At 32.7% G+C, this 103,560-nt stretch overlaps 6 protein-coding genes and 1 pseudogene across 13 annotated transcripts; 3 read left to right on the top strand and 4 right to left on the bottom strand.

Annotated features, from left to right (window-relative positions):
- Positions 1-4,147: 4,147 nt before the first annotated feature.
- LOC148629861 (small ribosomal subunit protein eS7-like) lies at positions 4,148-13,264 on the bottom strand. The gene is made up of 7 exons (XM_088558685.1): positions 13,216-13,264; positions 11,564-11,638; positions 10,565-10,636; positions 7,652-7,792; positions 7,007-7,071; positions 5,132-5,282; positions 4,148-4,256 (listed from the first exon to the last, which is right to left on the bottom strand). The coding sequence occupies exons 2-7, from the start codon at positions 11,636-11,638 to the stop codon at positions 4,179-4,181; spliced, it is 582 nt and encodes a 193-aa protein (XP_088414811.1). The 5' UTR covers positions 13,216-13,264; the 3' UTR covers positions 4,148-4,178.
- LOC148629862 (ribonuclease H1-like) lies at positions 13,242-24,375 on the top strand. 2 transcript variants are annotated; one of them, XM_088558632.1, is made up of 8 exons: positions 13,248-13,401; positions 14,284-14,371; positions 16,344-16,786; positions 17,543-17,648; positions 18,221-18,275; positions 19,729-19,813; positions 23,249-23,373; positions 23,702-24,375. In XM_088558632.1, the coding sequence occupies exons 1-8, from the start codon at positions 13,395-13,397 to the stop codon at positions 23,789-23,791; spliced, it is 999 nt and encodes a 332-aa protein (XP_088414758.1). In that variant the 5' UTR covers positions 13,248-13,394; the 3' UTR covers positions 23,792-24,375. The 2 variants fall into 2 exon arrangements, with proteins under 2 accessions (XP_088414750.1, XP_088414758.1); XM_088558624.1 differs by lacking the exon at positions 14,284-14,371 and having other exon boundaries at positions 13,242-13,401.
- A 387-nt stretch (positions 24,376-24,762) lies between these two features.
- LOC148629863 (TBC1 domain family member 2B-like) lies at positions 24,763-60,362 on the bottom strand. Of its 4 annotated transcripts, none has more exons than XR_015917988.1 (20): positions 59,924-60,362; positions 55,460-55,592; positions 50,740-50,992; positions 48,153-48,385; positions 47,193-47,320; positions 40,055-40,186; positions 38,514-38,751; positions 37,467-37,573; positions 37,015-37,100; positions 36,632-36,728; positions 35,611-35,737; positions 34,357-34,502; positions 33,382-33,490; positions 32,108-32,239; positions 30,701-30,838; positions 30,116-30,292; positions 29,305-29,439; positions 28,175-28,252; positions 25,444-27,346; positions 24,763-25,365 (listed from the first exon to the last, which is right to left on the bottom strand). XR_015917988.1 is itself a non-coding variant. In XM_088558603.1 (19 exons), exons 1-19 carry the CDS (start codon positions 60,331-60,333, stop codon positions 27,251-27,253), a joined length of 2,853 nt encoding a protein of 950 aa, XP_088414729.1. In that variant the 5' UTR covers positions 60,334-60,362; the 3' UTR covers positions 24,763-27,250. The 4 variants fall into 4 exon arrangements, 2 of the variants coding, with proteins under 2 accessions (XP_088414729.1, XP_088414710.1); XR_015917987.1 differs by having other exon boundaries at positions 25,412-27,346; XM_088558603.1 differs by having other exon boundaries at positions 24,763-27,346; positions 50,842-50,992.
- LOC148629864 (alpha-L-iduronidase pseudogene) lies at positions 43,676-47,186 on the bottom strand (annotated as a pseudogene). Its single transcript, XR_015917993.1, has one exon. The product of XR_015917993.1 is annotated as an alpha-L-iduronidase pseudogene (transcript).
- Positions 60,363-64,396: 4,034 nt separating the features above from the next.
- LOC148629865 (uncharacterized) lies at positions 64,397-70,102 on the top strand. Of its 3 annotated transcripts, XM_088558697.1 has the most exons (3): positions 64,397-64,575; positions 65,628-65,739; positions 67,974-70,102. In XM_088558697.1, exon 3 carries the CDS (start codon positions 68,029-68,031, stop codon positions 69,793-69,795), a length of 1,767 nt encoding a protein of 588 aa, XP_088414823.1. In that variant the 5' UTR covers positions 64,397-64,575; positions 65,628-65,739; positions 67,974-68,028; the 3' UTR covers positions 69,796-70,102. The 3 variants fall into 3 exon arrangements, with proteins under 3 accessions (XP_088414823.1, XP_088414829.1, XP_088414836.1); XM_088558703.1 differs by lacking the exon at positions 65,628-65,739; XM_088558710.1 differs by lacking the exons at positions 64,397-64,575; positions 65,628-65,739 and adding an exon at positions 67,174-67,344.
- A 646-nt stretch (positions 70,103-70,748) lies between these two features.
- Positions 70,749-83,377, bottom strand: LOC148629866 (RAB7A-interacting MON1-CCZ1 complex subunit 1-like). Its single transcript, XM_088558720.1, has 7 exons — positions 83,271-83,377; positions 80,886-81,001; positions 80,086-80,179; positions 79,632-79,684; positions 78,664-78,795; positions 77,614-77,716; positions 70,749-72,384 (listed from the first exon to the last, which is right to left on the bottom strand). The coding sequence occupies exons 1-7, from the start codon at positions 83,338-83,340 to the stop codon at positions 72,170-72,172; spliced, it is 783 nt and encodes a 260-aa protein (XP_088414846.1). The 5' UTR covers positions 83,341-83,377; the 3' UTR covers positions 70,749-72,169.
- Positions 83,378-83,447: 70 nt separating this feature from the next.
- LOC148629867 (IQ motif and ankyrin repeat domain-containing protein 1-like) lies at positions 83,448-99,749 on the top strand. Its single transcript, XM_088558732.1, has 14 exons — positions 83,448-83,661; positions 85,940-86,142; positions 87,706-87,870; positions 90,151-90,280; positions 90,739-90,863; positions 91,485-91,547; positions 92,289-92,428; positions 92,992-93,046; positions 93,336-93,428; positions 94,134-94,248; positions 94,675-94,777; positions 95,717-95,851; positions 96,657-96,785; positions 97,323-99,749. The coding sequence occupies exons 1-14, from the start codon at positions 83,535-83,537 to the stop codon at positions 97,492-97,494; spliced, it is 1,755 nt and encodes a 584-aa protein (XP_088414858.1). The 5' UTR covers positions 83,448-83,534; the 3' UTR covers positions 97,495-99,749.
- Positions 99,750-103,560: the final 3,811 nt, after the last annotated feature.

Raw genomic sequence — 103,560 nt, forward strand, 5'->3', positions numbered from 1 at the left:
GAAGCATTTAACGAGGTTGAAACAGAAATGATAGATATGTGTAATAGATTTAACTGTTTACCTACAATTGTTGGTGATATGAATGCAAGAACGAAATTATTGGACGATGTTGTTATTCCTGATGACAGTCTTTTTGAAAATTTAGAAGATTTTGATGATGAAAACTTGATGTTGTATCTCTATGATTTTCATAAATTATTAGAAAACAGTGTACCTTTAAAGCGGTCTTCAAGGGATAACTCAGCGCCCAATAATTATGGGTATAAACTTATAGATTTTTGTAAACGCAACAATTTATATATAGGTAATAGTAGATTACCTGGAAATGATTATCTGAAAGGTTCAACTACATGTAATAATGTGTCCTTAGTTGATTGTTTACTTTTGTCGTCTAAAATATTCCCTTTGATAAAAGAATTCAATATACTTGATTTTAATCCCTTGTTTTCAGACGTTCATTGTGGTTTGTATTTTTGTGTTCATGCTTCGGCGAACATTTTTACTACGCATTCCAATGATAATTGTAGTAATCCACCCACGCATTGCAGTGGTGCCCAGACAGGGCAGACCAGTTTATCGAGTCAATATTCAGTGACGTCACACAATTAGATCAAATGTCGTCATTGCTGTTTGGGGAATTCAATCCAGGTCAAGGTGATGACGCAAAAATACGCATAAATAGTGCTGATGACAAAATTTGCGATCTTTTTAAAAGTACCGCTGAGAAAGTATTTACATTCCGTAGAAGTTCAGCTATAAAAAGAAAATCATCGGGTCAAGTTTGGTTCAATGCAGCATGTAAAGAAAAACGAAAATTATTTCACAGGGCAAAGAATAGGTATAGCTTTATAAAAAATAAAGAAAACCGGCATGATATGAAGATTTCAGGGAAGGCATATAAGGCTGAACTAAATAAAAGTTTCAGAGATTTTCAACATAAACTAGAATCTGATTTACGGGATTTGTCGAAAAAAGATTCTAAGAAATTTTGGAAAATTCAGAAACTATTAGATAAAGGGGGGTCTCAGAATGATGTAAATATCACAGTTGAACAGTTGTATGAATATTTTAAATCGCTAAATAAGAGCGATGACGCAGAGGAAGACAATATTGAAGATTTATTAGACAATATAGAGCTTAACGATATTATTGATATTTTAGATAGGGAAATCTCAGAAGACGAAATTTTGTCAGCAGTGAAAAATTTAGGCAATGGTAAAGTTCCCGGGGACGATGAAGTAGTTAATGAATATATAAAAAGCACGGTACCTCAATTCCTGCCTATTTATATGAAACTTTTCAATCTGGTGCTTAATGCGGGGATTATTCCAAACTCTTGGTTAACAGGGATAATTAAGCCATTATACAAAAACAAGGGAGACCCAAGCAATTTAGATAATTACCGTGCAATTTGTCTTACGTCAATTCTGGGAAAAGTGTTTACCTCTATTCTTAATTCGAGACTTAATAAATTGTCAGATGAGATTGGGATTATTATTGATGCCCAGGGTGGATTTCGAAAGGGTTATTCTGTTCAGGATAGTATGTTCGTCATGCATGCTTTAATTTCAGTATATTTGAATTCGGGTAAAAAATTATTTTGTGCCTTCGTAGAATTTAGAAAGGCATTTGACACTGTGTGGAGGGTAAGACTTTGGCGAAAACTTGTAAAAAATAATATTGGTGGGAAAATGTTTAATGTCATATTGAATATGTACAGTGATATTAAGTCTTCTGTTAAGAGTGGGGAATTAATAACTGAATTCTTTCGTTGTGAAATTGGTGTAAGGCAGAGGGAAAAGTTATCTCCCTTTCTCTTTGTCATATACCTTAATGACTTGGAAGAATATTTGTCTGAAAACTCAGTGGATGGTTTAAAAATGTTGAGTGAAAAGGTTATGGACAACCTTAATATGTATATAAAGTTGATTATTCTTTTATACGCCGACGATACTGTTATTTTTGCGGAGTCGGCACCAGAGTTACAAAAGGCACGTTCTATCTTCGAAAAATATTGACCTAACACCCAGTATACGTTTGCAGAACTGAAGATGTAATTTTTCAACATTAGCCTTATTTTCAAACCCCAAAATTTCCGAAGAGTATGTCAAAATAGGAACAACCAATACATCAAACAATTATAATTGCAGATCAATCGGGATGGAAATATTTTGAATCTTTTTATATAGTGCATAAAGAGCTTTCTGAGCTTGATCAACGAATTTTTTCCGTGCTTGGACGAAATTTCCATTGTAATTAAATAAAAGACCCAAGTAAACATAGGAGTCTTTTATTTCTATATTTTGATTAAACAATTTAAAAGAAACATGTTGTTGTGATTTCCTTTTAGAGAATATAACAACCATTGTTTTTGCTACATTTACACTCGATTTCCAATCAGTACATCTACACCAAACTTTATGGTTTATGGGGAACTTGGGAGATTTCCACTTGAACTGCAGATCAAACTGAAAATGGTTGGATTTTGGCAAAAATTAGCTTCTAGTGAAAATAAACTGTCTGGCAAATTATACAAATTATTATTCTACATGTGTGAACATGGTGAATATAATTTTAAGTGGATTAACTATTTAAAATCTATATTTGATAACTGTGGACTCAGTGAAATATGGAATATCCAAGAGAATGTTGATGGTAATCTCATGAAAATTAAAGTTAAGCAGTGTCTTCAAGACCAGTTTATTCAAAAATGGTTTACTGATATGAACAACTCGTCTAGAGGTGAATATTGTTCTAATTTTAAACATTAATTTCAGTTGGAGCCTTATCTTTTAAAATTAGAGTTGAGTTACTGGATAAATTTTTGTAATATAAAGTTTCCCATTGAAACGGGGAGGTGGAGGAATATCCCAAGGGAAGATAGAATATGTAGAATTTGTGGAACTGGTCTTGGGGACGAATATCATTATTTTTGTGAGTGTAATAATAATGTAGTTTTAGACTTAAGAAAGTTTATACCATCATATTATACGAGGTATCCAAGTAGAGAAAAAATGTATGGCATGATAAAATTTTGCAATATAAAGGTATTAATAAATGTGTCGATATTCATGCAAAATCTGCATAGGATGTTTAATTAGATATGCTATTTGTATGCAATAATATTGTGAAAATATTGTCTTGATAACTTTATGTGTGATATTTTGTGTTTATATGTATGTACTTTATATTTATATATACACTTATATACTCCTGTTACCCAGTACTCTGCGGCTTTTTTTCTAATAAACAGTATCAGGTTAATCAATACTTGCACTGCAAAACTCATTTAGGAAAAGGAAATAATGAATTTCAGATAAAAATGTCAGCTGAAGATTTATCTTAAAATGTTGTTACACTAATGTTGTTTATAAAATATGTTAAAAAACAACCTGTAAAAAGTTATTGCAATTAAGACAAATGACAGCCCCATACCAATATATGACAACAATTAAGGCAGATGACAGCACCATACCAATATATGACAACAATTAAGGCAGATGACAGCCCCATACCAATATATGACAACAATTAAGGCAGATGACAGCACCATACCAATATATGACAACAATTAAGGCAGATGACAGCCCCATACCAATATATGACAACAATTAAGGCAGATGACAGCACCATACCAATATATGACAATTTTTTTGTGGTTGTATATAAATCAGTAAATGGATGGAATGTTATAGTAAGAAGTAAGATACACAGAAAGATACATTATTACTCGAATGGAACTGAGATCACAACAGTCTATTCCCAGCATACAATTGGGTTCCTGAACTGATCTTAGTTGTGACTTACTGGTATATCTATTGTGTTTCATATTGAGGTATGATGTCGGTTTCCAGTCTGTTCAGCTCACTTAATAATGCATCAGTCATACTAATTTTTTTTACAGATTGTAGCATAGTTTAAGGGCTTTAATTAATGCATTATCAAACATTACAATAAGAAACGTCCTGGATTTTGACACAAGTGGAATCTTAATACCGGTGATTTTCCTATAGATTCTGTGGCCAAAATGAGGACCGAAAATAAGGAAAAATCACTGATAATTGAATTTCAAAACCTTAAATAGTACTGCTCAGGTTTCTTAATTCTTTGCACAGAATGGAGTTAAAAAAATGACACTAGACCCAAATTACATATTTTTCTTGTTTATTTAATGTCCTTTACAGAACATATTCTGGAAATTCAAAAGTAACGTCCTTTCCTGTTAACTTTTTGTACACAGCTCCAAATGTGTCAACCTGTAACAGATAAAAAAATTTGTTAAACATAATTACAACACTGCAATACAAACTACTAAATAAAGATGAATACTTTAAACAGTCTATGACTCAAAGTAGCTATTCTCTAACTGTCCTCAAGTTACTGAAGTAAAACCCAGTACTTAAATTTTGTTTACCCTTTTTCAAAGAGGTATACTATGAACTGAAATGACCTGCCTAGATTCTACCATTAAACAAGACCCAATGACCAGTAGTGATACTCATAACATTTGTATACAGTCCATATATAAGCAATCAATATATATATGCCAAAGCCTGAAATCAAATCCAATATTATGATACCCCTATATAAAGTTCATATTAAAATATCATGTGGCTGTGACATGAAGTTATAAAGATTAAATGCTTCCATAATGATTGAAATAACCCTTAGCAACTATGCAATACAAATTGGTCTTAAATTATCTCAAGTCAACCATTGGAAACCACTTACAGACATTATTTGCTTTTATATTGCAAAAAGCTGATGGTAATAAAATGAATTAACATTAATGCCTTTTTAACTAGTGGGTGTATATATCAAATCATTCAGTAAGGATTACAAAAAATAAAACTCTGTGCCCCATACATAGACAAGAGTACACTCATTTATACCATCAATTCTCCACTTAAAAATCAATGATACAGATAAAACAGTGGTATTGAATGATAAATCATATTTTTTTATAGCGTATGCTTATCAGCCTGCCCATGTTTGTTTCTAGTTTGTTTTTCTCTCATTTTATAGCATTTTAACTTTTTTTATGTCCATTTAATTAACAGTGCTAACTTGGCTACGGAAACACAATTATTCAACAAAATATTAGGTTCACATATTTATCAGAAAAACCTACTTTGTGTTCAATATTTGTCTGTTGGGTTTTGTCCAAATGTACTTTAATCAGTCTAGATCCATCCAATTTGATTCGGATTCTTTTACCAACGATTTCAGCTGGGAAAGTCAAGTCCTCAAGGATAGCATCATGGACTGCAGTCAATGTTCGTCTGAAAAGTTTCATTGAGACATAGTTATATACAATATTATATAACACTGACATTAAACCGAAGTGTTTGTGAATATCAAGATAACCAAGCTTAGACATTTAATACAGTGATAACAAAATTCCTTCCAACCGATGGACAAGTCCTATTAACTCACTGCAGGTCCGGTGATAAATGCTTGATTTCTGGACTGAATGTTAGGTGTTGCTCAATAAACCATTTGTTAAAGGTCACGACAACGAACAAAATAGGATCAATTATGGAGTATTATAAGTTTCACCTGCTACAAAATATTTTGAAAATATTTCCAGGTGAAAATAGGTTCGGTCACTTCTCTTGTCCATGGGACAAAAATCTCTGGTGAAACATCTTGAATTTCAAATTCAGTGTTAATATAACATCAATTGATATCCCTTTGGCTCAAAATAAAAAGTACAATAGAATAGGGGTTACGCAAATTTAGAGTCCATTTTTTTTCTACAGAATAATGAAAAGAAAAACCTCAAAAAATCAGATTTTCATAAGAATTTGAAAACTTTTTTTTGGCAACTAATTTCTAACATCATACACAGTTTGAAGTCTTTTTTTCTTTGGCAAAAATATAAAAGTTTCCCCATTACCCTACTGCATCATTAAGTAAAGGTGTGCTATGTACACCCCTTGAGACGTTTAGGTTTCCTGCATGCACAACGCTCCCAGTATGCATTTAAACGCACGATAAACAAATGCTCCTAGCGTGCGTTTAAACACGCGATAGATGAACAGGGAAAAAATTATAATATTAACAAATAATGAAGGAAAAAAATTTATCAAAATTATATGAATTATAATAGCAAAAAATATAAAAATAACAGTTCAATAATGGAAATAATCAACGTACAAAAATAAACGAATGCTTCTATCATGCGTATATACAAATGCAAAATGATATGTTAACGCATGATAAATGACGCACGTATGCTAAAATGGGAAACGTGAACATTTCAAGGAGTGTAGGTATACCCTGACTCACTCAGGCATTTTATATCAGAAAGCCCCAGAAATCACTTGCAAATGTATGTATCTTTATAAGTGCAAAGTTTTTCGAAAAATACAGTATGAAAAAAAAAAAAAAAAAAAAAAAAAAAAAAAAAGCACCAAAAAATTGCAGCCAGGAGATGGCTTCCAAACTCATGTGAAAATGTTTAAAACCATTTTCAGCCGGGGACTTTGCCCTTGACCCCATTAAGGATCACCTAGGCCCTAGAGCCTCGGCCTGATTTAAAGGACCCATTTTATTTATGAGATCCCAAGAAAACCCCTTATGCTATAAAAATTAAATGGTCATAAACAAAACAGCTCAACTGGAGAACTTAAAGTGGGATTGTACTGAAGATCAAACAAGATCTGTACAAAACAATTGTGAAACAAAAAATAGTCTTCAATCGTTACTAAAGATGTTATCTGGAAACCATTGGGGAACAGACAGACATATACCTGTCAATTAAAACAAGAGGTTCATAACTCTAATATCTGATTATGCTTAGTTGCAACTTTCTCTCCCTTTCTTCACTGATGCTTGAAGTGTAGAAGGACTTCAGAAATAAATGTCTCATGAAGGGTTGTTGGTATAAAAGACCAATTGATGAAGTTGATTGCCCTCCTTGAAAACAAGAAAAACTGTTTCATTCAGTAAGGAATAGACATAATATTATGTCACATCAGTTTCTGAAGGAAGTAGAACTTACGAGATTGGTCTCTTTTGCTTATTCTTCCTCCTTGTTTTTCTTGTTGGTTTGGGCAAAATTCTTCTCTACAAATAAAAACAAAGATCATGCACTACAATGAAAATTAAAAAGTAACAACTTATCTTCGATTACAAGTTTAAACATGGTACGTAAGTATGGACAATGTGAAATCTAATGAACATGGAACTAAAGCTTGAGCATCATGATTTAAAGACCAGATGTTGTAGATTGTGACAAACCCATCCATCCACCTTTTTAGTGTTTGAAGTCAAAAACTTTAATGACTAAAATTCTGAAAAAAATAATTAAATGAAGGGAGCTTCTTTTGTTCAGGGATGATTTTACGAGGTCTACAAACAAAGCGAAAAATTGGCAAAATGGGAAATATACAGTAAAAAATGAATCATAATGGTAAAATCTGGATTTGAAATAGCAGAATTCCACCAAAAAGCAGAAAAAATCATCACTGTTCATTGAAAATAAAACACCCAAAAGTATTAAATTCCCTTAAAGCTTATGGGAATTGTTGAATCCATGGGTGAAAGGACAGCAATATACAATATTATTATGTTCATCCAAAGACAGATATGTCAAATTCTCTTACTTGCTTCCATTTCGTTCCATTTTGGGTCATTCTTAAATTACCTGAGCAATGAAGACAACATGTTTGCCACTAAATTTCTTTTCCAATTCACGAACAAGTCTAGTTTGGATCTTCTGGTAACTTCTCAGTTGTGGAACTGGTACAAATACGATGATAGCTTTCTTACCTTGAACATCAATTTCCTGGAATAACAAATATCAATAGCATCATCTATATATGATATTATGTGTATCATAAGTTACTGTGCTGAGACAATCATTAAAATCATGTGTAATTAGTTTCTTTCAGTCTGACCTACACTACCAATCTTCTCTAAGAGTTGTTATTTCAGAACCATTCCCATACCCAAATTTTCTGCCAATCATAGCCTTTGGTCTAGAAAATTGTTTTAAAGTTAAAGTTTGTTTTTGTCTCCTCCATCCTGCAAACTGGATGCACTTGCAGTATCCATCATGTCCACAGAACAGCTCATTAAAATTCTGTTGAAAGGCTGGAGAGAAGCACTAAGCAGGTCAGTAGTTCTAGAGAATTTGAAATGACACAGTAATTATGAGGATTTTTGACTAATTTCTAAGTTTAAATGACACGCAAATTGAGTTCTCGGTATTACCTAATTCATAACAGAACTTAAGAATCAAACCAATCAAGTAATGATACATTATCATGTGTTTTGACTCGATCTCTGCAGGGAGCATAGTAAACCCTTGTGTGAGTCTAATCAAATCCCATCGGCTGATTTTTATTGAATCAACCAATAGCGATCATGCTTATAAAACAACTAGAGGCTAAGAGAGCCTGAATCGCTCACCTTGTTAACCATTTGCTTATTTGAAAAACTTAAGGAATGAGACAGGCTAAGTTAAAATTAACTAAATTGTCAAATGCAAGAAATGCTTTTCATAGCATTTTCATGACCTGAACCACAATTTTGCTTCAGGCAACATTTTTTGAATTTTTTTCAAAAACCTGTCTTATGATCCCTAAGTTCCATTTTTAGTATAGGCAGCCATATCTATTCACGGGTTAAAAACCACACCACAACAGTCATTTTGAGCACAATACACTAAAGAATTATTATGCTTTTCATTCAATGATCTTAAATGGTTTTAGAGAAGATTTTCAAAGTTGTACATGTGAAAAAAAAACACCAACTGTTTCAGTGGTCGTAACTCTTACATTAGTCAATAAAAGGTTTTGAAAATTTCGGCATAGGTCCTTCTCATGATGCTGAACAATTTTACCCCATGCCAGAATTTGCTAAAGGTAACGGTTTTTGAGTTATTTGCAAATAACTGCCATCTGACCCCTATGTTCTATTTTTAGTATCGGCGGCCATGTTTTTTCATGAATCAACAATCCCAACAGTCATTTTGTGTAGAATACCCTAAAGAACATAAATGCCAACTTTCATTGAATTCCGTGCAATGGATTTTGAGAAGAAGATTTTCGAAGTTGAACATGCGAAAAATACAAACAAAACTGTTTCAGGGGCAGCAACTCCTACATCAGTTGACCAATCGTTTTGAAAATTTTGGCGTAGGTCCATCTCATGATGCTGAACAATATTACCAGTGCCAGAAATCTGCTAAAGGCAACAGTTTTAGAGTTATTTGCAAAAGACTGCAATCTGACCCCCATGTTCTAGTTTAAGTAACAGCTGCCATGTTTTTTCATGGATCAAAAATCCCAATGGTCAGTTTGTGCACACCACCCTAAGGAACAACCATGCCAAGTTTAAAACCTGTCAGTCCTGTAGTTTCAGAGGAGAAGATTTTTTTAAATTTGTCCACAACGATGACGGACGCCAAGTGATGGCATAAGCTCACTTGGCCTTCGGTCAGGAGAGCTAAAAATATTTCCAGAATGGGGAAAAAATAAATTTGTTTTTGTTAAATTTGAAAAGTTGTGTCTTTAGGACAATATTTTCGACTTCCCTCCCCAAAAAAGCGACTTTGATTCCAAGGAAAAGAATAATTTATATGGTCAATCTAAGCCAAAACGATTAATTGTTCCAAGCTTTAAAACATTTTCAAATTATGGTTAATTTGTGATGACTCGCATGGATAGTTATATTGTCAACTATGCCATTCAGCTGTTTGGAGATGAGTCTGAAGATATTGACAGTGACTTGAGTTATTTAATTTGTTTAAAAGTAAAGTAACAATAAATGAAATCAAAATTTAAATTTTATTTCCTTAAAGCCTAACTTTTCAGATTGCATGCTGAATTAAATTGTAGGCCAAAAATCTACCTGCTAAAAACGAAATGCTCCTTAAAGTCACCAGTATGTGTCTCAATTAAATATGCACTTGTTGCATTGTGTTTTCATCAAGTGACAAATCATAAGTCATACAAATTACAGAATATTTCAGGTATTACCAAATTACACTTTTTTGTCACGCTAACATTTTAAACATCAAAATACATTAGAATCTGAAAGGGAAAATTGATTGGCATTTTATTGCATCAACTTTCAGGGCTGGTAAATTTTAATCAGGACGCGCAACGTTTTCATGTAGCTAGCCCTGTGGTCTGGTAGATATTTTCTGTGAGTTTCCTACCCTGGGGATAAAATGGTAATATGCACAACTACATATGATGTTCTTGCTACACACCAAGTTTCGTAAAATTCAGTTCAGTAGTTTCAGAGAAGCTGTGCTGACAAACTTTGTGACAGACAAGCCAAAAACAATATGTCTCCCAACCAAAGTGGGGGGAGACATAATTGAAAGTTCTTTAATTGCCATATCCTGTATGTATCCAGTACTAATGTACAATTTTCGTACAAAAGATTATAGCTACAATCAGTTTGAACTATGAATCATACAGAACAAGACCCTTCCACCTGCCCTACAAGTTTGATAAAATTAATTCAAATGTAATTTACTTAGCCTGCATCAATAAATTTTATTACAGAAAAATAGAACTACAGTATTATCAATGCAATGTATTACCTTTGCACCAGTGATGTACAGTTCACGTAACTGTTGCTTCAAGTCACTGTTCATTTCCAGTTCAAGTAAAGCCTGAAAAGGAAATTCAAATTTTATAATATGTTGCAAGACTACAAGTCTACTCAATATTGGCACAAATGCATGAATATTTTAAATCAAATAGGTCAAAAAGGTTTCTAAGACATATCTTCCATTACACAATTTTAAATTTCCAATTATTGAATGTACGTCTACATCTACATCACAAGACGATCCATCACAACAATGATGATTTGTCTGCGCAGCATTTACCGACATTAAATTCAATAAACAGAACTGGACTTAAATTGACTTCATGAAACAAAAGGTGCACAAAAAACAAATGAACAAATATATACACAATAGCTAGAGATAAAATTTAGATATTCTGACCCTGAATCAGCAGTTTAAATTGATCCTGTGACCCAGCATTTACAAGTGTAAGTGATTAAGTTCTACAGTACATTTTTGAACTATGGATTGAGGCTAAAACAGTATTTGTACAAGTTGTTTCTAGCAGTTATTAGTTGGTATTGTAATGGGTTTGTTTTACGTGCTATTTGAGATTGTCGGTGCAAGCCCCTACCCTTAACCTGAAAAGAATTTTATTTAGGATACATTGGCTTGGAAGCAAAATTTCTGCAAGCCTGCCACTATTTATACCAGCATTGGCTGGTGGGCTGGTCCCAATTTCGAAGACTGTTGGTGAGTGAGATAGAATTTCAGATCCACTGCAATTAATTCACGAGTTACTTGTACAAGACCATGCCAAAGACCAAAAATGCATCATTTTATAGGGAAATAGAACTTTGCAGGAGCTGGTAACATGGTAAGCCCAGATATTTGATTTCATTTTTGCACCTACATACTTCATGACAAAGAAAAAAGCTTCATACATGTACATGATTCTCATTAAGTTTTTACAAGATACAAGTTGATTTTGCTTATACACCCTTTCCAAAGCATTTAAATTGAACTTACCTGGGAGATTGATTGCTCAAACTCATCAGGCTTTTCACCTTGAGGTTTCACAATTTTAGCGCTCGCCGAATACATCTACAAAAATAATTGGAACATTATTTTAATATACATCTACACATACTACTTTTCATTATATGCATGTATCACCTCCTAATACACTGCACATACTTTTGTTGATCAGGTCTTACACTTTAGGCCCAAAATAATAATAGTCACGTTTCCTGCCAACAGCATGAAAGCATTGGGTAGGTCGGTAGGAAAATTATTTTATATTTCAAAAACATGTTACACTGAGTTAATAGGGAAACGTTCTAGACTGAAACAATGCTTGAACCAAAACAGCTAAAAGAATGTTTAGGGAAGAAGCAAAAAATAGAGTAGGTAGGGTAGCAGGAAACAGACCATTATTTCTTTTTGCCTTACAATAATAATTTAAACTATACAACTCATGGTCTTTTTTAATATGTAGAGTTCTTCGTGATGTGATCACTTACCTGTGTTTGGTTTTAGTTGGCAAAAAATCCATTGAAAAATTCTTTTGGTTCTCAAAATTGCAAATAAAATTCTTTTTATCCATGGAATTTTTAAATAATATTCAGTGATTAGACTTTATGTGCATGAGATTTTATTTATAAATTTATACAAAAATAAAGGTTAACAAATAAATATCATTACAAATTAATTTTTCAGGTATAAGATTTATAAATTTACATACAAGAGTAATCAAGGGAACCAAGGTTATAGTGGTAATCAAAAGAATGTATTCCAGGGACAAAGACCAGACATGGAAAACAGACATACACAACAAAGAACATAAAGTAACTAAAATCATACATACAAAGTAACTAAAGTAAATGAGCAACTCGGACTCCACTAAAAACTAGGAGCATGGACCAGGCGCACCGGTAGGGCGAATTATTTTATCTAAACAAAACATTTCACAGAACCAAAATTGGACATACATGTAAAATAACAGTTATAACGTTTTGAAAATTGGGATTCTAATCATGAACTTTTCAATTGTTTATTCATTTGTTTATTTGCCAACCAATTTGACACTCAATGATATGCAAATCAGTGAATATGACATCACTAATGAGATTGGCGAACTCTCCTATTCAGGGACTTTATATTACATATATACACTCCCAAGAGTTTCAGAATATCTTAACATAGGTGCATGTACCATCGTGTTTCAAGCATATATAATTATCACTGCCCTTGCGGGTCCTTCAATGAAATATAAAAAAAAATTTGACTACTGTATACTTCTTAAGCCGACAAGTCATCATAACTACTTAAGAAACCTGTTCTACAATGTTTGGTTGGATGGCATTTTCCATGACAATTTTTTTTCAATCACATTAACCTTTTTTTAATAAAAAAAAATGCAGGCTGTTGAGAATAGTAACATTTACGACAAATGTTTATCAACAGAACAAATCTTATATTTATGGTCATGTAAATTAACAGAATTCAGAAACGGGAACCCCGATCCTTCAAAATCGTGATCTTATAATGATCATCCAGGTTAACACATAACACAATATAAATGTCAATGCATACAAGAATCTACTGTGTTAATTTTATTAAAATTCGACATTACACAAGGACGTAAATCGCCTTTGTTTTGACCTAACAACATGTACAACCTTTTTCTATGGCGGCGACGGAAGAGAGAAACTTACCGGAACCGGAAGTACTGAACATATGAATCCTTGCATGTTGTTGAAAACTTTTGCATTTGTCTTCAGGTTGTCTGAAACATTTTCTTCAGCTACCAGAATGCCATTCTATGCTGTTAGAGTAGGAAGAGCCCCCGGCATTTACAATGACTGGTACTTTGTCCTTTTACGATATTGATGATGAATGTACTATATACAATGTATAATTTAGCTCAAGTTATGAAGTCCTGTAAATATTGTTTTGCGTGTATCCTGTAGGATACAGAGTTACTGCTGGAGTAGATACAGAGTCAGAGGCATATTGCCGGTACTAAGCAATAAATTAATATTGAACAGACCAAGGAGTTAAATTAAGATCCTTGAATGCAGCTCGACCATAGGCATAGTAAAATAAGATAATTGGAAAGATAATATTGTGATACAGACATCAGAATATATTTTTATGTATATCACAGACCTGTAATTGAAGAGATTTAGAACTAACTGAAATCACACATTATCACGCGGCAGGGAACAATATCTCATACTTAATCAACAACGACAACTTGACTTTAAATTGTCCCAAGTAAAAAAGTATTGCTAATATCGAAATAAAACCTTCAGTTTCCTATTATTACAATATATTACAATATATAAACATCATTTTATACCACATTTTTCTTTTTACCAAACAAACAAAAAAGAAGTATTGAGAACAAGTTACCTGCCTCCTGATTTTTATGAAAATAAATTAATTCTAACTTAAATTCATTATTTTCGAATTAACCTACATGTATGACAATTTATTTGGTTTTTTAAGTAGAATTTAATAAACTGTCATTTTCCCTTTTTTATGTCTTCTTGGCATCTGCTACAGTTTATTTTCAGATCATTTCATCCAAAAGGAGAAAAGTAGTTTAATAAGTGGAAAGTTCAGGGAATCTCATTCGCTGCCACATGACAATTTTATTGATAAACTGGCTTATTAATAAGTTTCTTTTTTCCTTAATTATAGGTCTCTGTACATATGTATTTATGTTTGTTATTTTTATTTAGGGGGTGCTCACCCAGTTAAACAAAGTAGTGATGCTGTCTTGGGAGGCTATTTTTTTTATTTTTTGTGGTCTGTGACCTTCCTGCTACAGTAGGTATTATCCATAATATAATAATTATATAAAACAAATAAGGAGATGTTGAAATTTAGTCAGATGGTGATGGACCTCGACCCTATAGGAAATTTACATGTTTGAACAACAGTTATTATAAAAAAAGAATGACTCAACATCTTGATTATCTGGACTGAGAAGGGTTCTGTAACATCTCAAATCTAGAGGGAGAATTCAGAGAAATGAGCAATAAGTTCTCCTTGTTTGTGTTATATGTAACTTCTCTCATTCACCTGAGAAAGTTTTTGTAATGGATTACATAGATAAAAATGTCAATATTGTTTTTTTTTTTTAAACATAATTTACTAAAACTTTTTGTCATCAATATCTAGATTAGGCTCTGCTTCAAATAATATATTTTTTATTTGGCACTAGAAATATTCTTAATGTTGGTAAAAAAACTATCTCCTTGACCTACACGTATATTGAATCCCATGAGAGATTATTCTACAACATGCTGATAGTAAGGGGTTGGAATTCTGCCAACATTCGAAAAAAATACAGTGAAACTTCTCCAAACTGGGCATCACTGGGACAAGAAAAAATGGCCGGTTTATAGGGGTGGCCGGTTAGGTGAAAAATAGCAATGCATTCTAAAAGCAGTTTCCATTAATGTGTTCTATAACCCTACACCTTGTCAGTTTGTTGGTCAAGACATGTATAATGCCAATTCAAAACTTTTGGCCTTTTATTACACATCAAAACTTGCATCAATTATAAATGATTTGATTTTACAAACGGTACTGCCAACAAAATAATGTTCACAGTTTTGAAAGAATATGTATGAAAGATCAAAGGGCTATTGATGGTAATTAATTATTTGTATTGTTTCCGTAAATTACCTATCAACAAAGTCTAATAATTTCACCCCTATGTTGTTTTGTCTTGGGTACAGGTCACATTAATTGACAGTTAAAATATCGTAAAGATCGAACTATTAAATGACCCCACTTGCCTGAGGCAGCCTGACGTAGCCTGACGTGTACACACCAATTAGCAGCCAAACAGTGACAAAATGTAATGTCTGGATTAAATTTGTTGTTAAAACTACTGTCCCCTTCAATTATCATCTGTCCACTGATGAAATGCAAACCGGGCTGTGAATGAATTATTAATTACGTAATATTACATAATCATTTACAGTTTTGCTGACACATTTATTACAGGTGAACAATAACCAGAATTGAGAGGTTGTTTTTATTTGAAATATGTAACTAAAACTGTGAAAAACCAGCCGATGTACGGTTCTAGGGGGTGTCCGATGTTTAGAAGACAAAACACTCAGATTTTAAGGTTTATTGGCCGGGACTTTTGAAAACAGCCGGTTTGAAGGGAAGACCGGTTTTCTGAGGGTCTGGTTTTGGAGGTTTCACTGTACCATTGGAATTTACAAACATGAAAGTGTTGTTTTCTGGCTTTTTATGACAAAACAAATGTAAAGCACCATTAACTTGAATTTTGGGGTTGTAAATTAGGGTCAATATTGTTCTTTGAAAATTAAAATTTGGAACTCTTATGGGGGAAATCCCCCTCAAATAGTGACACTTGGGATGTACACATGTACATATATTCACACACTGTACTTCAAAATAATGGTAGGTTCCACCATACTTTTGTCATTGGAAAAAATATCTAAAAAATACCTTTAAAAGCTTTCTTTACCCAACACTTAAGAATGAAAAATGTGTACTCTATCTGATTAGAAAATTGATCATTCCTAAAAAAGTATTTGCAAAACTGTGTCAAAAACTAATATTGTATCCACACTTGCCATAACTTTTCAGGGTTCGACCACTGCAGTCTTATCATGCTGGGCAGTGCATGGTGAAGCTTTTTATTAATTACATGGTAAAGGGAACACATGTACATATACATTAATTCTAAATGAATTGTTGTTCAAACAATATTTTGTGAAAGGGATTTTGACATTTACAAATGTATTTATTTCAGGGACTCTTGTAAGGAACAGGTAAATGGATTTCCAAAGGCTAGATACAAGAAGTTTGGTACACAACAAGAAGCATTAGACTTTGTAAATGGCAGTAATAGTGGATTCACCTCAGATCAGTTCCAGTCAACATCAAAAAGTTACACTGAATCAAATAACTACAAAAGCCACAAGAAAACAAACAAGTTTAGCTCATCCTTTCCAAACACTGGTGCAAATTCTAAACACACAGTAAATCCCACTATTACAAGTTTAAAACAGCAAGTGAATCATCTGTCAAACATTGTGCATCAGCTTTCAGATCAAATAAACAATTGTGAGGAAAATCATTCAAAGCCAGGATATAAGAGACCTCATGGTTTAAGTCGTTCTTATTCCACTCAGGCTTCTGGTGGACAATCACAAAGATCAGTGAAGAGATTCAAGCAGGATAATTCTTCCACAGGTAATGGATAGAAAAGTTTAGCTTAGTTACTGTCAAGCTAGATACATGTATATTCCATAAATCTTCAACATTCAGTATAAATCAATTTTTTTATATTAAATTAACTGTTTATCTGAATTAATAACAGATAACTGTTTTATATCAATTGGCTAGTATTCATGACTTATATGTAGTTGCAAAATTTGATATAGTGGAAAAAAATATCCACATGATAAATCCACAATCATTTCACACACTAACATGCAAGAGAACTTGCTTATAATAGACCACCATGTATGGTAGGAAATGGAATTCTTATAATAGACCACCATGTATGGTAGGAAATGGAATTCTTATAATAGACCACCATGTATGGTAGGAAATGGAATTCTAATGTAGATGGTGGTGGTGTTGTGAGTGAAAAGAACAATGTTATAGGGTTTAGTGTTTTCCCCAGAAATTTGTGTGGACAGCCACGTTTTTGACAGATCAGAAAGGCATTGAGCAATTACAAATATTATTTTGGTGGTACCCTACCTATATTTGATGGCAATTTATTTTCTGAAACCTGCAATAAACAGTCTTCACCCTCGTGTGATGACGTTGAAAAAGTGTCTTAAATGGGTGGCAACACCACAGGAGTATATGTTTACCTAATTAGAAATCAGGTAATATGGTAAAATAAATTGAAAACTGATAGTTGGGTTTGGCCAGTCGAGGACACGTTGTAATTTTTTTTATTTATATTTATTTTTTGTTTTATATATTTTATTCCAGAGTTAAATGATGGTGTTGTTGTCTATACAGATGGTGCATGTTTTGGGAATGGAAAAAATGGTGCATGTGCAGGCATAGGTGTCTACTGGGGTGAAAATCACCCGGAGTATGTTAATTTTTTATTTACATTCATGATTGTCAGTCACAAAGCAAACTTATGTTCTTTTTAGTATCCTACTGACAATGCTACCATTGCTGTGCATTTTTTAGTTGATGAAGAGATTAGTGGGGAGGGGGGATGGGTTAGACCTATTGAATTAATGTTTGGTTTGTAAAAGTGACAATAATTGTAATTAGTTATCACTTAAATCTTGATAAAACATATGACTCTGATGCTGATCCAGAGCCTTTGAAAAGAGAGGGTTCCAGAAAAAGAGAGATATATATGCTCATAAATGCCAAAATTTTGCACAAAATTTACAAAGTCAAGTGTTGGAACCACCCCAGGATCAACCACTGTATTGTTGACACATTGTACATTATGTATGAATACAAATTAAGTACATTAAAATTGTTTATGTATACAAAAATACTAATACAATTAAGTTCACCATTATTTCATGGCTTTTCGTTGCAAATGATGTGATTGATTTCCAGCTATGGAATTCATTTGAATATAAAGGACTTAATCACTTAGTGCTTATAAATTGTTAGTATGTGCATGTCCTTCTTTTACAGTAATGTAAGTGAACGACTACCAGGTAGACAGACAAATAATAGAGCAGAGATACATGTAAGTTTAAATTAAATTCACATGATTAAAACACTCTTGAAAAGGATAAATGGTGTTATTGTTGAATGTGAAATTGAGTGATTGTGCTACAGTTGGTACTGTTTTCTATTCTCCATGGAGTAGTCATTTTCTGATTATCAGGTACAGAGCAAATTCTAGTAAGCTTCAATATTTATTTAGGTAATAACAAAGAAATGAAATAGTGAATATACTGTTGTACCTTTTATCAGTAAAATAAACCTTTTTTTTGTATAATTGTATCATTCTGTCGTTAACATCAGCATCATTGTTGTCTGTATTGGTTTTCCAGATGACAGAGGTACCTACCTTTACACATTCTCCAAAGTTTCTATGAATTATGGCTGCAAATTACACTTCCTTACCTTAGTACCTTACAAATAAATTTCCCAATTATCTGTGTAGGTAAAAGACTATGGATTGCTACAAAGAAGCAAAAACACGTCAGAGACAATCAATTATAGTATAAGTATAAGGACCTTTATGAAATTACCTGTATACTAGAGTGTATTACAGGATAGGAATGCAAGGATCAATCTTGGGGGTTGTGACAAATTGTTTGGCAATTATGGGCCAAAACGGGCCAGAATCAACAATTTTTTATATGTTATGACAATAACTTGACTACAGGTGTATAGATGTCCACAAGACGCCATATGGCAAAAGAAAGGCTTTGACTGATTTTGGGGTTTGTGACTTGAACCAGTAAGGAATTAGGGACTTAAAAAAATGGACAGAAACAAGCTGTTTCAAAATATCTTTACAATTAGTGTCAACAACTTGAGTAAAAGTGAATGTGTTTGAAATTGTACCACAAAGTATTATACACCAAGTAGAAGGTTTGGATTGATTTTGGGGGTTTTGGCTTAAACTGTGCAGGAATTAAAGGCAAAAAAAACATTTCAAGTGGTCAAATTCTTTTCCTGTGTCAAATATTAAATTGCAATCAAAATACAGATTTGTATCAAGCTGGAATGGTGTGTTCATACTTGCCCCAACTGTTCATGGTTCAACCTCTGCAGTCTTATCCAGCTGCACCAGGTGAAGCATTTTATTTCATGTTTTTTGTTTGTTTTTACCTTTAAGAATTAGTGTACTCTACTATGTTCAATACATTGATAATTTTGTTAACAAGGTAATAATTAAGAAATAATAAAAGAGGGGTATTGCGTATTCATTTACTCAATGGATGGGTCTTTGTTTTTAGTAATTTTATACCAAGAGTTAGCTCAGTTTAAAATTCAAATATTAAGGCCAATCCATGTGTGAATGAGTACAATACCATTCCTAACATGAATTGTTTTGATTCCAATATGACAAAAAAAATTTGCTTCTGATTTGCCTAAGGGCAGACATTTCTGGTAATACATGTATATCGTTTGAGATTTATAGAAAATAGTATTAGAAACAATTTAGAATAAATCTGACCTTACAGGCTGCAGTAAAAGCTATAAAACAAGCCAAGTCTAAAGGTATCAACAATCTGGTCCTCAACACTGACAGCCAATTCTTGATTAATGGTAAGCTTTCAGTTCTGGTCCTCAACACTGACAGCCAATTCTTGATTAATGGTAAGCTTTGAGTTCTGGTCCTCAACACTGACAGCCAATTCTTGATTAATGGTAAGCTTTCAGTTCTGGTCCTCAACACTGACAGCCAATTCTTGATTAATGGTAAGCTTTCAGTTCTGGTCCTCAACACTGACAGCCAATTCTTGATTAATGGTAAGCTTTCAGTTCTGGTCCTCAACACTGACAGCCAATTCTTGATTAATGGTAAGCTTTGAGTTCTGGTCCTCAACACTGACAGCCAATTCTTGATTAATGGTAAGCTTTGAGTTCTGGTCCTCAACACTGACAGCCAATTCTTGATTAATGGTAAGCTTTGAGTTCTGGTCCTCAACACTGACAGCCAATTCTTGATTAATGGTAAGCTTTGAGTTCTGGTCCTCAACACTGACAGCCAATTCTTGATTAATGGTAAGCTTTGAGTTCTGGTCCTCAACACTGACAGCCAATTCTTGATTAATGGTAAGCTTTGAGTTCTGGTCCTCAACACTGACAGCCAATTCTTGATTAATGGTAAGCTTTCAGTTCTGGTCCTCAACACTGACAGCCAATTCTTGATTAATGGTAAGCTTTCAGTTATTTAGTTATTTTATTTTAAAAATTTTCAGTTATTATACTTGTTCCCTCCACTTGTAAGAATGGACTATACTGCATTTATATCTGTCTTCCAATACAAAACAGTACATAATGCACAGTTGTCAAAACTACATTCACCTTGTTTATTGATCAGTTGTCGAATACTGTCAGTGCATGAAATATGATTAGAGACTAAAAAATTTCATTTTTATTTCATTTATTCATGGACTTTAAGTGTTCACTTTTCTTTGTGAGCACATTTCCCTTGCTTTAAGGAAGTTTCATTTTTCGATATTTTAGTAGTAGCATTTCTAGTAGGTATTGCATTACTTTAATTACTGCTACCATGGACATTTGCTGGCCCTGAGTATGTCAGTGACTCAAGTAAATCATACTCATTTTTGTAATGTTTCAAAGTGCGCCATTACTATGTACCCTTTGTAACGTCACATAATTATTATATGTATTAGATGAGTATACATTACATTTTTGAGTTGAATACACACATTTAGAGAGTTACATATGCGTCCTTATTATTCCTGTTTTACTAAGTTTAACACAGTTAATATATACGTGACAAGTACTACACTCACCTTTTTATTGAATTATGGATCAGTTGTTGAATACTACATTCACCTTGTTTATTGATCAGTTGTTGAATACTACTTTCAACTTGTTTATTGATCAGTCATTGAGTACTAAGTTCACCCTGTTTATTGATCAGTCTTTGAGTACTAAGTTCACCCTGTTTATTGATCAGTTGTAGAATACTACGTACACTTTGTTTATTGATCAGTCTTTGAGTACTAAGTTCACCCTGTTTGTTGATCAGTTGTTGAATACTACGTTCACTTTGTTCATGATCAGTCGTGGAGTACTAAGTTCACTCTGTTTATTAATCAGTCGTCGAGGACTACATTCACCTTGTTTATTGATCAGTTGTAGAATACTACATTCACCTTGTTTTTTTATCAGTCGTCGAGTACTAAGATCACCTTAATTATTGATCAGTAGTTGAATACTACATTCACCTTGTTTATTGACCAGTCGTCGAGTACTAAGTTCACCCTGTTTATTGATCAGTCGTCGAGTACTAAGTTCACCCTGTTTATTGATCAGTTGTAGAATACTACGTTCACCTTGTTTATTGATCAGTCGTCAAATACTGTGTTCACCTTGTTTATTGATCAGTTGTAGAATACTACATTCACCTTGTTTTTTTATCAGTCGTCGAGTACTAAGTTCACCTTAATTATTGATCAGTTGTTGAATACTGCATTCACCTTGTTTATTGATCAGTCGTCGAGTACTAAGTTCACCTTGTTTATTGATCAGTTGTAGAATACTACGTTCACCTTGTTTATTAATCAGTCGTCATGGACTACAATCACCTTGTTTATTGATCAGTTGTAGAATACTACATTCACCTTGTTTTTTTATCAGTCGTCGAGTACTAAGTTCATCCTGTTTATTGATCAGTCGTCGAGTACTAAGTTCACCTTAATTATTGATCAGTAGTTGAATACTACATTCACCTTGTTTATTGATCAGTCGTTGAGTACTAAGTTCACCTTGTTTATTGATCAGTTGTAGAATACTATGTTCACCTTGTTTATTAATCAGTCGTCATGGACTACAATCACCTTGTTTATTGATCAGTTGTAGAATACTACATTCACCTTGTTTTTTTATCAGTCGTCGAGTACTAAGTTCATCCTGTTTATTGATCAGTCGTCGAGTACTAAGTTCACCCTGTTTATTGATCAGTTGTAGAATACTACATTCACCTTGTTCATTGATCTGTGGTTGAATACATTCACCTTGTTTATTGATCAGTCGTTGAATACTACATTCACCTTGTTTATTGATCAGTCGTTGAATACTACATTCACCTTGTTCATTGATCTGTGGTTGAATACATTCACCTTGTTTATTGATCAGTCATTGAATACTACATTCACCTTGTTTATTGATCAGTTGTTGAATACTTTCACCTTGTTTATTTTTCAGTTGTTGAATACTACATTCACCTTGTTTATTGATCAGTAGCAATCTTAAGTAAAGAGGTGATTAAAGGCTGTAAGTGAATTACACACTGGTGCAACACCCAGTACATAGGTACCATTCTGATCCTTCCATTGTTTTTGGCAGTTTGAGGGTGTTAGTATGGATATATGGTATACTATTAATAGGAGAATTAATTGGAGGAAGTGAATTACCAAAATATAACCATGAGTGCCAAAGAACACATAGATTTAACAAGTGTTTGGAACTTGTTCTGCTAGTTAAATACTTATGCATTCTTGACACAAGTAATTATATTTTGGTTATTTATGATAACCAGTTGATTATCCTATTTATTACATAGATTTCTTCCATTATTCATTCTTATTTCCAACATGAATTTAATATTTTGTGAATGGTGTATTGATATTCATTTTTGGAGGAGAAAGTCTGTTGAGAGTGAAATTATTAAATTTATTTCTCGGTGTGAATTATTCAAAAATTTTTTCTCTGGGAACATTCAGTAAATCACTGCTATCTATATAATGAAAGCCAGTCACTACTTATAAAGACCCACACAGTCTAAATTTTGGGTGTACATACAATGTAGGAATTACCTTATCTGTCTGTCCTTCCTTCCATATGTCCATTTATCTCCTCTAAAACTAGTCCCTGGAATTTAAGTTTTAGATAGATTGGGCAGCATAGAAGATGTACATGAAGGAAAGTACATGTAATTATTGCCCGATGCCAACAAAGGAAGGTTATTTTCTTTTGTTTAGGATATAATCATTTGCTGTGTTGTAGGTATAACTAAATGGATTCATGGGTGGAAAAGAAATGGGTGGAAGCTGAGTACAGGGCAGCCTGTTGTTAACAGAGATGATTTTGAAGAACTGGATTCAAATCTACGTGGAATAAATATTCAATGGGTTTGTTATGATATAATATATTTAAGTTTCCGTTTTACTAACAGTTTTTGCTCAATTAACTTCTTATTAACGCATAATTTGGTTATACTCTTTTTAAACATGTAAAAGACACCATTTATTGTGTTTTAAAATCTCGTTAAAAATACTGAAGTGTCAATGAGTAGGTGGATATCAAAGCGGGGAAATCCATTGACAAACATGTTTAAAAACATAAACTGGCAAGAATAAACAAAAGGAAAGACACAAACTACACTAAGTGTGGAGCAACATGAATCCCACCAAAATCCATTTTGTTTCATTATTAATTTGTCAGGTTTTTTGTTTAAAGGTGCATGTCAGAGGCCACAGAGGTATAGAAGGAAATGAAGCAGCAGATAGGTTAGCCAACATGGGAGCTGTTAAACCACCTATCAAATGACCATTTGTGAAAAGCTTCAGTTCACCTGATGTGGTAATCTACTTGGATAACTGTCCATTAAGGGTTAACATAGATGTATAGTATTGGAGAACAGATGTAAAGTCGTGGTTTGATGAGAGAGGTAGTATCTTACAATGTTTTGAAAGGTTTGAACATTGGTTTTGTTACATTGAAGGAATATCAGATGGTAAACTATCTAAGGTTACGGTGCACTGGATCTCCAGTCATTATTACGTGCACGATCATTAATGAAAGAGTTCAAAGATTTCTGAATACTAATGTATATTTTACAGCTTATATGACTCAGAGGTATTTTATGTGACCAAATTGTCAACTGCTTGGTGCTAACAACAGACTTTTGAAGCTGATTGATTTATACATAATTTCTTAATGGAATCTCAGAAATCATAATTTTTCGAAGTGAAACTTACTATTTTGACTCTCATAATTGAAAATAATGTGAATGTTCAATGTATGAATTAGAGTATGTCAAACAGGGGTTCATTTGAATAACTTTTTATTATTTTCATGTGTTTATGTGCCAAACTGTAAGATAAGATTTAATAAAAATTATTCTTCTTTTATCTTATCATTTGAAAATAAAATGTACAGCCACAAAGACCCATACTTAACTGGTGCTAGAAAAATGTCTTTACCTTGGTCCCATTGTGAGAATGGTGGGGAGACTGTAAATGCCATTGAAAAAAAAGATATGGACATCATCTGTTCGTCAACACAGATTTTACACATAACACACTTTTAGTGCTAACAAAGAATAAAATAACATCACTCTGTTTTTGTATGAATAAAGTCCTATAACTCAAACGAAAAAGCAGAAATTTAAAACAATCATATGTGAGCTCACATCAATAGAAAGAAGTAATTCACCAAAGTTTTACAAATCATGGTGGTACCATATTTTAGTTATCGTGGGAAGTGTGGGCAGACAGGCATAAAAGAAGAAATACAGATGAATGAAATATCAACTTTATTGCGCAAAATAGCTTGAAAAATTACAATGGGAATCATTCTAACAATATTTAAAATCATAAAGGCTTAAATTGATAACAATCTTTGTACTGAAAGAAATAAATGAACTCAAATTAAAGAGTTGTTGATTCTGATAATTGTTGTTATTTACCATTTAACTATGTGCTGATATGCATATAAGTTTGATAAATTTGTTACAAGTGTAATGAAGATAATGGTTGAGTTTGTGAGTATTATTGGACCCATAACAAAAATACAAAAAGTAAGCACCAACAAATAAATGATATTTAAAAAACTCATAACTTACTATTAAAAACCATATTTTTCAAACTTCTCAGCATTATTTATTATTGTACATAATGACATCTACACTTTTGATTAACAAATCAATCAATTCACTTTCTATAACTTGCATAGTTGAGACTAGCTTATAATAACAAACATAAATTTGAATGATTATCTTCAAACTTCCTTTAGGAAATATTGAAAACATTAAGAGGGAGTCAAATTCCCCCCATTCAAACTAAATATGACCCGTAAATTGAATAAAATAAGCGGAAGCCCCAAAATCAATATAAAATGACCTATCCTTGGTGAACAAGTAAGATAAAACAAGTAAGATAAAATGACCTATCCTTGGTGAACAAGTAAGATAAAATGACCTATCCTTGGTGAACAAGTAAGATAAAATGACCTATCCTTAGTAAACAATTAAGATAAAATGACCTATCCTTGGTGAACAAGTAAGGTAAAATGACCTATCCTTGGTGAACAAGTAAGATAAAATGACCTATCCGTGGTGAACAAGTAAGGTAAAATAACTTATCTGTGGTGAACAAGTAAGGTCAAATGACCTATCCGTGGTGAACAAGTAAGATAAAATGACCTATCTGTGGTGAACAAGTAAGATAAAATGACCTATCAGTGGTGAACAAGTAAGATAAAATGACCTATCAATGGTGAACAAGTAAGTTTGAACTTTACTTTTCACATTAATTTCTAATTTCACTTAAATCTACTGTGCAAACTTAAATACAAATTTAAACTGGAATTACAACATAATAACTAAAGAGAAATATGTAATGAACCAATCAAATCTATAAGAAGAAAATTCTCAATTATAATAAACATGATAAACGTAGACTAGTGATTGACTTTTAATTTTTAATTTTTGTTTTACTTGTACCAAATACATTTCTATTTACTCCATGATCATTCATTAATTAGATCAGCAACACTAATTAACACCTGTGAACTTGTGTACAGTTTTTTCACACTTTGAGTTTACCCTACTGTTGCACCTGGTCCTTGCTCCCCGTTTTAGTGGAGTCCGAGTTGCTCATTTACATTTGTTACTTTGTATGTGTTAATTTATGTTACTTATGTTCTATGTTGTGTTTGTTTTCCATGTCTGGTCTTTGTCCCTGGATTACATTCTTATGATATCCGCTAGAATCTTGGTTTCCATGGTTACTCTTTCTAACAAATTATATTTTCATTAGTGAATGAGTAAAGAACAAGACACATTTAAACAAATAAACAAAAAATTAGGATTTACATGTATACTATAAAAATATTTATGCAAGATATATCTAAACAAACAAAAAAATGAACATGTACATGTATACTATAAAAACATTCAGGCAAGATTTATTGCAACCAACAAAACTTGAGCATTTATACTTCAGAACAACACTTTATATAAACAGCACACAAACAGTACTGTCAGATAAAATTTTAACATTTATTCCTTAAATAAAACAATTACTCAACTCCATAACACATTCAATATTACTAATGACATGTGTAACATTACTGACATAAAAAACAGAAACAAGTAAATAACATATAATATGAAATAATAGCATAAAACTGGCAAAATATTCACAAAATATACATAAAAAATTGTTCAGAAATAAGAATTTTAGCTTTCAACTTGCATTACAAATTGCTAATATCACTGGAAGTTGGTATTAACTTTTCTTTGTCTAACAAACTTTGATTTATGGGATAATGGGTTTCAATATCTCTGCTATTCTCAAATGTGAAAATTTTTTTGGATTAAAGTTAAATTGTCTTGTTCAACTCTATTCCATAGGCCGCCTTCAGATGCCTCTCAAGCTAATGATCACATCTTTCAGTTGAACATAACAATTTACTACAGAAACATTCCTTAAAGAACTTTAAAATAATCACTTAAAGTTATTATGAATAGAAGTTTCCTACTCTGAATTTTTGATACTTTAACCATGCATTTACTAATACATGTACATTGTACTAAGTTTTAACTGACAGAATACCTCAGTACATTTTCTAAAGCTGTATCTCCCATGACATTTTCCACTTAAAAGTTTTAGGTAATGTGTAACAAATTCACCGTTTTGCAATTTAAAAAAAAATTTTGATTATTTTTTTAAATTTTGAAAGTATGTATCACAGAACATTGGCGTTTAAGGTAACTTGTTCATTTTAAAAGTCTTCATCACTACTGTTTCCATGGTTACCCCCACCATCTTGTTTGTCTCTATATCTGGATCTTAATCTGTTCAGCTCAGCCAGCTCATTCTGAAAATGATATAAATAGAACACATGTACATAAAGTAATAATTATGTTCCCCAAATGCAGTCAGTGTGCCTCCTAAAAAAACGGTCAAACCAACTGGAACCAAACTTGGCACAAAAAATAACCATATGCAGATGTGCAATCACCATCTAAATTTTCAAACATGGCCACTGTTTAAAGACAACAAAAATCATTAAAAAAAAGAAAAAAATCATAGAGACTTGATATTTGGTTAAATAATACGTCGCCACAAAAGCTTTCAGTCAGCCATATTGAAATTTAAAAAATGGCTAGCATTCCAAGATGGCCACATGTCAAAAGTTAAAAAAAAAATTAATACTAGTTTAATTTGATTTGTAATTAACCTTCGGATAAACTGACTCCCTTTGGATGACATAGGTTATTTTGTACAAACTTATTTGATACATTGTATTGCAATGTCAGTTATGTCTATTGTGGAGTCTGTAGTTTGAATAATACCAAACTAGATTAAGAATAAAATCTTAACTTGGAATGGAATCAAACCATTAAGACTGCTCTTAGCTTCTGACTAAGATTTGCTAGTAAAACTTAATTTGGACTATAAACACTCGTTTATTATCCACTACCTGGCCTATGAAGTGCAAACTGTCCTAAAGTTGGTTATATTCCATTACTTCGTAAAAATACTTTAAAATCTTTTTAATCCACATTCTAAGTCTGAAGTAGCTACTATGTCTAGAAAATGACTATAAATAGCCATGAAAAGTAGCAATAAAATAGACCAATAATTCTGGTAAAATTAATAAATATTTCCTACTGAATGTTCAGCCACAAGCAGAATTTCTTACCTTTACAAGTTGAAGGTGATATTGTCGTCTGGTACTTATAGACCTCATTGGGAAAGGATTGATCCAGTTAAATGCCAGCTATAAAATGAAAGAAGATTATGTACAACTATCAAAGAACTGAAATATGCATTCATTAAAATAATTTTAATGTTTAAAATGATTATTTGATTGTATTTTGTTTTAAATATTTAACTACTGAATTTCATCATGGTTTGAAAAATAAGTTCCATTTTTAAACTTTAACATAACATCATAACTAAAAAACTGTGTGTCACAAGGTGCAGCTTGATGTGATTGCAGATATTGAACCCTGAACAGCTGAGGCAAATATAGACACACAATTCAAATTTGATACAGCTGTGAATTTTGACTGCAGTTAGACATTAGGATAAGAAATTGACCAGAATCAAAGTGGCCCCTTTCAGACCCTTAGTTCCTAAATGGTTTAGTAACAACCTCCAATATCTATCTCAACTGTCCTATGGGGGTCTGGCACCTTGTGCCACACTTTCATAGAGTTCATTCACTTTTAGTCAAGTTATCATCCAGAAAACTGACGAATGCTTGTTTTTAGCCCTTGGCATCTCATTCCTAAATGGTACAAGTTTTTCACCCCTGATATTAGCCCCAGTCTAAACTTCATTGTACAGAATGTCAAGGAACAATATCATAAACATACTGAAGTTACATGTTTAAATTCTATGAAATGTTTGTCCATAATTCCAAAACTGTTTTGATCGTCATCCTCAAAATCAACTAACTAGCACTTAAGTAATTGCATGAAAATCAAGTGGATGACAATGACACAAATGATGACATATGATGGCAAATCTTTTTGCTGTCTTATAAAAATCAACTAAATAGAAGTGCACAATACTTAAAAACACTAAGTCTGGAGTAGAACAGTAATGATATATATATAGTAATAGATCATAACTTAAACCATAGAATTACAATATGTATAATGTAGTACTTACTATCATAGTTATACACTAGTACATTTGTTATGATTCAACATATTCATTCTTGTTTCTAATGTACATGTGTTATATTTATGCATTTATATCATATGAACAGACTTAATTTCATTACTTAGAAAATACATGTCTTTTCTTTACCAAGAAACTCACATGACAAATCTGTCTTGGGTCGTTCATTTTCTCTCCAAGTACTCTCATGAAATGGTTAAGTTGTAAAGTTGACTCTTGATGTAGAATTCTTTCCTCTACATGCTTAAAGAAGGCTACAGCAAACCTGAACAGCACCTGGTTAACATTTGATAAAAGATAATTAATTCTCAAACTATTTTTTTAGATTCTCAATAAGCAGAACAATATGATCACTAGAATAATTATTCACTTACTATTTTCTGAGTATAGTAGGAAGAGATTATTCAAACTTTTATTAAATAACATGGGTTGTGATAATTTAGAAAATTCAATACTATTAAGTGGTTGAGTTTGTTTTTATTTTCAATAAAATGGGTGGTAGGGTCTTTAAAAAGTGCCATCACAAGGGGAGGGGGTAGTATTTTCTGGAACAGTCCTGAGTTAGATTGAATAACATATAATAATGTAATATATTAATTATTTATTGAATAAAGATAAAATAAGTAAAATGCTATGTTTGATACTAGTTTGTATTTGGATTCAAAATTATCAAAAACAGGAGTGTCACAATTAAAACAAGATGTTGCAAGTTTATGTGGTGTTAAGAATACCCCAACTCAACTATTTCTGTCAAAGTGGGTTTTATGGTAAACTGGAAGTAAATATGTGAGGAATCTAAAAGGAGAGACACGATTCAAGTCATCATATAAAAGCAAAATACCAAATATCTAAGCATTCCTTCCAATAGAAGATGAGAAATCTGTAAAAGAAAAGTGTAATGGATGAATTTGCAATATAGCTCAGTATAATAAAAATAGCTGAAGATACCTACCTTACTACCTTCATAAAGAAATGTATCCCATATCCTCAGGAATGTATTTGTTGGAATGTTGTCTATAAATATGGTAAGGAACCAGTTGAATGTAAACAAGGAAATGTCAACCTCAAGCTGTTCAAAGTGGGCATACAGTCTTGGTAACTTTTCATGGAGCAGGTCTTTCAAAACTCTCTGTTAATAAAATGAAAGAATGTATTAAACTCTACAATGGTATCATCTCTGTTATAGCTCTCTTTTGTTATAAAGAAATATATTATAAAAACAATCTTAATGAAAAACTCTTTCAGTTATCAACGCATTATTTTTAATACACATGATCAACCAACTCAAATACAACCAAAACAATATTGTTGAATGTGAAATACATATAGTGGTTAAAAATAAATGAATCAATATTCTCATTATCATTGTTATGGTAATTTAAGGATAGAGGCACCATCAAAAGAGATGAAGGAGGATCTGGGAATCAAGAAGCAATATTAAGATGACATACACACCAAAAACTAAACAGTATTGGAAGCCCTTGACATATGTTGGTTTGAGAAAGTGCCTGTGATTTCTGGTATAATATAAACTAACCTGATCCACCTGAGCTGCCAGTAGAGATTTACTATAGTAATCTGTGGGCATGATGAAATCTACAATGGCTACCAAGCACCAGAAAGCTTCCTCCTCTGGTAGAAACAATAAGGTAATTGCTGCTAGTCTGTTCAGACCCTGAAAAATAATGTGTTTTAAGTATACTTTTGTGTACATTATACACCAGGCTTGCTAAATAAGACTAATAGGACCTACATAACAACAATCAATGTTTATCGATTATCGATATGCAAAATTTACACTGTACCATACTGTACCAGATAGCCAATGACAGAATTATGTACAATGGCAACCATTTTTACTGTATTAGATTGTGACAAAACTTACCTGACATAGCCAATGACAGGATTATGTACTATGACAGCAATATTTACTGTACAAGACTGTGACAGGACTTACCTGACAATAGCCAACGACAAGATTTTGTATAATGACAGCCATTTTTACTGTATTAGACTGTGAGAGGACTTACCTGACAATAGCCAAAGATAGGATTATGTACAATACAGCAGTTTTTACTGTATAAGACTGTGACAGGACTTACCTGACAATAGCCCGTGTTTGTTTGTTTGTTTGTTGGGGTTTAATGTCCGAGCAGCAATATTTCAGCAATATTCAGACAATGAACATGAAATGGATGATAAAATGAACATGAAATGAAAAAAAAAAAAGGATGGGTCACAAGGATAATAGGGTCGACAAATTTTGATTGCCACTGGAAAAAGGGGGATGGGTAAGGTTGGGCAATTTAGCCTCCTGTGGCGGAGCGCAAAGGTTCCTACTCCTATCGAATACCACAGCAGGGTTCTTTAACGTGCGAGGAACGTGGCATCTTTCCCAACACGGTGCACCACTATGGTTTGCGGTCAGGTTTTCCGTATTATAGCCTGACAATCCCAGCATTCCACCACCTGGGGCACACATCCAGTTGCTCTGTGGGCAGAGCGCCTAGCCCCCGGCTAGGTTTCTGAGCACTATTTAGTCGCCTTTTACAACAAGCTTAGCGCTGCTGCAGGCCTATTCTTTTAACACCCGGACCTGCATGGGTACAATAGCCCGTGACAGGATAATGTACAATGAAGTCATTTACACTGCATAAGACTGTGAAAGGACTAACCCGACAATATCCAATGACAGGATTATGTACAATGCAGCCGTTTTTATTGTATAAGTCTGTGACAGGACTAACCTGACAATAGCCAATGACAGCCATTTTTACTGCACAAGATTGACAGGACTTACCTGACAATAGCAAATGACAGGATTATGTACAATGCATCCATTTTTACTGCATGAAATTGTGACATGACTTACCTGACAATAGCAAATGACAGGATTATGTACAATGCAGACATTTTTACTGCATAAGATTGTGATAGGACTTACCTGACAATACCCAATGATAGGATTATGTACACTGTAAGCCAACAACACTTGTCGTAGTTGTTCTATCCCTTTACTTTCTATGCTCTCGAAATGTCTGTTGTTTGGTAAGGTTCTTAATAGATCAAGTTCTATCTGAAAAGTCAAATGAAAAATTAATTCTTACTGCTATTTCTGTGTAAATGATGCATAAACTCATCTTTAATGTTGTTGCTATTATCAAACAAAAGCAAAAAATTATAGAATGGCATTTCCTAAATATTTCTTTACCATTAGACCATAACAGTTTCGTTAAAATTTGCTGAAGAATGTTGATTCACAGGTGATAAAAAAATTATAAAATAAAACCTTGACCTTAAAATTAACAGGGTTAAAATTTTTCAAGGACTAGTTCATTAAAGCTGCATTAGCTGTCATTTTTGTAAAAAAATTTCTGTTGAAATATGCCTTAATTCTACTAAATTGTACTTTTCCTATAAAATTTCATTCATATCCACAAATGAAATGTGTTAAATACATGAAATAGGTGTCTATATATTTATTGTCTTGCAAGACAAAAAATCGACCTAGATAAATTTGTATGCATGTGACTTCTGGTGACCTTAATTCACGCCTGTGCTGTAAGGGTTGCTTTTTCAAAAACAAATCTGATTGTAAAGCGAAAGTGGTTAATCAATGGCAAGAAAGACCATTGGACTCGAGCCGTAAACGAAAACAGTTCAAGTATAATGCAAGGATCCTTTTGAAATTTACGTCTTGTGATATAATGTGGCACAAATATGGTCAGTAACTGTCATTATTTATTTGATAACTAATCAAGAAATAGATATCCGTAGTGTATCCGTTATTGTTATTTTTTTTTCAAAGTTTACAAGTTTAAAGTATTTTTAACCTGGGTTAATGTCCTGTTGGCAATCTTTGGAAGTAATGGCGAAAAATAATTAGATCTGAGCTATCGATCTTCTTTGATTGAAAAAAACATTTTTACAATATTCTGTAGGTATTTTCGACATTTATTGCTTCAACTGCATTACTACAAACTTATTTCATTTTATCAGCTTTTTTCAGTAGAATCAAAACTGAACAAATTTGGCAGCTAATGCTGCTTTAAAGATATTCGTTTTTCAAGTGTTGTTTAGGATGTTAAAGATGGAATAGCATTACTACCATAATTGGTGAGGGATAATAAAGGATTTCCTTTTTAAATGTAACATATTTCACTAACAAAAACATTTTGTTAAGAAGTAACCTTTCATATCGATTACATTTTCCCATACCTGTTTTGATTCGGGACTGAGTGATGTGCCTTTAGTTTTCTGAGATAATTCTTTATAGTAATGAGGTCCAAGTTTATCTCTTATTTCTCCGACATAAAAATTTACACAACTACAACAAGAAAGACCGGCTGTAGTAAGATTGAAATGAAAGTATGACCATTAACACAAGCATTACAATAGGGTATGATCATTAACACAAGCATTACAATAGCATTAATGCATGCCCTTTTCCATATTGGTCCCGTAACATGCCTGAGGTATTAATAATGTCCTCGGATGGCTGTAATGGCCCTCGTGCAAAAAAAATGAGATTTGAATGCACATTTTGTCTTTGAAAAATCACTAAAACACGAAAGTCACCTTTTTTCTTTAGCATTTCTGTATAGAACAGTATGTGCTCCCGCTTCGAGATTTCATTTTTGTTGCCTTTTTCCAAAAATCCCCCCCCCCAAATGGTAAATTTAAAGCTCAAGATTAAACATAACTAATAATTAAATGTACTTAGCCCCAGCACCATCTTTCAGCAACTTTAAATATCTTAATCTAATTAATTGAATTATTAGGCTAGTCTTAATTAAAGTTATCACTTATTTTGTATGTACGCCATTTTGATTTAGTTCATAATGGCCCCGTATTGATGCCCTGTTTTGAAATTCATAATGCATGGCTGTGATTTTGTAATGACCGGCTGTAGGAATTTCCGGTTCGTAATGATCAGTTGTCAAAATTTTTGGTTCATAAAGGATTGTCATTTCTATATATATTGTAGTACGTTGGTTAATAAAATAGGGTTTGACAGAATATTCTATGTAGTGTACAAGTTTAGGTATAATTATTTTCTTTTCAAAATCACTAAAGTGTGGCAAGTTGATACAAAATATGAATAATTGCAAACTCTAAAATATTGGGGAAAACAATAAATAAAAATCTAATACCCTTATTATAATTAGTTATAACAATCATTTTTTAGCCTACCCTTTCCATATCTGTTCCCTATATTCACTTGGAACTCCCATTCGAACCAATGCTTTCAAATCAGATGAACGAGTCAGTGTTTTTTTACCCAAACCAACCATATAATTTTCCCATTTCACACTACATGACTGGATTTCTTCTGCATCCTAAAAACAAGAAAAAAAACTTTATATCACTTTTTGTACATGTGTTTGTGTATGTATTCCATGGCATACATACCTAATCATTAAGGTGGAAGACTAGAAGGCAAATACTTTATAAGAAAATCAAAGATGTTTTTTTTTTAAAGGGAGATAAGTCTTGAACTCTTGAAATTTAGAAAAAAAAAACACAACAACAAAATGGTAATATTTTCTTTAAAAAGTCCATGCATATATTTACAAGAAACAGAGGCATAAGAAAGTTGAAAGAATCTTTAAAAAATTTTGCATGATTATGTTACTGTTTAAAACAATAAACCAATACATCATTTATAAGCTTAAAACAGTAAATTCTGCAATTAGTTTGTGCATTACTTATTGCAATTTTGTAATTTTAGAATTTTGAGAAACATTACCCATCAATTATGTTAAAAGTTCCATTACATAAGTTTTAATCAATGTGATTTTAAGTCAGTTTAATTTTTCACAATAAAAAAAGCATCAAAATGATATTAGGATTCACAGAATTACTTCACTTTCTTTAATAGTCCTTTTTCTTATTTATGGAATGCATGCCATTATAGCAAGTTTTTGAAGGGACTTAACCATCCAACATACGGTGACCTGGGGGACAAAGAAGTACAGTAAACATATCTTTTAATAATTTAATTTCAGAACGAACTCTATTTCTGACTGGATAAAAAATTTTGTCCATTATCTCATAGACCAAATTTTGTACATGACTGTGACATCATCAAACTTTTTGAAGGGTGTACTTGTTGAATTTTGATACTAAAATCAAATTATAAGGAATGACAGTCTATTTGGAATAACCTCAATGCCTGTGGTTAACACTCGAAAATAATCTGCTACACAGGTTATTTAGTGTGCACCACAGGATTAAAGTTATTTCTTCACAGACCGAAAAGATATAACAGTCATTCCTTAAGAAACTTCAGTTAGTACCTGAATATGTTATAATAAATAATTTAAAAGTAACAAAGTACTTACCATGCCTTAAAAAAAAATCTTTTTTTTTTTTTGTAATTTGAAGTCTCTGCTGTCCAAAGTCAAAGTCAGAAACATGGAAAAGGGCTACTGGTATTAGAATTACCTTTAATTTAGCTTGAACTTCCTCAGAATGTCTTCCCATCTGTTCCGCCTTGATAGATAATGGATCTATCTCCTCTTCATCTTCACCATATTTTTTAATAAACCCATATCTGTCATATTCTTGACCACTACAGTAGAAAAAATGTGAACATCACTACAAACTAGAATTACTTTGAGCATAGATCACAAAAGGATATCCCCAATAGGTATACACACATATAATCTCTAAACTTTAAACCCAAAACTAATTCAAATCAAATTGTAAGTACATTGTATTTGCTATATACAGAATCAATACCTCACTGTTGTTAAGGGCAAAGTGTAAGTAAACTACAACAAATACCAAGCCCATTCAGATTTTAATACCAAAAGAGATTGTCTGCAATGACAATACCTAATAATCATTACTAATTTAATTTTTGTAAATACAAAATCGGTACCCTCTACTAATTCTCTGAGTTAATGGCAAAGTCTCTGCTATGCTACTGGAAATCCCAATTTTGTTCAGATCAAATGGCATTACCTAATAATCATTCTGAGAAAAGTTAAAAATATCAATCAAACCATTCAGGGGAAGTTGATAATACCAAAAATAATACAAAGATGAATGCAGACATACATGTACATCCTGGTCACTGCACTCCATTAGGGGCATAATCAAGCTAATTGTTTGAGAAATTGTAGTTCTATGACAAATGGTAGACAAAATATGCATTTCACAAGAACACATAACCAAAGAAGACAACTTTGTTCTAGACTCTGACATTAAGCTATATAAATGTAAGTTCACTGAAGACCAGATGATGGAATGAAGATATCTTAACATACCATCCTGAACTTATAAGTTCACTGAAGCCCAGATGATGGAATGCAGATATCTTAACATACCATCCTGAACTTATAAGTTCACTGAAGCCCAGATGATGGAATGAAGATATCTTAACATACCATCCTGAACTTATAAGCTAACAGTACTACTGTGTCACTGTTATACTGTACTTTTGTCTTGGTTTTTACATTACCTTGATGTAAATTGGTATTCCATACTATCAAATTCTTCTGCTTCAGCTTCATTCAAAAGCTGACACACAACATCATCAGGTTTACTCACTTCACCACCTAAAAGATGTAGTCAGAATATATAAATCTGTAAGGACTCCAGTAGAAAGAATTCTAAGTAAACCTTAGCAAGACTGAAAAACAACCTCTTGTCCAAAATCAAATCACGTCTAAACAAAATCCTAAATAAACCTAAAGCTTGTCTACACCAGGAACTCTTTGGAGTCTTCACATAAGTTAAGACAGATTTTGAACCAAATCACACCAAACACATGTTACATTGATTCACGAACAGTTTTTCTACATTCTACATACGGCAGATTTGTGATAATGTAGTATGACCTACCATATTTTGGTTTCTTTGTTTCTTGTAATAAGTAGAGATATTTACTTCTTGTTTGATAATACTGAGCTTCAAGTCTAGCATTACTCCTACAAAAGTTTATAATGAAGTGGCTATGAAAACAAGCTTACAGTTCAAAAATGATAGAAGTTCAAAATTCCTATATTTAGTTTTAAAGAGTTATAAAATACGTGATTACCAGCTGTATCACAACGTCACACAAATATGGTCAAAGTTTTGTAATCAGAGTCTGCATCTTGATAGTTAACAAGCACATAACTTTCTTTGTTGTTACTATAAAGCACAATAATATGGGAGAAAAAGCGATACAGAAAATAATTTTTTTCATGAAATTAAAAACTTAAGCTATTTAATTTTTTTATTTATTCTGATATTTCTCTTAAATAGTTTTCAGTAAGCCAAAGAGAGATAATTCTGTTATATACATATCTTACATAGAGAGGGCCTTTTCATTTGCTTGATCATTCTGTCTGAGGTAGTTGAGTTCTAAAATCTCTTTAGTTAAAAATTTGTTCTGTAGCTCATATGCTTGGCACATGTCCTGAAAACCAAGTTTTATAAGAGATAAATTCTACATATTATGTTTTATTCAATAATCCTTTACTGCTATAGACATATCAGTTACTTTGTGGATTATATGGCTTTATATCATTATAAACGTATTTAAAAGTTTCAATTTTAAAAGTTTTGAAAAATAAATCAATTGCATGTAACATTCAATGTGTTATGTTCAAAAATCAATTCAAGACTCTACTGGTAATTTTCATGCTTACATACACTGCAAAAATGCTACATTTTTTTTCATATTATTAGTTATATACTACATTTGTAGTAGATAAAGTAAACACATTATGAAACATCATGCACTACTATCAAAAAGAATGTATGTCAAGCAGGAGGAGAAAGAAAAAAACAAGTATCAAATGCTAGTAAACTATTCTAAAAAAAAGATGTGTTCTGTCCAGATTGTTTAAAAATAAATAAGAATAAAAGAATCTTAGTGACCTAGCTCATGCTACCCTTCTTGCCCACATTTGAACTCTTTAACAGTCCAGTCCCTATACCCAAACAAGTGCCCATCCCCATCCCCCCAAAAAAGCTGATTTCAGTAAAATCAACCCCATCCAAGATTTATTGCTATTAACCATTTACGGAAGTTTGAAGGCTGAAGGATATTCATTAAAAAAGCATGTATCAACAATTTTTTATTAAGCCCCCTTCCAAAAAAGTGACTGATTTCTGTAAATATCAATCCCATTTATTTTAAGCTTTTTTCCTTCTCCACATTCACAAAATTTGAAGAAAATATGTCACAAAATCGAGAAGCTAAGAACAATGGAGGTGCTATGCTTTGATGTATGCACTGACAGACTAACATAAAAGTCAGAAACATTTTTTTCACAATTTTATTGACTGTCCATGTATGGTTCTAAATAAATTAATCAAAAGCTTCCAAGAATTCAGTTGAAATTAGTATTTACTTTCAATCTAGCTAATTCTTGAGTATCTGTCATAACAATAACAGTCTGTCTCTCTCGTGGACTTTGTGTAGGACCGTCTGATTCCTTGTTATGGGTACCAGTCAGGTTATTGTTCACTTCCTTCTCTAAAGCAGTGATTTCATTGGTCAGTTGCATGATGGTATCATCCTTGGCATTCAACATTTCCTGATACATTGTTACTTGCTCTTTTAATTCTTCTGATTCACCCTCAGTTGATCTAAATGATTATCATATGAATTATACCTGATTTACATGTGTAAACTATCACATGATTTTTGAATTTCTAAAGAACAATTCAAGGATTATTGTAATAACCATTTCAACTTGGCACAGGTTCCATTAACAGCTTAATGGTCATAATTTTTATTTCCTGAGATTTTTTTTTTTCATCATCTGTATAGTGTTTTACATTGTTTGAAATGTTTTCTTGATATTTTTCAAAATAATAGAATAATATTAATGGTTTCCTTGACATGTTCTCAAAACCTAAATTGATTTGCTTTCAATGCTTCTAGTCTTTAGCACACAGCTGACAAGAATTCTTGATTTCAGACAAGTTTCAAGAAACCAAAGTGCAAGTCAACTTATCGAAAAGTAATCACGGGAACCAAGGTTATAGTATTCAGAACATTTGGTTAGTGGATTACAAATGTATATTTCCAAAACTACTGGTGCTTATGATTTCACAGAAAAGAGTTTTATCTGATAAATGGACTAATATATTGGCAAGATAAATAGACTGATGTATATAGTCAAGATAAATGGACTAATATATTGGCAAGATAAATGGACTGATATGTATTGTCAAGTTAAATGGACTAATATATTGGCAAGATAAATGGACTGATATGTATTGTCAAGTTAAATGGACTAATATATTAGCAAGATAAATGGACTGATATATATATCGTCAAGATATATGGACTGATATATATATCGTCAAGATATATGGACTAATATATTGGCAAAATAAATGGACAACTATATCGGCAAGATGAATGGACTGAAATATTGGCAAGATAAATGGATCAATATATACTGGTAGGCAAGATAAATAAACCAACATATTTGCAAAATAAATAGACAAGTATATTGACAAGATAAATGGACCACTATACAATGTATTAAGATAAATGGATTAAATATTGGCAAGATAAATGGACTAAAATATTGGCAAGATAAATGGACTAAAATATTAGCAAGATAAATGGACCAAAATATTGGCAAGATAAATGGACTGATATATATAGTCAAGATAAATGGACTGATATATATAGTCAAGATAAATGGACCCATATATTGTCAAGATAAATGGGCCAATATATAGGCAAGATAAACGAACCAATATATTGGCAAGACACATGTAAATGGAATATAATACTGGCAAGATGAATGACCAAATATATTGGCAATATAAACGGACCAATATATTGGCAAGATAAATGCAGTACAACACCACTCTTACATTTCAGGGTAAAGTTAAAATCAAGCATCTCTACTGAACTAAAGATTACTAGTACCTGATTGTTTGAGACAGTTGAGCCTTCTCTTCCTTCAGATTGACTATAGAATACTGCAGCTCTGTGATATGTTTATCTCTCTCTGTTACCATATTTTGTAATCCCTCAACATCCATGTTACTGGCTTCCTTCCTAGTAAAAAAACATGAAAACAAATGAGTTTATGTGGTAACTTGTCAGACATCAATATTTTAAACATATAAAGGATAATAACAGGAAGTTGAAATCAAGTAATGTCACAAACAGAACAGGTAACTTAGTGTGCAAAACAGCCATATTACTCCTATAAATTGATTAGTAGTTCAGCATTTCAGTTAAAAAGTAACAGAAATGCCAAAATAAACACTGAATAAAAACACTTTTATCTAAGGGTGTGTGTCTCATGTAAAGTTCATGGGATATAAAAAAAACATTGTCAAATCAAATAACAAAGATTTGATCTATATTCTCTCATTAACTACATGTGATTATGTCAAGAAAAGAAATGTATGTCTGTATAAGGTTACATTGAAGGGAAATAGGGCAGATATGTAGGTAAAATCATTTGATGTATTCTTAAATTATTCTATATAGACACTTATAGGAGGTTTTCTCCAATTAAATAGTACTAGTTTAGCTGCATTTCATAAAAAGTACCAATAAAATGAGCTCAGATAGACAGAAAAAGTAAATTAAGTTGAGTAACCTCAACCAAACAATTTTTTTTCTCTGGCCTTAATATATTTTACTCCGCTTACTGATTTACATAGATTTTAGACTTGTACGGCTAACAAATATTTCTTTCATGCAATGTAATCACAACAAGGTTTTTTTTGTTTTTTGTTTTTTTTTAAATTTGTAATTATTTAAGAATTCATAAAATGCCAAAGGACATTAATTTTTGTAACAACCTTTGCCCTTAAAGCAATTGCGCTTGCCATCATGTCTAAGGGGTAAAGTTAGGTGGCTGCCAATGGCAGGGAAACTTACTCAAGTAAGCTTTGCTTATTTTCTTACATCCAAAATAATTATAAATTCAAATAAAACCTTATTACAGCAGGAAGTTTACATGTCATACAGCTAACACATGGGGTTAAAAGAAATGTCTCTTTAGAAATGAAAGTAAATTCAATTATTCATTATATATGAAATTGCATTTATTTAATATAAAATTAGGTTATCTTTTTATCAGAGTTAGAACCACTAATGTTTATCACAATGTATAATGCATATATTTATAACCAAAAGTTTGGTTAATGCCAGTGTTTTTGGTCCTTGATTTATTATTTTCTATACCAACTAACAAAACCTCCAGTGTTTAACCAGAAAAGCAGTGGGTGAGTATTCTGTCAATACACCCATACTTGCAAACCTAAAAATATGCTGTAATGTCATCACAAAGAAAGGACATGAGGAGTCATGACGAAGAGTAATCAAGGGAAATAAGGTTATAGTGGTAATCAAAAGAATGCTATCCTATGACAAAGACCAGACATGGAAAACAGACATACACAACAAAGAACACAAAGCAACCAAAATCATACACACAAAGCAACAAAAGCAAATGATTAACTTGGACTCCACTAAAAACTGGGAGCATGAAACAGGTGCACCGGTAGGGTAAGCGTTCTCTGATTTTCGAGAAACACCCGCCGAGTTGCTCATAAAAAGTCAAGTCAGGGATAGGCGAAAGAGGAAAGGAAAACTATGACATGTTGAACAAATCAGTTTTCATGGTGCAGATGGATACACCGTAACGATCCACGAGTTCATGATGACCACAAAACTTCTGTAGTGATGACTTCAATCTTGTAGCAACAAAACCCTGTTCCAGAATCCTGTTTGTTAGAATTTTAGCGCGATACAAAAAGTCTGTGTAGTTTCGGCAAGCCCTGGCATAACGTATGAGTTGTGATATGAACACAAGGGCTGAAGGGATGTTGCCACAGATGAAAGGAAAGTTGACAATTCTGAATGAAAAGTCATCACGTTTGTCTTCAAGTTTGGTCAATAGTTTTCCTTTACTATCAATTTCTAAGTGTAGGTCAAGTTATGAGGCTGACTTCAAAGTGTCTGTTCTTTGGGGTGGATGCAATGTATCAAATCCCCAAAATTAGGATTGTTTAAAGACAATATGTCATCTATATAGCAGAAACATCATAATCTGTATGAAGCTGTAAATCACTGAAGTAATTATATCTGTCAACTAATTGTTTTAATTCCTCACACAAGGTGACCTTGACTTTCTTTGACTAGTTTTAAGTTTGAAACTATGTACTTTTATTGCAAATTCAAATAACAATAATTTTGTGTTACCGATAATTTATGGGTGAAATTTAAATATATTAAGACATACACCAAACTTTGTTCTATGGTTTGTCATTTTTCAAAGATATTGAAATTGGTGGTTAAAAGATTGTGACCCTCGTTGGTGATGATGTTATATGTAGGTTTCTATTTTTTGTTTATTATCCTGTTTCAGTTTTTATTGTTTGTGTTTTGTTTAAATTTGATTTAAATATTGCTCAAAATCTGGTTTCCCTTGATATAGCATAGACAATGACAATTCGGTTCACTTCCTTTCCATTCACAGTTCAGTCATAATTTTATAAAAAAAAATAATAAAAGCCATCAACCGAACAAAGTTCAACAGAAACTGTTCATAAAAAAACAAAGTTTAACTCTGATCTCCCTGGTGAAGTTTAGCAACAGTATTTCACAGAAAGTGACAGTTCATAACTCTGAACTTTGAGTCTATTCCAGTAATTCAAGGACAAATTGTGGTCAGTATTTCTTTTTGAAAATGAATCCAATCTGAGCTTAGTTTTTATTGTATGCATTACAATATCTAAAATCAACCTTTATAGGACAAGGCAACTTTTGATGGGGAAACAGATCAAATGCCACATCAAAATTTAAAATGGCCTAAATAAGGAATCAAATGTAGAAATTACAATGAAAATCTGACAAATGATGAATGAATTTCATATTTTATTAAGCTTGGAGGGTCTTGTACCCATTGAATCATAATTCTAGTATCATCATTGTTACAAGGTTCAGTGAGGTTTTTAATTTTCAAATTATGACAAAAATACTGTGAAGATACTTTAGTTTGTGGAAATCAATATTGGAGGTTTTTCAAAATTTGTGAGATCTGGATTTCAATAAACCATCTCAGTTTCTAATGGTCATTTCAAATATTATTGGGTGTTTGAACATGTGAGAAAATATATACATCACCATTAATCAGTTGTAAAAAATGAGGTCATAATAGATAATAACATTGTGACATCACTACTCATAATAAAACGACTAACATGAAATTAATTTGGAATGCTTAAATTTTTAAGATTTCCAATATATTTGTAATAGTAGTCTTGAGGGGCCTGATGAGGGTCTCATCATGAATCACGATTCACAGAAAATAAATTTCCATGATCACGGATCATGAAAATATAAAAAGAGTATCCCCATTCAATTTCGATAATAGATATTCAGAAGCTGGTTGTTTGTATTGCAGATTGGTTCAATTAAGCTACAATCAAATACATTATTGGCTCATTACTTGTTTACGTGTTGAATTCTCCCAGGTTCTAAATTAAATAGCACCACTTCAACTCTTTACGCCAAGAAAGACAACTCAATGGAACTTTTTATTTGCGTAATGACAAAAAAAAATCACAAGAACAAAATATATGTCTCAATCACGAAGAATGAACACAAAACTCCAATGAAAATGATTCACAATGTTTTTATTACAAATCACGAAAAATAAATCTATAGAAAAACAGGTTGCAACAGCGAAAAAGTGCTGATCACGAAGAACGAAAATAATCCATCAGGCCCCTCAGTCTTATGTGATTATTTAATGAAATCTTCCTTTCATCCAATATTTTTATTGCTTGAGTCATCAAAATCTCCATATTTAACAGCAACTGAATTCAAACCAGATCTACTGAAATAATCAACAGCCCTTACAAAATATGTGCCCTCAACAAAATCATCCTTTTCTAGTGTAGGTGTGAAATAAAATGAATTTGAAATGATATCATAGTCATTTATCCTTCTCAAAAGTCTTGTATATTTTTGTTGAAAAATAATCTCATATGTCAAGATGCATTTGGAAATAACATAATCATCTGACCATGTGATCAAGACCTTTCCTGTGGTCACATTATATAAGGTTAAATTAGTAACTATCCCAGGAGCAGCATCAGCCTTTTTACAGAAATGGAGTAGAACAACTTCTGGAGTCTGCATTGTAAATGATTTGTTGTAGTAATGATTAAAGCTGATGATTGTATCATTAAAGATTTTTCTAGGTTCTTCAGCATTTCGCATTACTGAAAACTGTGAGACTGAGGGGAAGTCAGGACTTCCAAAGTTCTTCCATGTTAGATAGGGGTTTGTTGTTTCATTATTATTAATTGAGTAGGCAATAACAACAACCACTGTTCCATTTGGATTTGGAGGATCCAGACCCATTGAGAGATTAATAGAAATACTCTCCCCAATATTTGTATCCTTGCTACTGAAAATGAGAACAGATGCTTGCCATGAATCAGCTGATCCATACCCAAAGTAATAGTGAAGACTTGGGAGTACTCCAACAACATCAACATCAGATATAGGTGTAGTGCTACCATTACTCAATGTCTTAGTCAGTGTAGATGTGAGCTGATCCTCGCCTAACATACTCAAAAGATTCAACACTGAAAAGACTGGTTTTTTTATGAACTGCACATAGTTAGGTTCAGTATCATTAATTTGGAATCTTGCTGTTAAAGTTCTCTCTGTAAACTGGTGTGGGAACCAGCTGAGAAAGGCATTATCATTGCTTAACAAAGAGTAGTTTGAAATCACAGACTGTGAGTTTGAAACAATCACATTCTGATGTTCGCTAATCACCTTGGCAACCAGTGCAGCATAAGTGGCATCTGCCCTCCACAAAAAATTTCTGGACCATCCAACCATAGGATCAGCTTCATCATTATAAAATGGCTTGTCTTTCAGAGATGGAAATTTTTTGACAATTTGTTCAAATATTTTTATTTCTGCATTCAAAATATTTTTAGACACCCCATTTCCTTTACAATGATATGAAAGAAAGTCTATTCTGACACCATGTTCACCAGTAAAATAGTTCTGACCATCTACAACATGCTGAAGGAGACCATTTGAATAACTGTTGTGACCTAAATGGTCACAACCTGCAGCAGGACCACCAAGTTTCAATAAAGGACTAGCAGCATTTAAACCTTCTGAACAGGCATCATAGTAATTCAAAAAGCCCTGAACTGTCATTTTTACATTACCAAAGTCATGGCAATCAGGCTCATTCCAAGTCTCAAAATTCCAAGTTTTCACATTTTCAATACCATATTGTTCAATCAGGTGACTAGCCAAATCTTTTATTAAATCTCTCCATTGGTACACTTGTGTCTTATTTTCAAAATCAGTGAAGAATCCAGAGGGAGATCCCATTAGTTCAAATCCTGGTTTTAAGTCATACTGCTCAAGAAAAGTCAACAATTCAATTAGTTTTTTATAACTGTAAGTAAGGCCTCCACTATCATTCACTTCCACGGTCACCAAATCTAACAGCCAATGAATTCTAACCTGCTGAATGCCATCATGAGCTACTGAGCCAAGCAAAGCTAGATTTTGTTTCATGTCACTTCCATAGTCAAAATCATAGGCCCTTTCATGGGGCAAAGGGGGACAAAATCCAGTACTCCTCCAAAAATGCTTCAACTCATGCTTTTTGTCCCAGGAATTAATTTGTAAATTATACTGCATTGTTCCTGCATTGGTAAGCTTTTTACTCCAAAACAAGAATGTCCAAATAATAAAACTGATCATTTCACCTTTGAAATAAGCCATAAAATATAAACAACACCACCGCTGATAAGGTTTGAACACCTACATAACCTTTGTCCAATATCTAGTGGTATGTTGACTTGATAGTTTGTCATATCATTGTCACATTCAAGGATAACATTACAGCTAGAGCTAAAACAACCTGTTCAATGTGCCATTACATAATTTATTCCTTTCCTCAAATTCCATGACATCTCACTAGTTTAAGTTTGCCAAGATCTTATATCATCTAAAACCTACAAACATCTCATTAGTTTAAGCTTGCCAAGATCATATATCATCCAAAACCTACATACATCTCACTAGTTAAAGTTTGCCAAGATCTTATATCATCCAAAACCTACATACATCTCATTAGTTAAAGTTTGTCAAGACCTGATATCACCCAAAACCTACATACATCTCATTAGTTTAAGCTTGCCAAGACCTTATATCATCCAAAACCTACATGCATCTCATTACTTTAAGCTTGCAAAGACCTGATATCATCCGAAACCTACATACATCTCATTCGTTTAAGCTTGCCAAGACCTCATATCATCCAAAACTTGCATTTTTAATGCTGCATCTCATATTATTAGTAAAAAGGTTCTAGAAGGCAGGGAACCATAGACAATAGAAACTCACTTATAAATCTTTTATAATAGCATGGAGAACACTAAAAATCTTTATTACAATTATCTTTTTTATGTGTCAATTCAACAAAAATAGAATTTGCTTCAAAGTCCTTGGAAGAAAATTATCTTTACGAAAAAAAGTTCATCCTTTAGGAAGATTATAAATTTTGTATAAAAGTTCGTCCATTTAAGTAGACTTTTCTGAAAACTGTTCATACATTTAAATAAGACTGCCGCCTTTAATAAATAATTTCCTTAATAGCTCCAGTCCTTTGTTTCAACAAATTCTCTTATGAGGCAATGGCAAAATAATTTACTTAGATTTAGGATCATAACTTCTAATCAGATTTATTCATAGCATCGTACTGTTTTCATTATGTGTCCCAAGCACATTTCATGACAAAGCCAAGTCTGATGGATAAACAAAGGAATGGATGGAGGAACAGATTAGTCAGTTGACATGTAGGAAATAACTGATTTATTGTGGTATTAACTCGTCAATCACTGACCCAGGACCTTTGAAATTTCTTTTACCAGGGTCCTGGACCTTCAACCCATAATTAAAACTTATCGACTTTTGATCTTCTAAACTGGAATGTTGATATGAAATTTGGAATTGTCCAGGACCTTCCACTCTTGAAATTAATCTTCTGACATTTCACCTTGACTGAACATTTCGAGACATGACATCTAGTTCCTTCTGCAGTAGACGTACAATTTCTCTGTGTGCCTGAAGTTCATCTTCTGCACATTGTTGTTCCTCTTTAGACATATTTAACTGTGACTGAAGCTGAAATTACATGTTTTACCATTTAATTTTTTGCATGTTCAGTAAATGCTGTAAGTGGGTAATTGATTAAAACACTGGACTTCAAAATGATGCCACAGGAGATGAAAGATATAGGGAAGACCTGGAGGTAAATAAAGAAGAAAGCACAAGACAGACAGTTGTGGCGTCGGCTGGTTGAGATAGATAGAGAATAGGTATGCTCACAATGAATGAGTAATAATGCATTCTTTTGTTTGAAAATTTGTTAATTTTTATTTACTGGTACTTTGAATGATTATTACATTTGTATTTCCCTTTTAAAATAGTTGTTTTTTGAATGGTGTTTTCATCTGTAAAGGAGTAAGAAGTTGTCAGTCATACTGTCTTTGGTTTCAGTGAATTGTTATCTTTACTTAAATATGTAAACATAATAAATTTGATGGTTGCTAATTTTTTAGTGGTTTTTGTCAAATGACCATATTCATGGGGATCAAAATGATTCATGTTACATAGTGTTAAAAATCAATTTTGCAGGTTCTATTTTTGTGCTTTTCAGTCCAACGCAAAAATAGGAAACATTAGTACACAGTGAAAATAAATATGTTTTATTACAGTATGTAAATTCTGTAATGGTCTACGGGTTGATTAATTATTTCTTTGAATTAATATCAAATTTCTCATGCATCTGAATTTAACAATAGACCTGTTTGTCTCACTGCTGTACATGTGGGCATGTGTGACATATACTTTCACAAGGTAGTGTTTAGCCAAAGAATTTTCTCACGAAAGTACATGTCAGGAGGCACAAAAACTACTCCACACTTAAGATATTAGGTCTATAAATGAAACATACCTGTTTACATCTATGGCACACCTGTGTTTCAGTTGACAATGATGGATTACTTCCCTTTCTTCCCGTTTTTATCTTATTAAATGCATTCATTATAGCATTTGAACTTTGCCCTCTTGGAACATTTTTTCCCTGCTCATTAGTGTCTAGTACTGTCCAGTCTTCACTTGTTGTACTATTGGTTGAGGGCGAAGGTGAGGGCAATGTTTTTGACATTTTACCACCACCTATAATACCTGTAGAGAAAATGTATAGAACAATTGTTTTCATTATAATTAGTTATCTCCCTTGGACTTTTTCATGCTAAAATGTCATATTATATATCAATTGTAACCACAATGCTCTTTTCATTCAACTGATATTCTGAATATCAAATACTTGCAAAATTCACACTTCCATTTTTTAAACAAGAAAATCTACATCAATAAAAAAAAATTATAAAATGTATATATAAATAATAAATTTATGACCATTAGTATCTAAGACCCTATTACAAAGTAGATTTAACATGTGTATGGAACTATTTTTGGAAATTTGTTAAATATTTGCATTCTTCTGCACTTACCAGTGTGATCATATTTTGGTAAACACTACTCTTTTCAACTAATTATCCCATAATTAATTGTAAATTAAAAATATACAGTATTTATATTAAATCATGCATTACCAATTTCTGTTAATCCCTGTAATTCTACTTTATTTCAAGCAAAGCAAAATCCCAGTATACAAGTAATATATTAAATCTATTGTTAAGGAATTTCTGTTACTAAAGGCATAAACAACCAACATATAACATTTTCATTTACAAAAATAGGTTTCATTTTTTCAATATTTTTTAATTTACAAAAAATAGGTTGATACTATCAATTTTAGGCCAGATTCATTGCGGCTGAATTCAAAGAATTTGGTTTTCAAATAATATGTTACATTTGTTTTAATATTTTTTAATTATTTACTTTTCAAATTGTGTACAAACAAAAGAACAATTCAGTAAGTTCTCATGTAATAAAACTAAACCAACTATATTTTCGATTATTTCATAAACCATCAGTATCTATCAAACCACTTCTCAAGATTTTATTGATGAATGTGTGTTCAAGACTTATTTTGAGTTTGAATAGTCAAAGTCCATTTGAATTTTAAGAAAAACAGGCAGTCAGAATTTTACGATTGTTATAGTAGTACGACCTGCTCATATCTCAAAAAGACGATGGTATGAATATGGCATAAGATTAACCCACCACTTTGAAACAGTAATTTGACTATTTATCCGATATGAATAAAGAATTAAAGACAAGATTTTGCGAAGCATTTTGGTTTGGTAAAATCAGTAATGATTTATGGGAAATGCACTTAAAAAAAAAGCATTTCAAGGGCATATAACTCTGTCAAAAACCTCAACTTCCTAACATTTAAAAATTTCCAAATATATATTGTAAGGCAGTGATAAAATTACAGTCATTCCAAAACAGGAAAGAGAGAGAACGATACTGACAGATTGGTTGGTTTTTGACATAAATTTCAAAATTTTCCCATTTTGCCTGATTCTTACTGTGACTTATACTTTTAATAAAAGTAGTGAATAAAAGTCAGACCTCACTAGATATAAAGTTTATTTGAAGGAAAATGCTTGAAATTAAAGGATCTATCAATATCTATGGAGGTGCTAGGAGCTAAAATAAAAAATTGATGTGTCAGGCTGACACTGCATTTATTAGCTGTAGAATTACTGCACTATTAATGTCCATTAAGGCTAATTATTACAGGTTCTGGGTGTAGTGAAAGTGAAGGAACTAATGTTTCAGTATTTGTGTTACTTAATATTGTTCAGTTTAGTGCAAAAAGTCATAAGCAGTTAGGAGCACTTGTAAAACATACAATGATGGTGTTTAGAGGATAGTGTTGACCTCCCTTGATTAACACTAATCTTCTGATGTACTTTTATAGGTATTTAAAAAGCAGTCTTTATAAAATCCATATAAAATGCGATTCATGAATGTCAAATACTCATTGAATATTTTTATAGTTTTCATTTGGTTGTTGTACTTTTGAGATAAAAATTAAAGAGATTGTGTAATAAATTGAGTTATTGTTCTTCATTTGGTTGATTATAGTGGGATATGAATGTAAGGTTTTCTTAAAAATACATATCAGACACATAAAGGAACATCCTTATGTAAAAATATAGCATATGTATAGACTGAAAAAGCATAATTTTTTGGTGGGTATACCACAAATCACCACTACTATAGGCAGTGTCTCAATATATGGACTGGTACATAATTGCATGGAGAATTGGGAAGAATTTTAAAATTTCTATCAAAAATAGGTTTAAACACCTAAAATGTACAACAGGAAGTTAAAATCTGCTAGACAATTGTTCACTTAACTACCTAAGGAAGTTTATGGAAGTTAGTCAGGTGATTCTGATTTAATCAAAGGAAGACCATCTCTATTCCCTGAACATCATCGCTGCATGTGCTTTAGTGCTGTACCTTATACCTTGTGTGATTGATACTTACAAAAATAGTGAAAATGCAGCATAAAGCATGGTATCAGTGTTCATAAAAATAAAATACTTGAAAAAAACCTGTCAAACTATGTCCACTCATCATAGCCCCAAAGGCCTCCCTTATATCAGTTTTTATTGATGTAAATGACCCTCCATGATTTGCCCTTCTCATGCTATCACCTGTAGAGACTTCCAAAGGGGTATAACCTGGTACCACAATATCTGGTATGGTGACCCTTGTAGGCGAAAGGTCACCCTCTGTTTGTGTTTGGTTCTCGGGGGGTTGCTTTGTGAATTTGACAGTATCTAACCCAGTCAATCTTTGTGGTCTCTGTAATCAAATTTGATATATATAATTTGTTTTACAAGTACACACTATTATTTACTTTTAGTTGTAATGTTTTGTTTAACAGCATTGTGTCAAAGTTTAAAAGTTATGCTTGAGAGGTTTGTCAATTGTCATCCAGAAGACCAAAAAATGTGACAGACAGACATGAGGGTAGGTGGTATAAAATAAATAAATAAAATATTTTATTTAGCTCTAACACAGTTACACTAAGTGGTTTTGGCCAATCTTAAAATTACATGAATTGAACATATTGAACATGTGTTATATATAATGTATAATAGTTACAAATGTAGCTTACTGAATTGAAGTTATAAAGGGTTATGAAAATACAATTTATATATCAATTGATAAGACTTATTCTTTTTTCCATGCAATCTGATATGAAATTGGAAGACAACCTCAGTAATTTAGGATTTTTACTGTTAAACAATATACTTAGTTTTTTTTTATAATATTGAACTATCAAAGTTTTTATATAAAGAAATTTTCAGTTTTAGTTCATCTCTTAGCGTGTTGTATAAATCACACTCAAATAAGAAATGTTCTTCGTCTTCAATGTTTATATGGCATACAGGGCATGTTCTATTATCTTTTGGGATATTGAGGTGTCTTCCTCACTCAATCATTAGCTGATGAGAGCTAATTCTTCTTTCTTCTTGTCGTTCACCATTACACTTGAACTCCTCAACAAATCTGGCCGTCTTCTGTATGTCTTCCACAGGTCCATACAGTTTCTCTATAATGGGGGTTGGTTTATCCCATATCTTCTCTCTCTGTGCCTAGTGTAACTTGCATGTCTGCAGAAAGTGTTCTGTATTCTGCTCTGCTTCTCCACAGGGACACATAGGTGATGGTATGACCTTTAAAACTCTGTACAGATGTTGGTTGAGTGTTGTATCCTGTCCTGAGCCTGAAGATTGTAGTTTGCTCAAATCTTTTTAGTTGATGGTAGCTATCTTCCTTCTAAGGGGTATTGTGCAGAGACTTGACGATGGTCTTCATCTCTGTGTAGCAGACAGGATTTTCATCTTGCTGTTGTTGAGTGCCTTCCTTGCTAGCTTATCTGCTTTTCATTTCCATTGATTACACAATGTGAAGGTATCCACTGTATGGCAGTTTTAAGGCTCTTGATGGAACAAATAGCTCTTTAAAGTTGTGGTAGTTTGTTGTTGGTCAGTGCTTGTATTATGGAGAGGGCATCTGTTAGGAATACTACTTGCATATTTACTGCACTTTCCTTGATGTAATTTGCCGCATGGATTAGTGCTTCTTCTTCAGCCTTGTAGTTGGAGCCATGTAATCCTGTTGGTATTGCCACTGACTGCTGTACTGCATTTGGGTATTCTATGTAGATACCGGCCCCTCCTTTTGTTGTCGCATTTGTGGCTGAACCGTCTGTGTAAACTCTTGCCCACAATTCTGATGGATACTCTTCTTCCAGCATGCTCATTGTTATGGTTTTTCTGATGATGTTTGATTGTTCATCTTTGGCACTAAGTAACGGAACTGTTGTCTGAATGGTTACATTGTACTCCTTCTCTGCATATAGTTTGTCATTCATTTTAAAATCTAAAGGTTTGACATGCTTAGGTAGATGTTCTTGGTGTTTTCTTTGCAATGCTCATGTTTCTAGAGTGAAGCTGGATCTTTTGAGTCTGCCTGATGATAGTTGTTTCAGTCTCTCATTCATTGGGTGGTTTGGTAAGCACTGATATTTGGTGGCCTGTATTATAGCTTTACATTCTCTTCTCTTACTTAATGGTTGTATGTTCGTAATTTCCTCCACACCAGCAATAGGTATTGATTTCATGGCTCCTGTGATGATGCGGAGTGCCTGATTCTGGACTTTATTTAGAGTCTGATGGTGAGACTTAGCTGCTGTCATCCAAGCACTAGAGCCATATTCTAGATGTGGGCGTACATTTCCTTCGTAGAGAGATTTCAAAACTTTCTCATTAGCACCCCAGTTTGTACCAGCAAGTTTTCTCATGATGTTTAGTTTTCGTCTGGCTTTGGCTTCTGCTGTCATTATATGCTGTTTCCATGTAAGTCTTTTATCGAAAGTTACACCAAGGTATGTTTGCTGATCTTCCATTGTGATATGGATGTCATCCATGGTCAGTTTGACAGGTTGGATTTTAGGTGAGAGTGTAAAGAGGGTTGCTGTTGTTTTCTCTCTATTGATGGTAACACAACACTCATTGGCCCATTTGACTACCATATCTAATGCTGTTTGTATCCTGTACCTTGCAGTAGTTGCATACTCTTCATAGCACCAGAGGACAAGATCATCTGCATAGGGTGCTGATTGTACACCATTTGGTAGCTCTGGAACTAGGTCATTCATATGGAATATGAAGAGAGTTGGTGGCAATACTCCTCCCTGTAGTACACCCTGCTTTAGAAGTATTTTTCAGCCATGCTTCCCATCTACGAGTATTCTTGCCCTTCTATTGTACAGATATGAGTTGGTCCATTTGTACATTCTTCCACTTACTCCAAATCTAAGAAGTTTCACAAGAGGCCATCTTTCCAAACTTTGTCAAATTCTCTCTGAAGATCTACAAAGACAGCTAGCGTTACTTTCTTTGATTGAAATGCATCCTCGACTACTTGAGATAGATGTGTTGTCTGATCATCTGTGCTCTTGTACTGTCTAAAAAAACCAGCTTGTTCATGACCAAGAATGTTCTCCGATTCCAATTATGTCTGTAGGCGAATGTTGATTATAAGCTCCATTAATTTGCAGAAACTGCTTATTAGGCTAATTGGGCGGTAGCTTGAGGCTTTCGACTTGTTCTTTCCCCTCTTCAGTATTGGCATCATTATGGCTTCTTTCCAACATTGAGGGACTTCACCTTGTCTCCAGCTCAGATTGAGAATCTCTAGCAAAGATGTTAATGCTAAGGTGCCGAGGTGTTGAAGCATTTCATTGGTCATGTTATCTGGACCTGGTGCCTTTTTCATTTTCATTTTTCTGATGGCTGCCTTCATCTCAAACATGGTGATATCTCTCTGCATAAGTTCATGTGTTGGCACCTTTGATCTTTCTCTCAATATAGTTTACTTCTTTTTTCCGTGATGGTGGTATATCAGTGTTGCTTTCTTTCTCATAGCCTTTAGCAAATTCATTTGCTGCTGCTTTCCCTATGGTTATTTCTCCTTCAACTTCTAGCGTGATCTTTTCACCTTTGCTTCCCTCATCACTCAGTGCTTTTGTCAAGTTCCAAAGCTTTTTTGTATCTTTTTCCATATCCATAGATGATGTTTTCTCTCTCCATCCTTTCCTTTGACATTTAATCTTTGTTCTTAGATGTTTGGCCTTGCACTTTTGGAGTTTGATGTTATTTTCCTGACTGGGATTTAATTCTGCATCATCCCTTGCGCTTGTGAGTGCCTCGTGTGTTGCCTGTACCTCACTGGACCAGTATGGCTTGTAGTCCTTTCTTACACCTCTTGGTATACTTTCCTTTGCTGCCTTTAATACAACAGTGTTGAATGCTTTCACCACATTGTTAATATTCTTTCCCTCTATTTCTATGTCCCTTGTAAGTTCATCTGTTCTAGCTTGAAACATACTCCAATGTCAACATTGTTGAATTTCAATGAAAATTGATTTCTAGGATAAATTCAGCTAATTCTTATTTTGGATATCATGGATCTCTCAGCCAGTTTAGACAAATCATCTATATAATTTGGTCTAGTTCCAGACAGAGGGTAGGTGGTATAAATGAACTAGGAATAGAAGGGTAACCTGAACAACAAATATTGTATTTACAAAATAATACTTGGCTGTATTTACTTCCACAAGTTCATAGAAGTAGCAATGAAAAAAAAACAAGTTGTTTATACCAGATGTACTGTGAAAGTATTTTAATTTGTGGCTATCAATTTCCATTGATTAGGGAAGAAACACAAGTTTGTGGATTCATGAATTCATAGTTTGGAGGTTTTCAGTAAACACATCAATGGAAATCTTCTTTACATTGGGAACCAGAATTTATGGTTTGGCCTACCCATGAAATGCACAAAAATTGGTACCCCACAAACAATAGTTCTTTCAAAGTATATAGTTTGTTACTCTGTCTCTGCCATGCTGTGACAAAACCTGATAATCAAAGCAAAGCCATGAAGAACAATTAAATTTAACAACTGGTCTGACAAACACAATTATATTTCTTTAAAATAGAGACTAGAAATATTGTAAGCAAGCTCACAAAGAAAATACCCATAGCTTTAAATGGAGTTAAATGTGAACTATAAATATCATTAGCTGGATTATTTCCGACACCTACATACATGTATGATGCCAAACCTTCATATAAAATTTCATTAAAATCTTGAGCTTTTTTTTGACTTATAAGTAATACATGTGGACAGACAGGGTGGTTCCTCTATACCCCCCAACTTTATTTGCAGGTGGTATAATAATTAATAGTTTAACAATACCTTTGAAGGCTGTCTTAAAAGTTTAGTTGATTGTGCACTGTTATAAATTCTTCTTCTTTTTTGTAACTCTTGTAACCAGTACATCATAGCATGCCTGTTAGAAGCATCCAGTACATGTTCCCTATTGTCTGATCTAGAAATACATGTAGTAACAAAAATGTAAGTATACCCTAGGTCAATTTCACAGATTAGTCAAAGTTACAATATTGGTCTTTTCAGGGTAGTAATCACATTCATTTTTCTTTAGATGTTCACTTACACATGTTAGGAAGAAAGTTGCACAAAAAGTAAAATAAACTACATTTATATGCTAAAGAACACCCCCATTACTATTTTTAAAGTTTAAGCTGGTTAAAAAGAACACAGACACAACAGTGTAGTTGTGTGGTTAACACTATAGGTGATGGCTAAAAAAAAATCACACATGTGGTACAGTACAGCCATTGCCAAAGTGTCCTCAGTTGTATATATATATTTTTTTTTAATTTCTAAATTCAAAGAGACATAACTCTCACAAAAAAAGAGGGAACATTAATTACTAGCAATATGCAAAAATACCAGGTCATAACTATCTTTTTATGAAATTCTGTACAGTAGTATGGGAGGAGAGACAGATAGATTGACAAAACAACCACAAAGTGGGTGGAATAAAAAATATTTATGGGCAATCTAAAAAGCCCTTAACCAAATGACAACCTTAACCAATATGAGTACAGTATCATTGCAAGGAAGATAAAGTGTCATAATTCTTTTATTTTTTTTTAAACTTCCTCATAAGGAAACAGCAACTTTATACACATACAGTTAATCTAATATGAGGATGCTAAATGGAATTAAAATATGAACTTTTACATATGGGAAGAATGGATAAACAAATAAATTATATGAAGCATGGGTATTGTTCAATAAAATAAACAATTACATCATATTATTGTGTTCAAAATAGTGAAAATGTCCAAGTTTCAAGTTACATATAGTTAACTTGTTTTAATAAGCAAGCATTAGGGAGCAAATGAAAAAAAATCATTACAAGTGAGAGATTTAACAAAGTTTAAAGTAATGAATAATAAAAGTCTTTGTACATTTACACAGCCAAGAGTATCATAGATATCTGTTCTTGCTCCTTTTTTCAATTGGATGTTTACTTGTAGCATATGGGACAAGTAAACAACCAAATGAAAATAACGAGAAAGTTTGGATATCTAATTTTAGTTAGACTGGTTTGATTAATATGATAATCATATAATTTAATATTGCTACATCAAACAAACAAACAAATATTTGCTAATTCAGGGCAGTGTACAAAAGATACTTACATAAGATAATCATATGTAATTATAAAACATATGACTCTTGTATGTAAATCAAGTGTGAATCACATTTAAACAGAATCATATAGTTTATGTGTTAGCCATGTACATATCATATATTACAGGAAAGTTTTTTGAGCCAGCTAAAATATTTAATTATTGAATAAAGTTTATTCATTTTAAGAGTTTCCCTGAAACCAAAAATCAGGATTCTTTTATAATTACGACAATATTTTTTGCTGCTTTTGTCCAGATATTTTACATCAGTTTAGAAGTATATTAATAATAATGATTTTGTTATATTGTCAGTAACTAGTGACTGCAGTAAGCAGTCTTTTTTATACATGTACATGTATCTATCTCATCAATTAGAAAATAGCTTGCCGATGTTCTTTAACTACATTTAGTATCAATGCAGGTATCAACTGATGCCCTACAGTCCACAATGAAACATTTGTATAATATAATCAATAAAGGACTAACATTTTAGGCAATTTTTTGTCATATTTTTGCTGAATGTGGGCTCATAAAGGATAAAACAGGATCCAAATTCCCTTTTCCCAAAGTTTGTTCATGTGTACATTGTAAAAGCCATTGATTCATTACAGTTATGAATGGAAGGTCCCCAGAAGATTCACTCGTGTCAACAAAATAGGATTGTTTTTACTTTTTGGCAACAATTAGGCCTACAACTGGAAGTGGTTGATGCAAGGGACTGACATCTTGAAAGTTGTGAAAGACATCATTCTTCTACAAACTCCAGGTGAAATAAAGCATTATGGATCAATTCTTCTGTGATGAACAGCCAAGAAATGAGCCCTACTTCTGAAAAAAACTTTTTGTGGCCACTGTTTCTTATGACCCCTGTTCAGCTCACAAGTTATTACCTAAAAATAACATTGCCAGAACAAAAAAAATAGAAAACAGTCCCAGAGGTCCATATATTTCTGGTCAACCATAATTATATCCCCATCTACAAACTCAGCAAATTTTAAACTATATCCATTAAACTGTAGTGGTACCAGTAATGTATAAAAGCTATGCACCCTTTTTAACTATAATATTACAAGAAAAATTATTATGTTCAATTATCTCCTTGAACAGCAAGTATTGTTTAAAAATCAAAACACTAATATGGTCACCAAGCAAATTAAAAATTTCTGGCATTATAACTGTTTTCAAGGAAAGCTTTATATCTTTAACAAGATGGAAGGACAAAGGGGAACACTGAACTTTTGTTGTTACGATACCAAATTCCAACAATGAGCTACCTTTAATTTGGGAATGCCTGAGTGAGAAGTGTTAAAAATGTTAGTTATGGAATTGTATTCTATATATGAAATTTACCAAAATACAAAATATGCTACAAAACAAGAAATACATGTGTACATGTATTAATATTAGATTATTGTCTATCCTGTATCTAATAAAAAACCTTAGTTAATGAACATTTAATTAAAGTACACAATTTACTAACTAAAAAATAAATGTTTTCTCTTCTGGATTTTTCCACATGGTATTGTATCTATCATACATGTACAATGTACATAATACATGTATGTCAATAAATGGTCACTTATCCATAATGAATTTATAACTAGATGTTTAATATCCACTTTAAATTTCCCCAAAATAATTCATTTTGAAGCATTTCAATTAACTTTCAACAACAGCAATTATCTTACTTCCAGCACACGTGTTTCTTCCTGTTGGTAATGTGTGCCTATTCAATGTATAATGACACACTGAAATATTTATTTATATATAACTTGCTTCCTTAAGATAATTCTTTATTACATGTATACAACTTGAACTTTTTAAAGTAAAATTTTACATCCTGAAATTTAAATACAAAAATAATATATTTATGTATTACTTGAAATACAGCTCAACCAAATAATTGTGCAGAAGGTACATTCAGTTTGTCCTAATTTGAGAACCAAAAAAATGTGACACTGAAGATTGGGAAAATAAGAGTAGTGATACAAGTACAATGTAGATGGCAGAAAATATTTGTCAATATATTGAACAAATTCATTAATAGTAATAATTTCCCATCCTTAAATACAGTGCTTGTTGGAAGTTTAATTTTTAACATAAATTAGTCATTTTGAAAGATTTCAGACTGTCTATAAAGCCATGAAAGTTGGCAAAAATTTTAAACACATCACCATTTTCTTTACTTCTATGAGGATTGGTACTTTTAAAATTATTAAAAGGTTAGGTCTTGATTGATCAGGAATCATGTGTTGCTAAATGAAAGCACTGTCACAGGTTTTGTGATGGATTGGTTTGTCCAATAGTAAAATGTAGTTTGTGTGGATTGGTTAAGGTACTATAAGGACTAATTCTTTGAAATTCCAGGTTATCAGAATAAAGAACAATCACTGAACAATGACTAATACTAGGTGTATGTTAACAAATACATGTAGCTGCTTGAAATATGGACAGAGATGGCAATGAATATCATTTAACAGTCGTAGTGTTTAAATACGTAACATATCAAATTTACATTTTACACAAAAAATGCAAAATAAAACCCCACAAGTTTTATAAATAGTCTCTTAAAAGCATTCATAATAACAACATTTCTGAACAAAGCAACTGGTTGGTCTCATTTACTGAGATACCTTTCTTCTGAGTTCTGATGGATTGACCAAAATTGCAGGTACTAATAAAATGCAATGCACAGGGAGAATTGACATTTATATATACATGTATTTGTAAGCAACACACCTGCTGTAAAGTAAACAACACAGGGGGAATGATAGTTTTAACAATTTAAACAAATACTTACTTGTCAAGTTTTCTAGAATGTGTCTTTTTGTTTCACTTTAATTTATCTTTAATACAGTATTGAATGTCTTGTTTCTTCTGGTCACTTTATTTAAAATATCTTTTATCTTAATTTTTGTTTTCAAAATATTCTTGATGGTTATAATTTCACTGTTTCTTGTTACTTTGTCTGTTTTTCTTGTCACCATTTCAACATTTGTCTCTATAAATTTAACTAATCCTGACTATCCTAAATTTTTTGTAATAAAAATAGGTTCCCAATTCCTCTTCTGGGATTAATTTGGGAGCATGACAAGAGTGCAAATTTACATACCAATACTTATTTTACCTGTAGCTAAAAATATTTCCCTGTAATTACCTTATCTGGAATAAACCTGGTTTGTCAACATTAGAAGGTTCAAAATTAAAAGTGGCTCTTGAAATGTCAATTTCACCATGTGGAACAACATCATTTTCACTCCGGTAATAATACAGTTTACAGGTTCTATCTCCATACACGAACCACCTTTGTCTGTTTGTTTTGATGATGCCACGAGCCATCATGGTAAGCCATCCAGTAAGTTTCCCTTCCGGGTGTTTGTTACTGATGTTTTCGTCTGAAATTTCAGAGTTATCTACGTCAGACGAATTTGATATCTCACGGACTGAATTGCCACTCATTTCACTGATATCTAGAAAAGGTAACAAACCGGATGACTTCATTTCGGATGGTTTTAATAATGTTTCAATCTTATCATCGCTCCCTGGACCTCCCACTTCATCATCCATGTTTATTTTGTAAGGGAAGTGAAACAAGACCACGTGGTTCTATAAATAGATAAGCCGGGGTTGTCTCAAAGCACCGATATAAAAACAACTGTTTACAATAGGGTATGTAAGTCTCGTTCTAGTTTCATTTTCTTTACCAGAATTTACGACGTAGCACGTATTGAAAACCGGAGACCGATCTGCATTTTATTGTTTACTTCCGGGTACTCGAAACGCTATATAACAATGCAAAATCTTCTATTTTATGTTTATTCCTAATACCTTTATCGTGTAGAAGTAGATATTTGTTATTTTTTAATCGGTATTTTTTACACAAAAATGTTTTGCCCTCAACACTGAACTCAACTCTCTCTAAATGACAAGTCTCCATGCTTTTGAATTGTAGGCTAGGACCCAATCTCGTGAAATCACGGGTTCTCACGACGAGACTTGCATACCCTATATTTTGATACTATACAAGCAGTTCAAGTATGGTTCTGTCTAAAAACCAGACAGGTTCATCATATCTCAAGATTAATCAATGAAACTATTCAAATACGTCCTAAAAAACACTAATCCTATGTTCATTTCCTTGAATCTCCCACATATATCGTGAAATATTTTTTTCGCTGGTTATAGTATAAACAATCTGGCTGGAAAATTTCCCGTACTTTTCTGTCGTAGAACGTAACCAATTTGAAGTGTTTTATATATCTCCAGTGGGCTACATTCATTTATACTTTTAGTTTTGAATACAGTTTATATTCGAGGCCTACTGAAGAATCTCCTTTTTAATGTATGATTTCTCGCGGCCGACGATTTAAGAAAAAAGCTTGAAAAAACAGCAGAAAATATTTAGTATTTCTTTTATATGCGAATGTAACATATTTTATGCAGTTATGCCAGCGTAGCGGGTTTCATCATAAAAAATGGGTAGACGTTACGCGCGCTGTTCGTACTTACAGCGGTAACAAAACGTTACGACGTTTTTGGGGAAAATCAGAGGAAATGTGGATGTTATTTATCTTTGATAACAAATAACCACGAAAAAATCACAACTTTCTGTAACTTATGACCAACTGCACCATGCTATCTAGAATAGCTTTGAAGAATACAATTGCTTTTATAAATAAATAAGAAAAAAGTTTTTATTGGCCTAGATGCGAATATGTTTTATAATCAAAAACTTTCAGCAACAACATGTATATTTAATTTAATGGTTAATCTAGAATTGTGTCTTTTCCAATAAGAATGGCATTTTTGAAACTGTACTAGTGATTCTTTTTCTTAAAACTACAATATCGCATTTTCATTGTTGTTTTGAATAAAATTCTAACTTGATAATGCGAATTGTAGCTGTTAAGTGTAAACTCACACGGAAAATTCGCCAACCATACTTATAGGGAACGTCGTTTTTACCGTTATTGAAAACGCGACTATTATGGCGTTGTGACAATTTGTAAGATTTGTAAAATATACTGTTGTAAGAGTAATAAGAATCAGAAATTAAAAGTCTAGGACTTAATGAAAAGCTGAGAAAAATAACATTCAGAAAACAGCTTTGTTGGAAAACGGAATGTACCAATATTATAAAAATAAGCCGTGAACTTTGCATAAATTGTCGTAATGCGAAAAAAGAGCATGTGTGACATTTTGTCAGACTCAATAAAAGTTGCCGTATTTCGTAAAATTCTGTTTTCTTTTAAAATATGTTAAAATTTACGATTTTGAGTAAAAAATATTACTTAAATGTAAAAAGAACGTACCTCTGTCCATATTTGATACTCTTTTTCTTTGTTTAAATTGGTGTACTAGTTCTGTTGTGTTCTGTGGGACAGATTTGTTCTTGGTATTTTTGAACAGTTGCTGGGGAATGAGGTCACCATAACGTCAAAGTAAAACAACGTTCAAAAACGTGGAAATTTGCCAATTTCCCCCCTCCCCCCCCAAAAAAAAATCGTTTTGTTTCAAAATACAAATTTTCTATGTCATTTTGAAGTTATTCATGCGACTAAAATGTTACCTGGGACAGCTGAAAAATTTCAACATGTGTAGGAATGTATATATACATCACTACGGCGCTTTATTCTGACATTCATCGAGCTAAATATATTGCTACACCCATATTCTTTAAGAATAATTCATAATTCGATAAATTACTACAGGTTTATTTGTTTTATCGCATTTTGAATGGTCGATTATATTTTGAAAGAAGTACGAACAGCGCGCGTTAAGTCGTAAAAGTAGCTAGCAGATTAGAGAAAAGAATTTCAGAGATTGAAGGGAACATTGAAAACGCTCGACTAATAAATTTAATACTGTCATTCACGACAGAGTACACAAAGAAGTAGGTAACTTAAAAGAACAATACAATTTAATACTGAATTAAACAAGATAAAGCAGAAAGTTTGTGAAATGGAAATGTCGTATGTAGAGGTTGCCGCGTCAGGTTTGAGAGTAGTGGAGCTACAGACACTGCTAAAACTTCGTTGGATCTTAGTAATTTGAGAGTTGTGAAAAAATCTGCCTTTTGAAAAGAGAGAAGAATCGGATGAAAACGATTTGTGGTAAAGATACATGCTTTATTTAAAGATGGACTCAAACTTTTAAATATAAAGGTGATCGATGTAAATAGAAAATCGAGTAAAATGGAAAGTAAGCCAGGAATTGTGGTCGTACCGTTTGACAATATGGAAACGAAAAGATCAGTGTTGAAAGTAAAACGTACTTTAAAAAACTCGAAAAGAATATAATGATTTGCTTTTACAACATAGGATTACGAATAGTAATACTCGTACACTCTTGAAAGCCTTGGGTAAAGAGGATAATATTTGTTAAATCCGGTCGGTGAAAGTGAAAGACTAGTGAAAGAAAGGAAGAACACAACAATAAAATCAATTTAGTTAATGCTACAATTAAAGAGAAATTCTGTAATGTCAAGACAATTCACTTGTGCGATCATAGTAATTTATACTATCGAGGATCTCCACAATCAAAGTTCTTAAAAAATGATGGTAATGTTCATTTAACTGATACCGCATCTAGCATTCTATCATGCCTCGGAATTCCACAATTCAAAAGCTACAAAATCAACGAAATTCCAATCAAAGTGAAAATCGAAATACAGGCCGTCCAAAACTTAACAACAACAGACGACGATTCAGAGGATCTCGGAAAGAACGTCGTGATTTCATAGTTTAGTATTGATTATATATACATTGCATTTGGTCTTCAATCGAATATTGTCTACCAACGAGCCAAGTTTCAAAGGAAATGAGCAGATACCAGTATGTTAGATACACTGTTTTATCCTGCAACTACGGGTTTTCTATACAAATACAGTGTGTCGAATAAACAATTGCTGTATTGTCTAAATCGTTTTGCGATTCTTATACAAATAATAATTTTACGTGGTTTCATGGTGTAGGAAATAAAATAATCTTTCTAATGATACCAAATTAGTAGTACGGAGTGACACGTAACGAATTAAATTTGCTCGATATAATCAGTACAAAAGACAAGTCAGTATTTACAGGAAATCACAACTTTGTGAAGAAAATTCGGTTTCAACCAAACTAACTACAATTATACTATCTAAATCAAAAATACCATGCTTAAAACAGATCGGAACCCGGGAGTCGAAGGCATCTTAAAAACTACAGCTATATAATAGCTACAGGGGTTTCCGAGATCAAACGAAGGTGTACTATGGACATCGTTTTTTCAGGTTTGTTCTTGGCAAAAAAATTATGAAAGATTTATGAAAGGTTTAAATGTTATTGCTTAAAATTTGCCTTTTCCTACCAGCATGGATCCCGATATAGATAAACAAAAAATAATACACAAATCAATGCTATGTAGACGCTTATTAGGGGGGACATTTTCTGATCTTGAAATTCATAAATCATGTAACACTGACAGAATTAAAGTGAACTTTACACAATTTTAAAAAAAATCAAATCATACATTTATGTTGGGCGTTCCAAATTTAAGTACACTCGTGAAACAATTAAGAAAGTGCAATGACCAATAACTATATACTTTAGAAAAGTATTAGTATACGTAAATCTCAATGCACTAACTAAACCTTCAATGGAGATTGTTTTAGTATTGGTTATTAGTTTAAAACCTGTAGTCAAAGCAAAGTCATGCGGAACTTGTTCTTGTTTCAAAGTTTACAGAGGGAAAGAGTGAATGCTTAGCGACAGTAACGTTGAATTCATGTGATTTTTGTGATTTTAGTCATTTTCACATTTTAGCCAAGTAAGTAAATATTTGTCATTATTTTTAGAACCTGTTGAAAAATCAAGAGATATTATCATAAATTTATATAGCAGATTTTATCACGTATTGATTTAAATTTTAATCAAATATGTTTAAAGAGCTGACTGCCTTATTTTTAGATTTTAAATCATCGAATATGATAAAAGATCAGTATAATAACAGTTAACATAATATCAGTATTAACAAGGCTGATGACCGTAAAGTAGTCTACGTTAACATAATATTATCAGTAAAAGGACATTTTACTGTTGGGTTGTTGTCTCATGAGCTATTTCTTCAGAGGCGGATTCAGAATTTTTAAAGGGGTTCATTTTCTAGTTTTTGTCTAAATTTTGCACATTTTTTAGTTCCTTAAAAGGGGAGGGGACTTCAAACCTCCGCACCCCACCCCATGAATCAACAACTGTTCCTTTTCCATTATGTATCAGCATTCAGTTCCATCATAAACGTAGGTTAAATGTATTAGTGATAGTCAGTGGCCTATTTTCCCTACTAGTGTTTTGTTGAAAACTATATTGAATATATACGCAAATGTACCAAGGCTATTTTTCGAACTGCACCTTAACTGCTCGATCGCCGAACAATAGATTTTCTGCGCCAATGATTAGAATGAATTCTATAGCTAAGCTAGTACACTAAACAAGAAAAGGAATTGTCACATCGTTCGAATTTCTTTTTACGTTATTAACTAATTTATGAAAGGTTTAAATGTTATTGTTTAAAATCATATTGTGAGAAAACTAATAACATTGTATTTTCTTCTTTGTTTGTCAGCGCCCGGTGTAGTTTTCACTGATCCATTTACTAAAAGCAGACAATTTCATATCATGTTTTTTTTTTCAACTTTGTCACCTATTCTTTGTACTGTATTCAGGTCGATCCCAGTTTTAACTTTTTAGGAAACAATATTTGATGGATATCAAACAAGCGACTTATCCGTTTCTCCATTTATGTAGTTCAGCTTTAGTCGCATATTTCGATTACGTTTTTCAACGAATGGTTTAATCGTGTATTTTCTCTAATTATTTTAGAAAATGGACCGAAATATTGTATTTCGATAAAATCAAAATCAAGTTCCTTCCTGGCTGAGCCTCAAAGATGTTTATACAGGACTTTATCCACTTTAAAATATAAAAGCATCCTGTAAGTATATTAGTCCAGATTCTCAATTTGTTCTAATTCAGCATTACGACATTGATTTATTGATCATGTAATTTTTCAAAGGAGACATAAAGCAGAAATCATAATTTTATAATTCTTCAAAAATCAGAAGGATATAATACAATCCAATCATAGTACTTTCAGTTCTGTTTTCTACTGCACATGTAATGTACTACCTTCGTTTTTCTTCGTATATAAACAACAAAGATTCACAAAAAAAAAACGGTTATGATGAAACCAACAAATGCATGTACAAAAACATTAAATCTTAATTCAAATAAGTAATAACTTCCAGACTTCATCAAGTATGATTTGACACATCTTAAAGTAAGCTCCGATAGGCCTTGATAACAAAAGTAATAAAATTCAGGTAACAGGCTACTATAGCCAGTCCCAAATCAATGTGGAAGCCTTTCGTAGCACTGATAAGGGGGGAATATTTTGGTTGGTTTCTATTGCAAGCATATTGCGGCCTTAGCTTCTTGAAAAACATCGTAGATAAACAACGGAAGGATGATAATTCTTCAAAATCAAACTAATAAGCAAAAAATGACACAAAATAATGACACAAAAACCTATCAATGACCAACATCTCCTGACTGTGGGCAGGGACAGACCTATCAATGATCAACATCTGACTGTGGGCAGGGACAGACCTATCAAAGACCATCTCCTGACTGTTGGCAGGGACATACCTATCAATGACCAACATCTCCTGACTGTGGGCACGAAATCGGCGGTTAGATTAAACTAGTTTCATCTCCCGTTAATTATAATGTAAGGTAAAAAAATATCTAAAACAACTCGTTTATTTGAATAAACATACCATAAAATTCACTCAGTAATAAACCCAATTCTCACTACGAAATACCTCAACACACACGATATAAACAAAATGAGATATCCACTTAAAGAATGCTAGCAGTTACTGAAAGTTAACTCAGAACATTAGAAACAATCGGTCATTATAAGTGGACAAGATTTGGAGAAGTAACAGGGACTGTATTCGGTCATACACCATTCCGCTAACAGGGACTGTATTCGGTCATACACCTTTCCGTACTTATGAAAGTTAATAGGTAAACTAACACTCGTTTAAAAATGGATATCCGGGCAGCTCTGCAAAATAATATTAAGTAAATCGAAAGACATGCGAGTGTATTAAATAATTACAATAAAGAGAACGTCGAAAGTAATCATACTAACTTGCTTTAATGATAAAAAAACAAAAACAAAACTAGAGATGAAAAGGTTTATCCAATTCATGTTTCAAATTAACTGTGAAAAAAATCATTTTGGATCTTAATATCCCGTAGTTAAAAAATTACTTATGCTTCGGTAAATGTTAGAGTTGCTTCGGTCATTTAAACTGTTCAGCAAATAATGTGCTTTTTAAAGTCGTATTTGTACATTGAAACTTATATAAACAAATTTAACTTGGTACATATTCGCAAAAGAAGTTCAATTAGTCGATAACTTAAGTTAGATATTGTGTATCAGTTGTAACTCTTTTCTATTGAAACATCAACATGAAGGATAATTTAAGTCTCAGACTGACCTTACATGTAAAATGCGATTTTAGAACAGGTAAGGTTTTATATCATAAATACAAATTTTATTTGTCTTGTTTTTGTAAGTGCGTGTACCATTTATGTCCCTCGTTTGTATTATTTTCAAAATTTAACAGGGCAACAACTGTCAACCAAGAGTTCATGCTTAATGTACATACAAGTATGTTATGTTTGACACTTTTCATTTTGATAAAGAAACTGTTTGATCTTACAAGACATCAGTAAACACATGTACAGGACTCATGCCACACCTTTTGTCTAATATTTGAAGAAAACCCATCAATTACTGAATAGCAACAAAAAAATCACTTTTGACGATAGATAGCGTTATTTTATTCTTCTCTTCAAAAACTAAAACTAGCCCATTAAAAACAAACTAGATCTAGTAATCATTGAAGATGCCAGAACGTAATAAGAGCTCGTTTTAATTAGATTAACCAAGACTGCTGTTCACTACCAAAAGTACGTAGTCCATTTTCTTTGGCTCTTCTCAAGCATTCTGTGTTCAAAATGTTTAAGAGTTCAAATAAGGGTAGGGAAGAATATTACGAGACGAAAGTACACAAATACAAGTACATGTAGTTAATTTAATAGTATTTTCAAAGGAACCGTTTTAGTATAATAAAAATCTCTCGTTCCTTTTAGGGTGTGGCAAAATGGAAACGATAATTTCGAGGAAAATGATTATGACTATGTAGAAATGTCAGAGAGGCCTTCGATCAGCAATGCCAACGCGTGGTTGGGACCGAGAAGCACAACTCAAATTAGGACAGACTATCATTCGAGCAGACCTCTTTCGTCAAAGAAGAGAGTAGTTCATTTGCCAAATACCATACCAGGAACAAAATATACCGAATACACATTTGGCAATTCCAATTCAGGAAATTCAAAAGGGCCTATATTGTTCGATAGTCCGCATGTAGCCAGAGTATCTAGTCATCCAGGAGTAACATTTCCAAAACTACAAGGGACTCATATTTCAAGCGCTAAATCCAATGAAAACAAACACTCTGCAAAAGAAAAGACAGTGCCGTCAACCCCTTTAGAAAAGCTAAGGATAGAAAATAGACAAAACACGTCTGAAAGTATTATAAATAGGATTCTTACCCATGCCGAGCGATGCCGAACACGTGACACTATCAGAAAAGGATCTCCACGGACAGGTTTGACAAATGATAACTGCTTCGACTACATTGTCATCAAGTCCTTCACCAACAAAAAAGCAGAAATGCGCCACGCAATTAATAAAATAATACTAAGTAGCAAGAAGAAAGCACCGCTGCCAATATCTCCGCATTTATCAGAAAATATATTAAGACAAGCCTCTCCATATTCACGAACAACTTGCTCATCACGGGGTACTGACAGTTCATCTGGGCGCCAATCCGCTAAACAGGAGCGAAGAGTATTTGCAAATAGCGCTTTATCAAAGTATGACTCATGTAATAGCTTGAATAGTTTCCACAGGCACAATAGTAGTCTGAAAAACTGTTACAACAGCGATCGGCATGGATTTTCAGATTCGGCTAACAGCAATTGTAGAAAGACTGACAGAAGTAAATCAGGAACAAACAATAGTCTTAAACAAAAAGATCGGTCATTCACACAGCCGATTTTACCGAAACTCATTACTGGAAACCCGTCCTGTATGTTCAGATTGAACGGCCCGATTTTGCTAAGTGCTCCACATGGTCTCAAAATTTGGCGCGGTGGAACAGACGGTCGCAGGAGAAGAATTCACTATCGCGAGATTTATGTCACTGAAATAGTCATAAAATTAGCTATGGAAATTAACAAATACGCGGGATATCCAGCAAGTTTTATTATATGGGACAGAAAAGTAGCTATGCCAGCGGATTTCAGAAACTTAGATCCTAATTATTTGACAGAAAAACAATTCCCACAATCACCTTGGCACGAAGCGCTAGAACGGTTTAAAGCACATGGACAGGACAATAAAATGCCGATACTACATATAGATGTTCATGGAAAGAAAGACAGGAAAAATAATATGGACATTGATGCTGGTTTTCGTGCAATGGAAACGCGTTGGCCAGACAAGAAGTTCGTTGAAGGATTTAAGGAAACCACACATAAAGCATTCACGAAAGTGTTCAGTGACCCATCTTATGAAAAACGAGGGATGAAGTATGCCATAAATGTCGATCCCCTTTTATGTGGAGATTGGGGTGGGGATTTATACACGATGACTTGCCAGTCTGTTTGTTTAGGGGTGCCGTCATTTCAATTGGAAATTCCACGAACAGTAAGAGCTCGTTTAGTTGAAGACGATGACTTTACTTCAAAGTTTGCTAAAGCAATAATAGATATATACGCAATATGTATACAGAAAGACGCAAAGCTACCTTCTGTGAAGGGCAGCGATGTATCGTCAAATACTTTCCTTCAGAAAATTTACAACGACCATCTAAAAATCGAAAAAGCATTTCCAGAAAAGCAGATATAAAAACTCATTGTATAATTATTCTTGTTGTATAAGGCAATTCATAATTAGTTATCGCAAGTTGGTAAAGACTGAGAAACCTACATTGTTTGTGTGCCTAGATAAGCATGAAAATAACTACTTCAAAAATGATGAAACTGAAAACAAATTGATGGCTTTTACAAGTGAATCGAGGTCAAGGAATAACATTTATAAGAAAAAAATAATAACTTTTCTTAATCCAAATGCCTGTGTGTGTATCAACAACTGAAACTCTTCCGACATATGACTAAATAAAAACTACATCTCTTAGAATAAAAATACATCTCAATTTGAGTATTTCGGCATTTTCTCAACTCCTTCCTCAACTGAAATTCCAGCATTGAGAACCCCGCGATTTGGTGAAAATCTTAATTTGAGATGTTTTAGATATGATAACTAAACAGGGCGGGTCTGATATCTTTAAAAATGGGTTACGGTAAAAAAAAAAGCGGTTTCTTGCTATCGTTTGTCACTTTTGTCCAAATTTTGCTCTTACCAACAGAAGAAAAGGTTCAAACCTCAGGAAAGAGTAATCAAGGGAACCAAGATTCTAGCGGAAATCAAAAGAATGTAATCCAGGGACAAAGACTAGACATGGAAAACAGACAAACACAACAGAGAACACAAAATAACTAGAATAATACAAACAAAGTAACAAAAGTAAATGAGCAACTCGGACTCCACTAAAAACTGGGAGCATGGACCACGTGCACCGGTAGGGTAAGCTTCCTCTGCTTTAACCCTCAACCTATATCTGGACATTGTAAAACCGACGCCCAAAATCATGAAAACAATGTTCAGCAAAATAGGGCTTATATATGAGTAAATAGCAAATTATCGTCTAGTGCCGGTCTTTACAAAGCACATAATTAACTTCATACAAAAACACGCATGTACATTGTATGTATTCTTTCTAAATGAACAATTTCGTAAAATGTCAAATAAATGATTTTAATAAATATTTAACATGCAATGTCACTGCCATGCTTAACAAAGGTAAACAAAAGGCGATGGCATCTACATGTATGAACACCCAAGTTACTATGAAATACAGTAAAATCTTATTAAAATAATAAAATTTTATTAAGGCCATGTAATTCTCATCCAACCTTCACAAAAAATATGGGGAGGGTGGGAGAATTTTTATTTTTTATTTCTTACTAGATATTTGCTAGCCTAATATTAATTCGTTGACATATACATGTAGATATGTTCTAAATCCATAGCCACACCAGTTTCAGAGAAAAACATCGTTTTGTCATTAAGAAATGAAAGATTTGTGTGTTATAGCATCTCAATACTAGAAACTAATGCAAAGAAAATCTTGATTTTGAAATTCCCACCCCAAATGAGGACTGGCACCTTGCAGTAAAATTTATACGAGACCCATTCATTTTCACTCAAGTTAAAGTTAAAGTCATAACCCCAAAGTCAATCTCACCCTTCCTTTGGTTCCTGGCCCCCTTTTTTGGCCCCTAATTTCTAAAATGTTCGTATTTATCCCTAAAACCAATACCATTGTGGCATAAAATATCAAAGACATTCCTATACATTTACTGGAGTTATATAGTTAAATTAAATGCATTTTGTGGTTCTTAATTCTAAAATGGTTGGGGTCATAACCCCAAAAATCAATACAAACCTTCCTTTTGTAGTTTGAAACATTGTCTTAAAATTCTATTACAATTAACCACTAATATTCAAGTAATTGCATCAAGTATATAACACACACGACAACATGGATGACAACAACGAATTCAGCATCATACCATTATATCACTACAAATTTTTTGTGGTCCTATAAAACATGCAGGAATTTCTAGGAAAGCTACAAGCTGTCCTTACTTCAATGCAACATCCAGTTCATGATTCAAGCTTTTTTGTAGTCCCAGTTGTGCATTGACTTTATACACATGATTTCTTTTGGTTTATGTTTACAGCTCTATTTCTTCTGTTTTATTTGAATTTTTAACTTGCTGAAAATGAGATTTGACTTTCATATGTTTTTTTTTTCATTAAAAGTAACAGTTGTAACATATCCATATATTATCATAATTGAAGGATACTATACCCATATAAATAGGGAACGACATCTAACAAACAGTTTTTTACCTGTATGTAAATGTATAATGTTGGACTAATTTTCTATAACAAAGTTTATCATTTGCACGAAATTAACAAAATTTTTCAACAAAAGGGGATATCCAATCCCATAACCCTACCCCACCCCCCATTGAATCTGCCACTGAAGTCAATTGTCACAGTCTTACTGTCCATAATGCTACAACACTAGTTCCTTTCATATCAATTCATATTGAATACAATGTATTTACAAATAGTACATATACTGTAAGCATCAAGATGATAAAGATTTCAAAAACTCTTCAGCTTTTTCAGTTGACCATCCAAACATTAAAGGAGATTTCACAGTCTGTATATATTTTGTCAAAAAGTCTTTTCCAATTGCTTTAGCATCAAAGTCATTAGCAGTTCGATCTGCCTTTTCACAATACCAGTAGCACATTTCACCAGCATACATCATGCCTAATAGGTGTGTGTCACTGTATATTCCTGAAAATAATCGGTATCACACATTATACATGTACACGTAAATTTTAGTTATTTTGGGTATAATAAAATGTGATGCATATTAAATGATAATACTGAAATAGCAATATAAATAACAGTATTTAATATTAATTCAAACATTTCATATTTTTAGGATTGTTTCAAATTTCACAAATAATGCAAGTAAACTGCCACAAACCAGGTTATTTCATATAGGCAGTTAAAAAGTTTTAAAACATTCTTCTATAATTTAATTTCAAATGGATTCGCCCCGTGCAGGTCCGGGTGTTAAAAGAATAGGCCTGCAGCAGCGCTAAGCTTGTCGTATAAGGCGACTAAATAGTGCTCAGAAACCTAGCCGGGGGCTAGGCGCTCTGCCCACAGAGCAACTGGGATGTGTGCCCCAGGTGGTGGAATGGGGTACCCCTGGCATGTTACATGCTGGGGTTGTCAGGCTATAATACGGAAAACCTGACCGCAAACCATAGTGGTGCACTGTGTTGGGAAAGATGCCACGTTCCTCGCACGTTAAAGAACCCTGCTGTGGTATTCGATAGGAGTAGGAACTACTGCGCTCCGCCACAGGAGGCTAAATTGCCCGACCTTACCCATCCCTTCCTTTTTCTAGTGGCAATCAAAATTTGTCGACCTTACTGTCCTTGTGTCCCATCCCATTTTTCATTTCATCATTTCATGTTCATTTTATCAACCATTTCATGATCATCGTCTGAATATAGCTGAAATATTGCTGCTCGGACGTTAAACCCCAACAATCAATCAATCAATCAAATGGATTCCAATTCAAATATCAATTATTGATCTGTAATGAAGACATTGTTTTGTTTAGGATTATTTGAAATGCAGAGTGTGGACTAGTCAACGTTAATGATGTCACAAAGCAAAGTTGGCTGGCATGAAGAAAACTAATCAATCAGAAAGCTTGTTACAAATCAAACTGAATTATACATGTACAATGTATTTGCATAACTGAATGTTCACATGATTTAAAATTATCTAATATAAACATCTCAAAGATCAAACTTAGTAAGCAAGAGCCACTGATTTTAAATAATATGCACATGAGATATGTAAGACAATAGAAACACTTTTACATCATTGGAATATTTACATATGATTGTCTATAACTTCACTGAGATAAAGGAAACCTTGGAAAGTTTAAATATTTGTTGATTCAGCATAAAAACAAAGAATCAGTCTTTACTTAATGAGTAGAAAAAATAATTTTACATCAAAATAAAACATCAACTATACACAAGTGAAACAATGTAACCATTGACCTACCCATATTAGCTAACCATCTACCTACCAATATTAGCTACAATAACCATTGACCTACTCATATTAGCTAACCACTGACCTACCCATATTATCTACAATAACCATTGACCTACCCATATTATCTACAATAACCACTGACCTACTCATATTAGCTACAATAACCATTGACCTACTCATATTAGCTAACCATTTACCTACCCATATTAGCTACAATAACCATTGACCTACCCATATTAGCTACAATAACCATTGACCTACTCATATTAGCTACAATAACCACTGAGCAACCCATATTAGCTACAATAACCATTGACCTACTCATATTATCTACAATAACCATTGACCTACCCATATTAGCTACAATTACCATTGACCTACCCATATTATCTACAATAACCATTAACCTACCCATATTAGCTACAATTACCATTGACCTACCCATATTAGCTAACCATTTACCTACCCATATTAGCTACAATAACCATTGACCTACCCATATTAGCTAACCATTTACCTACCCATATTAGCTACAATAACCATTGACCTACCCATTTATCTACAATAACCATTGACCTACTCATATTAGCTACAATAACCTCTGAGCAACCCATATTAGCTACAATAACCATTGACCTACTCATATTAGCTAACCATCTACCTACCCATATTAGCTACAATAACCATTGACCTACCCATATTATCTACAATAACCACTGACCTACTCATATTAGCTACAATAACCATTGACCTACCCATATTAGCTACAATAACCATTGACCTACCCATATTAGCTACAATAACCATTGACCTACTCATATTAGCTACAATAACCACTGAGCAACCCATATTAGCTACAATAACCATTGACCTACTCATATTAGCTAACCATTGACCTACCCATATTAGCTACAATAACCATTGACCTACCCATATTATCTACAATAACCACTGACCTACTCATATTAGCTACAATAACCACTGAGCAACCCATATTAGCTACAATAACCATTGACCTACTCATATTAGCTAACCATTGACCTACCCATATTAGCTACAATAACCATTGACCTACCCATATTATCTACAATAACCACTGACCTACTCATATTAGCTACAATAACCACTGAGCAACCCATATTAGCTACAATAACCATTGACCTACTCATATTAGCTAACCATTGACCTACCCATATTAGCTACAATAACCATTGACCTACCCATATTATCTACAATAACCACTGACCTACTCATATTAGCTACAATAACCACTGAGCAACCCATATTAGCTACAATAACCATTGACCTACTCATATTAGCTAACCATCTACCTACCCATATTAGCTACAAGCTTGTTACAAATCAAACTGAATTATACATGTACAATGTATTTGCATAACTGAATGTTCACATGATTTAAAATTATCTAATATAAACATCTCAAAGATCAAACTTAGTAAGCAAGAGCCACTGATTTTAAATAATATGCACATGAGATATGTAAGACAATAGAAACACTTTTACATCATTGGAATATTTACATATGATTGTCTATAACTTCACTGAGATAAAGGAAACCTTGGAAAGTTTAAATATTTGTTGATTCAGCATAAAAACAAAGAATCAGTCTTTACTTAATGAGTAGAAAAAATAATTTTACATCAAAATAAAACATCAACTATACACAAGTGAAACAATGTAACCATTGACCTACCCATATTAGCTAACCATCTACCTACCAATATTAGCTACAATAACCATTGACCTACTCATATTAGCTAACCACTGACCTACCCATATTATCTACAATAACCATTGACCTACCCATATTATCTACAATAACCACTGACCTACTCATATTAGCTACAATAACCATTGACCTACTCATATTAGCTAACCATTTACCTACCCATATTAGCTACAATAACCATTGACCTACCCATATTAGCTACAATAACCATTGACCTACTCATATTAGCTACAATAACCACTGAGCAACCCATATTAGCTACAATAACCATTGACCTACTCATATTATCTACAATAACCATTGACCTACCCATATTAGCTACAATTACCATTGACCTACCCATATTATCTACAATAACCATTAACCTACCCATATTAGCTACAATTACCATTGACCTACCCATATTAGCTAACCATTTACCTACCCATATTAGCTACAATAACCATTGACCTACCCATATTAGCTAACCATTTACCTACCCATATTAGCTACAATAACCATTGACCTACCCATTTATCTACAATAACCATTGACCTACTCATATTAGCTACAATAACCTCTGAGCAACCCATATTAGCTACAATAACCATTGACCTACTCATATTAGCTAACCATCTACCTACCCATATTAGCTACAATAACCATTGACCTACCCATATTATCTACAATAACCACTGACCTACTCATATTAGCTACAATAACCATTGACCTACCCATATTAGCTACAATAACCATTGACCTACCCATATTAGCTACAATAACCATTGACCTACTCATATTAGCTACAATAACCACTGAGCAACCCATATTAGCTACAATAACCATTGACCTACTCATATTAGCTAACCATTGACCTACCCATATTAGCTACAATAACCATTGACCTACCCATATTATCTACAATAACCACTGACCTACTCATATTAGCTACAATAACCACTGAGCAACCCATATTAGCTACAATAACCATTGACCTACTCATATTAGCTAACCATTGACCTACCCATATTAGCTACAATAACCATTGACCTACCCATATTATCTACAATAACCACTGACCTACTCATATTAGCTACAATAACCACTGAGCAACCCATATTAGCTACAATAACCATTGACCTACTCATATTAGCTAACCATTGACCTACCCATATTAGCTACAATAACCATTGACCTACCCATATTATCTACAATAACCACTGACCTACTCATATTAGCTACAATAACCACTGAGCAACCCATATTAGCTACAATAACCATTGACCTACTCATATTAGCTAACCATCTACCTACCCATATTAGCTACAATAACCATTGACCTACCCATATTAGCTACAATAACCATTGACCTACTCATATTAGCTACAATAACCATTGACCTACCCATATTATCTACAATAACCACTGACCTACTCATATTAGCTACAATAACCACTGAGCAACCCATATTAGCTACAATAACCATTGACCTACTCATATTAGCTAACCATCTACCTACCCATATTAGCTACAATAACCATTGACCTACCCATATTAGCTACAATAACCATTGACCTACTCATATTAGCTACAATAACCATTGACCTACCCATATTATCTACAATAACCACTGACCTACTCATATTAGCTACAATAACCACTGAGCAACCCATATTAGCTACAATAACCATTGACCTACTCATATTAGCTAACCATCTACCTACCCATATTAGCTACAATAACCATTGACCTACCCATATTATCTACAATAACCACTGATCTACACATATTAGCTACAATAACCATTGACCTACCCATTTTAGCTACAAAATGTACAATAACCATTGACCTACCCATATTAGCTAAGTCTACAACAGTTTGTTCTCCTTCCCAATTGATATTACTATTGCGAACCATTGACCTACCAATGTTAGCTACAATAACCACTGACCTACCCATATAAGCTTACCACTTACATACCCATATTAGCTCCAATAACCACTGACTTACCCATTTTACCTACCCATATTAACTACAATAACCACTGACCTACCCATATTAACTAACCATTTACCTACCCATATTAGCTACAATAACCACTGAGCAACCCATATTAGCTACAATAACCATTGACCTACCCAGTTTAGCTACAAAATGTACAATAACCATTGACCTACCCATATTAGCTACAATAACCATTGACCTACCCATATTAGCTAAGTCCACAACAGTTTGTTCTCCTTCCCATTTGATATTACTATTGCGAACTGACAACATCTGCTGCAGAAGCTGGATGCCTTGTTTCACATCCTATGAATATTTAATCAGTTTTTTTTAAAGTAAGTAAAAACTAACTCATGTCTGTCATTTACTTTTTATGAATATGTTTATTCAACAAAAACACAAATCTGATAATATATTCTCTCACATTTCTACTTAATATGATTTTCATAAATGTATCACATTTTTTTTATGCCCATACATTTAATAAACAATAAACAAATCTTTTCTGAAAGAGCTTGGAAGTATTAACAAAGTCTGAAGTTATCAGCCATATACATGTACTGCTTGAAGATGAAGAACACATTTTCACTTGTATTGTTAGACTGAAAAGTCAGAGAATTTCTGATTTATTTAATTTTTTCATAATTTACAAGCACAATATAGGCTAGAATAATTTGCTTGCAAGCATTCCTATAGAATTCTCAATACAATCTCAACATAGTTTACAGTACATTTGACTTATATAGTACATTATACCCCAAGTCCCTTTTTTCAAACTTAAAGAAACCTTGCAACAAGACAAACAGACAAAAAATAGTAAAAAAAAACTTTCAGCCATACAAAGAGAGACAGCTGAACAGTGAGATAGATGGGAAGAGAGACATACGGACAGAGAGACAGATGATAAGAAACAGATGGGCAAAGAGACCGATGACCAGCGACAGATGGACAGTGGTATGCTATAATATGGTAAATCAGAGGATGGTCATAGAATTAAAGTATAATTAATTGGAAAGAGTGAATAAGTAAAATATGATCATGAGTGTGCAAGAATGCCAAGATTTAATGAGTGACATCAAATAAAATGAACGTCACATCAGAAAAGTGTTGCGATGTTTTGAATAGAGAATGTCCTAGAGACAAATAACAAAATTTATTTCATACATGTATGTGAATTATTGAAATTTATTACACAAGGAACATTTGATAATTCATTAATATCTATTTCATATAATAATTTTCTAAATATTTACCTCAAAAAATTCATCATTAATTTCTTTTTTCCTTCCATCATTTTCATGTATCATATTACATAACATGTACAACAGTGCACCCTTTCTCCAGTAAACACATTCTACAATTTCATGGCCTAGAGTTTCAATTATCTGTAATAAAACATATATTGATTTAAGAACTTTAGTGAGCCAACATATGTACAGGTATCAAATTCTAATCAATCACAATGTAATTGAAGAACAAAATTTCCCCAAGCTTTGAAGTATCTAACCACATTTATGAAGCTAAAAAACCCTAAATAATTATTGTTCATAAGCTACTACTTTTATGATTTTCATGAATTGGTTGTATCACTAATTCATAAATCAGATTCCCAAAATATCTTTTAAACTCTCCACTTAAAATTAAAATGCTCATACAAAATTCACAAAATAAAAACCTCATTCAGTAAAGAAATTTGGATTAAGAATGAAATAAATACTGTGTACAAAAGTAACATCTCAGTAAATAGGAAAAGGCAATATATGGCACTGCTTCCTGACTCACTATATATAACTCTGCTAGTTTATAAGCTGTGCTATATAGGATGTAAAAAATTGACCAGACATGAGAACTTCTCATAACAAATCTTCGAAGCTATGTCTGTTGTACTGTATTAATTTGCATACAAATGTGGAGTTGAGTACTTAGTATGTCAGATGAGTTAAGCTTGGAAACATCAAAAATACCTCTATGCAGGAGATAGGACACATGAACAGATGCATTGACAGATGGGTCAAAATCTTTCATTCCTAGTAATCATTTTACTATTTTTTGCACCATTTTTAGCAATAAACCACAGAGGGCAAATTCAGAAACTTATAAAAATGTATGATGTTTCTAAGCTATCATTTGCTTATCTCTGCCTAATCTTTACACAAACTAACAAAAGAAGGGTTCACAATCACCAGAACCATTCCCAGGATCTTCCACTAGACTAACTTACAGATATGCTTGGTAAATATCTATTCTTCAATTCTTCTATTGTGTCAATCCAAACTGAAAAGCATTAATTATGGTTTTATGAATGTGGAAATAATTAATTTCAATCACTTTTCTCGCATGAAAATGTAAGTAAATAAATTGTTAAAAAGCTAACAAAATGAATAACCAAAATTTATGTTTAAATTTATATGTATGTTTAAATTTTTTCACTCATCTTGCAATAGATAAAAAACAATGAACTGATATTATCCCCAATAATAAAACCATTAAATTCATTTTTCACTGATTTATATTTACACTAAAAAAAAATCATTCTCTTCCAAATATTAATTTAAAGAGTAGGGGAGATAACTATCTATATATATTTTGTTATCTTGGCCTATTTTTAGAGTTCAACCTAAATAAGATTTATGAAGATGTATTAAAAAAAAAACAGTAACAGTAAATATACTTACAAAAAATTTCATGTACCCTGTCCTTGGATGATGCTTCAGGAAATTCCTGTTCCACAAGCTTACATTCATCACTGTATGTGAAATCCAATACAATCTGAAATGAATGACCCCAAAATCATCCAATCAATATCCAGTTTAAAGGTTAATTAACAAGTTTAAAATAAAATGAAACCATATAATGTAGATATTGATAAATTGCAAAATTATCAGAAAAAAGACTCATATTTATTTTTGCTTTGATGAGGACAGCAAATGTATCATTATTTTCTAACAGTTATCTGAATCTTTCCATGAGTTTTGAAAAAAAAAGAGTGAACTGAACTGATCATGTGATTCTTAGCGACCTTGAATCATCTCATGAATAAACTAAATGTTTTAGTAGATTAAAGACTACACAACTCGCTACAAACAATATATCTTATTCATGCAGATTGGTTGAGAAACAGGTCAAATAGCTTAATAAGAGTGTTTCTAGAATTCATTTATCTCTTATTACGGATGGTTACATGCATATGTTGCATGGAATAAGAAAATGCATTTAATTCATTATAAAGACCAAAATATTGTTTGAGAGATCTGGTGATTCAATAAGCAATCATTCATTAAAACATGCATACTGTTGATAGTGATTTTATATCACAGTAAAATCTATATAACAAATCCCCTTGAAGCCTGACAAGTTTCATTGATCAAGTGACTGATTTTCTCAGGCTTCAATTCATAAAAACAGATGTGAACAGATTTTTCAAAATGTTTCATTTTTACACATTTCCAGTTTAATTAGTTTAATCAGTTGTTACCTGTGCATACAATTTTAACTGCTCTTTTACTTCATCATCTGTGACATTTTGAGAATTTTCAAGTATATTACTGCTGCAGGAACATTTATCTCTGACCTGCTTCAATATTGGATCATCTACAATAAACCATAAATCAGAAACATTTTAATTCAGAATCTGATACATACAGCAAATGTTGCACTGGTAATAGTATATGTGTGGCTCATGTTTTGTATGGAATTTATTAAAGAATGTAGGATTCAACAGACAACAATTGAGAGAGACTGACAACTCTTATTCACGTGATGCAAATTATATTTTTCTTATACCGATATATGCAAATTGTTTAATAAATAATATTAAAATTTAAATAGATGTAACATTAAAAACAAAGAATTTAAGCTTTATCAGAAGAATCTGCTATAATTGCACATTTTAGTGTCTAAATATTGTCATATATTTTTAATGTTACAAATTTTCTATATCAAGGCCAAAAGTCAATGTTATATTTTACTCAAAATGTCTTTTTACTCCTTGTTGAAATTGTACATTTGTAATTTTTTAAGCATATGGTTAATAAAAAAGAATATAGAATATATCTATATAAAAATAGACTATCCTGTGCGTTGAAAAAATAATGCAACTACAAGTTAATTGAGTGTATCAAAGTCTCACAATTCAGTTCCATGTACTGTATAAAAAATTACCATAAAAATAAAGAATTTTTGTCAATTTACATTAAATATTTATACTTTAAAAAAAAAATATCAAAGAACTAAGAAGTCTTAACCACATGTATGACTTGTACTATTGGATACTTTATTTTTCTGCTTAACACCCTTATGTAGTTTATTGCCCACTAGTTTACACAAAACGTACCTGTGTTAGACATGTAACAAAAAGATGATTCAATCAACATATGATAACCAAGGAATTCTCACCATGCAATTTAACTCATTTTCTACAAATGTATTAATTAATCAATATGGACTAGGTAGCACTGGAAATTTATCAGCAATGATAATTGATTATTTTTTTTTGTTAATGCCTAATTTTCTTAATCGCAAGACTTCTCATCATACCTTGACTACAAGTGTACAAACAATACATCTACTGCGCTATATCAAGGATTTTTATAGTAGAATATATGATATGCTATGTCTCTATATTGTGTTATTTGACACTATAACCTTGGTTCCCTTTATTACTATTTTGCAATGTCTTATTATGACATCTGATGGATATATTGATGTTGAATGTGAGTGCCCCTGCAGGACCATGATTGGATTTCAATAAAATTTGAATTTAGTTGTTTTGACTATCATTGCAAAACTCACATGAACATGACAACCAACCCCTAAGGGATTATGTTAGTAGCTGCTGCGAGCAATAATCCAAGTGTTGGGGATAAAAAAAACTTAATATACACTGACACTGTACCTCTTATTTTTCTATTATGAAAATCCTTGATCCAAAAACAAAAAAATCAGAGTAGGTACTACATATTGTACTAGCTGATGGGCTGCCAGTGAACAAAAGCAAGAATTTTAATAGTACAAGAAGAAGAACTGTTTTTTCACCAATAAAGGGCCCATAAAAGGGCATGATTACAATACATTTTTTTTTTACATACAACAGTTTTGATTTTACAGATATAATAACATATAATATCAACAGTTAATTTACAAACTAAATAATTGTCACATTTTTTAAGCTTTTACTTGCATTCTGAGTAATACATCATAGTAATCAGCACATAGTGTTTAGTTATCATACTGGCACACCTCAGTTTCATTTACAAAATTGGATTATGATAATGGAGATTATAATTATGATCATCAAATTATTATATGAATAAAGAATGTAAATGTATATTCACTTAAGGGCATATCTATTTGCAATAGTGATAATAATGAAAAAAAAAAATAAATAAATAAATGCCGTGGACATAATTCTCACTAGAAGCCTCCTTGTGCCCAGTGCAGAGAAGCAAGTCTTTTGAGTTGCTTCAAGACAAAGGACACCAAGGGACGGTGCTCTAGGCTTCAATTATGAAAATTAAGGATCAAATTTGCATATATTGGGCTTTTAATTACCCAAAATTCTTACATTACATATTACAATATAAGCAGAAAAAGATATGGGAAGATATTAATGATAGACAAAAAAAAATAATAATAAATAACATATACACATGTAGTCTACTATAAAAATCTTTGGCAAATCGAAATTACTATGGCAAATATAACCATATGTCGATTTGAAAAGACATTATGTACTAGCCAACTATTACTTGTGGCACACTTGTCTATCAAGCCCTTTTGTCTTTTCTCATTTTAAAAATTATCTAGCTCCCTCTTAATTTCACCAAGAAAAAAAATTAAGATATAGGAGCATTTCATTTACCGCTAGATGTTAAAGTCTTTTCACATAGCTGTCTAATTTGGAGAAGCTTTTCCCCAATAGTAGAAGACATCCTTGCTTTGGTGATATCAGCTGATTACTCCCCTTTGACACGGAAAAATATTGTTCACCGTAATTGTGTCATTGTAAAGATTATTTTTTCACCAATGAAAATTTTCCCATTTCGATAACTAAGTGCGAGACTGTTTTGTTTTTGTTTACAACGTGGAGGACACACATATTGAACTTTGCTAAACCAGTAGCCCAATGCCTCCTAAAAAGGCACCAGTAACAAGACCCCCAGTGAAAGCTCCGGCTAAGCCTCCTGTCATAAAAGGGGCACCTGCTGCTGCAAAAGGTCCTGCAGCAAAGAAAGGCCCTGGTCCTGCAGTTGGTAATTAAATACCACTTGAAACATTTTTTGAAGAAAAAACGTCAATGTTTGTGAACACTATTTCATATGCTATAGAAGATAGTTTCATCTTTCATGTGATAGAATGAAACCTGCTTATACACCAGTTTTTAAATATATGTGTTTAATATGTGATAGATTAAATCTGAATCACTTCTGTAACGCCATAATAAATACATTACATGTGTATGTATCTGCGTGCCACATGATAAATTGAAATCTCATTTGATAGGACTTATTCACAGATCTTTTGCTGATTCAAAAAAATTATGTTGTTCTTGGTTGCAAATCCACATATTTTTCTGAAACATTACACAGGAGTATAGTGTGCTACACAGAAAAGCAGTTTTGTGACATGCTTGATTTCCTCATTGATAACATATTTGTCACATTTGGAGGAGCTGTTTTTCAACAACAAGTTGGCATTCCAATAGGCACTAACTGTGCTCCTCTCCTAGCTGATTTGTTCATATGTTAATATGAGGCTGAATTTCTCCAGAATCTCAAAATACAAATGTATTACAGATGCTACATCACATACAGATATATTAATGATTAACAATCCTTCGTTTGCAGTGATTTTCCAATCATTTTTGCCATTGATGGAAGACTTTTCAGAATGATGAAAATAATCAGGTCTCATTTCGTCACTTGCAATCTTTGAAAGTACAAAAAAACTTGAAGAGCTGTAAGCCCATGCTATTTGAATTGTCTGGAAGACATGCTTGCATTATAGTGAAAAATGTACTTTATTCATGGGCAATGTACATTTAAGTTTTATTTATTGTCTTTACACAGTGCTGTAAATCACAGATGGATGCAAATACTACTTTAAAAAATATACCATTAAAATAGTCATCATTTTCTCATGGGAAAATGACTAAAGCTTTCAAAATCCTGGAAAAAACCCTGGCTCCTAGACTAATTTGGGATGTGAACTTATGTTCTGCATTTCAGGTTTCATGTCTGTCTCTAATTAATAAATACTGGATATGAAAATAAACATTCAAAAACCTAGCGTTGTTTGAGACTTGGACTTCTTGAAGAATTTGAAAATTTAAGCTGGCTTTGGAAGCTTTATCTTACTTTTCTAGGTAGCTTCCTAGCTGTAATGAACTTAAACATAATATTTTTACGAGACAGGTGAGGCCAGAAACCCTTCCAAAGTAGCCTTGCAGCTGCTGTGTCTGATCTAATCCTGATTCCTCCAAACCCTGCAACCCTCCTCAATTCAAAAATCATTTAAAATGCAGTACATTGTACTGCAAATCTAAATTTTTGTATGGCACATTGTTCTGTCACCCAACCCGACATATCAACATTCAGTTAAAAAGAAGAGGGTTGCAGGATCTGAGGAAATTCAAACTAGGTCCAGTCAAATTTGGATCCCACTTTCCTCATATTCTGTTATGAAGTCAAGTTAAAAGAATGTTTCTAGAGTTCACATAGCTGTATCCCTTTTTTCTGCCATCTTGCAGATTTTTTAGGTATCAGGTCCTTAATTTTTATTTTATCATTTTTGAACTTCCTTACCATTTACTAGAAGCTTCATTCAGGAGCATCATAAAAAAATATGAGGAGCAAACTTCTTAATCATGTCAGAATAACTAAGATCATAAAAATATTTATGCTGTCTTAGGCCGCTACCATTTTGGTTTGATTGTTTTTTTGAAAGACATTATATTAAAATACTTCATCGGACAGCCCAATTTTTCAGAAACTGACACAAAATTAAATGCTCTGTGACCAGCTTGAAAAAAAACATCTATTTTAAATTATTGACATGGTTTTTTACACAATCATTTACTATACCTCATGTACATTTACTAAGAAGATAGTGATCATGCTGTTGGTGCATTCATCTATTTGTTTGTCTGTCGTCAGTTCTATTCTACATCTTGTCTAAGACTCCTGTATGGACTACAATGAAACTTTTACACATTCTTTATCTCATGATGCCATTAAGCATCTTTTATTTTGATTTTTCCATCTGAATGACTTTAGGAGTTCACTCTTGTCTTACAACATAAATTAAAAATTTTACAGATCTAAGCTATTTTGTTATTTCATACTGTTTGTTGTCATGTGCAAGTAAGTGCATGTTGGACATTAATTCTTGTTTAGTTTGATTTGGCTTTTCTGGTGATTCTTTTTTATTGAACTGCTTATTTGTATTGGACAACTTATTATCTATATTTTTTTGTGATAATCATTCTGTAAATAAGTGTAGTTTTATATTAAAACTATGGTTATATTTTAGGTGCCAAGAAAGGTGGACCTGCACCTGCAAAGGGAACACCTAAACCTGCAAACAAACCCAAAGAAAAGGTCTGGACTAAACAAGATGATGCAGCAAGAACTATACAGACTAAATTCAGACAGTTTAGGGCAAAGAAAGTTCTACAGAAAAAAAAAGAAGAAAAGAAAGATTATGAAGAACTTATGAACAAATTGGAACAAGAGGTACTCTATTATTGTAATGTTAAATCTGAACAAGATACAATGTAGTCTTTCATGTATAATCCTGCAATAATACTGTTGTCAAAGATTATTCTGTGTATTGTTTTGGTATTTTAATACCTGTTTACCCACAAAATCAATGAAAAATTTAGTATCTCCAACGTAAGATTTGTGGAAGATTTTTGGTTAAAATGACTGCATTTTACGTGAAAAATACTGAATAATTGAATCTTTACATACAAAAAATTTGCTTTTATAAAGAAAAAATGATACAATGAAGTGAACAGCAAATTAAACAAAAGAACCCAAAACTATGAATGCTATGCAGTGTCCTAGCTAGGGCACAATGGAGGGGTGCTGTGCCCCGCCTCAATCATGCCCGTGCCCCTCTGCCCCTATTGAGTACCCCCTTAGTGCCCATTTACAATTAACTGAATGTCCCTTTAATATTACACTCAAGTTTATAAATTATCGGTACCCCAAGCCAATTAAGAAGTGTCACCTTCATTACCTACATTCTGTCCTAATTAACCCCCAGGTAAACCTCAGGTAATTATTGGTCATAAATCAGCTGATCAAGGTTATCGGATGATGATTGATAAGTAGAAAATAGGTCCCAATGGGACCTATCACCATTTTATGGACAGTCAATCATTGGTTAATAATTAATTTCTACTGCACAATTAATTTCACAAAAATTTTTAAGTTAACAAGTCCAAATTTTGTAGAACCACGGTTGTAAACAATTGCATGTTGCACATGTTTGTTTATTAAAAATGTCAGTTACCTCCCTCATAATTTCAATATATTAAAAAACATTATTATATCTTCAACAGTACAAGACATTTTCCAAAAGTTCTGATTGCGATAGTTATAGGAAATAATAGTTCTCTTAATTAAAAAAGATTTTGAAATTTAATTGGAGCAATATCAAATACATGTATTTCTTTTATTTAAATTGCTATATTTCACCTCATAGTGTTTCATAAATGTACAGAATCACTAGCCCTTAATCAGCTGAAACGCAGTGATAAAATTCTGCATATCTATTTGAACAATGATCAAGTTTGTCTACATATCATTCTTTAAAAATGAGGATTGTGTATGATCACAGCTATGATGTGGAGGGTGACTTTGAGCTTTAGTAATTCAATCCTGGCTAATATATTTCTACAAGTATATATTTTCACAATGCAGTAGATCAATTGAGAAAGGTTTTATAATACAATAAGGGACCCTGAGGGTGTTATGCATATATTAATGCAATAAACCTTATTCAGTTTTCAAAATATGATGCAATACTGTCCATTCACACATTGTCCCACCTTCATTCGCTTCAAGTTGGTAGGTATGTAATAAGAACACAAACATACAAGAAAAGAAAAAAAATAAAGGAAGATGTTTCTGACTTAATGCAAACATAAATCTTTAAAAAAACTAAGATCAATTTCCCTATTTGGTTGAAAAAAATACATGTTACGCATTAAAGAGCCCTCTTCCCTGCACCCCTCTATTTTCAAATCCTAGCTAGAACACTGCTATGTACATGTATATCTACTTTTTAAGGCCTTTTTACAACTTGTTCAAATGGAACAAGAGCAAGCAGAAAAAGAGCGTAAAAAGGAAGAACAGGAGAGAAGAAGAAGAGCTGAAGAACTCAAAAGAAGAAAGAGAATGCTTGAAGCTGCATTTGATGGTGATAATGAAGAAATACTACAGATTTTGAAAGAAGTAATACATGTCTTATTATTAACACATTTTTTCATAATTGAGAGAAAACAAAAGTGAAAACGTATTAAATTTAGTCTCATATCATGTGTTTGAAGGTCTGGAGTTTGACTATTTTCATGTAAAAGAATGTTTCTTTATAATGGGTATTGCAACTTTCGATTTTTAAACTATAGTAATTGATCTTTATTCATGCACTATTTAATGATTTATTCCTGTTTCTGTATTGAGGTCAGGGTCATTTTTCATTTTTAGAGCTGATTATAATTCATAATTATGAATTAACCCATAGTTTATAATATATCTGTCCAGCATGCTGTGTATCCAGTTTCTTTAAGTTTTACTTAAATAAAATGTGAAATGAACCTTGTAGAAATAGATTTGAATGACATTTTAATTTGGTTTAATAAAATCAAAAAGCAATATATCATAAACACCTCACAAAAAATAGCAACATGATGCCAACACACAGAAAATGAATGGGCTATACAAAAAGCTATGAAAAAAATGATATAATGTTGACCATATGCACTGGTAGGATGAGCTTGACCAAGTGCACTGATAGGGTAAGCTTGACCTGGTGCACTGATAGGGTAAGCTTGGCCATGTACTCTGGTACGGTATGATTGACCAGGTTCAGTGGTAGATAACTCTGCCCAGATACATTGGTAAGGTAAACTTGACCTGGTGCACTGGTAGGATGAGCATGACCTGGTGCACTGGTAGGATGAGCATGACCTGGTGCACTGGTAGGGTGAGCATGACCTGGTGCTCTGGTAGGATAATCTTGACCTGGTGTACTGGTAGGGTGAGCATGACCTGGTGCTCTGGTAGGATAATCTTGACCTGGTGCACTGGTAGGGTGAGCATGACCTGGTGCTCTGGTAGGATAATCTTGACCTGGTGTACTGGTAGGATAATCTTGACCTGGTGCTCTGGTAGGATAATCTTGACCTGGTGTACTGGTAGGATAATCTTGACCTGGTGCTCTGGTAGGATAATCTTGACCTGGTGCACTGGTAGGGTGAGCATGACCTGGTGTACTGGTAGGGTGAGCATGACCTGGTGCTCTGGTAGAATAATCTTGACCTGGTGTACTGGTAAGATAATCTTGACCTGGTGCTCTGGTAGGATAATCTTGACTTGGTGCACTGGTAGGGTGAGCATGACCTGGTGCACTGGTAGGGTGAGCATGACCTGGTGCACTGGTAGGGTGAGCATGACTTGGTGTACTGGTAGGGTAAGCATGACCTGGTGCTCTGGTAGGATAATCTTGACCTGGTGCACTGGTAGGGTGAGCATGACCTGGTGCTCTGGTAGGATAATCTTGACTTGGTGTACTGGTAGGGTGAGCATGACCTGGTGCTCTGGTAGGATAATCTTGACCTGGTGCACTGGTAGGGTGAGCATGACCTGGTGCACTGGTAGGATAATCTTGACCTGGTGCACTGGTAGGGTGAGCATGACCTGGTGCTCTGGTAGGATAATCTTGACCTGGTGTACTGGTAGGGTGAGCATGACCTGGTGCACTGGTAGGGTGAGCATGATCTGATGCATTGGTAGGGTAAGATTGACTAGGTGTAATAATAGGATAATCCTGACCTTGTGCAATCATAATAAATTCTTAACCCGGTACATTGTTTGGGTATGCTGGATCTGGTGCACTGTTAGGGTAAGATTGACCCGGTTCAGTGTTAGAGTAAGCATGACCTGGTACATTAGGGTAAGATTGACCAGGTTCAGTGTTAGGGTAAGCCAGACCTGGTGCACTGTTAGGGTAAGATTGACCCGCTTCAGTGTTAGAGTAAGCATGACCTGGTACATTAGTAGGGTAAGATTGACCCGGTTCAGTGTTAGAGTAAGCATGACCTGGTACATTAGTAGGGTAAGATTGACCCGGTTCAGTGTTAGAGTAAGCCAGACCTGGTGCACTTGTAATATATTCTTAACCCGGTGCACTGTTAGGGTAAGCCAGACCTGGTGCACTGGTAGAGTAAGTTTATAAGCTTTACCAGGTACATGGATACGGTAAGCATTCAGAGAATTTATTTTCTTGGATTATATACTGAGATGCTCCTATCATATCCTGTAGAAAACTTTTATTCAAGTTATTTCAGAATTGATACATTTCAAATCTGTAATTTGTTATTTAAAATAAATGACTTTTATGTTATGATATTGTTTAAACTACAATGAATTAAATAAAGTATGAGTGGCTTTTCAATGCAACTATTATTATGATAAATTAAAATTTGTGAATGACAGTTCTTATTATCATTGTAGGTAAAAGAATTGGATGACAAAAATAATGTAGGCCATGATGTCATTGGCAAAAATTTGAGAGATAGACACATGTTGTCAATGGTTGAATGTGAAGATGCCAATGAAAACACTCCATTATCTGAGGCAGCAAGTATGGATAATCTTTATTTGGACTACAAATTTGTCATACATGTATAAATGTTTTTCTTGTGAATTAAAATAGATAGCTGGCAAAAGTACTTTTTTTTCACCAAAAACATTAACAGACCTGTGCTATACCTTTAAGCCTCACTATATGTTGACCCAAGAAAAATACACTTATGAAATAGACCACATCTACCTCTTATTTTAATCAAGTTGATCAGAATTTTGATTCCTAAAACCAATATTTACAACATGTAGACAAAATTCTGACAGATGCTACATTAAAGCTGCAATGAAAAATTGATAAGGAGAATATAGATATCTACAAAATCTTCAAAAAATTCAAAGTTGGTATATGATAGGTTGCATAGATGTGCTGCTATAAAAAATTAATTTTGGAAAAATGAAAAGCATCAGTTAAACATGTTTTGTTTACATTCTGTTATTGATTTGTTTCAAATAAAGATGGTGGAAACTCAGATACAATCAAATTGTTGATTGATAGAGGGGCCAATCCCAATACACAAGGACAGTTTAAAAGAACACCACTTTACAGAGCAGCCTTTGCAGGTCACTTGGAAGCATGTCAGGTAAAGCTGGTTTCATTTTAGCTCATGAAAGTTCCAATAATTTGTTTTAAAATTAAATTAATCTTAAAGGATGTACACTGGTATATATACATAGGGGAACAAATATTATAGTATTAAAAGAGATTCAGAACTCACTAATTACTGATGTTCAAAATTTGTGCTGTACAATCAGTATACTGACTTACTATACCAGGAAGTTCAATCAGTTAAATTATGAAACATTTTAAAGTTTAGAGGTGAACTTAATCATATCATGTTTTTATCATAAAAGCCCATAACATTTGTAGAAAAATTTCTATTCTCTATAAAGGCAGTCAACATAATGAACTTTATATTAACCAATATCTTGACTTTCACAACCATTTCATAATTAAAGGTCACTTCATTGATACTTTGGCTGAAATTTTAAAAGTTTTGAACACTTATATTCCTTAAGACTAGACAATACTTAACCGTCTTCAGCTGTTGATGTTGTTTTTTTTTTATTATTATTTATTTCTTTAAACTTCAAAGGAGTAATGTAGGGTTTCATAAGTGCTTTAAGTAATTTGTACTTTATTGTTAACACTTCAGTCTTCTTACAAGAATAGATACTACTTTTTGTCTTCACTTTTATTTCAGGTTCTTTTACAGAATGGAGCTGATCCTAGAATTTATGCAGGTGACGGAATGAATCCAGAACAGGTACTGCAGAAAATTTGAAGTGCACTATGAAGGCTGTCTAATGTCATAAAATAATTGGTCAAATTCAGTTTTACTCAAAAAAATTTTTTTCAACTGGTGTAACCTCTTCTTGGGATTGAAATTAAAACATCGGACATGTGGCATTTTCTAAACTTATCTCATTCTATCTTAAGTGACATAATTCAGTAAGAGTGAACCATTTTGAGACAAGTGTCCAAGGTTTTCAAATTCTTTTGTGAATCTGCTAAAATGCTTGTTATGTGTTTGAAATTTTACATCTTTATGTTCCATTTCACTTGTAAATCATTTATAATATGGTTCTCACTAATACTTGCTGAAAACTTCAGAAGTTAGGTACTCGTATTCTAGAACAGATCCCGTTATCAGCAGTTACGTACCCATATTCTAGAACAGATCCCGTTATCAGCAGCTATGTACCCATATTCTAGAACAGATCTCGTTATCAGCAGCTATGTACCCATATTCTAGAACAGATCTCGTTATCAGCAGTTATGTACCCATATTCTAGAACAGATCCCGTTATCAGTATTTATGTACCCGTATTCTAGAACAGATCCCGTTATCACCAGTTAGGTACTCATATTCTTGAATAGATCCCGTTATCACCAGTTAGGTACTCGTATTCTAGAACAGTTCCCGTTATTAGCAGTTATATTCTCATATTCTAGAACAGATCCCGTTAGTCATTAATGAAAATTTCAAAAACTTATTTTATTCCAGGTAGCTTCAGTTGATGGAGTAATACAATTATTAAAAGATTGGGATATTAGCCAGACAGAAGTATTACTACAGAAATTAGATTCAGAGAAAGAAAAGAGACTTGAGGAAGCCAGACAGAGGAGAGCAGCAGAAGAATCAATGTAATTTATTATAACGTTATGACATGTTTCACAGGGTATCAATTCTCCTAGCCATGTGTCCATTGATATAAAAAGTTGATGTTTTACAAAATTTTAAACTATGATTTAACATATTTTATTTATTTATTGTGTTTATGTGGAAATTTAAATACAGGATGTGAAAATTAAGGTTAATAGGATTTATTTCCTATCCAAAACTCTCTATTGAAGTCAAAGAAAAAACAACAAATGAATTATAGAAACAGAAGCATACACAAAATTATCCCCCTTCAACAGAAGCTTCTTTATAAAAGTGCTTAACTAATTACCTAGATTGTAACACATCAATTTAAACAGGGATATACATGTAAATTGTCAAATCTTAAAAAAGCTATAATCTGTATGGTCCTTTAGTTTTATATGTCCATTTGTAACCTGAATCATGAATGTCAGTATGTTACTTCATTTTGAGGGTCCATAATTGCTTTTATAGAAGTATTGTACTGTATTTCATTGTAATTATTTTATAAATTTAATGCACAAAATTTCATATGTTTTTATTTGAAATATTTATTTAATTGTAGACTTGAAAAACAAGTTGACATTGCCAAACAAGAGTATGATGTCATGCAGAAACAGGTTTGTGTACTTTGTATCGCTTAAAAATGGGATTGTAATCATAGAACTCAGAGTGATGTTATAGCTTAAAGGTTTTGCCAAATAATTTTTTAACCTGATAAAAAACAAACTCATTTTTAGGATTTTAATGACAACTATATGATTGGTCAGTTGTTAATGATCACATAGAGATTTATCAATTATCATTTGTTTTTGTGTGTGTATTTTGATGAATGTGTTTTGAACTGGAAACTATCTGATATATTATTTTTAGGGACAAATTTAAGTTAACTTTTATATTGATTTTCAGCTTAACCATGCTTACTGTGAGTTAGAGAAGAGAATAGCTGATCATGATGAAGCTATGAATAAGGGATTTGAGAAAATGGATTTAATTGTCCAGGTATGTTAGAAGACAATAATTATTGTATCAAATACTTGTTATTTTAAATATATGTTATTTTTCTATCCCACCATACGAAGTGCCAAGGTATTAAGTGATACCCTCTGGAAAGTTGTGTATGTCCATCAATCCCTTGATGGTTTCCAGATGATGACCATAACAGATCAATGATTTTTTTTTAACTTTAATTTTGATTTCAGCAAAATTCAAAATGTAGTTTTCATATAAGGCTGTTTTGAACATTTTGCCTTTCCCCTTTTTTTCATCATTACATGGCAGAGTATCACCTGATGTTCCATTTATGCCTTATTTTTTAGTTTTATTTTATGTTTGATTTGACAAGAATAGTCATTTCAGTTTTCAAATCCTGCATGAACTGTCTAATCATCTCTACATATGTGTCTAATTATTTCTACATATATGCAAGAATTTTTTTTTTTCATTTCTTGTCAGACTGAAGTCAACAGTTAATCATATTTATATGGATTATGGTTATGAGGGCTTCATCCTCTATTACAAAACTACAATTTTATATGTATTTAAATATATTTCTAGTTAACCCATTTCAAAATGAAGACTATTTTTTAATGAAATAATTACATAGCAGTATAAATATTAAATGCAGACTGCTTACATGATTACTTCTTATTTTTAATGTTTTTAAATGGATTTCCTAATGATTGCAATACTTAAATATCTAAACAGGCTATACATGATGCTGAAAATGAAGTAGAAATTGTAAAAATGAATACTGAAAAGGCCAGAGATAAATTGTCACAGGCTAAACTGAAACTAAGAGAACAACAGAAAGGGGGAGATGGTTAGTATTTTATATCAAAGAATTTTTGGTACAAATGTAGTTTAAAGTCTTCTGAAGTTTTATGAAGTTAGGAATTATCTGCATAAGTTTTTAATACAGGATCTGTGATTAAGTATGTGTTAAAACTCAAAAGGACTACACAATAAAGAAAACATTTGGCTTAAGCTCATCTCATTTGAAATTATGGATGATTGTAAGAATATTTGTCATATGTTTCTTCATTAAACTTAAATGTATTCTTGGGATTACCCCATCCCTTGTTTTTTTCTGAACTTACTTATGTACATAACATTAAAACAGGTACCAAATATAACATAACAAGTTCTGATTGGACAAAAACAAATTAAATAAGCAATCCAACCAATAACCACAAACACAGGAAAATACAAAAATGGATTAGTTTATTTAATTTTCATTTAATTACAGGAGGTGCAGGTGATGAAGAACTTCCTGGTCTGAAGGTTATGGTGAAGGAAATAGATGATGTCCTCTTCAGAGATGTAGGCAATAAAATCAAGGATTCAGGAAAGTATGTCATGGATTATAATCAAGGATTCAGGAATGCATGTCATGATTTATAATCAAGGATTCAGGAAAGTATGTCATGGATTATCATCAAGGATTCAGGAAAGCATGTCATGATTTATAATCAAGGATTCAGAAAAGTATGTCATGGATTATAATCAAGGATTCAGAAAAGTATGTCATGGATTATAATCAAGGATTCGAGAAAGTATGTCATGGATTATACTATTCTGTTTACTATTTTAATAGAACTCCATTTTTCTTATTTTTCTGTTATCAGGATTTCTATTCCCCATTTTTAGCGCACCTGGCCAAATGCCATGTAAGCTATTTTCATCACTTGGTATCCGTCCTCATCGACCTTGTCGTTGTTAACAATTTTTCAAAACTCTTCTCTTCTGACACTACTTGACCAGTTTGAATCAAACTTGGTAAAAATGATCATCGAGGTATTTTGCATAGAACTGATGTGGGGCATTTTGATCCGTCGAAAAACATGGCTGCTGTTACTAAAAATAGAACATAGCGTTTAGACAGTAGTTTTTTTGCACTTATTATACATGTATCTCCGAAACCATTAGGTTTAGCCAAATTCTTTCAATTGCTGAAATGGTCTCTTATTATAAGGCCTACAAAAGTCTCCAAAGGATCAAAGTTGTCAAACCCTTGATAGATGAAAATTGACGTTTTTTTTTGACAGTTTTTAGCCAATATCTAGAAAACTATAATAGATAGAAAGAAACTTTCAATTGCTGAAATGATTATAAGTCCTAACAAAGTCTTCTTGGTTCAAAATTGTTGGACATTTCCTTGTTAAATTTATTGCACTTGAAAGACAAAATTTAACCAGGTGACAATACAGGCTCTTGGGAGCCTCTTGTTTCATTATATCATTTTCTAAAAAAAATGTAAATATAGTTTTTACATTTATTTTTATTTGTAGATGGCCATTGATTATAGATCCCACAGCACAAGCAGCAACTTTTCTCCGATACAGAGACACTAACTACGTTAATGCTTTAAGTCCCAAACAAATGGAAGGTGACAGGATAAGACTATCACTCCTGGGTGCTATTAGGTAAAACCTGCATTAATATTCTACTTTATCTTTATTGTCATTATATCCCCATTTTTTGGGAGAAAGATAGGGTCATGGTGTCCATCCATTTGTCATTCCATAACTTTTTATACCACCTGCAAAACAAAGTATATAGGTATAAAGGTAAATGTAAATGCAACCCCTCATAAACTGTTGAAGGGAATTTGATGAAACTTCATATGTAGGTTGAGCATCATATGTAGATGTGCATGAAGGAATAAAGTTACTGTTTGAGGACTTCAAAGGGAGATAATCAACCCTTTGGGTTTTACATGTTAAAAGCTTGAAAGTGCAATGGCTCCTAACCTGCTCAAAGGAATTTAATGAAATTTTATAGGAAGTTTGGGGATCATATGTAGATGTGCATGAAGAAATATAATTATTCTCATAGAATCCTAAAGGGAAAAATTGAACTTGGTGGGGGGGGGGAGGAATGTAACTTCATTTGAAGAGGAGTATTGTTTTTGTGAGTGTGCTTACAGTATTTCAGGTTCCTTTCCATTTTCTCTACAACTGCTTATTACAGACATTTGATATTTTAACAGAAGCATTATATAGGTATGATGTATGGTGGGGTTTGATTTCAGAACAAAGCAACTTTAACTCCTGTTAGATGACATAATTTATACTTATGGGGGAGCAGGGGGGGGATTTTTAAGTGAGTCTTGTTTACATTTGTTTTTTTATTTATACCAAGGCCATTCATAGATAATTTCTTGGTTTTCAGACATATTCGTATGGTATGCAGTAATTTACAAATTAATGTCCTGCATCTTCTATTTAGATTTGGTAAACCATTTATTTTGGATATGATGGAGGTAGATATGTTTGACACTGTTACTGATATGTTTGACAACATCATGAAAGGTCTGATGGACATGATTATGGATAAAAGTATTCTACAGGAGGATAAGTAAGTAGTGTTTTCACTGAAAGTAAAGTTCAAAGAGTTTTCTGATTTGAACAGCAATTCTTGCAGAAATTGTTTAGACCATGATCTTAGTTGTTTACGCAAAAAAGGACTACATCTTTCATATAAAAATGAGTGGTTCATAAATATAGACTGCTTTTTATCCTTGTAAGGGGTATATAGGGATCAAAAGGGTTACATCAAATGTGTCTTGTAATTACTATTTCCAGTTTACAATATTTTGTGCATGGATTGATCTTTATACAACTGTAAGGCACGATATATGGACATTAAATAAATGATGGTAAGGGGAGATAATTCAATTTTTACATGACCAATGACTTAATTGTGACATATGTAGTAAAACAGTTACTTATTTATATGTTGATACTTGTATTGTATTTGGCATTTACATCAGAAAAGCATTATCATTTAATGTCTACTATTTGGTTTAGTGGTAATCATGTAATAAATGTGAAATCTGCATCTACCACATTTCATTGTAGATTTTACATTATAAATGATTTTCTTTTTTTTCAGTTATTTGAAGATGGTTAAAGAATCAGATGGTCCAGAGTACCACAAGAACAGGTTTAATGACCTGAGAACTTCAAACTTTAAATACTTTATAATTACTAAAAACCCTTATCCTCCAGATGATCTGATGGATAGAACATATCCTATTAGAATTTATGTTCCAACTGCTAGATAGGAAATGTGTAATTCCACACAAATCAGTTAAATATTCTCAACAGCTTGCATTATATAAGGAGAAAAAAGTTTTTTTTTTTTTAATTAATTTGAAATTAAGTCTATTTTTGTGATGTTAGTGGTGAGAAATTATAAATTTTCAATCCTATGTTTTTTTTTTTTTATTGTTTTGATTTTATTTATTGCAGGGATAATTAGTTTTTGACCTTAATGTCTATTTCTGTATTAGACATTTTGTTTGCAAAGTGGAGTTTTTTTTATCTTTTTGAACAGAAAAGTGGTACCAATAACTATTGTCATCATTTGCTATTATTCTGCAGGCTGTTTAATTATATGATGAAATATGATCAGCATTATCTGAGTCTGTTTGGATAAATTAGGTTTTTTTACATACATTTCATAAGTTTGACACATCTTTGTTTTAATAGTGAATGAACTAGTATTACTTTTTAAAATTGTGATTTTAAAATGTCTTGAATTCTTTGAAGAAAAATGTCAAATTGAATTTTTTTTTATTTCATTCATCATTGGTTTTTTATAATGATTCATGTGTGTGATCTATTTCCATCTAGTCTTTGTTCTGAATGAATTTGATTCCTTATGGTTTATATCCAGAAACAGGAATTAAAGCATGCATTTAATATCATTTTTATTTTGGTTCTACACAGTATTTGTGACTTGATTATCATATATATTTTCAAACATTTAAGAAACAGTATACTGATATATTCATTAACATTTGCTTTATAAATTTTTTTTGTTTGCTTATTCCTTTTGATTTTCATCATGAGCTTTTCACATTTAAGTCTTCCACTGGATTATCAAGATTTATTTATTGACACAGTAACCTAGCTTGACAAGTAAAAGTTTAATTATTATATCTGTCCATTTGTTTGTCTGTCCCACTATTGGTTCCTATTAAGAAGCTCTGAAATATATGTTTTTATACCGTAACACAAAGTTTCAGCTTGTAAAATGCATATGAAATTTTCTTTTTTTTTCAAAGAGGGTATATTGCCCCTTTTAATTTCTAAGATCTGAAATATTTTGGAATCCTAGATCACCAGATCAACTTTCTCAAATTTTCATGCAAAAGAGTCACACAAATTTTTTTTTCACTGTATTTGTGTTCTACAACCATGATTTAGCAGGGTTACAATGAACAAATGACAGGACAAAAATTTGATATTTAATTTAATGTCAGTATTGAACCCAATGTAGCAAAGAAGAGACTGTAACAGCCATTCAGATCTTATCATAAACGTGGCACTGAGTAAATTTTATCCCACAATTTTTTTGTTCTAATATGAAGCTTAACTTATTATGATGTTAGGGAGAACAGTGATTTTCTGATTCAAAAGTGGATGAATCAGAATATATTTTCAAAGTTCCCTTCCGAATGGACTAAATTGAATACAGGTCAAAGAGTTATTTCCCTTTATTTAAAAGTTTCTTGTGCTATCTATGTAATTTACTTAATTCTTAAATTATTGTTAAATAATCTACTAGTATCCCGTTTTTAGAAAACACGAGTCTGTAATCTCTTATGGATGAATAATATTTTGAAACAAAATTATGCATGTGCCACTCACAATGGTCTTTTGTGGATACCATTTTAAGTTAATAGTATATTTTAATGCAACCTTCCATCTTATTGATTTTGCAGATGATATAAACAGGCAATTGTATTTACTGACAATCTCATTGAAATAGCTTATGACTAAAAGTAACCCAGTAATAATATTGTTATAGAGCTTGTGTTGGTCGGCTGCCCCTGTTTTCAAAGTGATCCATATAAACAAACATGAAGCTTTGTTTGCCACAAAAATGGAGTGCTTGGATACTTTGATAGTACATGTATACTTAAATAATGACCAATTTAGCAATGTTAAGTTCTTTGTCCACATTTATTTTGAAACCTGTGCTGTGTCAAATATTTAGTCATAATCTTAACTGAATCAAGCTGCATTGTTGCATCCATACTTGACCCCAACTGCTGAGTGTTAGACCTCCGTGGTCATATCAAGCTGTACTCTATGTTATTGTTTCTGTGTTTTTATAGTTTGTTTTCATTGTTGTGTTCTTTATTATTGATCTACATATATTTTTCTTATCTGTGATAATCTCATTACATTAATATTTTATTTTTTAAATTGAAATTTATTTTACTGGTGAATATTAAAGTTATTTATGCTACCTTTATGTCACATTCCGTCCACTTTAATTTTCCTGAAATAAACATATCAGTCAGCCATTTGTAGTCTGCAGTGTGTTTCTAAAACAGATTCCCTGACACAATCTGGGAGTTATTTTAGTCCTATGAAAAAGGTATAACTGTTTCTTATTTTCCAGTGCATTTATCATGTTTAGTAACACGTTAAGGATTTCTGCACATATTTTATAGGTTTTTGTACTTCGTGCTTCCATAGCAGTTCAGGAAAAGGACATAACACATCAATATGACTGATTATTGAAGTATATTGAAAAATTGAAAAAAAATGGTATACACAATATGATATACATTTTTTCATAACACATGCAAGTCCACCCTTAACCCATATAAATAACCTCAAAACTATCTCTCAGGTCAGTATGGGTGTTTTGGAGTTGTTATCGCGTATGATATTCTCTTTATATATTTTAATATTTCGATATAAAGAAGATATATGGATAAAGTCGTCTGATGAAAACATTCGAAAATCGATCTATGACCATTGGAGAAAGATACATATATTTTTTTTCCATTCAGCCACTGCGTATAAGCTCTAACTACACTCCATTCTACTTCATGTTCTGATGTGCGATTAATTCATTAGTTTACACATTTTTAATGTGACTAAAGTAAATATATATGTTCTCTTTAAATGTCTTTTTGTAAGTCTGACGAAGGATGATTTGAAAATCTATTTTCAATTTGTTATATTTCACAATACTAAATAATTGAACTTGATATACCATTTCAGCATTGTCAGTAGATTCTGTGGATTTTTTTTGACTTGCATGAATCACTTCTTTAATTTTTTATGTTTGTTTGTTTGTTGGGGTTTAACGTCCGAGCAGCAATATTTTAGCTATATTCAGACGATGAACATGAAATGGATGATAAAATGAATTGAAAAATGGGATGGGACACAAGGATGATAGGGTCAACAAATTTTGATTGCCACAAAATAAAAAGGGGGGGATGGAATGGGTCGGGCAATTTAGCCTCCTGTGGCGGAGCGCAAAGGTTCCTACTCCTTATCGAATACCACATCAGGGTTCTTTAACGTGCGAGGAACGTGGCATCTTTCCCAACACGGTGCATCACTATGGTTGCGATCAGGTTTTCCGTATTATAGCCTGACAACCCCAGCATGTAATACGCCAGGGTACCCCATTCCACCACCTGGGGCACACATCCCAGTTGCTCTGTGGGCAGAGCGCCCTAGCCCCCGGCTATGTTTCTGAGCACTAATTAGTCGCCTTTTACGACAAGCTTAGCACTGCTGCAGACCTATTCTTTTGACTCCCGGACCTGCACGGGGCTTAATTAAGGCTGCTACTTAATAGGCAAACAATTCTAAAACCCACCAGAAAAACAAATGGTCCGTGCGTTACGAGTTTTGAACATAAATCTCTCTTCCCATGGTTAAAGTAATATAATTGATTAAAAGTACTGTAATAATTGAAACTTGAAAACAAGTATTTTCGGGAATGAGATTTCACATTTATTTACGATTCATTCCCAATGACAGGCGTAGGTTTAAGTATCATGCAATCTATGAACAGTGAACCAACACATATAATTGATATTCGTTATAACATTTGTTCTTTCTACAGGTCGGTCGTGATGCGACAACCTTAGATTGACAATAAAGGTCTATCTCGATATGTGGTGAATACATTTTACCAAACTATTGTCCTAAAGGTAAATAATTTTAAACATAAATATAGAAAACAAAAGAAACGAGTGACCATGGTAGACGCTTTATTCGAACATTTTGGGAAACATTTTTTCTTCATTTGAAAATGCATTGTCACGGTGGTAGGAAGACTTTCATTTTGTCTCAACGTCCACATAAAATGATAAACACCTCGCTTCATTCATTTTTGTTAAAAAATATAACGAGAATAGGTATGGTGAATATGTCAAAGAGACAACCCCACCGACATGTAAATGTCAGCCAAAGTCCACCTATCGGTCTTCAAAAACACTCTGAGCTTGTATACATCATTATGCTATAAAAGATTCTCCACATTATAAAATTATCAATGAATGATCATTGTTTCCTCGTCTGCGGACAAAGTTTTTTTTTCGAAATAAATCGAATCATTGTGAACGCTTGCATAGCAGTACACAATCGATTATACAAATATTTGGTGGCGTGTTTCATAATTTAATTTTCAGTTATAAACAGTTATTATATTAGATTACTGGACAAGTCAAATTTTATCACGCTTGTCGGAAAGTCTATATAACTACCAATACCATTATGCCTTTAGATAAATAATTCAAACCACAAAAAGGGGAGACCGGCACTACATTATAACATCAATGACTTAAACGGACTAACTCTGAATAGAATCATACACAGTCCCATATTCTGAATAGAATCATACACAGTCCCATATTCTGAATAGAATCATACACAGTTCTATATTCTGAATAGAATCATACACAGTCCCATATTCTGAATAGAATCATACACAGTCCTATATTCTGAAAAGAATCATACCCATCTCGTGGATTTTATTTCCTTTGATTCAGTCGATTATAATGGTTAGTTTTTATATTATAGTGTGAATATAAAATGTTTTGTGGGTATTTTGCATACTTGTTTCTCAAATTTTAATATTTTGGTAGATTTACTTTATTCACGTGTATAAAAATCTAGATTGTTCAACGTTTTTCAGACCATTGAATAAATATTGGATAAATAATTGAGCGACTGATGAAAAAGATCTATCAGATATAAAACGCCATTCAAACGAGGAAACAGAAAAATTGCAAAGTTGATTAGAGCACCAGTTGAGTGTCGTAACAAATATATTCCGACTTGTCAAAGGAAATGTAGACAAAAATGACTTGATCATGGTGTAATCAAGGACGTTTGCATGTTCCATGCCAGGAACGATGTATAAGAATGTTAGTTTGTGGTCACACGTGTAATAGTTCTTGCAATATGACATGTCCACCATAAAACGCAATATGTAACCGAAAATGTTCTCATTTTGATAACAAAAAAGAATACGGAGATTCTGTTTCAAACCAATGCATACGAACCCATTAAAAACTTTGTAACGAGACATGTAGGAAATGTAAAAAGAAACGCCGGTGGAAGTTTAGAAAACTATGTACAAAAAGTATGCATACAAAACTTTGTTTTGAAACCTGTTCACAACCAAAGTGCCATACAGCTTGTTTCTGTGCTTTGAATTCTGGACATTAACAGAAAGGGTTGTTATGTGAACAATGTGACAAATCATATCGTAATATATGTAACAGTCAATTAACAAAACCATTATTAGACCACGAATACAAAATGACGTGATTTACATCAATGTTTAAGACTGACTGGACATTTAAGTCCAAGACTTTGACAAGTACACAGAGCATGCACAAGACAATCTACACAAGGATTGCGGTGGACCCCTGAAATGCCCCAGATGAAAGACAACGACGTCTAACTCAAGGCGATATACAAATGAGTTAAGAACAATCAACTGAGGAATAGAAAATATTGTTTTGTCCGTTAATAAAATTGATACAAAAAGTTTTGATCGAAGCTGATGAAAATAATTGCAAGCTCGTCAAATATAGAAGAAAGCTTTCGGGATTCAAGCATTTGATACATTTTCTACACGTGATTTCAAGATCTTTGTTAACTGTCAATAAAATTTTAAACGGTATTCACCTGATTAGGCAGTGAGTTGTGTTCAAACACCGCCTGCACCAACGCTCTTAACACGTGGCCAATTATGCTATATAAAACATAGGTTTCGTTAACCTGTGATACTTCCTCGTAAGTCAATTTGGAGTGCGAACATTAGCACATGATGTGACTGAAAAAGATAACCTCTCATG

The sequence above is a fragment of the Perna viridis genome, chromosome 1 (assembly GCF_037379345.1).
Source record: "Perna viridis isolate PV_CMFRI_1.1 ecotype Kerala chromosome 1, ASM3737934v1, whole genome shotgun sequence".
Classification (NCBI taxonomy): Eukaryota; Metazoa; Mollusca; class Bivalvia; order Mytilida; family Mytilidae; genus Perna; species Perna viridis.

Coding starts and splice junctions, on each gene's coding strand:
- LOC148629867 (XM_088558732.1), top strand. CDS start 83,535: ATGCCTCCTAAAAAGGCACCAGTAACAAGACCCCCAGTGAAAGCTCCG. Junction 94,249..94,674: donor ACAACAGAAAGGGGGAGATG/GTTAGTATTTTA, acceptor ATTTAATTACAG/GAGGTGCAGGTGATGAAGAA. Junction 96,786..97,322: donor AGTATTCTACAGGAGGATAA/GTAAGTAGTGTT, acceptor CTTTTTTTTCAG/TTATTTGAAGATGGTTAAAG.
- LOC148629863 (XM_088558584.1), bottom strand. CDS start 60,333: ATGGATGATGAAGTGGGAGGTCCAGGGAGCGATGATAAGATTGAAACA. Junction 30,839..32,107: donor CTATCATTGGGTATTGTCAG/GTAAGTCCTATC, acceptor ATTATTTTTCAG/GGTCTGAACAGACTAGCAGC. Junction 30,293..30,700: donor TGGCAGCTCAGGTGGATCAG/GTTAGTTTATAT, acceptor TTTTATTAACAG/AGAGTTTTGAAAGACCTGCT.
- LOC148629866 (XM_088558720.1), bottom strand. CDS start 83,340: ATGTCTTCTACTATTGGGGAAAAGCTTCTCCAAATTAGACAGCTATGT. Junction 79,685..80,085: donor CAGGGTACATGAAATTTTTT/GTAAGTATATTT, acceptor AATGCTTTTCAG/TTTGGATTGACACAATAGAA. Junction 78,796..79,631: donor GATATTTACCAAGCATATCT/GTAAGTTAGTCT, acceptor GTTTTATTACAG/ATAATTGAAACTCTAGGCCA.
- LOC148629865 (XM_088558697.1), top strand. CDS start 68,029: ATGTCAGAGAGGCCTTCGATCAGCAATGCCAACGCGTGGTTGGGACCG.
- LOC148629861 (XM_088558685.1), bottom strand. CDS start 11,638: ATGTATTCGGCGAGCGCTAAAATTGTGAAACCTCAAGGTGAAAAGCCT. Junction 7,793..10,564: donor TGTACATCACTGGTGCAAAG/GTAATACATTGC, acceptor TTGTTATTCCAG/GAAATTGATGTTCAAGGTAA. Junction 4,257..5,131: donor AGACAAATATTGAACACAAA/GTAGGTTTTTCT, acceptor TATCTGTTACAG/GTTGACACATTTGGAGCTGT.
- LOC148629862 (XM_088558624.1), top strand. CDS start 13,274: ATGAATCCTTGCATGTTGTTGAAAACTTTTGCATTTGTCTTCAGGTTG. Junction 13,402..16,343: donor CCCGGCATTTACAATGACTG/GTACTTTGTCCT, acceptor TATTTATTTCAG/GGACTCTTGTAAGGAACAGG. Junction 23,374..23,701: donor GTGGAATAAATATTCAATGG/GTTTGTTATGAT, acceptor TTTTGTTTAAAG/GTGCATGTCAGAGGCCACAG.